The sequence below is a fragment of the Tetrao urogallus genome (assembly GCF_951394365.1).
Source record: "Tetrao urogallus genome assembly, chromosome: 2".
Taxonomy (NCBI): domain Eukaryota; kingdom Metazoa; phylum Chordata; class Aves; order Galliformes; family Phasianidae; genus Tetrao; species Tetrao urogallus.
In genome coordinates this window covers 67,192,132-67,336,310 of record NC_136814.1, presented here as the reverse complement: position 1 = coordinate 67,336,310, position 144,179 = coordinate 67,192,132, and the positions used below count along the sequence as shown (strand labels likewise).

Sequence of the window (144,179 nt, the reverse complement as noted above, 5' to 3'; positions counted from 1 at the left end):
TTCATTTTATATCTTAGATTTTTAGGGCTATTAGGTAATTCCAAAAAGAAAAACCTGCTTATATGGAGTTGAGGTACTGCTGTGCAGAAGGAGGGGTCAGCCCTTAATAACCTAGCAAAAACCCACAAGTCTCCTTGGTCCGATTTGGAATTCTGCTGTTCCGAGTTTGGGTTTTTGCTTTTTAAATTAAAGGCGTGGCCAAAAGTTCATTATCCCTACGATAAAAACTGTAAAAATAGGTGCGAAACAGCTCTTGTGCAATGTTGTAATTTACCTTTATTTTAAACTGGCTTACACATCTTAATACATTATGACAATCAGAATTATCAGGCCACCAGGCGGAGAGGAGTTTGTTTTGTTAATTGCTCTTGTTAAGCCTAATTACGGAACGGGGTGGAGTGGATGTGAGGGGAGGGAGGGAATTCTCAAATCCTCGGAGCGGTTCCAGGCAGTGCGTGTCGGGGAGCGAGGGCGCGGGTGCGTGCTGTGCGTGCGCGGGTGTGCAGCGCTGGTGTGCGTGGCACCGGGCGGATGGCAGGCTTTCCCTTGGACTAACATCCCAAGATGCGTGAGCTGGAGGTGGGGAGCCCGCTCTGTGGGGACACATGAAGGTACAGCTGGACAAAGAAGTGGGTTGTGTTCTCCTTTGTGAATTAACTCCTTTATTTTCTCTTTTTTTTTTTTTCCCCTCGTTATTTTTTAACGACGTATACTGCTTACTTTACTGTGAGCTTTTTTGAGTTTTGTGTTTGGTTGAGTGTCAGATTGGTCTGTTGCTGTGACATGCCGTTCTCTGATATTACAGGCTTGTAGGCACGAGGTTGGCATACACAACCATGGGTCAGTATTCCGCCTCTGAACTCTTTTCCTTCTTCCCTGTGACTGAGGGAGAGACAGGCCACCCCAAAATGGTGTTGTTTTGACTTTTCAGTGGAAAGTGTGCACCTGCAGAGCTCTTCTGCCTTGCAGGACTGGGGTTTGTTTGCGTGCCCCACATTGTGCTGCCTGCCCGTCGGCATCCTTGGGAGCCTGCTGGCCAGCAGTTTCTGTTAAGGCAGCTTTTGAGCAAGCAAAATGTAAAACTAAGATTGATATAACAAATCTGTGATCTTCTCTGGGGTATGTTACCTGACTTGTTTGCTGCCAAGGTGGTTTTATTGTTTTGGCTACTGGGCGGAGGGAGGAGACTTAGCAGAGCAGAGGAGTCACGCTTTTGTTTTGTTTAATTATAATGTATGCTTTTAATAAAACCTTTTAGCTCCGTGAATTAAATGGCACTGCAGCCCCGCACAAGAAGAAAAATGCTACTGCTGTCGTGGCTGACAGCTGAGTGGTGAGGTGGCCGGCCAGGGCTAAGCCTCGGGAGCCTTTCTGTGCTGCCTGCAGATACTGCTGCTTAAATGTGTTTACTTTTTCCGTAGTATTTATACTAGTTAATGTGTCGCACTAGATAAATCTACTTCCTGAGTCCATCTTTCAGCTCACTCTCACCCCTTCCAATTGACAAATGGTTTGAGTTTGACACCGTTTTATCAGTTGAGCCCCTGCTGGGTGCTGCATGCCTGCTTGGTTTTGGTTTATCGTGAAAAGTGAATTATCTGCAATATTTTGTTGCCGTCTAACTAGCAGTTGGCAGGCTTTCCTATAGGAACTGATCTGGGTTTCAGCAAGGGAGGCTGTTGTCTTTCTCTGCAAAGCCCCGTTGTTGCTCTCTGGGAAAACAAAAGATCCTGGAGCTTTCTGAACCGCAATCTGCCGCTGTCCCACTTTCAAGGAGGTGTTTTGTTTGTTGCAGCAGCTTCCTATCTTAAAATGATAAATCAGAAGAACGTGTGCACTGCTTTAAACCCTTGTCTCCAGGGCTTTATGTTTGCTTAGTGTAAGATGCATTATTTTGTGGTAGCCTCTGGTAAGATCTAAACTTTGTTTAAAGGTTACAAAGCAAAAGGGAAAGCATCAACATCTTTAACGGGGGTAGTTTGATGGAGAATAGCTGTCAGGAGAAGAACTCTACTGACTTACCTCAAGTGGGTTTCAAATGCATTAGGGATTCATCAATATTAATAGTAGAATAGACATTTCCTGCATTCGTTTGGCATCTTCCATGCTCTTTTTTTTTTTTTTTTTTTTTTTTAAGAGCAACTTAGAGTGCAGTTTTAACACTTACTAAAGTTAATACAAGGGTGATAAGCTAAAGTTAAACAGAAGGAGACCCCTGAGTGTGTGGGGTCGGTCTCTAGGAGTCCTGGAATTTGGTGCTGTGCTTCAGAGACAGACTGTGGTGAACTCCTGGGTGAGGCTTCCAGGGCAGTTTGCAAAATGGGTCCGCTGGGTCCAGTTCTAACCAGAAGCAGCTAGGGTGAGAATCCAGTTCTGGGGGGGTGACTGGGGGTTGCTATGAAGAGAAGGGTTAAAAAACACATAGATTTCTAAAACAACACAGTAGCGGCTTGTTCCTGTGTTCAGGGATTAAAAGAGAAAAAGCAAGTCCTTCTTCTGCTTCAAAACCTCTTGTAATGGTTCAGTATGAAAAATAAGTAAATCCAAGGTAATTTGTATTTGTCCTGTATCTTTTAAGACTAGTGATGATCTCTTAAAAAATAGAGAAAGTAAAATTTGAGAAGAACTCCAAATTCCTTTGAGACGCAGGGTAAATCCCAGAACATTGCCAGCACTAGGAGTGAACATGTACTGGTAACGATGGTTTCCCAGTGTCCCGCACAGCACATTCCTGTGCGACCCACGAAGCGAAGTGAGGCAGGGGCTGGCTTGTTTTAGAAAGCTTAGCTAAGAGCTGCAGCCTGTAAAACGTCAAAGTCTGCACGGAGAGCCGTCTGGCAAAACTGGTGATGCAGCAGCTACACATAGAGCAGCGCAGGAGTTTGGCAGCTCTTAGTGACAGGGCGATCGGGATCGTCAGTGTGCGTCTGCTCTACTTGTTGATCCTAATGAAAAGTACAGTTTAATCACTGGTGTGCCAAATTGAGCATGATTAGCTGTTATTGCAGATTAGTGCATTGTCTGGGGCTCCAGAATTATTGATCCGGGTGCTGTGTGCCGATGTTTTCCGTGCCCTCTTCCGTAACCTCTTCTTAATGCCTCGGGGAGGGAGGCAGGGAAGGAGAGGAGGAGGAGAGAAGTCCAGATGGGAAGAAAACAGGTCCTGAAAAGACCACATAGGAACTAGGTCAGGTACTCCGGAGATTAAAGAAGCATGCTTCATCCCTGGACGCAGGAGGCAGGGACAAGTAGCATACAATTACGAGGAATTAGAACGGCAACAAGTAGTGCAGATTTATCAGCTTTAATTGTCTATTGTCAGGACAGAGCCCTTCTTGTAGATCAGGCGCTGCCAATGCTTTAATACCTCTAATGGACTCTCTATTGTGGGATTATCTCTCCTAAGGACAATGTCTTTCTTTTAAACTAGTTGTTTGGGGTGAGCAACGAAAAAAAAAAAAAGAGGCAAAGGAGCTGCAGCTCTAGGTTTTCCCTTTGGCTTGTCCCATTCTTCAGGATGCGACTGGCAGCCCGTTGCTGCTCTTCTGTCAGCAGTTCTGTTCCTGCAGGGGAGCCCAGAGACACCTATTGAACATTAACCCCCTTCGCTCCACCTTCCAGCCAGCTCCTCCAAGAACAATAGGTGCTTGATAAAGAGCAGATAAGCAAGGACACAGGGCTTAGGAATCTCTCGGCTATCTTTATTTTAAAAGCTTTCCTGGGTTTTGCAAAGTAAACATTACAACATTTAAAGAAGGATAAGGTGTCAACTGTTTAATGAGAAGTTGTGTTTAATAGCAGAGGAATTCTTCCCTCCCCCACACGACACACAGGTATGAAAAGACTGTTATTTCACCACTCTGGGGTAGGGAAGGTGGAGAAGTGACAACTGTACTCTCAGCAGCTTAAAGTGCGGTCGCTCAGCCCGCCCCAGCCCAATTCCCTAAGCAGCTCCGACCTCAAGCTCTCTGTGTCGAATCCTTCCATCCCAGATGCGTGGTAGCAGCATTGCTGGGTCTGTGATAATCTGTGGGTAAATATTTTCATTTCCAACACACGCACTCCGTCATGGTGCTGAGCTGTTGTTTTTGTTAATCTGTTTTGCAATGCACTCGATGGCCAGTCCTTTGTCTGAGAGGTGGTGAGGTTCCACCCATGGATCACAGTCTCCTGCTGTGTGCACCAGCCCCTCACCATTGGCAGCCTAGGGAGCTTTCAGATGGAACCAGAACAGGGCTGGATTAGAATCTGAGGCTTCACGGTGGTTCACATCGCTATTGTTTGCCCAGGAGATTGAGGAGAGTATACCCCAAAAAGTGCCACGAGGTTTGGAAAGAGGCATGCAAGTTGAATTAATGCAGTTTCTTCTGAGCAGCCTTCGGTGTTTCACACTGCTCTGAGGTGGGTGTTTGAAATATTCGTAGGAGTGAAACTTCTAATACGCATATGTATGTGTGTACATATACCATCACATCCCTCCTGTGTAACAATCTGGAAATCAGCCTATCTTAAAGGAAAATTTCCCCAAATAGACACCCTTTTTCAAGCTTGTGCTCTGGGCACCAGGAAGACTGGAAAGTGGTTGAAATGCTTTCATTCATTTTCCACAGACTTGGTTGCTACAGGCAGAACATTGAAAAAGCTGTATATGGGATGTAGAAAGTAGATTTTTATGCTGAGGTTTGTTTGCCCAGGATAAATTTGAGTTGGCAGAAACATGCAAAGACAATACAAGGGTTGTTGTGTAGGGTTCTGGTTATCATCCTTACCTCTCCTAGGTCCACGGTTTCTGAGAGTGCAATGGAAAGGCAAGAGGGAATCTTCTATGGTCCCTCTATCCTTCTCATAAGGAACAGGGAGATGGCTCCTTCCCTGTAGTCAGTTCTCTTCCATCAGACCCCAAAGTCTATTGCTTTCTCCTACTTTGAACAAAATAAAAACAACAGCAACACAGTGAGAAGTGTGATGACAAAGCTGCTGCAGCTGTTGCAGCTTTCTCAATACCTTCACCCAAGTTTCCCTCCTGGGAAACAAGAGTGAGTGTCTTCACACTGTTGCGTCCCTGCTGCTGGGCTGCACTCACAGCAAAGAGAAGCTGAGCTTCTCACGGTGACTTCTCACTCTCCCAGCAGCATGCCCAGACAGACATTTCCTCAAACTCGAACTAAACCTGCTTCTGTGTGCTGCAAGACTGTTTTTTGGGTTTTTTTTTTGTTTGTTTGTTTTGTTTTGGTTTTGGTTTTTTTGTTGTTGTTTTTTTGTTACTGTTTTTGTTTTTTTATTGGAAGAGGATTGTTTGGGCTTATTCAGAGTCATCTGAGCAGCATTTTAATAAGGCCTAGCTGGAAACAAAAAGGGAAATGGCATCTTCATTTGGCTTCTTTTTTTCTCTTTTTAGGGAACATTTCCTTAGAGGATCAAAGAACATCAAAATCTAAGGAGCCATCAAGGCCTGCACTAGAGTGCAGCCAAAAGGTCTCCTCTTGCTGTTGCACATCAGAGAACAAAATAAACGTACAGGCATTTGGAACTGCTAGGAGGCAGTGGCCAAGGTGCTCTGTAATTAAAGGCAGTCCCTGAGAGCTGCACGCATTAATGTAAAAGCCTCCTGGCTACAACATACACCGCCCCAAAAGCCCTTGCAAAAACCTTCATGTAGATTCAAGTGTGATTTTAATTTCTCTCCTTATAAGCAGTCCCGTGCTGGAGTAGTCCAGGGCACAGAAAGCCTCAGAGATCGTATCTGGAGCCCATAGGCTGTGTTTTGGAAAGGTCAGGCCGGTGTGTGGGCAGAAGGCTTTAGCTCACCCTGTCGCTCAGCCACCAGGGCATGCCCTCGCTTTGGCACGGGCCGCATTCTCAGAAGCACAGCCCTGAAACGTGAGTGTATCTCAGCAGAACTTGAAGGAAGCTCTTCTTTTGAGTGCTGCTGCTTTTAGAAGAAGTGCAGTCGTGCAACTCCATCGCCTACCTTCTCTGAGTGGTGACCACAACTGGTCCCCAAATGTTTACTAGCACCAGGATGCCTACATACAGGAAGTGGGGAAGGGGGTGGGTCTGGTAGTGGCTCTTGATGTGGTCAATCCGGCACTGACCTTTTTTGGGTAAGGGGATGGGGAGGATGTGAAAATGAGACTGCGCTTTAATCTTTCGTGTGCATTTTATCTCTCCTCTGACTTTCTGAAGAAGTTTCATAGGCTCAAGGCAGCTCCCTGCCCTCCTCCTTCCCCCGACGCTTCCCGCTCTGGCGGGGAGAGGAGAGTGGCAGCAGCTGAGCCGAGGCCTCCGCTTGTTGTTGAGCTGAGGCGGTGATAGCATCAAAGGAAATGGATGGGGATTTCTGAGATCAGAGCCGCTAGAGCCATTCATGATTTGTTGCCAGGCTGAAAGCTGCTGCAGAGAGAGCTGCCTAAGAAATGCTGATTAATACGGTAATTGAGGTTTTCTATGAGCGAGAAGGAAAAAATGAAAATATGACTAAAAATGATCTTTTTTGAAATGAACAACATTTTGAAATTGCACATTCCAGACAATAGCAGCTACTGGTATGAAAGATTTTTATAAAAGAGCAGACAGCTGCCGGTTGAGTAGGGCATCTTTTTATGTTTCTGTATTAAAGAGGAAGGTCAGAAGGTCGATCTGTGTATTTCTTTAATAGCAGAGCTTCCTTTATGACCTGGCTTTAGCACACATTCTTTACAATTTGTTCTCTCTCTCCTTGATAAACTTGCTTTTATTTGGGATCAGGCAGTGCTGCGTGCCAGGGAGATCCCTTCCTCTCTGCAGCACCGGGGGGCTGATTTGGGGCCGACTTCGTGTACCAGTTATTGGCAGCTCATGTGCTCAGCGGGCTGCCCTTGCTCAGCTGGGCTCTGGCAGAGTTCTTTTGGCAATGGCATCCTCATGTTGTCCCAGTGAGTGTGTCACTTTTGTCTCACCTGATCTGTGCTCTGCCTCTTCTCCCTCCTTGGAGGAAGGATCTGATCTTTTCCAGCTTTCCTTCACATTAAGATCAGCCCCTGAAGGAGACGCACCAACCCTATTTTTCTTGTGCCCTCCTCTTTTTTTCCTGTCACTCTAACAGGGAAGTGAAAAGCTCTGAAACAACTGCCTCTCAAAGTGAGACTATTTTTTGGTAAAATAATCACCTTCAGTATGACTACATTGTTTTTCTGCTCTATGCGGTGTGACTCAGCATCAGTTAATTAACCCAATCAAGTAGGCCGGATTTCTCTCCTTTAATGAGTGTCTCTTCCTCCTTCAGAGCCTTCATAGCCCTCATTTTGTCTGTGCCTGGCTGCTACCCCACGCAGCCAATGCCACCCACACCCCCCAGCCCAGCACCGGGGCCACCTCTGGCGGAGTCCCTCAGGGTGACGGTGACAGCAGGACACCATTCATAGGCAGCTGCCCCACTTCTGCCCGCAGCCATGAGCCCTCCATGCCAGAGCACATGAAGGTCTTTGCACAGATGTACTATTCTCAGCACTGCGGGCCAAGAGTGGCAAAGTAATCCTCCTCACCGTGCTTTATCGGGGAGGAGGAACGGGCGGAGGGAAAGGGCTGGGTGTGCACCTGCCAGAGAAGCAGTGCTGGGGCAGCAGTGAGAAAGGTGTTGGAGATAGATGAGAGGGCTTGCCTCAGCCTGTGATGGGCTGAGCGTGGCTGTAAATGGAGCCATGCATCATTGTTCCTCTGAGCTGGAGGATGCCTTGCTGTGGGGACAGGACCACTGGAGGAAGTAAGGCATCTGGCTGTTTTGCAATGAGAAGCAGGAATGCTCTTAATAATAAACAAACAGGACATTGTATGCCATCATCACAGGATGTCCTTCCTTTAGCCAGCACATTGGCTTGGGCTGGGGGAAGAAATTGAGCTCGGGGTCTGCTAATGACTATTGCAACTCTCCTCCCACCACGATCACTTTCATATTACCCAGCACAAGGACCAGTGCTCATTTGTTTATTATTATTATTATTATTATTGACGCTGCAAAAGATGTCAAGTTTTGAAGTGCCGCCTGCTGTGCGTTTCCCTCCTGCACTTCCCTGTCACTATATGGGGAGAGGGGGGTTTTATTTAAAGGGAGAAACTGCGATGATTTTCCTCATTCCTTTTACAAACCATTAGAGACCCCATGAAGGAATAAAACCAAAATAACAAGACTCCTGGACGGAGCTTATCAAACTGCTGTAATCACTGAGATTTGGAAGTAGGGCTTTAAATCAGGGTTGCAATTTGGTACCCTAGAAGTCATTTTTCCTTCTAATTTTCATAGCATCCTCACCACTTAAATCGGTGGGGGGGGGACTGGAAACAGAGACCTTTGGTGCTCTGAGCTTCAGCCAGCGTTAAAACAAAACAAAGCAAACATGCATTTCGTGTAAAGGGGGGGTTAGCAGAGCGCGGTGCCCTCCCTGCCCGCCCGGAGGTGCCCCTGTGGGGCTGTCCCCACAGCCGGGGCAGGCGGTGCCCGCGCCGGGGAAGAGCAGAACAAGCCAGAAACGGAATGAAAGAAGCAAAGTTCCTCCGCGTTGCGTGAGGGCCGGGGCCGCAGGTACCGCCCCACCTCCCGCCCGGGCATCGGCGGGGCGCCTCATTGGGAATCCGAAGCGGGGAGGGAGCGGGAGCGGGCTGCAGCCTTTGCTGTCTCACTCAGCCCTCCAGTGTCTCGGAAAGGCAAAAGCAGCGAGCGCGCAGCACCTGTCTGCGGCGGGAGGAGGAGCGGGAGGGCGCGGAGGCGCTAGGTGTGAGTCAGTCTCCCGGGGACCCAGCGGCTGGAAGGAAGAAGCAATGTTTACTTGGTAGATATGAGCGAGATCCGCCGCGGACGAGGGGCTTCTGTGCGGAACCGCTCGCCGACTCAGCCCCGGTAAGCAGCGCCGCGCCGCCCCCGCCCCGCACCGGACCCGGGAGCCCCGCACCGGACCCGGGAGCCCCGCACCGGACCCGGGAGCCCCGCACCGGACCCGGGAGCCGCCGGCGGAGCCTTCCCGGCCGGGCAGCTCCGACCCCGTGTCCGGCTCCGGTACATCGTAGCCCCGGACCACGGCCTCAGCCGGGAGGCGGCTGCAGCCCTGCGGTCCCTCAGCCCGGCGTACCGCAGCGCCGTGTTCCCGCAGCCCGGCGTACCCGCAGCCCGGTGCCCCGCAGCCCGGCGCTGCCTGTCCTCGGCGCGTAAGCCCGTGTTCTTCCCCCCTCCTCTCCTCCCCCCCCCCCTGCCCTCGGCCCTTTCGTTTTGTCGGAGGAGGGATGCGAATGTCGCGGGGCTGCGTTTTCTATACGGGATGAGCGTAACGAGGCTGCGTGCCGGGTGAGCGCCGTTCCGAGCGCCCGGCGTGAGCGCGGAGCTGGGTTCTTTATTTACCTCGGGGAAGGAGCGTCCTGCTACCTGCTTGGTGCCGTGTTTGTTAACACAGCTTTTGTCCCACATAGAAAGAGTGGCTTTGGAGGAATTTCTTACGCAGGGATCTTAGCCAGTGCTTTGAGAGAGTAATTCTTGAGTTGCCATCCAAATCACAAAGGATACGAGGACTTTTTTTTTATTATTTTTATTTTTTTTCCAGTTTCCCCCCTCCTTTTCTTTGCTTTTTTGGCCCCCGGGAATGCGTGGCAGCGCTTTGTGCGGGGCGGTGGGGATGCTGGCAGGATGTCGGCTCGCTCGGCCGCCAGTGCCAAAGGATAAGGGGACGGCAGGAGGGGGGTGGGGGGGCAGGTTGTTTTGAAAGTTGTTTGTGTGTTGAGAGCCGGTGGGAAAGTTCAGGCTTCCCCATTTGGAAAAGGCAAGGCTGGGTTCCGCTCTTCCAACATGCGCTTTCCATTTTTAGCTTCATTCAGACGCAGACAGCAGCTCCTTTCCTCTTCCTCTCCTTGTTTGTGTGACACTTTCTGAGGCAGCCTTTCCACAGGCAACCGAGTGGTCGTGCGGCCGTGACCCCGCGCTTTCTTGGGCATGGAATATTTTTTTTTTTCTCGGAGGCATTAAGGAAGGGCTCTGAGAAAGGTACAGCGGTTGTCAGCCTGGGGATTTTTTCCTCTTTGTTTTGGTTGCCTCCTCGCTATGACCGAGGCATTTCAAGGCGCTGCTTCAGCCAGCGCAGCTTCGTTTACATTGCTTTTTGGCTATTACTCAACTGTACCAGCTATCCTGCATATGCTTTTAAAGTGTCACAGACTGCTGCATTAGTCACGCTGTCTCAACGGAAACCACAACACTGAAGGACAATGAGGATTAAAGGCTGTTTTCTTATTTTCCAGGCTGCTACACAGTGTAGCTCGGACGCTGTGAGTTTCAAGAATCTGGTGAAAGGGAGAGAGTGGACAATGAAAATGGACATGGAGGATGCTGACATGACCCTGTGGACGGAGGCCGATTTCGAAGAGAAGTGCACATACATCGTCAATGACCACCCATGGGACCCCAGTGCCGATGGAGGCACCCTCACTCAGGCAGAGGCTTCCTTGCCAAGGAACTTGACTTTCAAATACGCATCAAACTGCAAAGAGGTAAGCGGCGGTGCCCGGGGAAGGTTGGAGTCAGACGAGCCAAACCACGGGGCTTCGGAAAGTGTGCGCTCGCCTTGCCTTCCCTTCTTTACTCATGCACGCTACGCCACCACCGAGTGCTGCCCACTGGCTTTTAAGATGGGACTCTCACGATACTTTTAAGAAACAGTGGACGGGGCATCTGTCGTGTGGTATTTGCACTGGGAATCGCGTCCAGCCTGTCTCTGAACCCGGCTTTGAGCCAATTCACAAACAGTTAAATTTTCACACAATTTGAACAGCATCTGAATAAGCATATTTAAACTGCGGGGTGGTTCCCTGTGCCAATTTCTTGACTGCTGTTTGCCAGGACCATTCATTGCTTCTGGCACAGAGATTAAAGTGCCTCAGTTGTCCAATAAATAGCTTTAAAAAAAGTAGAGGGAAAAAAAAAAAAAAAAAAACAACACAAATTCCTGGAAATGTATTTAATTATTTCTTTTTGTTTTCCCTTTGGTTATGAAATTGCTTTATTCTTTTCGTGAGCTCGCCATGGTCCCGACTTCCTAAATTCTTCAATTCGGCATATTGATTGAGGAGGTGACTCAGTAAGCTGGACAGCAGGATAGCCATAGCTCAGATTGACTTGTGTTTATCTGGGACAGCATCTTCACTGGTAGCTGGCTGTGCGAGTCCGTCCTATCCGTGTCCCTGGAGTGGGTGCATTCTTTGTTGTTGTTTCAGAAGGGCTGGAAAGAAATGAGCCCGGATGAGCAATTTGGTTTTGTGTTTACTCCTTCCTATAGAGTAGCTATTATAGCTAGGTGTGATGTTCAGCAGGGTAATAACCCAAGGGACAACCCTTCATTTCTCCTTGTGCTGAGACTGGTGGTGTGGCAGCTATTACCTGTGCTTCTGCTTTGGCTAAACGCACTGACCACAGAGCTGAGGAGAAATACACTCATCTGTGTCTATCAAATGTTTCCTTCTAAAGCAGGTACTTGTTTAGTCCTGCATGCACAAATAGGGCTGGACCCCCAGCTGGAGGGTATTGGCACTGTGGAATCGAGTTTGGCAGTGCCTTGTACAATGCCTGGTAGGTTTGCTAAGAGGTTAAAGCTAAATTCCCATGTAAGATTGCTCTTCTCTTCCCATCTGCCCTACCCTGCCCTGCAGAACTTGGCAGAGTAAGGACGCGCTCCCAAAAAAAAAGCTCAAAACCTTGTTTTGCCTCACTGTATCATGAGATGCATCTGACTTTGAGGAGAGAGAATGCCGTAGCTTCACTGTGTGATGCAGAGAGCTTTCTGGGCTGAAGGATGGGCTTGTGGCACAGGTCTCAGACAGCCAGCTGGGGACTAACTGCCCAGCTCAGGCTTGGATCTGCAGCCACGGTAGTGGTTGTCCAAGCAGCTTTCAGAATTCCCAGCACTGTGTTGGGAATCATCAGCATGCAGTTTTCTTGTGCTATAGCTGAGCTCAGTGAATTGAGGTGGGAGGATTGCTATGATTGCTGTACAGGAGGTGGGGGGAAGGAGAAGTTGCTGAAGGGTTCCAAGTCCTTCCCTGTCAAGTATGACCCGCACAGCTCCTTGCTAGTGGGAGTCTGAATATAGGACATCCTCCTTTTGTTCTCCAGAGCTCCCCATGCTCATTTATTTGCGCTGAATAGCACCTTCTGGCAAGAGCAATAGGAACTCAGGAGCCCTGTCTGTTTCTAATGTAGCTCTGTAAGAAAGGGACTTGCTTGTTTTCTGTGAAAGGTCTGGTGCTGCAACTGTGTGGACAGGTCACTTGTTTGCTTCTTGTCTGCGGGGTGAGATAGCTGCGTGTGGCACAGCCTGTTTGTCCTCTCACGGCTCCTGACGTGAAGCATTATTTTTTTGTATCTACCTTATAAGTCTTGATTTTGTTCGGTGGGGTCAGAATTGGGTCTGTGTTTCTCTTACGCATTGGCATCTGTGGGGTCACAGGGGGAGCCTGGCTCTGGTTTTGACCTCATGGAAAACCACCAGAGTTCTGACGGCGCGATAGGGTGGGATTTTTCACTTGCAAAAGTCTGAGGTGAGGCGTTGGGGGATGCTTGCGTGCGTGTTTGCCAGCGGATCTCAGATGTGAGCTGTCTTCATTGTTAACTTTCAGGAGAACTGTGGCTTCGTCTGGTTGAGAGTTTTAAATGCTGAGTCAATTTATTGACAAAAACATGTCTAATACACCGCTTGTGAAATGCTAAATACTGTCATGATTAGATCATGTGGTTGACATGATTAGCATTGTATCTCCATTTGGAGAAGGAAAAGTACTGCGTGCCTGCCTAGGAGGGAGGAAGTACAAGCGCTGCTGTTTGGGGAGGGCTGCTTTTTGTGTTTCTTTTCCTCGCACGCTTTGTGAAGTGAGTAGTGCCTCTGTAAGAGCTTATTGAATTTGCGAGAGTCCATGACACATCATACTCTTGTTTATTCTTGGATCTCGATTGGGGATTTTTCTGAAGGACGCATTTTTCGTTATGAGTTCACAGTATGTGTCAGCATTTTAAAAAATGAATTACTACTGCTCGTAACATTCTGGGCTGCTAGATTTACGTGAAGTCATTTATTTATTCCTATGCATGAATTATTTATCTTTGTTCCAGTTTTAGCACTTGTCAAAAATGGACAAAACACAGTGCCAAAATCACACTCAAGAAGGCCATATGTGAATAATCTTTTTCATTTCAAAACATTTTTTTTTCAGTAATTTTTCCCTTTGGCTTCACTTATAGCCCAAACAGCCCTTCTTGACATCACCTGGCAGTTATTTGGCGGCCTTGAATTCTGCCAGTGCCCTGTCCTGGCACCCCATCCTGTGCTCTTGACAGCGAGAACAGATCTCAGTGAGCCAATAACTTGTTGCGTGTCTCTGATAAGGAAGCTCTTCAGCAGTGGATGCTGTTTTGAGGCAGTGATTTGGAGCTGTTACCAATGTACCTCACACTTGCTGTCAGGCTTTTATTTCTTTCATATATGATCAGTAAGGAAGCAGTCCGAAAACATCTCCTCTTCTGGCAGCACTTTTAGAAAGTGTTAACTGAATGAAGAGTTAATTTTAAGTGGGTTTATGCAACTGTAGACCTAGGAGTTAAGAAAAATCACCATTATTCTAAAGCACATGATGGCTTGTCCTGATTTGCATCTGGAAAATACTGCTATTTCACAGAGCACTGGAGCCGGTAAGATTTTTAATTTTTTTAACGTTTTGTTGTGTTTTTGTTATTCCTTTAAAGCTATTGGTCCCGTTGTAAGACATCCTCCTCTGTAGGAATCCGTCGGAGTTGTCATTTATTTCAGTGCTCTCACTACAAACAAAGCTGTAGGAGTGCTGGTCTTTTAAAGCCCTTGCTAACAGTGAATCCACGCTCAGCGCTGCTCTCTTCTGTGTGGGAGCTGCGGGCTTGTCGTGCTGCACACTGGCCGCTGTTGCTGACAGATGTGCTGAGGCAGCGGTGAGGCCAGTGCTGCCCATAAAGCATCCAGTGGATGGGCTCCCCTCAGGCCAGCTGAAGAATGAAAGCCCTGCCGTGCCCAGCACCCAGCCAGTGGGATGATGGCAGCTCAGCCCTCGCACCGCATTAGGACCCTGGTCAGTTCCAGGGCCGTGGCCACTCTGGGCTGGGTGCTCCCTGCCATGCAGCCCCACGGTGCAGCCGTTGTTCCTTAAGGCCAGCAGGGCCCTCATGTGCGTTCCATGGCGAAGGAGCGGAAGCTCCTTCCAGCTTCGGCCAGTGCATTAGGATCATAGAATCATAGAGCCATATCGGGTTTGGTTTAGTCCTCACAGTACAAATGATGTTTTACGGAAAGGAAGGACGTGTCTGTGGCACAGTTGGGAGAGTGCTAATAGTTGTTAAGAGGCTATAGCTTAAAGAGAGAGGGGATAAGTGTCAGTAAAGAAGATAACATTGTGCAAATAGCGTTTTGCTCGCTTACTGCATAGGTTAGTTTGGCATGCTTGCAGGGGCTGTGTAAGGGTAGAAGGCTTATAACGGTGCAAGCAGAACTCAGGCCACACTCCTCTCTGCTTCCCTGCCATGAGACTGCTTTGAAAGGTCTCACAAGACGGAGAAATGTGCTGAAGGACACCTGGTGGACACAAGTCTGAAATGCCTCTCTGCAATGGCTTGTTGGCAGCCTGCAGCCAGCTTCCCCTCAGTCTGGTCACGCAATTCCATTACTGTTTAGCTGCAGCCCTGAGCAGCTCTGCACTCTGCAGGCTCCTGTTAAGCTAATCCCAAAGCCACACCCTTTTGGCTGTGCAAGGGTCTGATGGCGGCCTGGAGCCTGGTGCTGGCTTGGCACGATGGTCCCCACCCCCAGAAGGCAGCCCTGCTCCAGCACCAACACCAGCACTGACTCCTGAGGACACTGGTACCAGAAAGCCACTCTTGGTTCAAGATCGGCTGGGCAGCTTTAGTCTGATTCAGCAGAGCAAGCACACACGTCTAGAACTTCTGCCAAAATCACCTTCTGATAGTAGGGAGTGAGAAGCTGTCCTTGTGTTCTGGGGAGGAAGCAAACGCTCTATGGAAGTGGATATCAAAAAGCATCTGCTGTGTCAGAGGTGCCAGTGCACAGCGAGTGTTTCAAGTTGACTGGTTCAAGGAGTGATTTCTAGAGATTCTGAGAATTTCATTAAAGTCGTTTTAATTAAGGGCAAGATATTTTAAAACCGTGAAAAAAAAACCTGCTACCTTGCAGTCAAACTGGTAGAATATGCAGTATCTTGGTAATGAACTTCTCTTGAGAGGGCAGATGGATGTAAATGAAGATATATGGGGAAGATGTGAAGAACATCTGCCTTTTTCAGCTCTCTATGAGAAAAAATACAAGCAAGACAAAAATAAAACTGAGCCACTGAGCTTGTTTCAGCTTGTGGTAGGTGTAGGAAAATTTCTGGAAGTCCCTTTTTTGTCTCTTCAGTCCAGATGCACAGATCAATGGAGCATTTAACTACCTCTACTGTTGACATTTAATTTGTTTTGTGGTGTTCTGAAACATGTTAAAATACAGACAAGCATGAACAACAACCACACCACATACACCCAGCAATCTGTTTCCGGGTGGATTATCTCCTTGATGCTTGGGCTGTTATTTGTTCCCTTTATTTTGACATCTCACATGAAATTATGCCAGGCATTAGTTGGTTACCGGGATTTTTAATCTTAACCAATACACAGACAAGTACTTCTCTGTCTCTCCCTTTCTCACACTGAAGGTGATGCAATAGAAGAAAATGTACCATGAGAAAATCACAAGGTTTAGCTAATTTGTGAAGTGCTGTCTGCAGTTCAAGGTTTTTACCATCTTCTGCTGTGAAGGACTGGTAAAAAGAAAATGAAATGCTCTCTGAAGTGAGCTAACTGCAGGGTTTGGTGACTGCTAATCTGCTTTGGTAAGAATGTTTATTCCTTGCTGGGTACAGACAGCAGTAATCCCCATACTCAGTGTTTATCAACAAACTCTGCTGTTGCTGTCTTGCTGAAATCCTGATGAGCAAAAAGACAGTTATTAAGTGGCAAGATGCATGAAGGAAACACGATTAATATGTTTTGCCATGAAGGTTTCGTTATAATACCAGGTTGATGGGCTTTTTAACATCCTTTCTCTCCACTGTCTTAGCAGCAGGATCAATCTTGTATAGTCTTGGGTTTCTGGTTTACAGAATTTCTGTTTTTAAATGTTCTTTGGATGTATTAAATTTAGGAAGATTGGTGAGAAACAGAGAGGAACAAAACCAATAACTCAGCAGTGTTTTGCAAAGGGTTACTCCAAGGCACGTTCTTCTGAATAATGATGAATTGCTTCCTGATTTGTGGTCAGTGACTTTTTTTGGTGTAATTACTGTCAAGAAGGAAGCTGAGCAAGTAGAGTACATTTCTTAGACCTAGCAGTGGAGCATTTTCATCAAAACCTTTACGCCTTTTTGACCAAACCCACTTGTCAGATGTTACCGGAACTGCTGCCTCCTTTTTATAAAAGAGGGTGATCTGTGAGTACATGTCACACTGCCATTTTCGTGTTCTCCTTTGTATGCCACTACTGATGAGAGAATTGTAGGTCTTGTTTTTCTCCTTTTAGCTATGAGGAGGGGTGTGGAGTAAGAGGAGTAGGGGTAAAGTTTCACTTTGACCTGGAGAGGCAGTCATTCCAATTCTTAACTGTAACTGGCTGTGTAGCAGCAAAGTGATTGATAGTTCTTGAATATTTTTATTTGCTGGAACTAGGCTTTAGAGGTTGCCTTTTAATAGGAAAAGTAACTTACGAAGTTGACAATCTCTATATATTTTGCTTACTGTTTCTTCCTGTATTTCTACAAAACACATTTTTCAGGCAGTGTTCATCCTTGGCTTCGGTAAGACTTGTCTCGGTAAGACTTTAGTGTCTAACAAAGCTGGTCGTCTCATATCCAGTACAGTTGCTAAGTACTTCTGTTTTGCTGACCTGCCACTAAAAATTTTCATATATTAGTTGTTTAACTTTCTAAGTTTGTGGGGCAGGGGAGAGGAAGAAAGAATTATCAATTTTTGCTGGCAATGGACTGATCCTGTGCTGCTCTTCTTGTAGGTCACTGGAGTTATAAGCAAAGAGTACATCCCAAAAGGAACACGCTTTGGACCCCTGGTAGGAGAGATCTATACCAGCGATACGGTTCCCAAGAATGCGAACAGAAAATACTTTTGGCGGGTAAGCAGGAAAAAACAGCACCATGTTGTTGCAGTAAGCAGATCGCTAAATGAGTACAGCTGAAAAGCTGGGTCACTTCCTGCTTCAGACCTGTGCGAATGCAGGGGGCAACTTTTGTGTGCCACTGCCAGAGAGGAGCAGGGTGAATGTGGTGAGTTAAGCTGAGTAAGAGCCTGCCTGTCTTGAATGTAGGGGCTGTGTAGGTGGAGTGAGCAAGGAAGATACCCAGCCCTTCCTGGCTCTGTCCTCTGAAGCAGATCGGTACTTGATGGGATAAAGAAATAATTCTGCTGCTTGCTGTAGGGGCAGTAGAAATTCATTCTTGTTTATGCAAATGTCATGTATACCTGATTTTTGTAGCTATGAGGAAGTTGTGAAAGTACTGTATCATCTTTTTCTCTGGAATCATGGTATCTTTTAGGGTATTTTTTCCTGGTGTTGAATAGAACTGCTGTAGCACAGAGGTGGTGATCTTCAGCATGTACAATTCAAGCTGTAGGCTTTTCTAGTGTGCTTCAGAAAGAGAAGCCGTGAATCCTAGTGAAAATTCATTAAGGGCAAATTCATTAGAGGCAATGCCTAATTTTTGTTCAGTATTATAAGTTGGAAGGGAGCATCAGCCAACTCGTTTTGGCATGAAACTCCATGCTGAGGAATATACCTCCAGTTTATCAGTTAACATAATCCTCAGTTTCCTTACAGACCCATTATTAATTTTTAGGGAACATTCTCTAATCCCCATTTTTTCCACGGATTTGTTTTGCCGCCTTTAGCCAATTAGGCTGCGTCTAAATCAGTGGATTTGGGAGCACATCCAAGCCTCTGTGCCCAGGTGCCTCCCTGCCACATAGCAACATCGCAACCTCACATCCAGGTGAAACTCAGGGCAAGCACAGTTCTTCCTAGCTAATTGCATCATTTTGGTTTTCTCTGATCATCCTCATGCAATGTAGTGCAGCATTGCACAGGCCGTTTATTTGCATGAGTGTTTGTACAAAGCATGCAGCTGCTTTCACATTCATTGCGCTACAGCACTTTTCTTTTAGCTGAAGTTTTTGGAGCTTGTGTCTGACATAGGAAGAGATCAGTGTGCTGGCCCTAGCCCTGCCAGTGGTTTGTAATACAGAGGACTCTGGGATCAGAGCTGCTCACCATCTTGCTTTATTCATACATGGCAGCGGGGAAGATGACATCATTTTCATGATGTGATTTTAAGCGAGGGGATCCTTGGAAATAATATCCTAGGAGCCATATAAGCATCATTAAATTCTCTGCTGTAATCTCTTGATTCGTTCAAGATATATTGCTGCACTGAAGATGAATTCTTTCCTATGGGACTGAAGCAGGCATGCATATGCAAAGGAAATTGTGGGAGATAACTTCCCACATGTTGCTGAAGGCACGCCTGGCTCGCTGGTGGGAGCGGGAACATCTGCAGTGCGCGGGGGGATGCTCGAGGGGAGCGGGGCAGACGTCATTTCTGGGAACCGCGCTGTGACTCAGCACATCTGCTCTCTTCTTACCCAGAAGAAGTGGGAGCCCAGCGGGGCAACTAAGCCAGGGTGGTGGGGGCACAGGCCCTGTGCCATCCCATGCTGGCCTTGGGGAGCACTCAGTCAGGGCGGGCGCTGTGCGCTGCGGCCCCGCGCTGTTCCTGGAAGTTTGCGAGCTGGGGCGAGCGGAGAAAATTGACGGCTCCTCTTGAGACAGCAGAAATTCACCCATCTCCCTTCCATTTTCTCATAACAAACACACCGCAAAATCTCTCGCAGGCCGCTTTGATGAGGCCACATGTATTTCCCCCTTCTCAGTTTACAGGAAGTTACTCGTAAAGAAAGTGATTCTGGTGTTTATGGCCCGTGTTAAAGGGCCAGGCTGCCTCGCCCCTCATCACCGGCGGCTGTCAGGGCAACGAGGAGAGGTCCAGGCGGGAGGCAGGCCTGGCATGCCCATCGGATGGTGTGGGTGCTAAGGCGAGAGCAGGCCGCCCAGCATTCTCCTTCTTGCAGCAAGCTGTGTCTCCCCTTCTGGAGGCATTTCCTGCCCAAGGAAGCTTGTCACCGGGGCAGGCTGTTCCCTTTCATGTGCCCAGTCATTTAATTTGCAAGCTGGGGAACTCCGTTTCATCCAGTGTGGAGCCAGTTCTCCCTGAGAGCAAGGGATGTGTCCGGAACAGACGTATCTCCTGGAGGCTTTTTTCCTTTTTTTCTTTTTTTCTTAGTACTTCTCCTATTCTTCCCACTTTAAGAAACAAGTAACTTCTCCCAGTGCCTGGGACTTTTTTCTCCCCCAAGCTACAGAGCAGTGTATAGCTCCACATATTCATTCCTGTCCATGGACAAGTCAGAGCGTGTCCCTTGATAGGAAAAGTGACTTCTCATGGACTGGCCCCTTTCCAGGTCTTCGCTGAGTTATGGCAGGTGAAGTTCATCTCTGCCTCGCCCAGCCTTCTTACAAAAGGGCTACAGTCCAACTGTGAGCAAGTGTTGCTTTAGGACTCTGGGGGGGGGGGTGGAGGATGTTTGCATAGTTTAAACCTTTGGGCGGGGGTGGTAGGAAACTGCAAGTACAGAGGCCATAGAAAAAGGTGAGAAAGACTCTGACGTAGCACAGCCAGTCAGTCTTATACACAGGTGACTCAAAGCATTAATGCAAGCATGCACCCAGACCTGCAATCATTAGTATCACCCAGTTGTTGATCATAGCACTAGGAAAAGGACTCAGGCAGGGAGAGTACTTTGCGTTTCAGATTTTGTGTCTGATTTGCTCATGCTAGCAGAGCTACACAAGCTGAGCAGAGATGGAAAAGGTAACTGTGTACTTGCCTTTGAATAAGCATTTCTTTTCTTAAAACAGGGAATATCGTAATTGGAATGGGAAGAAACCCAGCTTGAACTCTTACTTCAGTAATATCTGCTATATTTGCTCAGTTTTTTCTTGAAAGCTTCCTTTTTTTTTTTTTAAACTCATCATTTTTCCACTGTGGACTCTGTGCATGCATTTTGAGTATCATGCACACATATATATATATATATATATATATATATATATATATATATATATATATATATATACTCACAGGCACTTCCTCTCTGTTCCAGATCTATTCAAGTGGTGAACTTCACCACTTCATTGACGGATTTAATGAGGACAAGAGCAACTGGATGCGTTATGTAAACCCTGGCTACTCAGTTCAGGAGCAGAACTTGGCAGCCTGTCAGAATGGAATGAACATCTACTTCTACACTATCAAGCCCATCCCTGCCAACCAAGAGCTGCTTGTGTGGTATTGCCGAGACTTTGCAGAGAGGCTGCACTATCCCTCCTCCAGAGAGCTGACAATGATGAACCTCAGTAAGTGCATTACAGTATAAACAAAGAATGCTAGTAATGTCTCTTCTGCCTATGTGATCTAATAATAAGTTCTATAATTACACAGCTGCATCATCTGTTGTGTCACAGTAGGTAGCTTGGAGTGGAAAAGGGGAATTAAAAAAAAAAAAAAGCACAGCAGAATGAGTTCCCTGTGCCTATACAAATGTAAACAGATTACTAAAAATCTCAACAGTTACTGTTCTTTATAGAACAGCAACTGAGTATTATCTGAAATTCTGGACAAGGCAACGTGAAGATATCCTCTCCCTTAGAACCATAGCATGTGAACATGTTGGTTCACACATAGACTTTCAAGTCCAGATCTCATAGTGTATTGAACAAAAATCTGCTTTGATAGCATATACTAAAAGCTGTCCAGTCATTTTCTGAAAGTGCTGCCCTTACTGTACAAGGAAGTGGCTGTGTGCCATGACTTTGTCTAGACATCTGACAAAATGTTGACTATATAATGTTCTTCAGGACTGGCATCTAAAGTTACTTATCTTCTGGGAGCAAACCTCATGTGTTCTTCTCATCTGGTTTCTCTGCTTGGTATATTCTGTCCTCATTTCTTGGCTGCACAGTGCAGCTTTCATTTTCTGTTCAAAAATAATAGCACGGGGGAAGAGGTATTTCCAGGAGTTTATCTTTGGGTTCCGCTGTGGTTTCTTACCATTTCCAGCCTCAGTGCTCTACTCAGAGCATTAATCACTGCGTGGCATCTCACCCAGAGTCCCTTGAAGAGGAGGAGCAATTCCTGCTGACTTCTTATTCAATTCTTAGGCGTCCTTGCCTCTTGTTAGCTGCTCTGAGACTGAGCAGAGCATTCTTTTGTCCTTCTGCCAGCACCAACGCTGAAACTTGAAGCAAAACTGAAATCAGTTTGGTTTTTTTTTTGTTTTTTGTTTTTTTTTAATACAAAGGGCTGTTTACTGTTATTTGGCAACAAACAGCCCGTTATAAAATATCAGTGTTACTTTTGGGGGTCATTAGAGCTAAAATACATCCCTGCATCATGAAAATGACATCAGATTGAAATTAATCAAAAGTACATCTGTTGTCCATGAATGTCTCCCTTTCACCAGATTTTTGGTCTTTGTCTTTCACTACTAAACACAACACACTATAGAAGAAAATTTGCTTTCTTTTAAGGAAGAGGAAGAGAAGGGAGTGGGGGAAATGTCTTGTGCTGCTATATTCCCAGTTCAAGAAATATCTCACTGATTCTGTCATCTTTGCACGCATGTCATTTTGCCAGTAGCTGTGCAAGTTTATTTCCTGACGTGCTGAACTGTTGAATTTCCAGTGGGGCCTGCAGGTGGGACGAGTCAACAGTATTGAGAGTTCCCATGGATGGGGAGCTTGCAAAGATCTAGCCAGAGCTGGCTGGTCACTAACTGGGTGGATACACAAATACAGCCATAGTTTCCTACATCTTCTGTCACCTTAGGTAACCTTACAGAAATAGTAAGGAATGTATTATTTGCTAAGTGTCAACAAATTACCCAGATACTCTTACTCATGTCAAAATGAGGTTTGTTTGAACAGATAGAATGTCCCATTGTAATAAAAGTAGGTTTAATACCTAAAAGTGACTGGATCTTGAGCAACAGTTGTGTTGCTCAGTCTTGACATTAGCAAGGGTTGCCTTTCTTTTTAAGCATCTTCCACTGACAGTAACAGCTCTCTCAGTTTTATTTTTTTTCCTTTGTCTTTATGATGAACATGCTCAAGCCTGAGGCCTACCATTACACCAAAAACCCTTCACATACTGTAAAGAATTGAGGACCCTTAGCATTTTGGTGCCCTTTCTTAAGAAAAACACAAAAAAAGTCCAGAGGTCTCTCAAAGATGCTTATTCACTGCAAGGCCTCTAGCAGCCGTGCGGGTGGGGATGTTTTTCTAACATTAATACTGGAACCAGATGAGTTTAAAGCAAATGTCAGCACCGTGCAGCTTTCTTCTTCCCCTTCCTCCCAGACTACTTCTTGTAGTTAAATTTAAAATTAGCAAGCACCCCCGCTGCCTCTCCGGCTTCTCTTTGTAGCGTGAGCTTGGCCCAGGCCTCCTCACAGTGTGTTAATCTGACTGAAATTGCAGACGGTTTGTGCCCAAGTTGTTCACATGACTCTCTGGCTGCAGATGGAGCTTTGCCCCATCAAAACACTTTAACACAGTCGTGGAGGCTGAGATCAGTGCTTGAGGGACCTTTCCACTGGCCACTCCCTCAGGAAAGCTCTTTCCAGCTAATTTGGTGTTTCAAGTGGCATGACTTTTCTCAGAGGAGCAGCCAAGCATCGCCTCTCTCCCACCTCCTGGCTTCTGGTTTTGGCATCCTCTGAGGAAAAGGAAGGCAAAGCTGAGGTGCAGATCCCATCAGGGGTCCTCTCTGCTGGGACACACACTAGTGAAGCGTAGGACAGTGGCACTTGTAGACCACAGTGCCCCCATTCCATCCCTCTGCCATGTTTTGGTTGTGCAGAAGGCTTTGGTGGAGATGAGGGTGGCCTGGGATGCACACTGATGGATAATATCCAGTGTCACCTCAGTTTTACCAGCTTAAACTATAGGCAGATGCTTTAGATGCCGCAGGGGCTTTGGGATCACAGCCCTAACCTTCAGCACCTCAGATCCTCTCTAAGTACCAGAATGGGATGGACCTCCAGGGAAAAAATGTATCAGAGAATTTCTCTGGCATTATTTCCTGTAATTAGTGGCCTCAAAAATGAGAGAACTACCACTTTGGTGCATAAATATATTTACACATCCACGTATAACATCTACTTGCCTCTGTAGCAGCAAATTTCCAAATTAAAGGTAACTTCTCCAGCATTAGTTCATTTGCACCGTAGAAGGAAAGCATCTAGATCCAAGACAGCAATTAGGCATGCTCTTAGTTACGGGTTTAACCGTGCCCTGTGTGTTTTCTTGAACTGGGGCCTTTGACCCAGTCTTTCAGACACTGAAGCACACACCTACCTTCTCGGCCATGATTAGCTCTGATTGAAGCTGCACAACCTTGAGTAGATGCTGGGGTGCCTGCAAGGGTTGCACAATTGTGGTAGAAACAAGACTCCATTTCATCCTGGGGGAAGAAACTGAGTCTCGTTTCAACACATTCCCTTTTCCTTTTTGCCTATTTTGAGACTGCTAGTGTTATTTTTCATCAAGATTTGAGACATCAGACATTGTCATTGTGCAGTAAATTGTTTTAAGTGTGATGGCAAGTTTACTGTGTCCTACAGAGCAAAATACTCAATTCTGATAACTTCTAGGTGTGCTTCTTAGCCTTATTGCATTGGAATCGACCATGATATTCTAGGTGTTTGGATTAGCAAACAAACTGAGAAAATTTGTTTAGGGATCCCACATAACCTAGCATTTCATTCCTACTTATTATAACAGCTTTATTTTGAAAAGAAGGGTGGAGAGGGCAATAGTGTTTTTTTATTTCTAAAAACAAAATACATTTGCATTGACTCAGGTCATGACTATTTGATAATAATGTTCACGTATTGCAATCATGTGGTGCAACTTCCTGCTATTCATGTCATGTTTGTCTCATTGGTCAAGCACAGGCAGGTGACATTATTTTGGTCAAGTTTCAGAAAGAAGTTTGAGTTCAGGGAAGACAGTTTGCATATTTGGGAAACACTTGACAATTTTTTGTATTGTGTGAACAGTTTCTGTGAGGTTTTACTGAATCTATTGTATTCTGTGAAGATTATAATGCTTGGTTTTAAAATGCAGTGTATTCTTGCTTTCGTTACAGTGACCTTCGTGAATTTGTCGTTAGCTAACGCATGCTCTTTGCTTTTCCTTTTGTTTATGGTCAGTTTCACTTTCTGGTTTTAAAGCTTTTCTGTTTGGGTCAAAAGGAAACATCTGCATTTGTTTAAAATGTGCCTACTGGAATCTTCAAACGGGCTGAGGAAAATGGTTTTCAAATTGTATACAAAGTTCTCTCTGCAAAACCAGAATTTGGGGCTGAAGTTGACTTAATACTGAGGATTATTTGAAGGCATCTCTGAAGTCATTCTTTGAGCAAAAAACGTTTTCAAAGGCAAGTCACACTGCCTTGGACACATTTAGAAAACGGATGATCGAATTATAGACTTCTAAATGTTGGTCTCCACTCTCATTTTGAGTGGAAGCACTCTTTGTTTTGCCTACTTCACAACTTCGAGGTTCTCTTTCTACTAGCAAAAGCGTGCTTAATTTAGATCAAAAATGTGAATCGGCGTAATTAAGCTTCACCACTCGAAGTGTTCAGTACCATTTCACTCCTGAAATTACTATTGAAATTACTGTCTACCTACAACCGTTTTTCAAGTTTTAAGAAAAAACAGACCATTGTTTTTATGAAGCTTTTCTCAGGCTTATAGCTAGGAGCTCAAGTAATGAGCAAAACTGACAGCAGGGCAGCCGTCTCTAACTGGAACACCCACATTGGTGTAACTTCAGGCAGCCCCTCTGCTCACGTTTCATTAATACTTAAAAGTAACAGGATTTCTGTCGCCTTTGCTCTCGCACGCACTCACAAATCTCAGATCTGAGCAAATAATCTATTGACCTCAGTGAGAACTGGATCAGGCTCCGAAGGAGGCATGTCTGTTGTTTTTTTTCCCCCTCAGATCAGTAAGTTGCAAATGCAACTGCATTGTTCTTCTTTTGTCATTAACTTCTTTTCTCTGTGCCTGCCTGACCGCAGAAACAATACAGATCTTGGAAGATTGTGTGCCTTTATCTATTATATATGTGTGTGCTGGGAGGAGTGGGGTGGAGAGAGAGGCATAGTAAAGGAGAGACATGGTGATTAGTAACAATTTAAATCTAAAATCACAAGATAAAACAAATCTATTTGTAAAAAACAGATATCTCTAACTTTGAAGCATGACTCCTTTAAGAGCAGTAAGCAAGGTTATAAACCTCTCAATCAGTTTCAGCCCTGGCTGGTTTAAATCCACGTTCAGCATAAAACATCAGAACCTCTCTTTGGCTTCTGACATTACCTTCTCTTGTTTTACACGGTGCTGACACACTTGTTTGTATTTTGATCTCTGGTGTTCCAAATCTTCCTCGGGCTCAGGTAGTAGGGGAAGAAGTCAGGGGGGGATTTATGGAGCAAAGATGACCTCCAAGCTAAAGAGAGCTGTCACAGTCAAGAGTTGGAAAATAATCTTTAAATGTTGCTATTTCTGTTGCACGTGAAAATTAATAGGAGGGAAGGCTATCTTGGGAACTTCGAAGGGAAAGAAAGAGCCACTATCTGTCTGTCAAGTGGGGCCCTTGGGCAGCTGTGCAGTAAAGTTCTCCGCGTGAGCTTCCTCTCTGTGACTCGCCTCACGGGCTCTCTCCAGCACATCAGGCACGTACCTCCCCACCCTCAGCTTTACCCTTGTGACAGTGAGAGAGAGCCCTTCCTCCAGCTGAGGCGTCTGGGTTTCTCTATCACTTTTCCAGCAGCACTGGCACTTCTCCTTCCTCTTCCCCTCCCCCAGGACTTGTTTTGTTCTTTAAAAAAGAAAAGTGTCAGTTTGAACTTCCTGCTTGACAGACCCCACGGAGAAACCGATAGGGGCCTGATAAGGTGATATTTATTTATTCTGCTGTGAGGCTTCACAAGTCCCTCCCTCTCCCAGCCCACCCCCCGCCCAGCTTTCAATACTTCCGATCCCGTTGCTGATAGCGTCACTGGGAATGTTTGCTCCGAGAGGCTGGCGTGGTGACAGGCAGCTGATAACGAGATGGAGATAATGTTATCCACTGTGCCAGTGTGGGGTTCTTAAACCTAGCAGACCTGCATGTCCTACCCCAAAACCTGAGCGGGCATTTAGAAAATGGTACAGACAGAATGACAGAAGGAAAGTGGATGATTTCTAATGTCAGACAACACGACCTGTTGTCAGTATATTTTTGAAACAGCTCTGAATTAAACATTAACATTGAGTAAAGTAGTTGGGAAGCCATCTGCACACTTACGCATGTGCTTGCTGTACAGCATGTCCTGTATTTGATCACAAATACTTTAATTGACCACGTCTATGTTCGATTGCATTCCGTTGCAACTTGAACATAGACGATCCGCCTGCATATCTCAAATTAGATATGTTTGCTGCCAGCAAAAAAGATGCTACTGTAAAAGCGGGTTGCTGTGAGCAGGAACATGTTTTGAAAGCAGCTGTTTTCTTGGATACGTTTAATAAATGGCTGTTTCTTTGCCTTATAGGGTAATGTTGCCAAATGATAGATTCCGTGAGGGTAGTGAATAGTGAAGCAAAGAATCTGCGTTGAAAGCGGTGTGGTCATTGCCTGTTTCCATCTTCCTCGCTGGGTTTAGCTGGTCTGTCAGAAATTAGAAACAACTGTTTCTCAGCCTAGTTAGCAAAGGAAGAGCTGTCAGTCACAAAAGCAGAAATTTGGCAGAAGGGCTGCGATCCTTTCGAGTCACGTACCTTCGGCACTGACTTGCATCTCCTGATGGAAAGCCTTGCACGTAGCTAACCACTAACATCAAACTTTCTTGTAGTTTTTCCCCTATAATAAAACATCTTACAAGTCATCATTTTGTGATTATATAACTATTGGGAGATTAGATACAAGTAGAATTCTTTTTCTATCCTCCAGTGGTCTGTTTGTATTACATTATGTCCAGATAAGAAGGTAGAATTTGTGAATGCAGACAAACAATCTGTGTATGTGTTGAACTGAGCCAAATGGATGTTAGCTTCTATTTCCTTCTAAATGCACATTTCTTTTTTCTTTCTTTCTTTTTTTTTTTTTTTTTTTAAGTACATTTCAACTTAAGCTGGAGCCAACCAGTCTTGCTTTCTTTTGCTTTGCTTCAGCATTTTTTTTATAAAGTACAGCTGTAAGCAGAGGAGTTTTGCATAGACTGAATGCCACAGAGATCTGCAGTAAATAGTCTGCTTTGTTGTAGATGTTCCTAAGCAGTATATTTAATGAGTAATGATCTGTTTACTGATGGAGAATACCTTCTCTTTGAAGAAGGCTTTCATCCTAGCCAGCCATGGGCTTTTTGGTACTGTAAGTAATTGAACTGGCTGGTGAAGTGACTGCTGCGGTTTGGCAAAAGCCGATTTGTCATGCCTTGTTATTTTAGCGAGGAACATTTCTGGGAGCTTGTGTTCTGTAAAGTCCTTCTGGTAAACCTGTACTGTGAGCAAATGCTTGTTACCACATTTGCTAGAAGTACAGCTTGAAGAGATACCAGCAGATGGTCAAATTTAAGGGGAAAGTACAGAGAAATCAGTTTGCAAAATGGAGACTCTCGCTCTGCAAATGAATCATTGTCCAGATCTGTACAAACTAGTAGTTGTCCCTTAAATTAACAATGTGTTTTTTTGTTAATGCCTTCATACCAGCAGGCATTTTTTTGCACAAAAGTTAATTTTTTGGTGAATTAAATGAATTTTTATCTCTGGCAGTGGCGCGTCCTTCCCACTAAGCTTGTAGGAGTTAGATTGTGTTTTGAGAAGAGATAATGAAGGTGGCTTATCTAAGTAATAATTACCTTGTCTTTGTATTTCAGCACAAACCCACGTTAATCCAAAGCAGCACAGTGCTGATAAAGATGAGCTCTATCAGAAGAGCGTCCCAAAGAAGGAGCACAGTGTGAAGGAAATCCTGAAAATGGAATCCAGTCCTCCAAAAGGAAAAGACTTCTTCCAGACCAACATTTCACCGGTTACTCCAGAAAAGGACTTGGATGATTTGCGTAAGAACTATAGCCCAGAGAGGTGTTTCTTCCCTCGAGTTGTCTACCCGATCCGACCTCACATTCCAGAAGACTATCTGAAAGCTTCCTTAGCATATGGGATGGACAGACCCAGCTACATTACTCACTCACCCATCCAGTCATCTACTACACCAAGTCCTTCCGGGAGGAGCAGTCCAGACCAAAGTTTAAAAAGTTCAAGCCCTCACAGCAGCCCAGGGGTCACAGTTTCACCTCTGGCACCAACTTCCCAAGAGCACAGAGAGTCATACCCCTACCTGAACGGGTCCTATGGCTCAGAAGGATTGGGTTCTTATCCTGGATACGCCCCCCCTAGCCACCTCCCATCTGCCTTTCTACCATCCTATAACCCCCACTATCCCAAATTTCTGTTACCTCCATTCAATATGAGCTGTAATAACCTGAGCGCTTTGAACAATATCAACGGCATCAACAATTTCAATCTCTTCCCACGGATGTATCCCCTCTATGGCAACCTGCTCAGTGGAGGTAGCCTTTCCCACCACATGTTGAACCCCACCACACTCCCCAGCTCATTGCCCAGCGAAGGAGGCCGTCGATTGCTGCAGCCCGATCATCCAAGGGACTTCCTCATACCAGCACCTAACAGTGCCTTCTCTATCACGGGCGCTGCTGCCAGCATGAAGGACAAGCCATGCAGCCCCACCAGCGGGTCACCCACAGCTGGTACAGCAGCCAGTTCAGAACACATAATGCAACCTAAACCTACCTCAGTGGTGTTGGCTGCCACCGGTGGTGAAGAAGCCATGAATCTCATTAAAAGCAAGAGGAATGTGACTGGTTACAAAACCCTCCCGTACCCACTGAAGAAGCAGAACGGGAAGATCAAGTACGAATGCAACGTTTGCTCCAAGACCTTTGGCCAGCTCTCGAATCTGAAGGTAGGTGGTGGAGACTTAAGACTAAGGTTCTGATTTCTCCCTGTAGTCTTCTAGGAAAATCAGGGACAAGGCTCTTGTGCTTGGCAGGCTACTGATCAGTCTGGGCTTAATCCCAGTCTGGGCTGATCCCCCACCAAGAAAGCACGGCTGCAGAGACAATTCCTTAACATTGACGCCACCTAATTAACTAGGTAGCAGTGCATTTTGGCAGTGAGAGGCTTCTGCTAACTTTAGGAAACATCTGAAAGTACTTTTGTTGCGTTACTGGAAACTGCCAATTGTTAATTGCTTTGTTTCTCCCTAGGTGCACCTCCGAGTACACAGCGGAGAGAGACCATTTAAATGCCAGACTTGCAATAAAGGCTTCACACAGCTGGCTCACCTCCAGAAGCACTATCTGGTACACACAGGAGAGAAGCCCCACGAGTGTCAGGTACGTAACACACACAGAGACAGCTCCCCTTGGAGTCTGACGGGACAGCAGGGCCCATGCCCTCCTTGCACTTTGTGCACAACCCGTGTGGCGAGCTGCATGACAAACTGGCAACTGCTCAGGATTCACATCCATGTCACAGCTGTTTCCAGCCCTGGTATGCCAGTGTCTGTGAAACAGCATGGTTGCCTTCAGCCTGCTAGGGCAGCATCTGCCTGATACAGTTTTGCCGTCACCACACTCAAAATGCTATTCAGCAATATTTAAAATAGAAAAGCTGGGGATTTTTTTCCCCCGCTGAGAAAGTGTGAAGATATAAAAAGCCGCTGCTTCATCCTGCCATCTCCTCCTAGGTGTCTGATTTAAAGCATGAAATCCCCTCCCACTCACTCGGTGTTTCTCTGCCACCCCCCCTCAGGTTTGTCACAAGCGGTTCAGCAGCACCAGCAATCTCAAAACCCACCTGCGGCTCCACTCTGGAGAGAAGCCTTACCAGTGCAAGCTGTGCCCAGCCAAATTCACCCAGTTTGTGCACCTGAAGCTGCACAAACGTCTCCACACCCGGGAGCGTCCCCACAAATGCATCCACTGCCACAAGAGCTACATTCACCTCTGCAGCCTCCAGGTCCACCTGAAGGGCAACTGCCCTGTGGCCCCCGCCTCCGGCCTCTCGATGGAGGACCTGAACCGAATCAACGAGGAGATCGAGAAGTTCGACATCAGTGACAATGCCGACAAGTTGGAAGAGGTGGAGGACAATATTGACCTAACGTCCATCGTGGAGAAGGATATACTGACCGTGCTCAGAAGGGAAATGGAAGGAGCTAATCTCAAAGTATCTTTACAGAGGAACCTGGGAAACGGACTTATCTCCTCAGGATGCAACCTTTATGAGTCTTCAGATATGTCAATTATGAAGTTGCCTCACGGTCACCCACTACCTCTGTTACCTGTAAAGGTCAAGCAAGAAACAGTTGAACCAATGGACCCTTAAGACTTTTTGGCAAAGTGATTTTTTTATTTATGACTTGGCAAGTCAGGGTGCCTGTAGCAGTTGCTTGTACATAGTTTCAATGCTGCAAAGCAATCTTGGCTTACAGTAGTTTCCCTACGCTCTCCAGCTGAAAGAAGGAACTCCAAAGTTACTGTTTTCTCAGGGCATAAAAAGAGGCAAAGGACTGCGTGTTGCCTCGCCGTTACTAAAAGACAATCATCTATCCATAATTATTTTTTCAATGATAGTACTTCATAATTTATTATGCAATTTATCATTCTAAAAGCAATAATTAGAAAAATGTTTACAATGACTGGAAAATTCATTGTAATTTTTACTTTAAGTGTTTTTATTTTTTGTTTTATGGCCATTCTCCATAGACTTTTTTTCTGCACATCTGTTTTAAGAACCTAAGATTGGGGTTTCAGTAACCATGTTTTATGTACCAATGTCTTTTAAACAAATGTGTTTTTTTTTTTTTCTATTGCCAAAGTTGGACATTGACATACAGAATCCTAGATCAGTCAGTCTGAAAAAAATGCTGGATACTTTTATGTGCAAATCACCCCATTGGGATTGAAAAGGAGAAAAAAAATAAAAAGAAAAGGTAGCAGCAAGCAGAGAAGAAACTGCTGCCCCAGCCTCTCTGAGGGCAGGAGAGGTTCTTCTACCTGCAGCTCTACCCAGAACAGATGTGACACAGCAAACACCTGCATGGACAATACCGTAGGTTTTTAGAGAACAGCTATAGCCCCACACCTTGTCACGTCACTTTATGACCAAAGGAACACATCAGCTTAAAGTGACTCTTCCAAAATAAAATATCACTTACATGCTTTTGTTCCCAATAATGGTTTAAAAGCAAACACACCAATATTCCAATCTTCTTAATATTCTGCCTCGAGGGAGATTTTCGGCAGGATTCTTTTTTTTTCTCTCTCTCTCTCTTTTTTCTTTTTCTTTTTCTTTTTGGTTTGTTTTTGGCCAGAGCCTTCCAGGGATACAAAAAATGGTCAGATTCCCTGAGAAATAAGGGGTTTGGTTTTACATGTGTTTTTTCTCTCCCGCTTTGCCTGGGTGTAGAAGTGGGGAACAAAGTCCTTTTCTGGCACATACATTTTTTTTTTTTTTTTCCTTCCTGTACAACTCAGATTTTTCTCAGTATTTGTGTTTGTACATTTTGTGGTTAATTTAATTAAAGAAGAAAAGGGCATTGCAAAGTTGTTGAACAACAATTACCTCAGTGCTTGTGTCCAGTGGTGCAGACAATGCTGTTTTATCTAAATGCTTTGCTACTTTAGAGAAGAAACCAAAATGTGCACAGGGAAAGATAGAATGCACGTCCTTTATCTTTTTGTTTTGCTAAGCCCAAAGATGATATGGTGACATTTGAGGTGTAGCAAAGAGTACATGTATATTTATAGATATATTTATACCACTATACTATATATGTATATGTATATATATTTATACCAGTTAAGTTGTGAACCAAACCATGTAATAAAACCTATTTTTCATCTAAGTGTGAAAATCAGATGTTATCCAGTTTTGCATATTACCAATGACCTCAAAACCAAAAGGTTGTACAAAGGCATTTATCGCTTGCAAGTACATGTGCAGGGCTGTGCTGTCCTTGCAGGGCCCGAACTTGCAAACACCTGATGTGAAAAACATCACTAGCATGGGGAGTCTGGGCAAAGTCAGGGGGAGGAACCATGTCTGCAGGATTGGGGTCCTCGGTGCCCTGCTCTCCTGGCAGTGTGTACTGGGGGGAAAGAGGCGGGTGGGCAGAGAACAAGCAACCAGAAAACTTAACCAAAAGAACCTGAAAAGAAGCCAAATACTACGCACGCATGGTGTGAGCGCAGAGCACAGAGGAGTAGGCTGAAAGTCAGTGGGGGTGAGCTCTAGCAAGCACCCTAGTCTCCTTGTACCCTGCCATTAACGGGTTGCATCATCAACTCGCATCAATCTCGGTAGCATTAGCAGTCTTCCCTTCCAGGTGTATCTTTTTGTTTGTTTGTTTCTGTTACAAATTGTAAGGTCTCCCGCTTCATCAATCCAGTATTTGGTGATTTTTTTTCCCCCGTGGAATCTTATTTTAATGCCTTTGGTTCAACAATCCCGACATACACACAGCTTTTGAAGGACTACAGTTCATTACATTTCCACTCCTGCAACTTGTGAGGCTGACATCTTTTAAATGTAGCAATAGTTCATAAATATAGTACTTACTTGTAGGATAAACCAAAGTATCATTACTCTGTCACTGGACACACACTTTTCCTATGTTTGCCTGTAGTGCTTTCTTGTATTTGATACAAATTTTACAAGAATTTATATGCATCAGCTTTAAGAATTGTTACTTCTCTTTACTGTTTCCCCCTTCCCTTAGAAGTTTTACATGTGAATGTAGCAACAATCAACAGTGTTTTGGGGTTTTTTTTTTGTCTCTCTTAAGAAAGACTCTGACCAAAGTTAACAGGCTTTTTACTTTGCTAGAACAACAAACTATCATATGTTTACGTATTGGTTTACATCATTATTTATGTGCAAATTGTCAAATGTAAATTAAATATAAGTGTTCATTGCTTTACTGATGCTTCACTTGTCTTCAATGTCTCTGCACTGAGTGCGTGCACAGCCGCGTCGCAGGGTGCCTTCCCCTCCCGGCCGCAAGCACACTGTGCGCTGACGGCGATGATGTCTCCAACAATGCTGACTCCTGCTTTTGTGGGCTCCGATTTTCCATGATTGAAAGTGGTGAACAACAATGCCAGCACCGAACACCCTGGTTGTGTTTCATTATGGCACGCTCTTGTAGCCAATACCTTAGAAAAAAGTTGGATTTTTTGAATTATTTTTTCAATGTTTCAATGGAAATACTTGAACGCTATCTGCCTCTAAGATATACGACTTGTGTTCTCATTTACATTTTTCCAAATGATTGTCATTTCTGGCCTGAAACCGTAACCACTGGGACCACAATGACACACTCAAAATGTCAGCATGAGACCACTTAGCCCTGTATCAGCGTGGTGGGAACGGCATTCAAAACAAATGTGGATCTGTTTTTACTGCTCGCCACTGAGATACAAACACGAACCAAACCTAAGGGGGAGGTCAAGTGTCCAGCCCCAAAACCCCCAGCCAAAAAGTAACGACATGTGAGGATGCCTCCGAAAGCAAATTCGACATTTGCTACTCCCATCATTTGCAGTGAGATCCAAACCAGAAAGGCCATGTGCTGGCCTCCTCTACCTGAACATTACAGGAATAACGTGCCGTCTCATATTGAGACACTCAGCGCCGTACGATGCTTTAAAAGTATTTCACTGTCCTCTTAAAATTCATTTAAACATCTGTCTCAAGAATTTGACATTCTGCCAATGCAGAGCTGTGGAGTTAAGAAAACCAGAGCCCTGTTGTCATAAACGTGCCAAATGCAGCATGTTATATTCCTATATTCGACAGAGCTATTGCTGTAATAATTTAAAAAAAAAAAAACACCAGGATAACCGTTACCGCCATAAATCATACTTCATTACTTGGCAAGGCAGTACTTTGTGCTGGAGAGTTATGTCCTGGGGACACTTGTAAGCTTTAGAAGATGTTTAATAAAATGCATTACATAAAAAGACAATGCACGTTATAGATCACAGCCTCGTGAGGCCGAGCGCGGCAGCTGGGGCTGTTGTTTCTGGCAGACCACAGCCAGTTAGAAGTCACCAAAGGCCCGTTGTCACCAGAAACGTGGGGTCAACAACGGACGGTGACAACACCAGGACAGCTCACCGTCTGTGGGCAAAAACTAAGAGCTCCTGGCTGCTTTTGGATGCAGCCCTGTGGAGCCATGTGCCGCTGGAGCTGGCTGGGGCCGGCAGACTTGAGCCTACCTTAATGCCATCACCAAAGAAATGGGGGACCAAACACGATGCGGGTCTGCCAGCTTAGCTGCCTCACCATGGGAGCTGAGACTGGATCAAACACAGCTTTGAGGAGGGCCCCACCATTTTGGCCAGCTAATAATGACCTGGAAGACCAAATGTGGGCAATTACACCTGTGAGGTTGAAAAAGACAAAGTGATTCGCCCATGGGACGTGAGCCCGTCATGTTCAGTTAGCAGCTGTCTGTGGGTACGTGGAGCCATCCCAACACGTGCTGAGACCGTGCTCCTTGTGAGACGGAGCCCAGGCCTATGCTTTTGTGTGGAGGCATGACATCAGAGGGCAACAGTTTTGACCATAATTAAAGACAGCCAGGAAGCACTTGGCTAATTACTGCATGAGCTGGGGCTGAGTGGCTGTGGCGGGGCTGCGGAATGCACCCGTCACAGGGCAGGTATCTGACAAACAGAAGCCACAATGGGAGCCTCAGAAAAGCTCCCCGATGCGTTGGAGGTGGCTGACAATAATTCCCCAAAATGGCCGCCCCATCCCTTCCCACAGTGGCACTCCCTCCTGCACTCGACACTGCAGTGAGGCCAGGGCTGGCGGGGACAAGGGGTTGGGATGTGTGGAGCACAGCTGACACTCAGAAGGCTTTAGATGAGAAGCACTGACCAGTCCTGCCTGGAACAGAGAAATACATATTGTGTCAAAGGCTCGATAGTTACCTGGAAAAGGAAAGTTAGTTTGTCTTGAGGTGCTGAGAAAGGGACATCCTACATGCAACACAGCTGCTGCAGTTCATTTCTCAAGTGGACATGCTTCACATCCATTGTGGCCATGGTGGCAATACCTGCAACCTACGGCTGCATGCTCCATATCATCAAGCACAAGCTACAGGACGTGCACTGTGATGCGCAGGCACCAACACCAGGGCCTGGGGCGGAAACCATCGCTCAGAGACGGCAGGGCACACCCTGACATGGAGATGCTGGCCTCTGAGCACTGGGCCCCTGCCCAGCTGCCAGGGTCAGGCAGCCCAATGCCACGTGGGCGTAGTGGGTGGCCCTCGCCTTGTCAGGTGTGCAGGGACATGGTTGGGATGCCGAAACACTTAGGTAGGTGTGACCAAATAGCTCAGTTGAAGGGAGCCAAACCAGTATGACTTCCTCGTTGTGCAATGATTAATAAGGGCCTTCAGCTCTTTTTTTTCCCCCATTAATTGTGACTAGGCAAGTCCTTGATCATTTCCTTATCCCAGTACCAAGTGAGATTCCTTACAGCATTCCAGCCCCAAAGTGGCCACACTTCAAGGGGAAGTGTGTTTGGGTTCACACTGAAATATGCACAGCAAAATAAATGCTGGAGGTCTCATCCCTGTTTCCCCTGTGCTGAAGGGATCACTTGTTGGGGTGGGATAGGGGACCTGGTGCATCTCCCAGATGAGTTATCCCTTAAATCCAAGTTTAAATGAGAGAGTTCTCAGCAGGATGATGAGCATAGCAGGCAGAAACCCACACAGGACTAACTGGGCTGTGGTCCTTGTTCCCAGACTCTTTCAGGTTTTCACGGCAAAACTTTCTGCATGAGAACTGTCCCTCTAGCATTTGCTTTCCCCTGCCCTTAACCTACTCAGGCAGCATTTTTCTAAGGGCAGGTTCTGTGCATATTCACAGGCTGCTGTGAACCAAACCAGTTCCTTGTCAGCCTCACAGCCCTCTGTAAGCACCTGTGGCCCTCACCAGTAGGGAAGGATTGGGGTTCTGCTGCTGGTGGCTCCTTGGAGGGCTGTGAACTGGCCTGCAATCGGTCATGAAACAAATGAAAGTTAAAAATGGTGCAGAAGCTGTAACCAGGTGCGAAAAGGAACGGGGATACAAGAAAAGTGAAAATGTGCCTTTTTAATAAGCCATCAGAAGACAACTGAATGCTGAGGAGAGAACACGCACCGGTGCTTGCAGTCACCAGCTTGTCCATGTATGCTTTTTTTTTACTTTCCTCTAATGAGACCCAAGGGTGCAGGACGAGGCTCCTCTTCTAACCTGTCCTGCAGCAAATCGTGCATGTCTGTAGCTGTGGGTGTTATGAGTTTTCTACTTTGAGTGGTGAGTTTCAGTTTGATTCTGCTTTCAGGAGCACAGGGACAGTTTGCTCTCGCCTTATCAACACAGCATTCAAACAGCTTCAGTGTGTGCCCGACCTTCCTGCAAGCTAAGAGAAGGTGCTTTGAATGCAGCCAAGTGAGTGGGATGATGGCTGGGGACCTTTCCTAAACCAAGACCCCAGTCTACTGCAGTGCTCAGCAGGGCCCTAAACTCCTTCCAAATCTGCAGCCTCAGCACTGCCCTAAGATGCCCTGAAGAAGCTGAGACCCAACTGAGACCCTGTTACTTAGGCTCTTCTCCTACATCCCCACAGTCCCAAACTCCACAGCACACTCTCAGGAACTGGTGCTGGGTTCTGGTGCTGGAGGTTGTTGGGCTGTGCTCACGTCTTCCATCCCTGTTTCTCCTGCCTGGGGTCCTGCATGGGCACAGCCCTGGTGCTGTGGGCAGTCAGAGCCCCCAGAGCCTGTTTCCAACAGAAGGCAACCCCATGCTGTCCCCATGAGCTCCATGGTTGTGGCCTGGTGCCCTGCACAGCCCTGCTGGAAGTTCTATCCTCACCAAATCCCCAGCGATTTTATCCAGGAGTACGATGGCATGCCAAATATTTCTTCTGGATCTGCAGGAGGTCAGTGCAGCACTCCTGAGATGCCCCCCACCCCATTGCCTCTCTCCTTCAATGTCAGACACCACAGTTTGCTGGGAGGCTTGTTTGTAGAATATCTGAATGGTTCTCAAATGAAGTTATGACCTACATTCAGCTAAGAGTGATATGCAGATTTCTTCCCTCCCTCAGATCTGCTTGAGGTTTTCAAATACCACCCCCCCCCCCCGTCCCCACAGCTACAACATTCAGGAATGACTGTGTCAGTCGCTTCACAGTCACTTTTCACACTCGAAAGCGAGCCCAGGGTTTGGGGCAGAGCAGCCCCTGAAGCACGGCTGCCCCAGCAAGCGTGGCTACTGCAGGGTTGGAGTGATGCAGCATGGATGATTCCCAGTGAGCTCCCAAAACAGGGAAGGGAAGTGCTAGCAGCACAGAGAGCTTCTTGGTGGCCTTTAGTACCTCAGCAGCTCACCCAAATTTAGGTGACTGGAGAACAAGGGCCTCCCCTGACCGCCAACCCACTCTCCTGAAGCAGCAGGCATCGCTGCAAAATTCTTCAGAGTCCAATTAAAAGCAAACATCCTATATCCTAATTCTCTTTTGCCTGCCTCCTGCCTACGGACTCCCTTTGCACAGTAGCCATGAAGACAAGGGAGAAAACATCCCAAATCCAAGTGGAGTCTGACTCCAAAAACACACACATTCAGAGGTGAGCCCAGTCACAGAGTTCAGCTACAGATCTTTGTTTCCCCCTGGTCTGGGGTATCTGAGTCCAGGAATGCCTGTTGATGCCATTTCTAATGCATTTGTTTTTCAGTGCAGTTGTTTAGATCAATCTAAACACTAACTCAGTGCTAAACATCTACACATGAGAATGTAGTAGCCAAGTTCAAGTTCTTCTGCTAATGGAGATATAAAGACAGGCTTTTTTTCTTTTCAGAAATTTCAGTATTTCAAGGCTGACCACTGAGAACAGTGCCCCAGGAGCCAAGATCGCTGGTTCTGGTTTGCTCCCTTCACTAATTTGCTGCAAGGTCTGGAACAAACCAGTTGACCTTGCCATAGAGCACCCGACTCATCTGTAGAACATGTACAAGGCCTGTACAAGTTGTGATGTAAAACCAATATTTGTACCTTGCTTTGAGATCCTCCAGTCTGCAGCAGTGTGTATTTGTGCTGTTTGTAGAGAGAACAGGCTGCTGGTACTACTATCTGCAGTACTGCAGAGTTCAGAATTCCTCACTTATGGGCTACAACTGCACTGAACTCAACAAAGTTCTCTCTGCCCTAAGGAGCTTATAAACTAAGCACTATTAGAAACCCAAAAACCACAGTGGCTAGGTGCAGAGCTTAAATTTCCATTTTCTCTCAGCATTTTCCCACGAGGGCATTGCATGTGAGAGCACACAACACAGAGTCAGATCACGCCTGGTTCGGTTGTTCTGGCATGACATTTGGCAATACAAGAATGACATAAATTAAAGTGAAACCTCTTCACCTCAGCCTAAGTGAAAATGTGAAGAATAAGGGGGGCAAGGAGGAAGGGGGGATATTGATCTGTATCTGCTCAACAGTCAGACCAGTGGTGTGGCAGCAACAAAAGACATGCCTTTGCTTTTTCAGTAACTAATAATCTATAGAGAACCATTTCCTTTTCTGCTGTTAAGATAACACATTTGCCACCTCAGCTGCATGCAAATAATTCATGCCTCTGCTTAACTAATTTACCTCTTGGGTGCAGACAGAAGGAAAGAAACTTCAGCTGACACGCACACTGAAAAACGAGCCACTTCGCCCCGAACATTCTGCGTTGTTAGGGGACAAGTGTACAGAAATGCTGCAGGGCAGAGTGGGCTTCCCGAGGTAGAGCAGGGATTTTTGCTAGTCCCTGCTCCTGCCTCTGACCCACATGTGGGCTGCAGGCTGGAACTGCCATTATCAGTAGAGAAGATCTCCTCACACAGACCACAGCTGGTCAGCAACTTATTCCAGATTTAGACACAATGATATGTGAGATCTCATCTGCTGTCAGGAGTATTACACACGATTAAAAGCCTGGGTCCTCCAAAGTATGCTGAAACTGAGTGGGCCTTCACTTCACATTGCCTGGAAACAAATGGGTATTGTGTTGGACATCCACCTGTATGTGTTAGAAGCCTTGCTTGAATCAAAATGCTAATGCAACTTTCACTCACTCGCAGACATCCTCTTCTCCACACATTAAAATAATGTGAATATGGTTCACATTGTAGTAGTAGAATCATTGCGGTTGGGCTTGATGGTCTTTAAGGTCTTTTCCAACCTGAGCAATTCTGTGATTCTATGTTCTAGGTTGGAAAATACTTTCCTGATCACTATTCCAACCACTGACCTGATCTACCAAACCCCATCACTAACCCAGGTCCCTTAGTACCACATCCACATTTCTTATATACCTCCAGGGACAGGGGGACTCCATCACTCCTTTTTACAGCCTCTCCTAAAGCTTGACCAATCTCTCTGTGAATAAATTCCTCCTAACACTCAATATAAAGTTCCCCTTTAGTGCAAATGGAGATCATTTCCTCACATCCTATCACCTGTCACTCAAGAAAAGAGCTCAACACTGCAGCCTCCTTTCAGGTAGAAGTAGAGAGTGATGAGGTCTCTCCTCAGCCTCCTTCAGACTAACCAACTCCAACTCCCTCAGCCTCTTCTCATAACTCTTGTTTTCTAGTCCCTTCACCATCTTTATTGCTCTTCTCTGCACACACTCAAGTAATTCACATCCTTGTAGTAAGTGACCCAAAAGTGACCAAGTATTCAAGGTGCAGTCTTACCTATACCTCAGCCATATCTAAGGGTGCGATCAGCTCCCCAGTCCTGCTAGCCACATTATTTCTGATGCAGACCAGGCTGCCATTGGCCTTGTTGGCCACCTGGGCACACTGCTGGCTCATGTTCAATCAGTTGTTGACCAATATCACAAGACCTTTTCTGCTGGGCAGCTTTCCAGCCGCTCTTGTGCAAGGCTATACCTCTGCATGAGGTTGTTAAGACCCAAGTGGAGGACCAAGCACTTAGTCTTCCTGAATGTCAAGCACCTAAAAGTTATGAAATACTAGAATTATTAAATCTATCTTTCCATAAGGAACAGCCCTCCTCAGCAGGACCATATACTGCTTTACCCACAGGAACAGCACCTCATTCAGCACATGGGATGAGAGATGCTTGTCCTGCATGGGATGGGGCAGGATAGCCCTCCTTTTACTTTCACCTTTGTCACTAGCCTTGTGCTCCACCTCTAGCCAGGTCTGGCTGCTTCCTGGTGCTTTTGGTAGGCACAGCTGGAGAACAACTGAAGGCTTCACCAGCTACACATGTGTCATGCAAAACCCACAGGCCCAGGGATGTGACATCCTGGTGCATGACACAGAAGGAACAAAATCAAAAAGCTGGAATTCAAATTTCTCTTTGGGTGCTAAGATTTCTCAGGGTGTTTTTTCTCAAGCAAAATGTTATTTGACTATAGCATAGGGTCACTAGGTATAGCCAACTCTCTCAAACTGGACGCCTAAAATGAAGGACTTTTATATTTAATGGCTTGTGAAAATTCAGGTTCAGTGAATTCCTCTGTGTTATGCACAGTTTCTTTGAGCTCAGCTGGTGAGAGATGCATCTCTCACAGACAGTGTCCAGCTCCCTGGCTGAGGGAATCCCTCTCTTCTCTCACTCCTCTCCATCAAGACAACCACAAGGATGCAGGTTTTACAAATTAGAGCCTGCCTCGGTTTCTGATGACAAAGGTGGTGGGGAAAGGTAGCACACATCCTGTGAAGACCACATCACTACATACATCTATGAGGGTCTGACTCAGCCGTAGTACTGGCTTTTCTTAGCCTCTGAGAGCCTGAGACTGCAGCTTCTGTGCTGTTCTAGCAGGCTTTCTGGGCAAGCTCCCACAATGGCAAAACACTGTGGCTGGCCTGGAGGATGTTGGTTTAACACAGTAGATTTGAGCTTTTCCATGAATCAAGCAGTTTACTCTGCTGCCAGGAGCAGCCTGGTACTCTCTTGGGTTGCATGGGTGGACAGGGAGCCCCATGTACCTGCTCCCAGACTTGTCCCCTTTCTTTTCCGGTGAGCACCAGTGGAGTCTTCACTTCTTCTCAGTGTCACCAGCCCCCAGCCTACCCTTCATTGAAGAAGAAGGCCACTGGCTCCCTTCGGTCTCCTCTGCTATGACCTGGCAGAGGGTGGCAATGAAATGTCACCTTTTCTCTGGAAAACCCGGTGCCTTCTGAGCAAGGAGACACATTCAACTGAAGGCTGGGGTGAGATGAAACACTACAAGCAAAGAAAAAAAAAAGGAAGACGGGTCCTTTCACAGTTTGTAGATGCAAAATGAAACTATTTTGACAGATTTAACTCTCCCACGTTGAAAGACCCAGAATTTCTCATCTCTGACTTAAAGACAAGAAGTTTCACCCATGACTTGACAAACTATACCATCCACAATGCACTGAGGCTCATCAGACATCTGCTAACGCCCTACCAAAATTCATCTCAGGCATTTTTCTGGGTTGGTATTTTCAAATTACTCTCTTTTTTAGGTTATCCCCTATTCTGATGTATCTTGTATTGACAATACTTCTCCCAGAGCTGAAAACCCAGCAGTGCAGAGTCCACGCTTTTGTAAGTACGCTGACATCTCTATGGCTGGACACAGGCAGCCAGGGAAAAAAATAACAGAGCCCACACCAGTAAAGCACTCCCTTTACTACAAATGACTACCGCCAGCTTTCCTATAGATGCTGAGAAAATTGCTAAGCTGCTAACGTAGGCAGGATTGATTTGACCTCAGCCTCCTCACTGGGATTCACCTAGCCCAGCGCAGGGCAGATCCAGCTCAGCAGCCTGATTTTGGAGTCTTCACCTACAACCCATGCAGTGGAGATGTAAATCTATATTATTTTATGCAGAAGCATTTTAAATGATGAGAGCTGTGTTTAAGCCTGAGTTCATGAAAGCTCAGCCATGTGCCTGTCTTACCAAGGCTAGATCACAGGGATAATAATTCTATGCAGTGCCTTTGAAGAGGTAAAGTGGTTTTGCTCTTTTCTGGGGATAGAACAATCTATCCGCAGAGGTGAAGGGATTGATAAATGTTTAGATCTGGCTTGAGCATCTTTCAAAAGGCCGTAGTCTATCTCCGTGAAGTTGCAGAGGGCCTCAAAGGGGTGGTGACGCTCAATAGTGCGTATCATACAAGGAAACAATCAAGGATTAAAAACTTATTATTCTGTGATGACTGTATGGATTTTCCTCCTAGTATTGTGAATGCTTCTGTTTCCCTGATCAAAAATCATCTGCTAAAATGTTATCTATGCACTACCTCATCCACTGCTTGTCTCACCCTTTGATTCAGAGAAGATAGGTCAAAAAAAGAAGTAGCAGATGGCTGTACCACCTGCAAAATATTTACACCTAATGTGTTGCTTGCTAGAGTTGCTGCTCAGATACTTAAGTTGTGTTTCCTGCTTATTTTTCTTTCTCCCAGAAGATAATTTCTTGTTATCATTTTTATATTGTGGTCAGCTTGGGCCTCGATACGTGTAGGAGCACATACGCTATCTGCCCTGCTTCAGCATAAACTAATGTACCACTCTCAAATGATTTTCAAAGATCAGGAATGGGAAAGAACCAAAACAAAAGACAAGTTCAATGCTTTGGAGACCTTTTGTCATAAAACACACGCAAATTAAATGGTGTTTGTCTCCTCCTTCTGCTCTAAGCTCAGAAGTTGGGCCAATAACAAAGAGCGCGTCTCTTTTCACGCTCTCTTGCAGCTTTTAAAACATAGAGAGCAAATGGCAGACTTACCTTTCATCTCCTTTTGAAACAGAAGTTAGGCCTTATTGGTAACAAGTGAAATTAAACTGGTTGTTGCTGTTTAACCTCTCTGTGCTATTTCCTCACACAAATTAGTCATGATCAAATCTGCTTGGCAGTTGTCCTTACAAAAAACAGAACAGAAAGAAGGGTTAAACACTCCCATACAGTTTACCCAATAAATTTGTCATACCCCTTATATAGAGTTGTCCCTCCAGTTCTGCCTGTTCCCTGACATATCTGGCAGTTTGAACAATGTTGGCAATATTTGAGCAATTAGGCATTCCAAGTGGAAAGGTTAATATACATTACCCTCAAACGCAGGGTGTGTTTTGTCTTGTGCCTACAGCCATCCTTGATGAGCAGTGATTGCACAACAGCCATGAGGTAGGAAGGTCTTCTTTCAATTACAAGATGGCCTACATTGTTTTGGTTGAGCAAAAAACCTATACACTGGCGACTAGGAGGGGTCAGACGCACCTTGACTTGCATGCTATCAAGGCAGTTAAGGAGATCACAAAGAGGGAATTTCATCACCATTACCACTTTCTGAAGGCTAAAGCCTTTGGTCACACTGGCACCGGTGCAAAACCAGTCAAAATATAATCCTTTAAAGAAGCCTTCTTTCTGGAGTTAGCATTTGTGCCACTCAAGGAAATGTGAGATTTGTTGTCCATTTTCCCCTCCTTTTGTTGAGAGGTCTGGTGGGAAGTTCTGGGCAGGAGTGGGCAGGGCTGGAGGAGTCTCACAGCCTCGTGCTAAGTGGAGCCTGCAAGATCGCAGTCCACCACACAGCACTGGAAGGAAGCTGCACAGCCAGAACTGGAGATGACACCCTTGGCCCACACTGTAGCTGAGGTTGGGGAGTCAGGATGAGTTGCAGATGACATCCCCGCAGAGGAGCCCCAGGTTGCAGGGAGGCCAGCAGCCACAGGACTGGCTGTCACAGCCTTCCTTCACTGGTAGCAGGACATGCCCAGGGCATCCAGCCCATCCTGCCCAGCAGGGATGCTTGTCTGCACAGTCAGGCTTTAACAAAAAAAAAACCAAACCAAAACAAACCTAAGCAGCAGAGGAAGAAGTCCTGCAGGTTGCAGCCATCATCTCGCTATACTTCACAGGATGTTGGGAGAACAGGGGGATGAGAGAGGACAGATATGAGGTGCCTGGCTGCCTCTTCATGGCACTAGAATGGGTCGTTGTGTCCCAGATGACCTGACCTGTGTTCAGATGCTCCTGCAGGACCCAGCACATCTGGGGGTCTTCCGCATGGCAGCCCTGTCTTGGTGAAAACAGCTGAGAATCAGGCACTCAGCCTCTCCACTTGTGGCTGGTGGTATTTCCCCAGCTGGGCAATGTTGATGTTCATAATGAAGCTTTGGCAGAGAAACAGAGACATGCTGTAACCATTAGCAGACTTTGCATTTAGGATTTATCTCCAAAAAGGACAAAAGGATAACTCAGCTTGGTGGGGGTTTTATGCAAGTTCGGGCCTACTCTCCTCGTTGTTATACCAGTCCTGGTCTTCACCATTGTTTTCCTCTGACCCAGAAAAACTTGATCATGAAAACAATGTTAGTTAGAAAATAATGGAACTGATAAGTCATTGCAGGCACATGTGTGTCTCATTATACATCAGTTCGGTTTCACTATATATTTTACACTATGTAACATAAATTTCACTATGCACCACAAGTATTTCAATATGTGATAGTCAGAAAGTGGCAGTTTACACTAAAAGTTTCAGTATGTGGTAGGATATTTCAAATACTATAAATTCTCCTTTTAAACGAAATGTATTGTGTAGATTAGTAAGAAATGCAGTTGTTTTAGTTTACCCAGTGTGGTTTTGTTTCAGAACAGCATTTAGCACCGCGCTGTTTAATTGCTATATTTACTTTTGTTATGCATATTAATGGTTGATTAAGTGAAAACTTATTAAATGTGCTTTGTACAGGACTCAGGCAACCTGAGTCCCATTTCTTAGATCTTCTATTTCAACTCAATTTATACCATATTAAGAAGCATACTAAGTTTACAAAGATGTTATTAATGAACAAAATGGCCTTCCTGTGCGACGCTGTTATCTGCCTGCTGTTCTTTCTTCAATGAATTCTCACTGAGTAAATAAAATTTGAGGGACCTGACAATCCCCGTAAGGGTAAATGGTTTAAGCAAAAAGTTTTAACAAGTTCTCAGTGGAACTGTCGTTTATTGCAGATGAACATCATTTCAATGGTAACCAGCAGCAGAATCTGCACTGCAAGCACTGCACTGCTTTGCATTCATTGGTCAGTTGACCATACAAGGATTATGCTTGTCAGGCCCTTTCCAAGCAAAGCCCTTTCCCATTGCTAAAAAGAGACATTCATTGCAATAATTCTACACCAAAACACTCTGTCAAATGTTAGAGTTACAAGGTCATAATATTCTTGCATGTGATGTCCTTCAGCATCAGAGGATACAGATGACCTTCAAAACATACTTGCTATGAAGCGAGAGCATATTGAAAGCAACCATATGGCTGAGCAATCCAAAGCCACCTCCTGCAACCTCTGCCGAAGCAATGGCAACATTCCAGAGTGGTGCAGCAAAGCAATTTCCCCACGTACAGTAATTACCATCAGTACTTGCAGAAAGAATTAAAATCATTAGGCTAGATTTTGATTATGATTTCTTCCTTCACTCTTGTGTCTTCCAAAAACAAGCTACACCTAGCAGCATTTACAACAAAAGATCCATTTTAGCCAAAGACAGCATGTAGCAACATTGAACTTCTTCCCATGAGAGAAACATCAGTCAATTAAACTTTGTTCCAGCCTCTGCCCCTCAGATATAACCTCACAGATAATTTTCTAGCAGTTTTCAGTGGACAATTTCAAAGTAGTAATGGTGTCTTCAGTGTTCAGAAAAACTGGAGGCCTCATCTACCCCTTTATGTACTCAAGTGGTGACCTGAAACCTATGCAGCTCTGAGCAAGCTACTTAAAGAGCTACAAGGCTGTGGATTAATTAGAAACTAGGTCTTTTAATGTAACTTCTCGCCCCACTGAGGACCCAGCAGACCTTACTGGCCCCCCGCCAAATAGTTCAAGCACCTATTAACCAAGGAAAAGGTAAAGAGCTTGGGATGTAACAGGCTGGATTCCAGCCCAGCAGTTTTCAATCTCCTAACCCACAAGAGCAGCTTATCTATGTTTGCAGGTCAAAGACCTCAGCAAAGCCCTGTTAACAGGTGCTTGCTGGCATAAAATCAAACATTTGGCTCTTCAGATTAGAACGATTCTTCAGTTTCTGGCAAGTGGGGCAGAAGGGCACAAAACCGGATAGTGACATACTTGAGCCTGACCTCAGGCTGTCAATGATAACTTTTGGGCAAAACTTATCACCACGTATGCTTCTTTAGCTCACAGGTGCTGGAACCAAATGCTTAAAGCATACAACTTGGCTACCCTACTCTGTCTTCCAAAATGTAAAATCAAGACCCCTAGAACTTCTTATTTAAAGCCCAAACTTAACAAGGAATCAAATTCTGACCCAGACCCACCACAAAGCAAATCTCATGAGCTTCATCAGACGCTTCTTGGTGGCCAAACTGAAGGAAAGGAATGTGTTTGTGTCAGAAGTGAAGCACAGGGAGAGTCCAGTGAGCAGCGATAACTGCATTTGTCCCATCCAGGGCCTAGGTGCAAGGGGAAAGCCCAAAACGAAGGCATTTCCCCAGCGCCTCCTCAGAGGCAGCCTGAGAGCAGCTCTGCAGCCTGCCAGAGGACATCTGTGCTAGACAGGCAAAAATTTGGGCCTCTCTCTCCATAGGGTATTTGGGCTAAAAGAAAGACAATGTTTTTAAGTATTGGCTTTGCAGCGTGACCAAACCTGTGCTATCCCTGCTATTGTTCAAGAACAGGAGAAGGAACTGTGATGCCAGCCTTCCCGTATTTTCTTGCTCCCGTGTTAGATCTGGGCTGAGATATGTACAAGGCAATGCATTTATGCCCTAGATTCCTCTGGAGATACAGCCAACAAAAGCCAAATTACAAGGATTTTCCTGTAGTCAGGTTGCTAGTCTGACAAGTTTTAGAATGAGGGAGCTGCATTACACACATCCTCCATGTCCCCTCCTAAGCAGTGTCAGGCTATAATTTTAGTTCACTCTTATTAGTGATCACGTGTAATTGACATTGAGCCATTCTTTTGTCATCACAAAAGTTACATTATCTAAGGTGTTGCATTACTTTCACTAACTTACTTAGTCTGAAGACATCAGAATTTCTTGATGAAAGGGCAGAACAGCAACAAAAGTTTGTACGAAACGCATACCAACTCATTTCTCAAATCCAAACATTCCCACTTGACCCAATTAAATTTCACTTGCAACCTATAACACACGAATTCCAGAAAAGAAAGCATAGCATAACTTGATTCTCTGTCATGATTTCAGAAGCAGTTGGCATTGGCTTGAAGAGCATAGTTTCATGTGTACTAATAACATTTAACAAAGGACTTTTTCATCTTAGCTGACAGAAGAAGTAGGACCATCTGTAGCGTATAATTAAGCTGTTGAGTTTCCGTTGTTTTGAATTTGACCTACCTTTTTTCCTCTTTACTCAGCTATGGCTAAAGCTAATCTCTGCTCATCAAAATCCTTCTGTTTTGAATCAACGTATCTCTATGCAAATCTGAGAGAAATGCTCACGACTCTGTTTGTATTCCTGAGAGCTGAAGCATTCCTTTGGAACATCTCTGTCACCTTCACCTTTGCTATTTGAAGCCAAGGTTTGCACAGAGAACATTTACATCAGCCACATTTCCTCCAAATTTAGCAACAAAATATTTTCATCAGCAGTTAATGAGCAAGAACCTTTCAAAGTGACAACTTGCAGAAAAAAAAACAACCTTTGATTAAAAGGTAGCATTGTCAAGGGGTTAAAATGTTCCACATCGGCAGCTTCCTGCACTCTGTTCCGTTGATTTTCTTTAAATCAGCCTTTCTTTCTTCTTACAAAGAGAAAATGTATTGGTGCTTCTTTTAGTTCTGATTCATAACAACTGAAGATTTCAAAAACACAGTGCAGCAAATAGTATTCTGCTGATCTTATGGAAGGAAAAACATAGTACATTTTACCTTCTGGACCACAGTGCAAAACAAGCAAATCATTCCCTTAATACCACACTTCTATACCTAGGTATCTGGTGGTTCCCATTCCCCATAAGCATGGGATAATGGTGAGACAGTCAAATTTCACTCTGCCACAATGACAGAAACCAGAAGTCAAAAAGAGTGCAGCACAGAGAGGTGTACTGCAATCGATACTTCTGAGGTTGGCATATCTGAGGTCAACCTCTGAGGCTGGCATATCTAATCAATCATTTTCTCACATTATATGTTTATACTTAAATTTAAAATGCTAACATCCCATTATTTCTATGGAGGGAGCATATCCTGGGAGTTGGAGAGGATTAGATCAAAGCCAAATAACATTTTCAAAGCTTCAGAGGATGCTGCAACCTCAGAGTGGTTCCAGGAAACACAAGAGCTGGGGATGCTTTCTGCTGCATTGGTGTTGTTCCTGGGATTAGGTACTGAGGTAAAGCCTTTGCAGAGCACACTGATCAAAGGGCGTAAATCAACACTGTTTCTAGTGGCAGAAAAGATTTTTGGACCAGTTTGGACACACCCAGCTAAACCCACCAGATTATAAAATAACAGCACTCCGAATTCATTTTCAACAGATGTCATTGCAGAATGGATTAATACCTTCTCTGGAAATTTGCATTTATCCCTCAGCTGCTTCTGTGGAAATAAAAAAAAAAACACCATCAAAATGAAACTCAGAAACCAATCCAGATCTGTATGTCAGCATATCCCATGCCCTGGGTGGCAGGAGAGGGAAGCAGTGCTGTCTTTTTGTCAGATAGCAATACCCTAGAGCATATTAAAAGCAATTATTTCCATAAGCCATGAAGGCCCAAAACCTGAGAATTGTTCTGCCAGTAAAAATCTAATATACCAGTGAGCAAGCAGAAGCTATCAGCTGCTTTCTTTCATGACTGGTCACAATATTCTGCTGATACCTGTGCAGTTCACCATTCCCCTACCTCTGGAAGGGTGGATGCAAACACTGGTCTCCAGGCTATTTGGTATGTTAAGCAAATTGTGAAAGAGAATTGGAAAACACAAAATGCTGTCCCTCTGCAGAAATTACTTTTTCCTTTAAGTCTGCATTTAAGAAGTATTAGGCTAGTCATTTTCCCCCCTTTTTTGAGGAAAAGCAGCTATCAGCCCAAATAAGGACTTGCAGGGAAATAACTGCATTGATATTACAAGGTTCCACTTGCAAACAGCCCTCACATATAATGTAATTTCAGGATACATGTGTGGGACTTCAGCAGGTGCAAACAGAAATGTCAGTTCTGCAGCTGCCATAGTTAGCCCGTAAAATCTCCAGATATTCAGATGGTCAGTGACAACTGGTTGTCAGTCACTGCAGGTGGAAGCAGAGGTATGAGCTCCACAGATGTTCCCCATTCCTCTATCTCCAACTTTCAGCCATCCTCCCTTCCACCAGGAGCATAGTATGAACTGGGAAAGAGAAAGGAGAGAATGGCTGCCCAGGGAGGTGGTGGATTCACTGACCCTGGAGGTGTTCTAGGAACGTTTGAACGCTGTGTTGAGGGACACGGTTTAGTGAGAACTATTGGTGATAGGTGGATGGTTGGACTGGATGATCTTTTCCAACCTTGGTGTTTCTGTGATTCTGTGAGAGCAGCTATTTCAGTAGCTATTTAAGCCCTATTCATTTAAACAAGGGCTAGCCCAATATCTTGATGCTCACTTTATGCAAACTTCCCCAGGATACACAAAGCTTTATTATGTGAAGGCACAATTTAAACTTGAACACTGTGACAAATTTCTTCTTGAATATGGGACACAATACACAACTGTGATCTCTGTTTTCCACGTCTTGGTGAACGGCAATGAATATTTCATTTTCTTCAAAGGACAAGGATAGCTAAGCAAATTTCCAGCCTTTATAGACAATCAGCAAGCAAGTGTGCTAACATGGGAAATAGGTGACCTTTCTCCAATGAATTGCTCACTGGTATATTGGATTTTTATTGGCAGAACAATTCTCAGGTTTTGGGCCTTCATGGCATATGGAAATAATTGCTTTTAATATGCTCTAGGGTATTGCTATCTGACAAATTGCTATCTGACAAATGTCCTATGACATGGAAGTCTGGTACCCAGCTCTCTACACACAGGCATGGGATGCACCCAAATTGTCAGTCATACAAGCTACACTGCATGACCAACCAACTCCCAGCATTTGAGACTTAGTCCGATGTACACAAGATGACTTCAGTCTGAGATATCTAGCAAAGGGTGAGTTGCTGGTTTAGCAGGACTAGCAGAATTTTAAATAAAAGATGACACCATCCACTCTTTTAAACAAACAAACAAACAAATCTTTAGTTTTAGGAGTAAATGCATAAACACATGAAAAAAAGCTCTCATGTTTGCTAGAAAAGAGAATCTTAACTGATGAAAAATCTGCAGTTGCTAAACTTGCCACAGTATTCACCATACATTTCTCAATAAATGAAAAGTGGATTGGCTAGAAGCAGACAGGCGAGGCAACCACTGTCCCATTGTTAGAATAATTGGGCTGTCTCAAGATTCTCAATTAAGATAATAAAGTAACTATTGTGGTCTCATCTTGTTGAAATATTTTGGGTATTATCTGTTTCTGACAGTCCAAGGAATTCTGTTATTTCGCTTGACAAAAGAGGCGAAAACAGAAGGTCTGCCTGATGAATCCTCATATATTCACCCTCTCTGAGTCAGTTCACAGACGAGCTCTGTCTCAGGCTGCAGTGTTCATCCTCCCCTTCTTATTTATCAGGAGTTTTTTTTGGCAGATGCAATGCCTTCCAGAAAGGAGAGTCAGATCCAGAATCTAGAACGCTAGAAATGCCACCTCCCCCTTGCTCTAACGTTCCAACCTTGTTGAAATAAATAGTCATAAAAATTGGAGGTTGCTGCATCTCACTGGTTCAAATTAAATAAGCCAGCTAAGAGATTTTAAAAAATTTATTTATGAGATGTGAAAAAGTTGCCTTCAAGTCTCCAAACCATAGTGCTAAATACCAAAAGCGCTGTGAAAGGGGCGCCTCTATTATTCAAAAAATATTTGTGTGCTTTTGGTAGAGTAATTGCATTTAGCATTTTGGTTAAACACACAAACAAGCACAGCTTTTTGTTGTTGCTTCAAATGAAGCCAGAAACAGAACAAAAGGCATTCAACTGAACCAATTTGGGTTTATAAATGTATTAATTTTAAGAGCGCTATGTGTACACTTAAAATGAATTTAAAGCAGTCAACCTTTGCAGCGTGATGCCCAGCTCCCTTGTATCCACGTAATCCATAAATCCAGATGCAAGTTGTCAAAGACACTTCTCTGGAGAGCTTGCGAAGTTAAAAGTCCATGTTTCCTATTAATTAATAATTGTTTTCAGCTGTTTTGGCAAATGATTAAAACAAAGCGTCTGCCTTTAATGTTACCATATAAAAGTTTTTTTCTTTAGAAGCCTAAGCACCAAGCGGGAATTACCTCATTTGCAGGAAGGTGTCACACTTGATCACTTGGAATGTTTGCAGGCAAGTAAGAAGAGCAGCAATTGTACCTGCTGCTGCAAGGATCTCCACGCAGCGCCCATTAAAGCTGCCCATTGAGCACTGTCAGAGAAACGTCAGCTGAGGTTATTAAAACAGTACTTTAAATGTTAATGGAGGAACACGCAATGAAAGAGTAATTCCATAAATAAACTGCCTTGTTCAGCAGACTGTGCCACTTTGTGAACTTTGCATCAGATGCCCTTTGCACGACAGCATTTCAAGCCTTAAGCTGCAAAGCACTGCAACACCTGTTTCTCTGAAGGTTCAACCATTACCATCACTGACACACTGGACACACGGGGGGTCGGTCCAATATGACTAAGAGGAGTCACCACCTCTGGAGGTTTTCAAACAAAGGGCTGATGTCACATTGAGTGACATGGTCTGGAACAGCCACTGGCATGGGTTGATGGCTAGACTAGATGATCTTATTGGTCATTCCATCCTCAATGATTCTTTGATTTTATATCTGCAATTCACTGCCTGAAACACAGAGGATTTTGCCTTCTTTCCAATGCTTTTTTTGCTTCTTAGGTCATCACTATCCCCACTATTCTTTCCAGAAACTTCAAAGAAGTTTTAACGGGGGACACTGCCTGATGTCAGAACATGCCTCACACATGACCATCTTCCATCACTGTCAGCGTGCAGTACACAAGCAAAACTGTGCAGCTCTAACAGCAGATCAGACAGGGGATATACTGGCCTGAATCCCCTGTTGCTCAGCCTGTAAGCAGATGGACCCATGCTCAAGTCCCTCCTTATCAGCAAAAAAAAGACCAATTTATAGATTTCATTCAAGTTCTGTAAGATAATATTAGAAATAAGACTGAAATTTCACCTATGTACTATCAGATTTATCAGGCTTCTCTTGGACAATACTGTCTCCAAAAACTGAGCAGGGGACAAAGCAGGATATATTGACACCACCAGAAAACAAAACTCAACGAAGCACCTTTCATTAGTAGCATCAGCCCATCTTTAGAAGATGCAGCACATTCTTCGTGCTTTGAGAAGGACCTTATGCTGTGAATAGTGTTTCAGTATCATCTTTTATTCCCCAACTTCTACCAGTTTATTCCCCCCGTAAACTGGGATCACAGCTCTCCTGGAAGCTGACTTCCCTCATCCCTGCAGAGGAAGGACAGTAGATTTCACAAGCTGAGAAACTCTTCTTGCAAAGTGGCAGGTACTACTTTACAGCCGCTTATGTCAGTATCCTCCCAAACATCGAACAACTCATTGAGCAATCTGCCTCTTCCGCTGCAAGAGGGTTGTGAAAGTGACTGAAAGTGCAGGGCTTGAGCTTCCCTCTTTCTGATGTATCATGGGAGCTACTGCTAGCTCCTTCTAGCTCTGGCCTTAAGCACTCTTAAGATGTTCCCATCTCTGTATCCCATTGTTGAGGTAGAATTATTACTACTACTATTATTATTAATATTATATTATTATTTATATTATTATTATTACAATTATTGACTAATTGGTACACATTGTATCTCCCCCTGCAAAGCAATGGCAGTGATGAAGCTGCAAGCTGAGCTGAGCAAGCACCAGCATAGCTGTATTCAGGAGGCTTAAAAGGCTGGGGAGTGCATTATTGTCAGAACTCAGAGGAAACAGAATCAGAACTTGGTCAGTTCTCAGTCTGGGGAAGGAGATCTTTGCACTGGTACAACAGCCTTCCACATGATCCAAATAGCAGAGGGATGCTTCGGCACTGCAGGCAAACAGTGAGCACCAAAACACTAAGCAAAAGGACATAAGCTTTCATGCCCTCTTGTTTCTGAGACCCTATTTGCCATTGCAAAATAAACTTGGATTTTTCACAGGAAACACGCAGCCATACAATTTATGCTTAATCGTACCTCACTGCACATTCAAATTAAATAAAAATCCCAGTCACTGACTTCTTCACATAATTAGCACCAATGCCAGAATCAAGGAAAAGATCCCTTGATGTAAATAACTCAGGAGAAATACTGAAAGCAAAGGTGAACGCCCAAAGTCATTACTATAGGGCTGCAGAGCATCCAACAAGTCCCTCATTCTCCCTCCCTGGGCAGTGCCAGGAAAAGCAGCCTGCTCCCATTGATCCACATTGTTTCCTCAGCCCAGACACAGCCAGCAGTAAAAGTGACCTGTCTGGGGGCAGCTCTGCAGGGCTGCTGCCCTCCTTTATGATGTGGCAACTGCGGCACATGCCCACGCGTTCGGATGTTAAGGATCTCCTCCTCTGCTGATGGTATCCACCATCCAGTTCAGCGTAACACCTCACAACACATTATGATCAAAGCAGAACACCTAAATAAGTTACACTGCATTCTAATGCAATATTATAATAAAGATTACGAACGCGTTTTTATCCTCTGCAGACAGTACCTTGCAGCAAAGATTTACTTGCTGATGTTGCAAACGGTGTTGCAGATGTCTTTGATTATTTCAGCATCTTCCAGAGATGAATAAACACCCTTTACAAAACAAACATATTTTTGCTTGCATTCTCAAGCATCCTGATAGCATCAAATGGTGTTTTGGAATAGCAGCCGCGCGTGGTTTTGAAGCACTGTTAATTGCTGCAGTGACACATGCGAGGGCTGAGTGGGGTGCGGGCTGGGGAGCCGCGTAACACCATTACCGGCCCTTTCCATACGCCAGCACAGCAGCACAATGAGGCTTTCTTCCTGAAAGTTTACAGAAAGCTGATTACACAAAGACAGCAAAACAAGTGTGAACGGAGCCCTCGTGAATGCTTCCATTTACTTCAATGCCATTTTTTTTAAAGAGAATTTAATTTACACCTTGCGTTATCTTGCTGGTAGCTTGTGTGGTTACCCAGACTGAGCGTCTGTTAGAGGTGTGGCTCAAAAACTTGAAAGTTCTCAATTTCAGAAAACACTGAAAGGAACGCTCAAGAATTAATCTTCATGCCCAGCAGCTACAGCTCACCTGCTTCACTGTTCAAAGCAACAAAAAAAAAGACTGTACTGTGAAGAATGTGGCATCTCATTTGCAGAGGGGACAAGAGTACATGCAGGTAAACTCCAGAGAGCCAAAATATTTTTCCTCACACCCCAAATCTGAAAGACACCAAACCCAACATAATTTATAGAGGCCAGAGAGGATGAGTCCTGATCGCAGCAGAACCACTGGATGTATTCAAGCTTCAGTAAGGGATGAAAATTAAGATCAGTTCCTTTTATTGGCATATTAAGAAACATACAATATATTTCAAGGAAATTGCAAGCTGACCCATTACGATCTTGCCCCTCTTACCACAGAAATAATTGAATACATGACCAGAAGTAGGGCATGACTAATTTCACTAAGAACTATTTCCCAGTGAAGGACATAGGAGCAATAAATTAAGCTGAGATTTTAATTGCCATTATGGCCCTTGTTCCATAGCGATTTCCTCAACAACTGTCAAACGTGAGCTTACATACAGTAAAACAAAAGTGGCCAGATTCCATGAGGGAATGGATCCCTATGATGGGCAGAGAAGCTGCTGAGAAAATGCCCTGGTGGTTCAGCAAGAAACACGTAGAAAGGCAGAAAGGTACGAAGTTTTGCTCGCTCTCCTGTTCAAAAGTGTCAAAATGGTGAGAGCAGGACAGCTAACCATTAAAACCAGCACATCCTCTTTCTGCTGTTTATGGAGCCTGGCTAGGAATATTTACATCATTCTCTACAACTAAACCTGATATAACAGAATCATAAAGATTGGAAAGATCAACAGGATTATCTAGTCCAACCACCAGCCCATGCCTGTGACCACTGCAGACCACGTTTCTCAGTGCTACGTCTTCCTTTTCTTGAATACCTTTAGGGATAGTGACTCAGCCACCTCTCCGAGCAGCCTGTGCCAGTGCCTCGCCACTCTTTCTGAGGTGCTGCCTTTCCTAATATCCAACCTGAACCTCAACTGGTGCAATTTTAACACCAATCTAACCTGGGAGAAGAGGCCAACCCCCACATCGGCACAACCTCCCTGAGCAGCAGACCCAAGCGAGGAGGTTCACACCCCTTCCCACTTGCACTGCACACTCCAGGAACAAGGCCGTGCCAGATGGTGACACCGCAGGTGCCAGACACTGCACTTAGCACGTGAAAGCCAGCACCCAAAGCAGGGGGAGGCAGGCACGTGGTGGGAGCTGTAGGGTTATGAGTGAGTGAGAAACCTGGGTGAGATACAGAATTCAGCCCTGTCATTTCTCTCCCCACTGATTATTTTTCTCTCCAGCCCCACCTTCACTGTTCTTTAATTCTTCTCGCTTCCCTCTCCCCTCCTCCGCAGGTTTCTTTCACTGCTTTCCTTGCAGGGCTACTCAGTTTGTGGTAAGCACCAGCGAAACCCAGCCATGCCTCAGACACAGGAGCAGCCCTATGCGAGGGTCACAGAGTGCTCTGGGATCAGGGTTTTAGTCACGCTCACTTTTACAGTTACTGATAACAAACCTGCAACGGAGAGAAGAAAACTAGAGAGCAAGGGGCAGCCGTGAGCTAATCTCTTTCAGATGAGGTCATGGATTAACTGAAAAACAGAGAAGTTGCAGATTAAAAGAAAGAAAAAAAGCGTTAGCAAGCAAGTGACAAAACTCGTACAATAAAATTGTTAGAGTGGAAATGATGAACAGCCCATGTAGGACTTCCTGGGTCACAGCAGCACTCCCGGGCGCGGGGCCACTCCCACGTCTGATCTCTGCTCTTTTCAGCCCTGTGCAGGCTTGGATAGGTGCTAAGATGAAGGAACACCAGCTTATTTTGCACAGTCTGAAGTGTGGAAAAAAATCCAGGGCAGGCGTGTGCACATGCAACTGATGGAAATCAAACCTCTGTAGTGCAGATTATTTTAATTAAAGCTAGAAGAACGCATACGATGCAACTTTCCGCGAGGCACTTTCCATCCTGATCTTTAATTCTATGGTGATGAAAATAAATACAAGTGACTCTGCTTAACTCTCACACTGGCAGAATTACGAACTGTCTCTTCTTTTTTAATGCCAATCTGGACACTACCAACCCTAAGCAACAAAATCTTAATTATACGCAAAAAGAACACAATACAAAATAGCACTTGGCTTCTATATGTTGTTTTTCATTTGCAAAGCCCTCAAGAGATGCCCCAAAGAATCTCCTCTCCAAAAAAAGTGAACAGCAGCCTCATAGCTAGGAATCCGGCTCACATCCATGCTCCCACCCCAGGCCCCTAATCACTGAGCCATGTTAGACCCCAAACATTCTATGGCACAGATCTATTGCATGCAAGAACCAAGACAGAAGCAGTTTGGCATTAGGAGCACGAGCACTAATTGTCTGTGGGCTTTGTGAGCGTAAGACACCCAGTGAAGTCTCCACAAGGCAAAGCAGGTGAAGCTTTTGTCAGCGGGCAGTGAAAAAACAACATCTTACTGCATGCTTTGTGTTTTCATCACAAATTCCAGACTGAACAAAAAAGCTGCTTTTCTCTTAAATTTACTTCATACTTATGTTGGGCACAATGAAACAGAAGGGTTCTGTTTCAGGGAGGAGATGGGGCTACCAAGCAGTGCTATCAGTTTTTTGTTTTAAGGAGAATCCAACTTTTAGTAGCTGTCGTGTAAACCTGCAAAACACAGTGTTGCAAGCAAACCTGCAGTCTGGTAGATGCATAATATGCCATGTAGTGGTTTTACCCTCTCTCCTCTACAATACTCACAATGACCATGAGTACTAAGAATACAATGTGCACTAGTAACTAGATCACACATCTGTTCCCACAACACATTCATTTTGTTACATCTTTTGACCTATATTAGCAAAATGATGCAAGGATTAAGGCTTTAAGCATCTTCAATGGAAAGTGCTATTTTAAAATCTGATGCATTTTGCCATTTTCAAGAGCAGCCAAGTTGAGTTCCACCAACTTCCAACTTTAACACGGCCACCTCTCTTCTACCCTGAGTGTTTCTTATCCAATATAAATATTATTTAAACCACGTGAGAAAACATACCTGCAAGCCCCACATAACTGCTATTTTATATATATGAAAACCTGAGCTACACAAAACTTATCTTCATGTATCTGTTCGCGTACGTGTATTTGAAAGAGGCTTTGTATTCTTGCATACTTTAATCTTTCATTTCACAGTTAAGAGAACTTCAGTTACGTGAATCCTGGAGACATGAAATGTGAGGGGGGAAGGAAAACATCCATTTCACTTCAAACTCTTCTTCCACGAGTGAATTCAATAGTATGACTTAGAAACCTGAAATCTACTTCTGAGCATCTGAAACTTCACATCGTTTTACCTCTCTGAAGAGATATTAGTCAGGGCTAGCGCAATATTTTGAAATGTCACTATCCCTGTCTCAAAACCAGAATTTTTAACACACTACAGATACCTCCTACCTGCTGTAATTCAGAAATACTGCATGTGGTGAGTCAGACATTCTGTGTGTGATACGATATTCTAAAAACCTCTGCTCAAATCACCCGAAAAATCTCTTTCTAGTCTAAGTGAGCCAGAAATGCTAAAATCAATGACTACAGTCACTTCCCAAAAGCCTCGCTGCATCAGTACAGGCACAAATTCTGAAACAAAAATATCTCGGGGGTTGAGGTGGGAAACATTGTCTCCTAAGACATTTTCTGATATCTTGACAACATAACATTATTTTTCCATAAAATAATTTTCCTTACGGAGTAATTGTGTTTATGCTGAAAGGTCAAATTTGGAAAACATGGTAGCACGCATTGGAGAGCCATTCCAACCGCACACCTGGTCCAAGTGCAGCACCAGAACAACCGTGCTTGTGGGATCCCGCACAGCCACCCACATGGTGCTCCTTCCAGCATTCGATAATCACCAGTGTTATCTGCTGGCGCAGATGTCGGAACTGATTGCATATTTGCACAGAATGCCACACGAATAAATACATTCTCTATGCTCCCGCTACATTTGCAGGTAAACTTCTATACTGTTGGAAGAGTTTAAACATAGGCTAAATATAATAATAATTTGGGAAGTACCTACAAGACGGATCTGTCCCTTTCTTGTCGAGACTCTTGATTTGCTAACTTACCACCACTGGCAAGCTGTGACATTTGCTTAAAACATTCCCAAAAGTGCAGTCACTTTTTAGCCCTAGAAGTCCTCAAAGAACATGCTAATACGCTCACACAGCTGAGACACAGATTTTCCTGAAGATCAACACAGAACAAAAAGTCTACCAGAAGTTACCATCAGTACCATAAACACGGATTTTCACTCAGATGTCATTCACCATATAAGGAAATTAAAAACGCCATAATTATGCAGCACATAAACAATACTGGAAGTGATGATTAAGAGTCTTCACCATCTGATAGATATCTGGCTGTCAGAACACACTGTCAGAACTAAAAGGACTTTCCCGGTCACCGAGTCTCTTTCCATTTTCGTAACTTAACCCCACGTTGGTTTGTTCCACAGCTCCTAAAACCCTTAGTGGAGATGGATCTGGATGTAGCTCAACAGTTTTCCTTCCATACGGTTAATAACGGTTTGTTCCCACTGCATGTTCCTGTGTCTGATCTGTCCTTAAGATCTATTATTTCTTCACATTCTGGCAAGATTTCCTAATCACACTAACACAGATTCCCAGCAGTATTTAGCTGCCACTAAAGCAGCACAGTCCATTGCAGACTGAATCTCTTTGCTTTGCACACGGGAGATCAGAACATCGCATTTGAGAACTATCGCCTCTCAGACACATAACTTTCCTCCCTTTTCTGTACTTACTGTGAAGCCAGAATTACACATGCTTCAGCAGCGTAACACTGCATGATTACCTGGGTCTTTCTCCTCCTTTTGCAGCAGCAATCCTTCTGATTGGTGTCTATGCACACCCTGTATATTCAATTCTGCGCCTTTTCTAATTCTTCAGTTTTCATGGTTACCAGTCCTTTGGATAATCATTTCACATTCTTCCCAGTGGTCTTAACATTCTTTGCCCCTCCTTCCCCCCAATCTGAACATATTTTCTGCCGTCTTACTTTTTTTTCTTTTTTTTTTTTTTTTTTCCAAAGAATTCATGGCAAATAATTTAAAAATCAAAACAACCAATTTCTAGCTTTTCATGAAAAGGCATCGCCTTGTGTGCTAATCGACAGCGTGCTGAGTGATGGTCAGTGGTATCAAAGATCAAAGAAAGCATTGGAAAATTCTCTCTTTCTTCAGCAAACATTCAAAGACCAAGGTAGACATTGCCAAACGTGAAATACAGTGAACAACAAGCCCTGTGTCTCACTCTTTTCTAAACAGTTCTTTAACTTTTGCACTGGTTGCACTTGAATACTAAATGTAAAGAAACATGTTTGTGTACCTTTCGCTTTTCATTGGCGCTGAAGTAAGTTTAGGGAGCACTATTTTAAACTCTGACCAATTTAGGCTGACTCTTTCTTTTGTTTTGAAGTTTTGCAGCATTTCAAAGCGAAGAAAAGTAATTAAGCCACAGCACTCATCCTGTTCCTATTGTTACTCACCGGCTAAGCAGTATGAACTACAAAAATGTGATTAGAATCAGGGAAAGCAAAGACTCCATTTTTGTGATGCAGTCCTCTTGCTTAGGTGCGTCGCCTGACCAGTTCTTTAAGCAGCTGCTGCTTCTCAAACATTGACACATCTTTTTTGTCATCCCATGATAAAAATCCTTATTTAGCTGGAAATGAAGACAGACCCAAGCTTTTTTTTTATTATTATTTTTTAATGAAATTTAAATAGTTTAATAGGAAAGAGTATGTTTTAAAGCCAAGCTATTTGTTTCATGCTAGGCCTTAAAAATTGGATTTACTAGCAAATAACGGAAATAACCTGTATAGGTTTTTTTAATGTACGGCCTTTTATAACACTATCCTGACTAATGGAAAAATTATCCCTACAAAATACTTTTTTAAATATGAAAACTACAAAATATTTGCTTTATCCACTGGCAGGACTTTGAAATTCTCCAGAATATTTAAATTTAAATGTGTCCGCCTAAGAGAGTTTACAAATGCCAATCCAACTCTGCAACAAAAATTCCAAACAGAACTGGAAATTAGAACAACTCAACCAGATCATCCCACTGTAAGAATATTATATTTCAGTTCTGCATAAACACAGACCCGCGTGTTTTGTCGTCTTTTAGAGGTTTGTCACGTTCCACAGAATACAGCGTATGTTTATTTCCCCATTACTTTTTTCCTTCCATTTCCTTAATACCATTTCCTTATTTACATTTAAAACACTATCTAATCTGTTCCGTTGACATTTTTCTGCCCTTTGGGCTTTTCTAGTCTCAATTCTATCCTCATCCCAGGAGATCCCTCCCCCCTTCTTCTAAAAGAGCTTTTTGTTTGTTTGATTGATTTCCATTTTGTTCTTTTCCACCTACAGGTAAATATTCTACCAAAAAGAACAGAAACAAGCAGAATGGGAACAGCAGTGGGAGTTATCAGGACATTTGCAAGTCATAACTGAGCAGTAACTTCAACAGCTACACTCTTTTTGATAGAAAAATGTCATGCTTTTTTTTTTTTAATATATATTTGATGGTATTTGACATACTTGCTAATATGTCTACTATAAACACAGCGTTGTGCCACACACAACCAGACTGCAGACAAAGCAATATGGCAAACACTTTGACAAATTCAACATAACATAAAAAGTGTCCAGATCCTAGCAGCAGCTGTAATGGTAAGAACATTCAGAAACAAAGCACCCCGATAGCCTAGGAACAGTTTTGCCAAAATAAGGAAAGTTCTGTGCAGTGAGATTATAATCTTTCAAATTTCAGACTGATTGCCCAAGGATCGCAGTAAAAAACTAAACTCAGAAGCAAGGAAGTATTAGGTTGGAAAAACCCCAGCTTTCTAAAAATTAAAAATTATTAAAAAGCAATAAATCTGCTGATCATCCTACAATTTAACTGTTTTCTTGTCCAAGGGAATAAACAGCAGGATACAACAGTTTGCAACATTTGTTTACTTTTTTTTTTGTTTTTCCAAACTTTTTGAACTAATTAAAGAAAATATCCTCAGAGAAAAGAAAAATTAAACGAACACAAAGAAACGTCATGACAAATCCTGAGACAAATTATCCTACAACACTGCTTGTCTATGAAAACTGGTTGGAATAATACACATACCGGAGTACTCAGTGACAGCATACAAATCAAAAGTATTTGGAAATTATTAAGTTGTGCATGTTTTTAAACGACAAAACATGCTGACGGGTTTGCTTTTAAAATCTCTGGCTGTTTGTTATCAAAGTTAGAAGATCATTTGCATACCAATACACACACTGTAAACATGACATTCTCATTAAGGGAAGATGGGTTTACAGTAATTCGATCTTTTACAAAAAAGCTCTTGGTAACTAAATCTGCCGGTGCCTAACTCTTCTAGAAAACTAAACCAATGTTTCCACTCTCAAAGTTGAAACGTTACCGCGTTAGGAAATAGCCCTGCCTATTTGGTAATCAGAAATATAATCGAGCGGCACATTTCCATTTGCTCTTCAGCTGACAGTTTCAGCTTCATTACATTTTACAAGAAAACAGCAGACTTGCAGAGGTCCTGTAAATTCTTTCATAACGCAACTGAAGTTTAATTACAGCGGTGAAGAAAAGCAGCAGTGATGCAAAATAAGATCAGCCCAATTGCCCTTATCTGATGATAGGATCTCTCTTCCTGTTTGGCTTGCAGCAGTGAGGACTTCTTGTTTTGTTTCATTTTTTGTTTTTTTTTTTTCTGGTCAGGCTGCCTGTCTCAAGACTGATACAAGCAAGTAGTTAACATGCCCCTAGAATTCCACCTTGAGAATGATCCTCATACCAATATAGCCAAGTTTCAATCAGTAGGTCGGGGAATGATACTAATGTGAAGAAAATTATCTGGATAGCTCATATGTTCGCTTAGCCACTGTAGTGGTGTTTCCAGCATTGGCTCAATTCCATGAATCATCACTTGAGTCGTCTTCTCTCCATCTAATTCAAAGAAAAAGAGAAACCACTAAGTACATCATTCAAAGTTCACAGAAAGATTAAACATTTACTAATGCTTAATTTACAGTAGATTTAATTGGTGTTACAGAGTTCAGCCTTTAACAGAATGAAAAGCAGGAAGTACCGGCATGGAGAAAGCTGAGACTGGTATCATCTAAGAAAGAAACTAAGGTAAAATAATTCCAATTAAAAATTGATTTAAAATGAAACTTAATCCAAGCACCATTCTTCTCCATTAGTTTCAAGTTTTATTTTTCTTACTCTTTCCCTACAGAAATCACACCTTGGTGTCAATACGTTTAAGGTATATCTATCCCTCCCAGACATAAGCCACACGAATATTTTTTGTGAGTATGCTTAAGATTAGGCTTCCTAAAAATTACTAATGACATGTTTTTAATGCTTAATATGCTTTCTGCTGAAAAAGAGTATGTGCAAAAAAAAACCAAACCAAACAACCAAACAACTCATAACATATGTAATGTTCCTGCAGTAATTTTGTTTCGCTAAGAATAATTTACTTGAGAATCTAGCAATGTTACTGAAAGTTACTCAGAAGACTGAGTTGGCACCAGCTTTTTCTCACTTAGTTTCATCTCTTGGAAAAGCTATGTTTGTAAATGATTCCCAGTACGACAAGGATATATTCTAAGAATATTTCAATTCTTTTTATTTATACTTGTCCCGGAGGATGCAAGTACTTTGATCCTTTGATTCAAATGATGGGAACCAGCTAAAGCAACTGACATAACTGTCACAAAATGAACTAAAAAAAACCTGAAAATGAAAATTTATTTCAGAGTCATGATATGAGAAGTGCATTTAAAATATGCTCCAAATAATGGTTAAGGGGGAAAAAAAAAGCGGTGACCTTCTGCTGTTTTTATACTACACTCTGGCTTTCTCACATGGACCTACCACAGTGAAATCCAAATTCAGCGTGCAGAAATACCACTGCCTTTTCTAACTGGCATTTTATCCCCTTACCATCTACAGAACAGACCAAACCAAACCAGTGTGTTGCCGAAGAGCTGCATGAGAGAAAGTAGAATATAGGATGCCAGAAGTACCATTATTGGCTCTTTTATTCAGCTCCCCCAGTTACAGCATAACTCCTACTTTATAAGACAGATAAAATCTTATTTGTGTTCAGTAGCCTCAATGCTTTGAAAAATGCCTGAAAAAGGCAACATTATTTTAGGAACAATCACTCTTGAATACACAGTTAACTTTATATTACAAACAATTCCTACTGCAGAAGCTGACAATTATGTTTGTCTAAAATAAAGCATCATATATTAGTTACATTAACTACGTATGGTATTCTATTCTGTAAAGATTGTTGATGAAAAATAGAAAGCTTGATTCCATGGATGGCATAGTATACATGTTCTCATACTTGATTAAGTATGAACAATTGCTGGTTTCTGGTTTCACTGCAGACAGGTCAGAAAACAGCAGATCATGTAAAATAAATGTCTGGTATTTCCAACCAAAACAGATATTTACAGGGTTGAAACACTACTCATCAAGTACTACTCCTAAAGAAAAAAATTCCCAGTAAGTTTTCATGCTGAGAAGCTGAGAATATCCCACATTTTCAAAATCAAGTAAAATATATGTTCAACACTTTCAAACTAAAGCCAACCTATGGTATTCCATAAATTGGCCGTAACATTGATGACAGATGTCTATGTTTCATAATATCAGTTAACTGTCAGAGAGATCTCATTTGCACGCAAAGATGGCAGAAAATACAGTATTAGTTTACAGACCTATTTTACAGCAATTTTGTCACTGCATACAGGGGAAAAAGCCTTCAAAGCTCAGGAAAAAAAATTCAACAAGAGTTAAACTGTGAACACAGATCACAGAACAATTTCTTGTTATGTGATAATATGAGATGTGTTACTGCAAAGTTTGATCACATCATACAATAAAACACGCACAATAATTCAAATGTATTATCATGCATATTCTTTCCTTAAAAAAAAAACATATTTTCCACTTCTTCCCAATTCTAACCTTGTCCTTAAAACTTGTAGTCATTCGTACATCTCTTTCATCTGTAAATTTAGCAAGAATGCTCTTATTAATGGGCTGAGTGATAGAAACATTAAGAGTCCGGTCAGGACTTCTTCAATTCTTGTCAGGACAGTCTTCAATTCTTTCTTCCTTTTTCATCAGTGAATCATTCACAATCACTCTCCACCTGGACATTATCTGGTCAATGTAGTACCTCTAAAGTTTCACCAAAAAAGCCATTGGCTTCCTTACAGCTTTCAAGAATGCACTGTAATCTAATGCCAGAAATTTTACATGTTAAAGAAAAGAGAAAACAAAAGATTAATCTGAAACCACTCTGCTCGTGGCAAACACACATTGGCTATTACACACGTCAGTGTTCACGAACAGTTCAGCCTAGGTCCAGATTGTGCTAGCTCCCTATGCACAGCTGTTTTTAGCAAAATCCTGCACTAAGATGGATCAGAAATTTCAGAATTTGAGCATCACCTTCTAATGATTGTAAGAAAAGCTTACAAACACTTTCCTCGACTTCTTTTTTAAATAACAATATTTTTGGATGTGTGCGTGTGTGACTAACTTGATGCCTTTTGCTTTAAAAATGAAATGCAATTTATCTGCATGTCCCCATTTCCTCTTCCCTACCCAACTCCGTTCCTTTCTCATACAAATCTTTTATTCTGTTTCTCAGCAAATCGAGAAAGTCCCAGGGGTCAATGAAGAATTTATGCTGTAATTAGATTCTACATTTCTGCACTAGTGCTGTTTGTGCCTTAGTATTATCTCTGACAAAGCATCACTTCTCCTTAAGTCTTGCTCCCCCAGAGGCTTGACTAAAGAGATCTTATCTACTAAATCCGTATTTACTGTAGCCTTCTTCCACAAAATCCTTTGTTTCTACTTCAGCATTTTCCCTTCCTTTCATTACTATAGAACATAAACTCTCACTTAAGTTGCATTTACCAAACTTTCTCAACTTTCACATTTTGAGTAACTTCCCCATTTTGATCACATACAGAGTCTCTCTCATACATAGCTACTCTATTTAACAAAAGCTGAAAACAGGAGATACGTTAAAAACTTTGCTGAAAAATACTCATTTTCTCAAGAGCTGCCTGTCTAATTAGCAGCCACATTACCACTCTGATCTGGGCTCTTGAGGATTTGCTAGCTTCTTCTGAAAGCTTCATCTACCTGGTTTATATCTGTAACAGGTTTGCGTAATGCTTTTCTTTCCATTACTGTTTGTAAACTTTTAGGAACTGTAGATCTGACACACCAAGCATTGTTCTCTGCTGCCCCACTCCATATTCTGTTGCACAAAGCATAAAGAGACTATTGGAATGCCTCTGTAAAAGAGTACAAGTTGCTAAATGCAACATATTTTAAATGAGTGACATAAGATTTAAACTGCTTAATTAAGTAGAAGATTAATGCCATATCATTGGACTATGTCTATAAAAATTAGAGCTAATAACTTCGCTCATCTGTGTTGCATGAGGTCCAGACATGGAAAGATCAAACTGTCAGCACCCATTTTACAATGCAGAACATAATGTAGCAAAAACCCCAGAATTTTCTCAAAAGCAATGTTAAAATTTTCTTGTCACCCCACTGACTTCTCCTTTTAAGTCAAGAACAAGTTGGGTTACATGCTAGGTATCATATGACATACAGATGGTTTCTTTTACTTTGTTGCAAATTAAGGAAGAAGAAGAAGTGAAAATATCAGAAAAATGAAAGCAAGGCAATAAACATTTCATAGAAAATTTTACAATGTGTGTACACAGTAACTATTTCCATCAGAACATTTACAGTATTACTGAATTGATGTACAAGTGATAAATACTGTTTCAGCATGTACAAAAAAGCCCAAGACAAAAGAATTAAGCCACCTGCTACCAGAATGGCTATTGAAGAGCCAAGTCATTTTTCCTTTGGTTTCCCTGTGAAAATTCCTGAATTCAAAAACCAGTATAAGCCCCTGAAAGTTGGCAAATAAGCAGAGATTATAAAGTTTTACCAACAAACTTCACAAAGTTCCATCTGTAGAAGGCACACAGCTAAGACTACCTGTTGCACACCAACACATTCTGGGGATTTCAGATTTCCTAACTTAGACACTCTAACTCAAAGGCTGCAACGTAGAGTATGCACCTGAAGGCATACCATGTCTAGTCAGAAGTTTTCCAACACTATACGAAAAGTACAGAGAGAAATGGTCAGCTCAGATTGAAAGGAAAGAAACAGATTTCTATCTCAGTGCTCCCAGTCAGGAACCACCTTGATCCAGCCAAACAAAGCACTGGTATAGGACTCTCTTGGAGTTAGGCATCTGACGGAAGGAAATGAGATGGTGGTGGTTGCTGCATCTTGAAAGAGCCCTTGTGAGACTGCCTCAGAGCTCTCCTCATCCTCAGGCAGATCCAGTCCACTTCACTATCCCTCTCTGGGGAGAATGCCCAACTACACTGTTTGCTCTTGCTAAGCTTCCTCTAAAACCCTCCATATTCAATAATTTATGAGAGAGAAAGAGAGAGAACAAAGAAAAGACAATACATAATCTTCAGGGAAGTTAGGAAGATGTGCAATGTCATGGTAACTCACGATTAGTTCTTCTATTTCATTTAGCCACATAACTGCTTCCTAACTTAAACACTCAAAATCAGAACAAGAGAATTAGCTTATTCAGCATCAATTCAGACAGTTATACGTTCTCCTGACGTAACCTAAATACTACCGGATGATCTCTATTTAGAGAAGAATTGAAGCAGGTGAAGAAAACCAATTGCCTTTCAAATGGATTCAAGTGTCTACAAGCAGAATAGTGAGGATGAACTATTCCTGGCAAAGCAGCATATTTCAGCCACTTTTCACCCATATAAGCACCACAATGCTCAGAAATGCTACAGCTAGAAACTCCCTTTCACCTACCCAAGACCACTGTCTCTAGCCAACCTACATCACTGTGATGCACCACTTAAAACCTCATGGCTTGAAATGCCTCCATTCAGACTTGTTGCCTCTAACCACTCACAGATCAGGGCAACTTAGCTAGCTTAAATGCTTTCACTGTCGGATATTGCAAGACATGTGGGATTTAGCAAGAATTTCCCTAGTGTACTTAGAATCCTCTGTATGCAAGTCCTCTGCATATTAAGTCCCAGAACTGAGAGCAGCCATTAAAATGGACAATTTAGAACCCTTTCTTATTCAGAGACTCACTACTTACTAAACTGCCTTTAAAACCCCAAAAAGGGAAAACAGTACCTTGTGTTCCAAACTAGGAAATCAAATAATGTGCTTCTAGCATGATAAATGGCCACAGGAATATATTAGACAGCGATACTAAAAATTGTAGAGACTAAGAATAAACAAGGAAAATGTCATGCGCTATCAACCTTATGAACAACGTAACAGAAAGGGTTCCCAGCATTTTCAGATGTGAAATGGGCCATAAAAACTTGCTTGCTTGTCTTCAAAACACATCACAGGTTCTGGATTAGATATCACTAATGGTACTCCTGACAACAGGTTATACCACACAGTATAACAGGGAGCAAAGATTTCCCTCTTTTGTGACTCTTCTGTAGCTGCTTTCCTTTCCATCCCTCCTGCACTTTGCATCACCAGGCAGCAGAACAGCTCTTTAAGCGCAGGTACCTCAAAGCAGCCAAAACACTCCTCAACCATGTGTGCTCACAGATGGTGCTTTGGACATCTCAGAATCTGAAAAGACACCCTGACATCTTTATGGGGCCTCCTTAGGATCCCTTAGGAAATTATTTACAGATAGGTAACCTTCAGTACTGTGCTTCACATGTAGCTGCAACTACCAAATCTATCACTGACAAATATTGTTGACAGCTTTTAAAACAAGTCTCTAGCAAGCAAAAGTTAAAATTTCCCTGAAAACTAATGTTTTTGTTTGTTTGCTTGTTTGTTTATGGTTAAGAGCAATGAATTGCATGCAAGTCTTTCACAGAAAGAATACACTGAATAGCAAGCAAAAAAATTCAAAGCTTTTACGTTCTAACCTGTAACCACAAGCAGTAAGAAAAAACTGGATAGTGGTTGGAGTTACCCTCCCATTTGCAGGCAGGCCAGGCTGGTTACTTAGCAATATGCAGAGAAAAGACAGCCTCAGACAAGTCTTGTGGTCCAATGACTTGTGCACCAGTTGTAGGATATAAACAAACACAACCACTCAATGAATGTAACTTTGTGCACTTATAAGTAGGTCTGTACTTGTAAGTCTTTAAAAAAACAAGAACAAAACCCCAAAACTGCAATATTGTCAGTAATAGTTCAATTTGGTACAGTAGTCTTTCAACTGCTGGAAGTGAAACTGACAAACAGCATTTAGCTCTTCAAGAAAAACCTGTTCAAACAGAAAATAATCCCAATGTCTATGGCTTAAACTGATAATGAATAGATACTATTTACAGCAAAGCAATTACTTTTATTGCATGTGCCACAAAGTTGCACCTGCTCATAGAACACTTGTAAACTTCAAAATAAATAAATACATAAACAAATAAACATCTAAGGGATATTTATTAAAACTTTAACACTACTTTTGTAAAATTTAGTTTAGTCAGACACCACATCTTTTTTCATCTACGGCAAAATATTTCTTTGCTTTGTCAGCAAACTAAGCTATGGAATGAAATCAACCTACATAAATAAAATATTTATGCTTTTCATTTTTTAAAGTATTTTTAAAAAAGATTTCTGACAGGTGCATGTGCAACAGAAATGAAGTACAGAAATGCCGTGAGAAATCCAGATTTCACTGCAGCAGTGACCTCAATATAAAGGTCTCAAATACAAAAACATGTTGAACAAATCTTACCTACCCACTAGTTGAGTACTACCAGGTACTCAATACCTGCACAGTTTTATGATAAGTGAAGACAAAAAAATGTTGAGCTTGGTCTCATCTCAAGACCAACTGATTACATGCTCCTCCTACAGAGTTCAGCACATGTACTTGGAAGAGTGGATATTAAAAGTCTCTTTACTAATACAAAATTCTTAAGCAACTATTACTTCGAAGTCTAAAAGAATTACACATCCTATATCAAGTTGGATTTTTTTACTTTAAAAACTGTTTAATTAGGAATGAAATCTTAGTACAAGCTTTCAGAAGTTTCACAATAGTCTACTTCAACCAAGAGTCAAAGGCTTTCCTTACTTCTCTGAAGCACATCCCTGCTTACTTCTCTGTGAATTCAACTTCATTGCTACTCACAGAAGTTTCATCATTGCCAGAATCACTCATTCCCTCAGCAATCTTAACATATTTTCCACCTTCCTTTAATCACACATAAGCTAACAGAATTCCCTTCCACTCCCCTATTTTGGAGTAATTAGCAGTTTAAAGAGAAACACAAATGATGATATACTGGATCGCAACTGGCAAGATATGCTGTTCACTATCCTCTGAGCAAGAATGAGAAAATAAAAAATCCGAGAAGCTGACTCTAAAATAGCCTAGCCACAACAAAAGCTTCTGTCTGACCTCAAAGCTTTAGAGGCTGATGTGTGACACGATGGCACAGCAATGACTTGTCATTCCTTCCTGCAAATCCTGCCAGCACTGGGGAAAGCCACCGATGCTGATTCAGGTGAAGAATTCATATACGGAAATATATGTTGAATACAGTAGTCAGAACCAGTTTTTTTTTTTCCCCTCAAAATTACTCTGCATTTGGAACAAACATTGTTCCAAATAAAAGAGCAATTTGGGGAAGAATTTCTGTTCAGATTTAATTGTTCAACATGAGTCTAACTTAACCATCAGGTTGAAATTTTTAACAGGCAGCAATACATCTCTCATTTTAATCACTGAAGTACCATAAATTCAATTGCTCAAATTGAAGGTCATGGCTTTCCAAAATATGTTCAAGGCTCTGGATATTTTTGATATCTGCTTAAATATTACATGCTACTTTTAACCACGGCACACTCCTTGCCCAAACACAACCAAAGCTAAATTAAATCCAACACTTTATAAATATACAAATACTTCAATTTTTTTTAAAGGAAAGTTAAATTTTATTCCGTTTTTCAAACAACCCCATAATCTTTTTTTTTTTTTTTTAAGAAAAAATATTATTATCCTCCAAAATGAACAGTTCAAAATATCAATCTCTCTTCACCCTGGTTTATATTGTTATTCACATCACCAGCTCAACTTCACTCTTAGTCCCTTGATGTCATTCTACCAGAGCCCCTCCTGAGAACTGCTGCTTCTTAGTCCAAAAGGCTATGGTAGAACTGGACTTGTGTCAATCTTAGTGAATTCTGTTCTTGCAAAGTACCTGACTATAAAAGCAAAACTGTAAAAAATATCTAGATTATTCCTCCATTATGATACTGCTGTGAAATTCACATTCACTCATTTGGAGCTATGCTTGAATTAGTGCTGTATTTCTCTATGCACTTTTGATCCAGGCCACTTGGTTTATCTCCTCAGGATCTTCTTGTGGCAGATGGCTGAGATGTTTATTATGTTAAAGGAGAGGAAACTTATCTTGCCACCATTCTCAGTATGATTAGATTCTCTGGATGATATTCCAGTAGTCCTAGACTTCTCCATCTACAAAATGAAAGTAGGTGAATATACAACATCATCTATATTAAGCATCATTAAACTCCGTGGGAAAAAATAAAGAATTTGGCATTATTCTTATTCGTTATTTTCTTCAAGCAATTTTTCCTCTCAATTTCCTGACATCCTCTACCACAAGTCAATCTTCACGTTAGATTGCTGCATTTCTGAAAAACAATTTGCCAACCACCTCTTACAGAAGTTTAATTAGCTTCAGAACAGCTTGTGAGAATTAAGGATGTGCTTCAAATCACACAACAGCTAGGCAGTAGGTAAACAAACTAGAAACCATTGTTCTATCTCACTGAAAAAGTTCTTAGCTTTTAGTTTTGAACACCAGTAAATGCAGGTTGCATGAAAAGTCTTTCTTTTTTTTTTTTTATTATTCTTGTGTATTTCATAGAAGCTCTTAATAAAGTTGTTGTAGGTAATCCCAAGATAATTTATGACAAACCAAAAGTGCTTTTCTTCAACCATGAAAATTTTTGGATTTAAAAAGTTTTAGAATACTGAGTCTAAGATACTTCTCAAACATCCAAGCCCTAGGAAAAAAGTTATAAACAACCTAGCAGCAAATATTCTGATATTCCTTCTTCCTTGCTAGTATCCATGCCTTAGCTTAAGCCTTGAACTAGTAATGAATCTGTGTCACTTTATATTATACTCAAATTCACAATTAAAACTTTTTTTTTTTTTTTTTTTTTTTTTTGGCAAAGCACTTAAATTTGGCTATGCATATGTGAACAAAAAGGGAAATGCTATGCATACTGAGCTACCATCCACATGACAAGCAAGCACACAAGATTTGTATACGGACAAGGAATAGGAAAGGTTGTGTTAGGAGTTGTGTAACTTTTGAAATAGCAGAACATTGACTTAGGAGTTAACCCTTACACGTACCATGCATTTAATCAAGTTTGAGGTTTTCCCTCTCTAAACTTCCTACAGGTGACCTTCAGAAATTAAGGCTTAGTTGTGTACAGACAGGAAGCTAAAAGTAACCAAGATGGTTCTTGAAAAGTTGAAGCATTTGATAAAGATTAGTATAAACCAAGTTCATTTGCTGTAAGAATTCGTGTTGCTAACTGTTCATGAAGACTTTTAAAACATCATTGTTTTCAGCAGTGTGGTTCTTCCAAACATCTAGCAAATTCTTACAAAATACAATCTTATATTTCATATGCATATGCACATATATGCACTTTTAAAGGTTTTTAATGGCATTCTTGAACTTTCAACCTCTATTTTACTTCGTTTTCAAGTTACTATAATTCACATAATGCCTGCAAATATTATTAGATTGTAGCCAAATCGCCCACTTATTATAATTAACTTTTCAGCTACTCATGAACTACTCCTAGCAAGACAAAGCAAAGGACTGCTGTTGCTGCAACACTCAATTGAGAAAGCATCAGCAACTTTACTTGTTTTCATAAAGTCATGACAATATTTTTTAGTTTATCTGCTCAGTTAAATAAATCAAACTCACATGTGGACTTTCTGACATAATTATAATTTAAAAACATTTGCCTGAAAAGCGATAGGAGATATACACAGATCAAAGATCTAATGGTTGCTATTTTATGTTTTGCACCTTCCTCCATTTAATGGGATGAAGATAAACAAGTTTTGCCTTTTTTAAATGCTACTTGCAACAGTATTATTATGAAAGTTAACCAAAGCAAACTTCACAAGCAACGTAAACATGAAAACGTGGATGAGCTCAATTAACCTGTAAGAACAGACAATTTTGTTCCATGTCTGACAAATTCTCCAACTTCTGCTAAGCTGATTAGTAAAAACCCAGCTAATTGAATCCATTGATGTGAAAAACCACAGGCTCAAATCTGTACTGCATACATCAAGCTGAAGTATTTCTCCTTCAGCCATGGCGCTAATAGTCAGTGGGGTCAGGTCAAAGAGGGTTAAAGTGAGTCAGGATATAGCCAAAGGAATACATCAAACACTGATTTTAAAAGGGCAATTAATCTTAGACAGAAATGCTTCCTGGGGAATGAGATCTCAATCTTAAGAGCACACTACATGATGTAGCAGTAAAAATGTACATATACAAGCTTAGAGAGCTTTCATCCTGTGATCACAAACAGAAGGGGAGTGCTGTTTGTCAGAGAAATACAAACTCTTGCTAAAATACTTACATTACCTTCTTCCAGACCCTTACTCATTGAAAAATAAGTTCTTTAATGAGTAGGCAATATAGTTTGCACACATAACATTTCTTTTTCTGTACACATACCGTAAGTTCTTTTAAGCAGCTAGTAGATTAAAGCATTTAGTGATCTCTACCACAACACAATTATTTACTCTTGAAAAAAATAGGAAAGAGTAGATAAAGAAGCAATGGAATACCTGACGGGCTATTTAAACAGAACAGTAATTTTTTTAATAAAGTCACAAGATAGCTATTTGTTCATAGGTAAGATTACATATTAATTTTCCTCAGAAGGTTCATTTTAATTTTTCCATATCAAAATACCTCAAGAATTTGCCTCAACAACTCATACATTATCACATTATCTTTTTAGACAAATTTTGACTTCTTTAGAGTCCAGGAAGTATTTTTTCACTTAAAGCAGAACTGTGGATCCATGACATTTTTATTCGCGCATGCAATACTTGTAAACAAGAATTTGCTAAATTAATGTCATTAAGACATGTGGATAAAACAATGTAGGAACACGGTTCAGAAATGAGTTACAGCTTATTTTGTTGTACTAGTATGTGCATGTAAAGAGCTAGCTCTGCAACCAACCTTCCATTGGAGGGTACTGATTCCTAATAGCAGGAGTAGATTTGTTTGTGTACCTGGTACACACGTGGTTTCTTTGCTTTAATTCATAGAATAACAGAATGGCATGGATGATCTTTAAGGTACCTTCCAATCTCCCTGCCACAGACAGGGTTGCCAATCACTACATCTGGCTGCCCCAGGGTCCCATTCAACCTGGCCTTGAACCCCAGGGATGCCCCAGGGATGAGGCATCAACAGCTTCTCTGGGCAACCTGTGCCAGTACCTCATCTCCCTCTGAGTAAAAAATTTCCAACTATCTCTGCTCTTTTAGTTTAAAGCTATTCTTCCTTGTCCTGTGACTACCAGAACACATAAAAGCTGGACTTCCCTCCTGTTTACAAGCTCTACTCAAATACCAGAAGTTCACAGTAAGGTTTCCTTGGAACTTTCTCTTCTCCAAGCTAAACAAGCCCAACTCCTTCAACCTCTCTTCATAAGAGAGGTGTTTCAGCCCTCTCTGTGGTTCTCCCCTACACACACTCCAAAAGCTCCACATCTTTTTTGTGTTGGGTACTCCAAGCCTGGACAGAGTACTTCAGATGAGGCAGAGTACAGCGGGGACCATTACCTCCCTTGCCCTGCCCTTGCCCTTGCCACCCCTCTTCTGATGCAGCCTACAATACAGTTGACCTTCTGGGCTACAAGTGCACACTGCTAGTTTATGTCCAGGTTTTGTCCACTTGGACCTCCAAGTCTTTCTCCATAGGGCTGCTCTCAATGAGTTCTTCTCCCAGTAAGTATTCTTATCTGGAATTACCCTAATCCACGTGCAATACCTCATGCTCTGCCTTGTTGAACCTCACTGGATCATGTGGTGAGTTTAAAGCCTGTCCGGGTCCATCCAAATAGCATTTCTGCCTTCTGTTGTATCAACTACATCACTCAGCTTGGTATCATCAGAAAACCTCTTGAGGGTGCACTCGATCTAGGTTGTTGATAAAGATGTTGAAGAGCACCTCTCCCAAGACAGACACCTGGGGGAAACCACTCATCACCAGCCTCCTCCTAGACACAGAGCCATTAATCACAACCCTCTGACTGCAACCATCCGATCAATTATTTATCCACCAAATAGTCCAGCCTTTAGCTCCATCTCTCTTCAATTTAGAGACAAGGATGTGGTGTGGGATCATACCAAAGGCTTTGCACAAGTCCAAACAGGCAACATAAACTGTCCTTTCTTTGTCCACCAACGCCTCAATCATAGAAGGCCACCAGATTGGTTACGCATGATCTGCCCTTGACGAAGCCCTGACAGCCCTTGACACTGGCTGTCTTGGATCACCTCCTCAACTCATGTGTGCCTTAACATAGCTTCCAAGAGAATCTTCTCCATGATCTTCCCAGGCATAAACAAGAGGCTCACCTGTGTACAGTTCCCTGGGTCTTCCCTTCTCAAAAATGGGAATGATGTTTCCCTTTTTCCAGTCACTGGGGACTTCACCTGACAGTCAATTTCAAATACGATGGAGAGTGGCTTAGCAATCACATCAGCCAATTCCTTCAGGACCCTGGGATGCATGTCGTCTGGCCCCATACACATGAACACATTCAGTCTCGTGTGGTGATGTCTAACTTGCTCTGTTCTTTCAGTGGGAGCGATTTTGATCCCCTGACCAATGCTTAGAGGTTCAGGGACACGAGAGGAGTGGGAAGCCTGACAGCCAGTGAAAACCAAGGCAAAGTACTTGCTGAATACCTCAGCCTTTTCCATGTTATATGGAAGCAAGTTATCCCTTCTCATTTATCAGAAGGGGTACACCCTATTTTTCACATCTCTCACCAAGATCAGTTTCATTTGCATTTCAGCTTTCCTGATCCCATCTCTTCATGTCTGGACAGCATCCCTGCATTCTTCCCAGGACACGTGTCCCTGCTTCCAATCTCTATGCATTTCCTTGCTTTCCCTTTGTTTGACCAGCAGGTCAGTCATGTCAGCTTCCTGCCTTCTCGGTTTGATTTCTTGTGCTGAGGCAATGGAGAATTCTTGTGCTCTAATTCCTTAACCAGATGGAAGTTTGCTCACTTGAAATTCAGGGCTATGATTCTGCTCTATGCCAGAACCATATTCCTATAGACTGTGAATTCAACCAGGGCACAATCACCACAGCCCAGACTGCCTCCAATCTTAACCTCTTCAATGATCTCCTCAGTGTTAGTAAGCAGCAGGTCCAGCAAAACTTCACCTCTGTTTGGTCTGTCCAACACCTGGTCTAGGAGTTTTTTTAATTGTGTTGCTTTCCCAGCAGACATCCATGTGATAGAAATCCCACACCAGCATGAGAGCCGGCGAGTGCAACGCCTCCTGTAGCTGAAGCAAAAAGGCCTCATCAGCAGGCTGCTCTCAAACAGGCAGCCTGTAGCAGACCTCAACTACCAGAAGTCCTTTATTGGTCTGGTCCTTAATTTTAACCCACAAGCCCTCAATCTGATCATGAGAGTTTCTCAGAGGCAGCCCTTTGCAGTCTATTCACCTCTTCCCAAAGAGAGCAAACTTCCAGTGAATAACTGTTTGCATTAAGATATGGGACTTAGCGAAGCTTCTTATCACATTTTGCCATGGTAAGTGTGCTGACAATACCCAACAAGGAAAAAGAGCAAGGGGTGCAAGAGACATTCAGATCTTCAATGACTACAGCATCTCTGTAGTGCCAAGCCACTATATAAGACTTCAGCTCTGATATAAAAACAAATTTCACCTTTCTTGCAAATATTCTGCCAAACAAAAATATGATTTACCCATGAAATGTGAAGATACCAACATCTTTGACTAAGATGAGCCATTCAAGAAGGGAGTACCTACAATTAACAAGCACTGCTGAATCCTTATAGAATGCAGTAAATACAATACAATGTTTATTAGTGGTGTATTTCATCTTACATTGTTGTAAGGCTAATACTTTTTCACATCCAGCCTGGTCTTGAATGCCTCAAGGGATGGGGCATCCAAGCCTCCTTGGATCACCACTCTCTGTGTGAAAAACTTCCTTCTAATATCTAACCTAAACTTCCCTGGTCTTATTTTAAAATCTTTCCCCCATTTAGCAGCTTCTCTTCTTTCTAGCCCTGTAAGATGTTTATCTCCTGTGAAAACCAGGTTACACATGTATGCAAAAAGGCAGAAAGAAAAAGACTGCAAAGGAGAATCAAGGAAAACAGGAATGATTTTACTTAGCCCCCAGTAAGGCTACAGCACATGAAGCTAGTTTAAAGATACAGGAGTAGTTCATCCAATGGACCAGGACACATTCTCTTTACCTTGAGGCAATTGCCAACTTGAGCCTGATCAGCTAAAATTATCTCCCTAGCCACAACAGAGATTCAGGGTATATAATGGTAGGACTAGGCTTTTAAAGTAAAAGAAGGTAGATTTAGGTTAGATAAAGAAATGCATCACTATGAAGGTGGTGAGATACTACAACAGACTGCCCACCTGAGAAGTTGTGGATGCCCCATCCCTGGAGGCATTCAGGATCAAGTTGTATGGGGCCGTAGGCAGCCTGATCTGGCAGGAAGCAACTCTACTCAGAGCAGGGCAGTTGGACTGGATAGACTTTGAGAGGCCTTCCAAACCAAACTATTCTGAAATTCCACTATCTACACTGCTCACTGAGAACATGCCCTCTGCTGTCAACACACGAACACTAAAGTTTTCTGGTAGAGCATTACTTGGCCTAAAGCACAGTCATATCAGAGAACTGCTTAATAGTCATACTGTGAAAACATCAGGTGTTCTAGTCTTCTTTTGTATATTAGTATAACTAAAAGCACGGACAAAATTCTGTTGTTTGTACCGTAGTTCCTGATTGAGAATTTTACATTGGTAAACCTCCACAAAAGCTTACTACTGTCTCCTGAAATCTCTGGGAAACCTGCTAAAGTCTCCAGTTACATCTTCACCAGTTACAGTATTAAAGGCAGCACAGATTACACAGCAAATGAACCTATGATTCTATGATACGATTATCAGGATGATTTCCATACTGCAAAAAAAAAAAAAAAAAAAAAAAAAAAAAAGTATTTTGGAACATTGTTACATCTTCTATTAAACTAACTAACAACAACAAACATGTTAGTCTACATGCCTTGTATACTACAGCTGTTGCGGTCAGGCTTCCAAGAGCAAAAATAGGAGAAGCTACAAGAAAAGCGCTTTTATTACCTGTGAAATTTTTGATGCCTCAGTCTCTCATACTGAGTGAACTGTTCTTGAGATGTGAGAGACTGATTTTGATCAGAATTCAAAGAAAGCCCAGTTCTTAACTCTGCTACTGACCTCAGTGTGACCAGGTGCAAGCCACATCACCTCTCTGCGCCTCTAATTCCTCCTTCCTTTTTGACTCTTCACTCATCTTTTGTCTAAGTGATAAATTCAGTGGGAACACACTGAAATATCCATACAGTGCATAAAGAACCTGAGGTCTCCTCCTAAAACACAAAAAATATTCCTTTTAAAACTAGAAATTCACCACAACCGAAACATTTTGTCAAGACGCTTTTGATTCCAACAGATCTCCTACTAAAACACATATCCAAATATTATTGACATAGCTTGTCCTGTTTCTAGTAGGTTTCCCAGTCTTTTCTTGACTGCCTAGATTTTCATATCCACAGCATTCAATCAGGAACTTGGGGATGGCACCTCAGATCTTCCAAGAAATGTAGCTCTAGTACAGCCCACAAAGTATGCAGCACTGGGATGGTAATAACAACTCTCATCTGCAGAGAATTCTAGAATTGCTGCCTTATAGTTTCCAAACGGAATAAAGTCAATTTTGAAAAAAGTTATTCTGTTCTGTGAAGAATTTTACTTTCTCCATTTTGTACTACTACTGTTAATGACAGACATACAAAAACTATTCAGGCACACTTTGTTGTGCCTGAATAAAGGCACTGGCTTTCTGACAAATTTAAAGAGAATAGTCTGGAGTCTGATACTAATAAAACTTATCGGGTGGCCGACAGAACAATTTTAGCTGAAGCTTAACAAATTTCCAGAGGTTTGTCCGAGAAAAAGGATTATTTCTTTATTTACTGCACCTCTTTCTGCATTCAGCTCTTTTGAATGTGTGTGCAAGTGCATGCTCAGAAACCACTTTTAAGTCACAAAAAAAAACCCCCAACAACACACTATTCTTGTGATATTAGAAAAGTCGCTGAACAGAAAAGACTGGAAAGGGGAAGAGGGCTCACAAGAAGATAATCCTCACATGGTTGACTGAGGTGAAATTGGAGCAAGCTTTAAAACAGCCTCTGCTGCTTCCTGAGAACTTCCATGCAGAAAAACCACAACCAGCTTGAGATCTCCACTTTTTTGAGGGCAAGAAGTTTTTTTTAGACAGAGAAGTCCTCTGCAAACAAAGAGCTTGTTTAGAAATGAAGATGGTTAACAAAAAGGCACAAACATTCTAACTATCAGAATATTTGTACCTTTATACATGATCGTGACTACTAGCTATTAGTTCTGTAATCTCAAGCCATCCTCTGGACTTACATTCCTTTTGATCAAAAAGTTCTACTGAATCAAAAAGCATGCAATTTTAATACAGAAAAATAAAAAATATTTCCACTTCAACTTAAAATAAGGAACTGGGTCAAATAGGTATGAGAAATTTGGGGGGGAAGAAGGAAATCAGCTACAGAAGGATAATCTAAGCAGATGGCTTGGCAGACAAATGATGACTCAAGTCAAATAGGAGACAGTGTTTGTGATTATGCCCTCTAACACTGAGAGCACCATTGAGTCAAAGACACAAAGAAGGCAGAATGGGTTAAGTAGTAGCCTAAATTTTAGTTCTGACTTAACAAAATGAGTCTTGCAGTAGAAAAGGCAGTGAACTGGAATTTGTACTAGAAGTGAGGAGAAAATGAATTAACAGTAATCAAATTCTGAGCTTATAAACATCTTTTTGCATGTTTGCACACTACAAGGCCTGTAGCCCTTTACAATATTATCATATCCATATGGGAAAAAAGTGCAGCTATTAAACTGCCTAAGACTGCGAGTTATGCTTCTGTATTTAGGTGGCCTGGAAAAGTATTTCAACAACACCACCTCAAAAGAACTGAAAAGCGAAGGCCAGCCCTGCAAAAGGCACAATCAGACTTATTAGCTAAAGACGTGGAGTAAAAACTTCCCAAGTCAGTTCACAAGAAGCAGTGAGTAGTTGGACACTACTGAGCTGCTCCTCTCCTTGCTTTGTAACCTCCCACAGGAAACCCATGGTCCAGCTAGTTCTGAGCTCTGATAGTTTACTTCACTTCAACCAAAGGGCACTCATACTGTATCTACTTAACTCCTCTATTACATTGTCACTTGCATAAAAATTAAGAACCCACACGTCAAATCTAATCGAAATTGTATTTTCAGTTTGACTAATTTCCTGGAAGTCAATGCTTAGAAAACTGAGGGAGAACAAAAACAATTAATGTGTAGCCTCTCATACAAAATACATTTTAAAAAGCTGAGAGTTAATTGAAAGCAGTTGATCACTAATTTTTACAATATCATTCAGTGAAGCAAGCCTTAAGAGAAAAATTCTGGAAGTCTTTTTGATCCTCATTTTATTTCTGAAAGAACTAATGACACTGCTGTAGAAAGAGGTCAGTTCACACAGCTTTTCTGAATGAACAACAATGCTGTGAAAACTGGGATTGATTGATAGCCTACTGTTTGCGTCATTATGTCCAAATGTTTACCATTTGGGGCTTCAAGGAAGCATGAGACAAAAATCAAAACAACTTTTACAAGGACTTCAACAACACTGGCAAATTAAAATTGCATCCAGAATTGTTTAGACATGATAGTAATGGAAGAAAGCAGTTCCCTTCTGCATTATATAATTTTTTATCTTAACATTATGCACAACATCTAAACTTTTTGGTGTGGAAGAGGAAAGAAGCCTTTCCCTCCCCCAAATTAATCCTGCTTTCTACCATTTTAACCCTTTGCATTTTCAAGGCATTCTACTGAACACAGCATCATACTGTGTACATTCTCTTCTATTAGGATGAGTCACCATTCCTAACTGAATCCTTGGGAATAATTCTAGGGGAAACCTTGTAAACATGAGCTGAACTTTTTCTGATTGCTGGGAATTACTGACTTTTTTCCCTGTTGATACTTCTGAAAGCAAAGGTCCCTTAATTGGCAACCCTATCATAAGGCACATAAAATCAGTTGCAACAGACAGATAACACTCAATTCTATTTATCCATAAAAAATGACATTCACACTGTAAACAACATAGCTTAATCTAACTAACTGCAGTAAGACAATGGTAAAGTGATAAAGTAAGAAGGTAGGGAAAAACAGCCGTGATTTTATCTCCCTTCAGACACAGACAATAAATTCTGGCAGTTGGCAATTTTAGAATATGTAACATGTTCTGCCACATCATCCATATGATCTTGTGCCCTATTTATAAGCCATGTGGTCTTTAACATCTTCTCCACCTTAAGCGCACACACACTGTAACAAACTAGTCCAAGAGACCATAAGCAGTACCAAGTTTCATCTCAGCCTGCAGAGCTCCATAATTCACTGAATCATGTTTGCAACAACAGTAACTCAAGGTGGTTTTGTATGTTTGTTTTTAAAGAAGACTGCTTTTCTAGAACCAGAACTGCTGCCATTGCAAGTGGAAGTAGAAAAGACATCTGTTAGGAGCTTAGATTTAAGATGACATAGTACACAGTCTACAAAAAGTAAAAGTTGAATGTTTTGACTGGTGGCTGGAAAGGATCTTCATAGAATTTCTGGAATATAAAATAGTGAAATAAAAGGGGGATATTGAGTATATTACTCTGGACTACCCTAAGTAACAACAACATTCACCTTTGTAAAAGCTGAAAAACTTTTAACTTAAATTGACAAACGAAAACAAGAGAGAGATGGCCCCTAGTTGAGACAGTTCCTAGATAGATCTTTTGTTTTAATATACAGCAGCACAAAAAACTTTGGAGGGAGACACAAGGAAACCAAAGTAGGAATATATGTAATCAAACACCAGAAGAAAAAAAGGATGGAAAGCAAGAAGGAATTAAAGCAGAAATGACAGTGAGATAGTACTTCACTGAAATATCTACTAGGAAATTAGCTGAAGTTAGAAAAACTACAAAAATAGTTATATGAATCTTACAATCATACAGAATGTCTTAGTTTGGAAAGGACCTTGAAGATCATTGAGGTCCAACCTTGAGGAATTTTAAAGAATGCAGCAGATTATTAAAAGAACAACAAATAACAGTGAAGTATGTCTATAATAAAAGTTTTGAAGAAATGTGATGCAAAAGAAAGGAAACAGCTGTAGAACTGTCAATACAAAAATAAAATGAGCCAATACCTGTTGGTAAGGAGATCTGAAGTAGCATTACCCTTCCATGATGGAATCAAGATCAGAAACAGTTAAAAACTGCCCGAAACTAAAACGACCAACTTGCCTTCATTTCATGTATGAATAAGTAGGTAAAAACAAATGCAAAACCAAAAAACTCCACACTCTAAAGATCACTGCAACTGAAAATTAAACTGAGGTAGCTTAACGTGCTAGTAAATCTCAAAGATTCACCTCAAAAGATCTAATGAAGTTAAAACGTTCACCATCCAGTAAGGATAGCTAATAATTCTAGGAAGTCATTAATAGTAGTGTATGAATAGCAAGTACCTTTATATATTACCTAGAAAAGCACAGACTTTCCAAGTCTGATCTGCAGGTAAACACGACCATTAATGTTAATACCAAAAGTTTGAGAAATTCAATGGCTTTTTGGTGCTTGTTCTATTTCAAACTACTGCTTTTCTTCCCACTTTCTCATCATCATCAGTGAGGTAGTAGTTGCTTGACAGTGTTCTGACAAATGGGTTATAAACTGCTATGCTATGACAGAGATAAAACTATTCAGCAACCCAGAGAGTTGTGTACTGTACAGCATTCATTGAGAGGGATAACAAACACGTAACTGAATAAAGGAGCAGCTTGAGGAGAAGCAGACAAGTATATGCTGCGGCTAATAATTCCTCAGGTTTTTAGACTATACACAATCTCAACATATGATAAATGCCTTGAATAAACAGCTTCTTAATTTAAATAAAGCACACAACTAAAACAATTATGCACCGCAATATCGATTCGGTACTTCACAAGAACATTTGAATTACATGTGTTTTAATGTCACCATGTAATGTTTTCTGCTCCTAACAGCATTCTTAACGTTGTTTTTTTCAACAGTTGATAATCAGTGTATGTATTAAATCCATGCATATAAAAATTATTTTCATTGAAATATTTTCTCAGCGCAGTTAAAAGAGAGTCTTAATTACATCCATATTTCCTAAAGAAAAGGCATATAGACACCGTGGGTGGTTCTTGAAACAGTTCCCTCCCTCTTCTTGTGGTGGTCATTAAGTGTCTGACAGGAGGAACAGCTCACATATAGAACTACAAATGCTGTGTCTGAAAGTCTTATATCTTCCGTGTTCCCACGGCATGAAGCTCTGTTATGGGTGTCACCATAGACAGAAATTACCATGAAGCTTCCAGTTGAAAAGTCATTAAAAAAGACAAGGCCATACAGGAAAAAGAAAAAAGTACAACAGATGGAAGAAAATGGAAAGAAATATAAGCTCATACTGACCGTACTGCATTAACGAAAAGATGTAGCAAACGTCACCAACGCATTAACTCACCAAAGAAGAGGGTTAAAAAACAGCCTTAAAAAATTGCCCAAATTATTTTCTGGAAATAAGAGAAAGACTGAAAAAACTGCTTCACCAATATCTAGTGTGTCTTCAAGCATGCCTTTGATTAGCTACTAGTGTATTTTCTTTGCTCACGAAACAAGTGAATTCTGAACTTTGATAATAAAAAGATTCTACATCTTCCTGTGGAAAGAGACGTACTGAAATAAAAAAATAAATTTTGGCCATAAATATCCATCTTTTGGTGGGTGAAAGAGAAGAACAGTAATGAGAGGCCTAAAACTTTACTACAGAGTTCCTAGCATTTGTACATTCAAAGCCTAAGAGCCCTCACTGATTCTAAGTACAAATAATCAAGCTTTTCAGCGGAACATAATTTCACCAGAATTCTCTGGTGCTCCCATCTTTAAAATCACTTGTTTCATACTATTCATCCTGCCTAGTATCCCGTGATAATGAATTTCTTAGTGGAGAAAGAAATTAATACCATTCCAAAGAGCAATAATCAGCTGCCTTAATCATAACACTTCCTGAAGTACATTCATTTGCCATCTTTCATTTCAACAATCCAGAAAATGATCTTTCACTACACAGACAATAAGATGTACCTTGCCTATCCAGGAAGACACAAATCTCAGAGAATAAAAGGAGGGAGAGGTGGTGGGGACCAACTTTAAGCAGTAAAATTATCAGTGTGCACGTGTGCAGAAACCAAGACTGCATAGGCAATCTACATTTCTGACACCTTCTAAATTTCAACTATTCAACCGCAAATGAATATAACTACATTTGAAGGAAAACATTTGTACACTGCATCCCAGATTTCCAAAAATGTTTGCAAATTCTCATTTACCAGCAAAGTGGTCAGAAACTACTCAGTTCTACAATTTTCTCTGCATTTTGAGTTGATGGGCATCTACTGACAGAGGTAGCTCGTTAATTTCTCAGTGTATCAACAAGAGAGGAACTGAGTTGACTGAGTTGGTTTAATAGAGATTACAGCAGCACAGTTGTGCTGAGATTCAGCAGTAGCAGGATAACTTTCTGCTACCTAATAGATGAGGAGAATGGTCAGAGCATAAGAGGAACAATCAAGTAAAAAGAAACTGCAGTGCAGGAAAAGAATCCCTGATAGCTCATATCTACATGAAGAATCAAGTTAGCAAACGCTTCAGTTTGCAGGTTTCTCAGTAGAATCTTAAGGATCAAAGTTAGGCCAAATCTCAACAGATTTATACAAAAAAAGGTAGGCATACTCCAATAAAAAGAAATCTTTCTGCCAAATTTCAACCTTCTTAAGTGCAGAAATAGTAACTCTCTTAGTTTCTTTTCTATCAAGTAATTAGTAATTTTCTGAGTAAACAGCACAGTTTTTTATTTTAGCCTGTAAACAAAAAAGAAACAAGCAACTGCTATAGCAAATTTCTATCCTGCTATTAAAGGCTGGTGCATTTGTCAACTTCTGGAAAAAAAAAAAAAAATTAATGGGAAGTGTCAAGTAACTGGTACTCTCAAAATTAAATTACATTAAGCATCCCTTATATCCTGAAATAACTTCTGTATAAATGCTTTTGAGGTTTTTTTTTTCATTTGATTTACACTCCTGTCTTCAAAATTAAAATACATATTTCTTATCCATATTTTAAAATTCCCTTTGTTTGTTTGTTTTCACTACTGTTTCTAGGATCCTGAAACTCAAGTACTTACAGATGGCTAAACTTGCTTGTGCCCACCTTCAAGCATCCATTTGCATACTGTTTATACCTTTTGGACAGTTCGATAACATCATTCCCTAAAATTATGCTCTGAACTTTAGAACTGCTTTAACAAAAAATGGCACGAGACTAGCAATATGCCACGTTTTTCTTATCTTTTGTTCTTTTTGGAAATGATTGCTCATATGTGTTAACAAGTGTGAAAAAGGAGTTAAAAACAGTTTGATGTCAGACAATTTCTAAGGTCAACGTATTTCTTAATCAAATCCATGACATTTCATAAATTTTTACACTGATTTCAAGTTTATTGTTCTACTGTAAAAAGATGCTAATACTGCACCAGTAAATTGTGTCACAATCTTTTCTAAACTATCATAAATTTGTCAAAATTGATTGTGATTTATTGACTAAAAAAAACCCAAACAACAATCATCTCCTTTACATGGACTGATAAGAGACAACAGTAAGAACAAGATGAAAAACATTTCACATTAGACAATTTTGATGTCACTTTGCAGAGTACATAACTTCCACATTTACCCCATCTAAAAGTAAATCAGAGTTCCAACAGTTGTAATCTCTGGACTAATACAGAATCCAAAAATGTTTATAAGTGCTAATTAACAAATGCTATTGCATGAAATTATATGATGCCACACAATATAACTGCTATCCAGTCACACAAGAATTGTTAGTAACCATGCATAAATCTCTTATTCTCTGGTGTGCTTTTAAAGGTCAGATTTCAACAGGAAAAAAGGCTTATATTATAATCCATTTTGGAGTTTGATGTATGAAAATGTAATACAAAATTAAACAAACTTAAAACTTCTGCTGATTTTACTTTAAGAATATTTATTAAAATTGCAGAAGATAAAATATGAATGCTTTTATTAAGAGCAGCATGATGGCAAAGGCATAGGTGAGATTTAAATTAAAATTTCCTGGGACAAATTTTTCAGGAGTGCCAAAGGATGCACTTTTATCCTCTCCAAACACTGCAGGTGATGTATAGTGGGCACTGTAATTGGCCAAGGAAGAGTGAAATCTTCCACTCTGATACTGAAACAGAATTCTGCCTCCAAAGAAATCCCCATTAAAATAATTTATTTTGTATTTTGCTTATTATTTTCATATAGTACATAAACACATAATGATACATAATTTTATGAAATAAAAGTTATTTTTACAGTACCTTCAGGGGTGATAGCACTAGGACACACATCTTTTAGAAGATCTCCCAGAGTGTGCAATTGTCCTCCAGAAGCAATTGGTCGAAACAGCTTTTGTATAAAAGGTCTCTCTGTTGTTGCCTGTTTTAATAACAAAATTAGCAAAAACAACAATTTAAAGACCATGCAAATATATGGTGACACTATCTAAGACAGGGATAAGACAGAATTGAATAGAGGCTGCAGAAGACGCAATGCCTGACTTTTTCTTCTTGTATTTCATTTGTGATGAAGTGCAGGGGAATTGGTTTGTTAACAATTGTAACTACATTAACACTCAAAATTGTGAAAATCATTTGTACACACTATCATGGAAATGTAAAAGTGTTAATTTTTTTTTTTAAATTCATCATTTCTGTTTTGGGAGTAGAATCTGCTTGAGCACAGAAGTAATCTTCATTTAAGTAATTAAGCAGTGAGCACAAACTTAAAGAGATCAGCATATTTGCCAAGTCAAATCAATACTGCAATAAATATCCAGTACCTTCCTGCAATTTCCTTTTAGAAATACCTTAAGCACTTTGAGTAGCAAACAAGTACCCTTACAGCTCAAGATAAATGATTTCTTTATGCTGCATTTGTTCAAAAATTCTAGCTGTTTCAGCCCCAAGAAACAGAACAGATGTAGCCGGTGTCCCAGGTGACTGGGCTCCCATAAGCTGTACTTCCATCACATACCACCAGGAAGGGAAAGAACAATGCCAACCAGCGTCTCCTTCCAAATTTAGTTTCCTATCAATCAAAAAAGTTGTTCCTGTCCAAAAATGATTACTTATATATAAACAAATCACAAACTCAACATAAAAGAATACTTTTTTAAAAAAATACCATGAGATAAAAGATACCAAATGAGACCAAAGATACTTCTTGCTAATAGTCTCCATAAATGGAGAAATGCTTTTTTCCCAGTTTTCCTTATCAACACTGATCAGATGCAGAGTCAATTCTCTGTTCTCCTGGTAGCAAAGTGCGGATATAAACAGCACTAATGAAATGTTGGAACATTTGAAAAATGATGGCAGGCACACAGCCAACAGGATTCACCTCAGACAGATACATACTCAAGAAATGAATCTCTCACACATCATATTCACAGCATCACAGGATGCCTGAGACTGGTGGGACCTCTGGATCCCAAAGCTCCTGCACAGACACTCAGTGCAGGGGGCCTGGGCCCACATCCAGAAACACTGAAGTGTACCTCCAAAAAATTAGAAAAAACAACAACAACAAAACACTAAGACATTATTGTCAAAACGATTTTCTATCATTTTCATTAAAAAAAAAATATTTACAGAAGTCTAATCACAACTCCCAAGTGCTTACCATCCGAAGTAACAGAGGTGGAAATAAGTACAAGAAGGCAGCACCAAGTGAAGCAGTTACAATCTGTAGACTTTGGAGCTAAGAGTTTTCCAGGTGCTTATTCCTTTTTCTTATTCTTTAACATCTTTTTCCTAGTTATAATAATCTAATGCTGTATTACAACATGAGGGGAAAGTCCAAAAGGTACTTTCCAACAGGTCTCGCACACAGTTGCTGACTGCTCCAAAGCAATGCCCACAGCAGTTATCACGAAACATTACAGAAAATGAATTCAATTCCATATTTTAAGCATTGACCAATACAGATGTGGTAATGTAAATAAAAACCAGTGGTTTTCATCAATATTAAAATGATAGAAGTAACAGCATGTTAATTGTTTAAACAAAGACTACAGCTCACACATAATTCTACAGGAAGAATATTTCCCTATCATGTTTATACTTCTTCCCTGCAACACAGCAGATGCTTTGTGTGTTCAAAGAGTCAAAAGAAAAGTCCCATCCTACAATCTAAAGTGTTTATAGGATAAATTTTCAAAGTACCTTAGTCATATAACAGCATAAGACATCTTAGAAATAAAAATCTGTCACCTCCTTTGAAGTGTAGTAGCTAGTAATACAAACCGAACATGTCTACAGCTTTCTACTACTCCCATATTTACTGCAACAACATATGAAAAAACAGTCAACATGAGCAAGTTCTTATATAAAGTAACGTTTTGTCCAATATCTGTTTAATCCATCATGCAAAACAGTGCTATCTGTGATCTAACCCACAGACATCACTGCATAACTGTCAACAATTTGAACTTATTTACATCAGGTCTAAAGCATGTATTTGTACACTACTCATTGTTTCTTTCCCTACTATCACTTTCATAACTTTGACAGAATACAGCACTTACTGTATTTCACAGCATAGCACCAATATATCAGAGAGCTTTTCAAAAGATGCTGGATGCATTTGCAGGTTACTACAGATGAGCAGATCAGTAAGTGCTAATGATCTAGAAGGGAAATACCCTCAAGTATATTAAGATAAATTACCTGCTCCAAAATTCTGGGTGTATTTTACACTGATCATGTCCATAATTCAGTAACTTTTTGTTGTTGTTTTTTGTTTGTTTTATTAAAGCAAATATTCAATTTTGATAGCCTTCTAGGAAGCTGGAATTACTGCAACTGAAAATCTTCTACACTGCCTACACAGCACCACATACCTTGTGCTTTACACACAGAACAGTGTTCTTTGTTGTTGTTCTAAGGAAAGTGACAGAGAAAAGAAATGATACTACATTGAGAAATTACTTGTTTGGGTACACTGGCATTGAGAAGAGTTATTGGAGAGGTAAAGTCTTAAGACGACCGTTAAGGCAGCTTAAAGCATCAGAAGATCAGAGGCAAGCTATATAGTTACATACTGTGTTAGCAATTACAACTTTCTTCATCATCTTTCTGCCAAAAAGAGTATTCAGCATGCCTGGTCCCTTTCAGAACTGACAGAATATCAAACACTGCATGAAATCCACAATTTAATTAGACATTTTATGCAGGATGCATCTTACAATGAAAAACTTAACTCATGAACTGCTGGATTCTAATCTGGAAAAATCACTATTACCATTATTTCCAATCAAAGGAAGGGATTTTGACTTTCTGAGTGAACATTCTGATGCTACTCTAACTGTATTCAAACAAATAAAAGCTGCCACACTTGTTGAATGCGCTCAATGAAAGATTTCCTCTTAATTCCCATATGTGCATAAACTGACAGCCTAAAATCATAAGCTTTAACATTCCTACATGCTCTGTAGTTTCAGAAAGTTGCCAAGTTCATAGTCTACATTGCTTTGTAATGAACCACTTTCCACTAAAAAAAAAAAACCAACCAAGATTACAAAATCACAGAATCACAGAATGGCCAAGGTTGGAAGGGACCTCAAGGATCACGAATCTCCAACCCCCCTAGATTAGATAGCCTACCACTTTGTTTAAGCCAGTTTAAACTCAACCAAGAAGGTTTAAAAGTATTAGTAAGAATTTGTACAGTGATTCAAGTTACTTAATGCATATGGAAAACACAGGAACATTGACTACTCCCCGAAAATAAAACAGTGTTATATATTTTATATTTAAATTGATTTTTGACTGAAAAGTATGTTCTAAGATGTCTTCTGCTTTGTATAAATGTTTTCAATTACAAATCTTAGTAGTGAATAAGTGACTAATTGAAAAAATGGTAAATTACTGCAGTCACAGAGCTGTGCCTGTCTAGAAGCACAATGCTGCCAAGCCATAATATCACAAAAACTATTCTTTCACTGCTGTTGACACTGTTTTTCTGCAATATTTTGGCATCTTAACTTCTTTTTGCCTCACATTAGACCAGAATGACTGATTCCGTCACTGTGGAAAAGGCACAAGGCATTTTTATTTATTTAAAATAAGTAAACAATAACTCCACTCGCTAGACACGCATAATATCAGACTGAAAGATTAAACGGAAATGACAGCTAGGATAACAAATCACCAATAACTTCAGGTAAGAACTTGTGTCAGAAATAAATATTTGCATGTGTAAAGAAGCAAGTTCTGAATTTTAATAATGTTATCTGTAGTTGCTTCAACAGCTGTGCATTTTTTATTCTTATTCAGAAACAAGTTACATATTAAGAGAGATTACCTAACTCTTAAGTTCATTTCATATATCCTGTTACCTGCAGAATGTGGCCAATAAAAACAGACTGGCTCTTGGAAATAAGCAATAAAATAAGTACTAAAAGTACTATAATGGAGCACTTTTTATGCATGTAAACATCTAATATTCCATAGCCAGAACAAGCCAGTAAGTTAGTCTGTGCAACAAACAGCATCTCAGGTAGGAAGGAGTACATGTGAACTGCAGGGTAAACATTGTCTACCATCCACAAAATGCAAACAGGCGAGTACACAGAAAACAAGTCTCAGAGCAGATTTAGTCCAACTCGTGATTATTATTCTGCATTACTGGGATGCCTACAGGCCACAAAAGCTAGTGATTACAGCAGAAAACAACAACGCGTTATAAACAAAATTGCTTGTGCACCTAGGCCTCTAATTCTTAACCACACTATTCAGTGTTACTATTCTATTTTCAAACTCCAGTTATGCTTCTTCCTAATAAATAAAAGGAAATCCAAAAAACAACCATTTGGTTTTGCAATAACCAGTGCAACTCAAATAAATTTAATCATTCTTATAATTTAAATGCTGCTAAATATTTCTGCAGAACTTGTCAATAGCTAGAGCAGTCTCTTTTTGTACTTTCCTACATACTTCTTGTTGACACATTTTAACATTTTGAACCACTAATTTATACTCCATCTATCATTAAAGACAATTAGTGTGATACTCATTTGGATTTCCATAAATACCTCTGTTATTTAAATACCTCAAAGCAATTTATCAGCTACAAGCAGAATACAAGATTGTTTAAATGAAAACTGATACAAATTGATCTCTAAAACAGTGAGAGGGAGACTTTCCATTGAATTAAAGTGTTATCACAAAGATTTCCAAAGGAGGAAATTTTAGACACTATAAATGCAATCCTCTGTTACAAACCAGTTCAACTGACTTCTCTCTGCTCCTTCCTGATTCTGTACGAGTTCCTAATCTGCCCACACACAAATTGTCCCAAGCAAAGCTGTTCTATCACATTCGTCCAGAGCTTTATGATGAAACAATACTAGTGTGAAAAACAACAGACTTCCAGATGAACATAGGCTTAAGTTTGTAGCTTTCTTTTCAGCTTAGACTGTGAGAAGGCCCCAAGGTAACTATTTTGCACTTGTTTATGACATTCAAGATTATGCAACACTCCATATGAACACCTGAAGGGTGCATTTGCAAATTGCTACTCTGATGGCACACACAAAAAGGAGGAAACTTAAATGCTGATAAAATTTATTCCACAACAGGGCTGAAACAAGACATTTCTACAAGCCCGTTCCACTTGCAAAATAATGGGAAAACAACTTCTAATTTACATCTGTAGCTGAGGCTGTCCCTGCCATTGAAGGGCACAGAATTTCACGCTACGAGGCATTTTCTGGAAACAAAGTGGGAACTTTCAAGAAACTCTATGCTCAACCAGGATCGAATCAAAATTTATTAGACTTACCTCTTGTATTTATTTAAAATAGCTTTAATCATTTATAATAATTTCCCTAAAAGCACTTGTTATATTGTTGCTAGCACATATAATTTATCCTTGCCAATTTCTTTGATAGAATGGATATATCATTCTCTTAGAAACGATACTAGAGCAGTTCTCTCAGTTAATACACAAAATGATTATGCAGACTTAATCTTCCTTTTCTTGACCAGCTGAGTAGTTTACACAGACTTGGTTGAAAACTGTAACTTCTCCCCTCCGTTTGCTTCAGCTAGCCTTCATTCTCAGCATTTCAGCAGTAGGTTGTAAAAGACATCCACAGATTCCTAAAAAACTAAATGGAAGTTCAAACTCTATTCATCTGAAATGAAAGTAAAATGAATAAATAAAAATCAAGACCTACCCCAAGCAGTCAATGACGATATGGAAGATAACTGGTTAAAGTTATACTCAAAAAGAATAATACACTCAGTAAGTACAGAGCTGCATCAGGCGAGGGTCAGGTTGGGTGTTAGGAAAAGGTTCTTCACCAGAAGGTGGATGGGCACTAGAACAGAATCCCCAGGGCAGTGGCTGTATTCCAAAGCTGCCAAAGCTCAAGAAGTGTTTGGACAATGCTCTCGAACATATAGTTTGATTTTTGGGTTGTCTTTTATGGAGCCAGGAGTTGGACTTGATGCTTCTTAGTGCCTTTCAAGTCAGGAGATGATTCTGTGTGTGTATATATACACATACACACGCACATGCATGCTTACATGTATATAATGTGTGTATGTGTGTGTGCGTGTGTGTGTGTGTACACAACAAGTTGCCCCTTGATTTTTAGCTCAACAATCTAAAGTACCCACGGTGGGGAGGGAAGGAAATGAACTATGAAGATCTACTGTTTTATCTGCTTGAAGTTTATCATCTTTCATTTGAACTTGTATTATGTAAGGCTGTAAATACAGCAATGTGATTTATTTTTCTACTGTAATAATTCTTTCCAACCTCTCTTCAACATTCCAAGCTATGCAGGACTTCTCCTGTTTTGCTGTACACCTTTGACAACTTTTCTATTTCACTCTAAGTTATTAGGACATGAACAACATTCCAAAAAAAAATCTCTCTCAAGCATTTCTTTAAGCAGTCTGAGGAAAAAGTGAACTACAACTACTAGTTCTCTTTATTAATCTCTTCATTACGGTGATAATATTTTTTTCCTTTGAGTCTGTCTCATACTGCTTCAAAATATTGCACTGCTGACCTGCAAAGTCACATCACAGTTCCAAGTGCAACACATACCACATTACAAATAGAGCTAATTGGTGATCTCTGAATGGAAGAGCTAAGTAATTTGTTTTTACGTCTAATATTCAACAAAAAAAAAAAGGTAAAATGAAAAGGAGTGTGAGCATGCTCAGTGTGCACCTATCTAGAATTACCAGAAATACTGACTGACATGAAGCGATGGGAGTAGCAGGACTAGCTCTGAAGTCAATACATAGAATAAATCAAATGATCTGTCTTCCCCAATACCCTATTAAAAATTATATATTTTCAGTAGCTGCAGAAACTACAGTATATACCTGAGCATGGCCCCAAGATTTCGTGTGAAACTATGAAAATAACTTAGTTTATAAAAAGAATATTGAATAGCATGTAAGATGTACAAACTTGCTCTGTGAGTCAATGTTTTCACTTACAGACGTGTGTACCCATACTAACCCAAACTGATTTTCTTACCTTTCCATAATTTAAATGATCAAGAAAATATAAACAGGAATTGTCATAATTAATACTTACATCAAAATTAATTAGTATCTTAGCTGAGGCTATAGTTAAAATGAAGCCACAACTAGAAGCATTAACACATCTGGAATGAAGTTAAAATTTTACATAGTTGGGCTTATTGCAGTTATTTCTAGAAAACAATATTGAACAATTCTAGGTAACAAATAGTTAAAGACTATTCCCCAAATAACATATGGGCAACCACTCATACCTTCCTTGAAGTCTTTCATTGAACAGAGCACACTCTATGAAGCAACTGCAGTTCTAGCCTAACTTCCTACATAATTAAGAATAATTTACCTTTATTACAAACCTACAGAGAAATATGGCAACTATTTAGGTTAGTTTCCCCACGCACACTTTTTGAGGTTCTTTACTTGCTCAACTTCTCAAGGGATGAAAGAATCATTTAAAATGCCTCCCTTTATCATATTATTTAAACTGGCAATGAGCTTCCTTACAATCTTTTAGGAAAAAAAAAATTGTGTAATAGCAACAAAAACGGTTATTACAATCATAAAAACCATGTGAAAGCTAAACTTATTTCAAATGTTTGACAAATCTGAAAAATATACGTCTAGTTAGAAAATATCTTTTACCAAAGCCAAGTGATTCAAAATGTAATAAATTTACTTAATTCTAACACTTCAGGATATAAAACATTGTTTCTACTTCTACAATGCCTTCTAAAAATGTATCATCCAGTTCATGTTGATTTTACGTCCATTTCAAATATGTTCCTATCTCACTATGCAAGTAGACGCACAATTTGCTCAGCCATCCTCATGGCCTTTGTCTGGACTCCTTCCAAAAGTTCTGCATCTTTTTCACACAGTGGACTCCAGTACTTAACAAGTGGCTTCACCACAGCAGAAGTGAGCACTCTTCCTAATTCAGCCAAGAACACCCATCAGCATTCCTTGCTACAAGGGCCCATGGCTGAATTCCCTGCATTTTCTGAACTTACAAGTTACCTAGGGGGAACTTTAATCACTGTGTGGAGAAACTGAGAATCTTGTGAGATATTCTTTTCCCTCTGCTTTGTAAGTTCTCATTGTAGATACACTCAAATGCACTTGCAGGGTGGCTGCAAACTGGGTAAATTAAGAAAGGCCACAACAGAACTACGTTTTAAAACTTTCTGAGCAAGTTTGCAGATAGTTGATGAATTCCAGTGCTGATGAAAAATACGGATTACTTTACAGTAGTTCTTCTGTGAAATTATTCCATGTCCACAGAAAATCTTCCTTCTGCAAATTGCCAAATTATCTACTGAAGAACGTAATTTACTCTTTCTTCTGCTCTCAATGAAAAACTTCATATTTTAAGGTTTCTTTGGGAAAGTCTGAACTCTTTGATGGTGGGCTGAAGATATATACCTGTTGTTTAAGGTGTGTTAAAGAACACCATTCAAGTGCTCTTTTATATTGTTAGTGGCTTGAAGGAGCACAGGCAGGATCATTTGGAAAATGGTCCCAAAGCCTGTTGTTCAACGAAGGCTTAAACACCAAAGCCATGTTATTATGGTTTCCATAACATGGAATTAACATAATAATTAACAACTGTGAAATAGTTCCTGTAAGTCTGCAAGATGCCTCCTAACACTGCAGAGGCTAAAGGAGACTCCCTAATCAATTCTTGCTTGTATACTGAGGCAAGATTCATAACAGTATCATTAAAAACACTACGTTGAAGTGGCCAACCCTCTTGGTTTTTCCTGAACAAATAATGAACTCTCCTTAAGGACTCTTCCTAATTAAGCATTAAAATATATAGCCCACAATACACCAAAATATGCAGCAGAGCTTCAGTCAGAGATGAATGCAGTTATGGGCCAGACTGGGACAACACAGCACGTTGAATATTAACCTGAGAAAACCCTAAGCATTTAGGAATGTTCAAAGGATTGTCCTACTCTTACAAGCAGCAACATAAAAAGAACCAGCTGTAAGAGCTGTGCAGTGTAGCCTCTGGTTTAAAAGCATCACTTGTAGATTCAATAAAACATAATAACAACTTAAGTTCTCATGAAAACACTGAGAACATATTCACTCACTCTACAGATTTCCACAGAAAAAACATTTCTCAAAGGGTGAAAGACAGAGATCAAGATCACTAAGCCACCTATCACTAGCAGAGTAGATGAAAAACCTTGAAAAACTCATCTAAAGACTAATAGTAAATATATTCAACTAACTGAACCTTACCAGAAAGGACTAAAAACTTCTAGAACTAAAGCAAAACATGCTGTAAACAAAAAAATTTTACCTATAGACAACAGCTTTGCTTCACAATGATAAAAAATAAAAAATAATAATAAAAAAAATCGAACTGCTTTGTTTTATAGGTGTTTTATTAGATACCATCTGTGCTATAGCATTTCTGACAGAGAAAGAATACATCTGTCATACTGAAAACTATGCAGAATGTGTTGTAAGAAAAAAGGAATAAAGGTTTGAAAAATTATGTTCATCCAGCTGCTTAACAAAAATGGTCTGAGGAAAGAAGATATAGTTCGGGGCACTGAAATCAAGAGACAGAATATCCTAAATATCTTTTTTTTCTTTCTTTTTTAAGACAAATTGGAACAAACAACATCCAAAGCAAATATGCTGTTACACTCTATGGGTCATTTTTAGCAAGAGTGTGTATATATATACAATCAGAAGTTCCAATACCAGTCCCATGCAAAATGTTACAAGATGCATAACAAACACAGTTGAACTCCATCCTGGCTGTAGCTTTCTCCCTCAAATGATCTATAAAATTTGTTTGTCGAGATCTACATTCTCTAAACAACTGAATTAGCAGTATTTAACCTTAAATAAATTGCACAGCTCCTAGAAGAAGAAAAAAGTCAACATTCAAGAGTGATTTCATACATAAAAGCCAAGCAGGCAGCAGTCAGTAAGGTCAAATAGTAACAAAACACAAACAGTACATGCAGTTCCAAGAGATGGTTTTGTTGAGTGCTGGCAAGACAGACGCCTACAACATAAGCATATCCTCAAAGTACTAAATTTCCTGTCCAGAAGAAAATTCATATTTGCAATTAATAAAGTATCTGATTCATCAGTAACAAAAAATTAATAGCACTTTTCACACTTGCAGTACTGTGGTTTGCACACAGAACTAAGCCTTAATAGAAGTAAGCAACTGAGTATTGACTAGCTATGAAGAAAACAACTTTAGATATGGATTTACATCCAAAAAAGTAAATGTCATGTCATTTGCTTTGAAGTGCTGAATTTTACAGTAACTTATATGATACTATTATTCTATTTACATATTAAAGCCAGTAATTCTTCTGAATTTTCCGCAATTAGGATCAGCTAGAAGAAACTTATGATTATGGGTAGCAAAACCACAAACATTTATGCTTGTTAATTCATAATGTATTCATATGGAATGGTGCCACACCCTAGTTCCTCATAGGCTTATTTCATTCCACACTTACCTGTGTACAACTTACTTTCAGAGTTCAGGAAAGTGCAAACAAATATGGGCACTTTCTAAACAAGTGAACACTTTCTGTATTTACTGATCCTCAGTTTTGTGCAGAAGTTAACCCATTTTGTTTACATTTTTCTTTTTCCCCTGGCTATTCCTTGGCAGCATGAGAGAAAAATCAAAAGAATAAGGCTACAGACTGCAAGATTCAGGGAGCTGATTATTTAAGTGCGTAAAGCGGCAAATAACTTTGCATTGACAGAAGTGAGTGAAACAGAAGATGAACAGATTTAATTATCAGAAAAAACACAGTAATATAATAAAAACAATTGCATTTAAATGGTAGAATCCAACAGTAAATCTAAACACACCTAATTCAATTGAATTATGGCTTCATTTAATGCCATCACTGCAACCTCTCAACACATTCACCTTTAAGAGCTAACATTCAAAGTTAAGGTGAACAATGCAACTTTTTTTTTTTTTAATTGCATACATCATTACAAGTTCAGGATGATACATAAATATACAAGCAACTCTTTTACTAAAACAATTTAGGGAAATAGAGCCACGGCAATTCAAATCTCTTTGTTTGAATTTGAATCTGTAACACGATCATTTACATTAACTTCTTTATATACAAATTCATTATCATAAGTCTACTTGGAGAAAACATGACAAATGAAGTATTCTGCAAAAACAGCTTACAAAGTAACCTATCAATTTGTGATTAGGGAGCACATAAGATATTTGGAAAGATGATCACATTTTCAAATCAGGAATAGACAATCTTTTTCCCCATCAAAAATGCTAATTATTTCATCACTACTTAAAATGTGATTTACATTCTGCTTACAAAAAATAAGTTGATATAATTATTTAAAAGTGAACTTATTAACTGCTGGCAGGCTGCTGATTTTCAACACACTCAGACTATTCCAGGACCTAAGAGTATCTGATAAAGGACTTAGAATTAAATATTGTCCAATTTTCCCCAACAGACAGAATACAGCAAATCCCTAAATAGCCTTGAACCAGTTATACACTTCAGAAACTGAAGAAGCTATTTTTCATACAAGCCAATACTATATTATTTTTATGCAAAGTATGTCTACATTCAACTCAGAAGTAATATTATAGCTCCTGCTGACAAACCCAAGGTAATTTAAAACTATCTAGCATGGTAACAATTCAACCATGGCTCAGAGAAAATACCCCAATGGAGGTTTTATAGCCTCCTCTCTTCTGCATTTCCCTCCTACATCTTATGCAACTTCTACAACAGCTTTGAACTAGTTAGATTGACAGCTTTACAGACAGCTCAGGCATATTTACATAAACTTTAGTTACCATCTGACAGCAAATATAATCTCAGAATTTTTCTTCTACTCTGAGTACAGCCCTCATTGCTGCATAGATTCTTAAAGACACAAGGCTGACCTTGCACATAGGTTCCATAAAGTCTCTTCACAGTAAACAAATTTGCATAGTAGGTTATGAATTTTCCTGCTCATGCAGAATTTTCCACAGAACTTTCCTTTCCTGAGGCCCTATGAAGCATATTTGCCCAAATCTTAAAAACTTTCTCATTCACAGAGCTTTCATTTTTGAAGTAATTTAAAACTGGTGAAAATATGCTACTCTTTCTTTGATGTTGAACTACCAGCTATTAGTATAGCCATTCTGTGTACTCAATTGCTGATTAACCTCCAATGTTTTCTCCTTTCCAGCACAGAAATTCAGCCAAATCAATGACCATTTCACATTATTTTGTTAACTACACAATCTCTGCAAAAGAAAAATTTTGAAGAAATAAATCAGCCTATTACCAGTGAGTTGTTTACAAAAAGACCACTTGTGCATTAAAAGATATAAAGGTAGATATGGTATTACATAGAAACATATTCAAGAGCTTTTTGCATAAGTCAACAAAACCGGCTATGTTGTGTTGCCCTCTTCAGGTCAGTAGCAGTCATGGTTTTAGTCCTGCTTGACTAGATATTGAACAATCTTATGACAAAAGGTAAAACTGCCAATCTGTAGTTTCAAGTAGCAGTTAAGTCTATTCTACCTAAACTTGAAGTATTATTTCTACAGTGTTTTCAATCAAAACACTTCACAGATTGTCTCTACTTTGCCTGACCTTCAATACCAATCTTGAAGATTTTCAAAGTATCAGCTGGTGTTTAAAGACTACAAAACAAATTCAGCACTGGTAAGCAAGTTTAAAGAGCTCCACTGGTGCACTTCACGAAGTAAAATGAAGCTACGCAACTCACTGTTAATGAACACATAGGTCAGAAAGTCAGAAAGCTTTACAGAGGTGGAAGGCAATGTAAAACTTAGAAACTGGACAATCTATTACCTAAATATTAATTAAATCTAAAATGTATTTAGACATCTCAAAGCCACACCTTTGACATAAAGAGGAAAGTGCTCAATTAAACCTGTATTTTACAAAGTATGGTGAATTTCAAGCACGTTACTAAAGCAAATACACACTGTAACAATTTGTAACTGGGAAGTCTAATCATGACATCAAGATTCTTAGGACAGACTACAGAGGGAAGGAGGGTGAGAGATCGGCAGGAAGCAACATGCAGAGCAACCAAAAACAAGTGGGTGAGAATGACCTGGTGAGAGTGCGGGCAAGTTGGCGTGACTCTCTGATATCAAAACTCCAGGATGAGTACAGACTAGGTGCACAACAACAACAACAATGAGACAGTGTTCCCATCTGCAGCGCCAGACAGCATGCAGTGGTTTACCAGGGCAGCCTATCAGCACCTAACTGAAAGGCACCACTTCAGTGCCTGGAGCCAGAGATCCTATTGCAGATCGAAGGAAACTTCTTGCCAATTACCAGCCTCACAACTGTCCAATTGTAAAATGCAAAACCCACTAATCTTAAATATGGGGACTATGACCTCAAGACAAACTAGCTATAGTACCATACCAGAAAAGCAGCACTCTTGATGCATGATACGCTCACAGCACTGTGATTATTTTCTCTCTTCAAATGAAAAAGGCATTCTATTCCAAAGTATTATCAGAGAGAAAGTTTTATGCAATTGCCATGTGAAGGCAGTAGCTTATATCTCTGAAGAAATGATGTGGGGCATATTTATTTTTGAAACATCTAAGTAAAAGTGACACAAAAAAATAGTCACTGCTTTTAAACTAACTCTGCTAGAAAAAGTTTCCACGTATGTGAAAGCTGCAAGTGTACAAGTTCCTCAAGACACTTAAGACTATGACAGTTGCAATAAAAATTGCCAAATCTCTTAGCTAACTTAAAATTGCATTAGTGACATGTAATCTTATTCTTCATCTTCTGTGGTAGATGCTAGGATTCCAGTCCAATCTTAGCTGCTGCTCTTAAAAGAATTAGTGCTGGACAAAGGCTTAAAATTATCTGTGGTTAGTTTAGTTCTGACTTACTCAAGTACTATGTTAGTATTTTTGCCATCTTTCTCCCCTACACACCGTCATATTTGGATACCACAAGAGGTATGATTCATATTATTCTTTAGAAACGCTTTTTAATAGATAAGCTTTACAAATGAGACAGCATTTGAGTTTTGAAGATATACTTTCCAATGAAGTTCTCATATCAGATCTTTATTGCATTTCTTTGTCTGCATTTTTAGGAGTCATAAAGACTGTTTTTTCTTAGCTACCATCAACTAAGCACTTCTCTGAAGGAAAACAAACTCATATATAGCCAAAAAGAACTCATCAATCGCCACTCCCTATGCAGTTCCCTTCATAGAATTTTCCTCTATTTTTGGGGGGATAATGGAAGGTAGGGAGAATAAGAGCAGGAATTCTTCCTATTGAAGGCAATGTCTAGTAAATTCCTGTAATCCAACTGCACAGGTTTATTTAATCAACAGAACTGTTGTAAAAGAATACACAAGGGATGAATGACTTTAATACGAATTTAATACAAACCCAGACTGTCAGATATTTATGTAGGAATATGAAAATTACCAACTAGAATGCAAAGCTGACTTTTCCTAACAATAAGAGAATGTGAGTGCTGTTGGGATTGAGGTTAAATAGATTTCAAAAATACCTCTGATTAATTTATTTCAGTATATGCAAATCTGTCACTGAGTACAACAAATTTATGATGAAATTATAGAAATTAACTTCCTGTTTGGAATCAAATTATCATCTCATCTTTCATGCTTTCTGAAAATTCCTCTAAATACCACCTTTATGATGAGCAGTTGTCAGTGCACAAAGCAACAAGACAAAAAAAGCTAGGAACACCTGCAGCCACCTTTTAAGAAAGAGGAACATTACTGAAAATACTTAGAAATGTTAAGAACATCAGCACTGAAAATAATATACAGCAACTTTCTCAAAAGCTGTCTCAGCATCACCTTTATTTATGTTTGGTCTTCTACTCTTAATCAGATATTTGGGGTTTAAACTATTATCAAGTACAGATTTCCAACTGAAAAAGCTAACATGAAGATAAGCACTACTGAGTAAAAGTATAAAAACAGAAAACAATTTTTGTTTTAAGAAAACTTTACTAGCACAAAATATCACAGGATATCAAAATTTCACTCAAGTTTTAAGTCCTCTATCTTATTCAAAAAACAAAATTTTCACTTGATGTATCCATGCATGTGCTGTGTTTTTGTTTTGTTTTTTACAGAAAACAAAAAAAAAAACTATGAGAGAACAACAATTCAGTTGTCAAACAGAAATGCTGAGCAAAGTGCTTTTCCCGAGGCATACTTTTTGATACCTAGACTAACCTTGTCATCTGCCATGATATCTGACCAAAATAACTGATTTCCGTTCTCAACCTAAGGTTTCACTATGACAGTAAGTGTCTTGTATCTAACATTAAAAAATATTTCAGTCTCATAGCAACATTGAGAGTCTTTTACAGATTTTACTTTACCATTTACCATACAAAGCAGTAATAGATAATTCACGAGATTTTTGTTTTATGTGCCAGGTGTAAAACAAATGTAAACAGCTGAAGATGCATCAAAGCCAGATCAGAGAAGAATTCTAATTGATAGGAGACTACATAGCTTTTAACTATGCTTAGTTCTGAAGTTCATCATGACCATAATGCTATGAAAACAAAGGGGACATAAAAAACTGAGATGTATTCCTTGGAATCCTTATAAACAAAGTGCTGAGATTCTCTGATTCTATGAAAAACAGCACTGGAGTGATAGAGATCAGAGAAAAAAAAATAATCAAAGATTGTTTGGTATTATAAAGTATATAATAAAAGAAAAAAGGTAAGAATTGGACAAAGATCTATGCCTCTAAATTTCTCTTTGTAACACCAGCAAGAAAAGAAGCCTACACAGTGGTTAAAGGAAAAAGTGTTGATTCTCAAGTGTTTCATTCAGCCATTTCAAAGTAGTTGCATCCAAAGTAGTCCCCATGTTTAGTTTTTACACATCAAACTACCATCTATACTAGCTTTAGCACATTCTCAAGTATTACTCACGACACAGTGAATGGCAATTATCTATTAGAATAAACACAATCCAGCTTGTCTTTACTAATTCATACAAACTTTCACCTTAATGTTAGAAAAGGGAAAGTATAATTATGAAAAGCCAAGATAATGACATAGGACACCTTAGGTGAAGAGTTTGATAAAATTGCTTTTATTTTGTTATCTCCTACCTGATAAATTCTAAATGGGATGTACCGAAATCCACTATCTTCTGGAGGATACTCCATGAGTTTTCGGTTTATAGCCCAAAATTGCTCAAATTTATCTGTGAAGGTAAAAGCAGATTTTGTTAATACTAGTAACATGCCTAATTCTTCAGCTACAAGAGATAAATAAGGCATGACTGGAACAGCATGCAAATGCAAACTTTTCTTACAGGAATTCAGTCTGTACAAATTTATTTTCCCCATATTTCTCTTCCCTATTTAGTCTCAAGCCAGAGAAAAGCCATCTGCATTTTCCTATGAAAATGGTGACATGATGACTTCTAGTAGGTCTCTCTTTCAGTTTAAGTCACATCACATCTCCCAGTGCTAGAGAAATAATGAGCCACTACCTCAATTAATAGTGTCTGCATCTACACTCTTGGCTAGTACTGGTCCACACTGCCTCCCAGTTTGTTAAAAATATCCACTTGTTCCTACCTGTAGCTGAGCTATAGGTGCAAAGCATGGACTAACTAAAAAGAAGGCAAAAAATTCTCAGAGAGTTTACATTTGGATATGTAAGTATTAAAATAATCCCCAGTGATGCATGATCTAATCAGAAAGTATACTGTCAGTTTCGCAAGGCAGCTTGGAAATAAAATTTTGTTTGAAAAACATTTTTTTTTTGTTATATTATCCATATAACTAGGTTTAGCAAAACAGCGATAGGCAGCACACCATTTTCATCCTGTTCAGACAATACAAGAACTGAACAGCATACTGTGCTTACAGTTTGTTAAGGTCAACACAGGTCTAAAGTAATAATTTTTCTTTTATTTATTTATTTATAACAGATTTAAATCAACTATTCAATTCAAGAAAACCAATAGAAAAATTAACAGAAAGGAATACGAAGGGCTACGATGAATAAAGCTGCCACTAACCTTATGGAGAGGCAGCTTTAAAAAGAGAAGGGCAAGAGATAAGTTTCCTTATAGGCCCTAACATTTAAGGCACAAAACACAGTGGCTGGGTCTGCAGCAGGAAAGCGGTATCACATTCTTTCCTCAGAGCAATGCTGAGTCTCAGAACGACGACAGAGAGAATACTGTTAGAGAATTCAACCACTGTGAGTCAAGGTCAAATTGAGAAATCTGCTCACTGATAAAAGCTACCAGCTTCCAAAATTGTTGCATCTACAGAAAACTAAAATAATCTGGGATTTGCTTCTCCTGAGCATACAGTACCAGACTTCTGTCAGTGCACTGAAGGATGCAGAGAATACACAGAGCAGAGCTCCTAAGTTGCTGCTTTTAGTGACTGAAGATGGCAAAGTTTCACAGAAACAGTAAAACTTCTGCCAGGTATTCCGTAGCAGCATTTCCTGATACTTATCTCAGAAAGAAATTCCACACCCTTCTTTCCTGATTAGCAGCAAGCACCTCTGGGCAAGTACTTGCCTGAGTTGCAAAGTGCCCAACAGCAAACCCACTGGAGACTTCAGCTGTGACAACAATGACCCAGGAGCTGTCTGTGCCCAAGCAAACCTACAATTAGGAACCCCAGCCTACAGAGTCAGACATTTACTCATACAATGAGCAAAGAATAATAGCAGCCTTCTCATGAGCTCTGCTAGCAGGAAGGTACGTAGCTCGCTTCAAAAGTGATGCCAGTAGAGCTTCACCCTCTCCTGTCCTACCATCAACATTTACATCTGATGTCGTGGGCCAATATAACAAAACAGGAGGCATTACTTTTGGAGTAGCCCTCATACAAACGAGTCAGAGGTCTTAAGACACATATGCAGTGAAGGTAGAGTATTATCTAAAGACGTCCAAGATAAGGAATCTTCAACATTCTACTGCTGTCCTTCAAACAACCTTATATGGATACTTTTTTTTTTTTTTTTTTTTTTAATTAAAGGAAGCTGATTTGGGTGTAAGAAAACTATCCCAAAATTTTAAAGAATGCAGGAAAAAGGTTATCCAGTCTGCATGTACACTAATACATACAACCTAGCAAGAGCTTTTATTAGCATCATGCACATTGGCTTAATGGCAGAATTCCAATTTATTTTAAAATAAGTGCAGTAGGAGAAAACTTCAAATTTAAAGTTTTTTTTTTTTAAAAAAAAAGCACCCAATCCTCCCCAAATTCTTTTGAAAATATGAGGAAAATATTTTATATTCATAATTCTCCCATTTTTGTGTCAGTGCCTCCCATTTATATGAAACAGACATAAGGAAGCTATTAACAATACTACAAGAAATAACAACTTTTTAGAGCATTGACTAGATAGGACTTAAAGGCACAAAGCTACTGGGCAGAAGTTTAACAATCAAAACTGAATTTTCCTCAAGCCAGTAATCAAGGAAGAGTTCTGCACCAACCAGCGGAAGCACTTCACATGCACATCTCCCTCCCTCTAGAGATTGTTATGCAGGCTATGTAACATCTATGTTCCCCAGGCAGTCAAAAACAGTCACTTTTGTTTTCTGTATCTGTTTTAAAGGAAGTGCTTGACCAATATGTTAAAGTTTCTGTATTAGCAAAATCAGTACTTGCAAAAGATGAGACCTTCGTATCTGAAAAAGAGCATTCCAATTAATGGTAATAAAATTCAAACAGAAATATTACATTACTGATAGCAGAAAAGTTTCAAATGACTACTAATCACATTACTTAAACAAGAGCTTTATATACGTTTGCCACAAGTAATAAACAAAACCCCTTTTTCTCTGGATTTTATGTCAATAATCAGAAAGTTAATAAGCAAACAATGGAAGAGAGATCCAGTTGAAAGAAACATATCAGTTATCATTTATATTTATGAATATAGAAATTAGAAATGCAGCCAGTGCACATCTAAACACACAGACAGTCTTCAGTATAACAGATATGCGCTAAATCTACAAGAAGTAGAGGTAACAAATCCACAAGAACAATGTCGTCCATAGTCTCAGTACACAAAATTACTAACCAGCAAACTAATTAGTCAAGCAAGACACATGATGCATTTGGTGTTCAAATATCTCATTGAAAATGTTAATGCTTTCAAAACTCCCTTTAAGATTGTTTAAGACAGGTACAAAAAAAAACCAACCAAAAAACAACAACAAACCACACTGAGAATTATGGTTTCTTCCATTAAGTAGGACTGGAAATCATTTAAGTCATTGAAATTAATCCAAATATATAATGGTTACATTAAAAAGCTGTTAATATCTCCAGTCATTGCTTAGAAAACCAAACCTTTGTTGTTGTTAACAGGCAGTCATGTTTGATTTTTTAATATTAAGCAGCTTTAATTAAGGATTAGTCCAGACTGAAATTTCCAAGGATAGACTTCTTTCTCAGGCTGAGACATATTCTCCAGACAACCAGAAAAATCAGTATTAATTCACATTAGTGTGTTACAGTCATTCCCTGAAACTCAAGTGCTGTCACACTTCACATGAACAACTTGAATATGGGTAATTATCACAGAATGATAAATTATATCCAATAAAACAGTAATCATTGCATATGGTCAAAATGAAGTTCTTAATGTAAAAGGATGATTAAAAAGAAGAAAAAACCCTTTTAAACTTATCAGCAGACAAATTACTATACTTAGGAATTATTTAGTCTCTCCATGTGACACTTATGCAATTATTTATTAACAGAATACTGATTCCAGAACTTAATATTTTTCAAGAAGGCTGCAGAGAAAGTTTAAATAACAAAAAGAATTAAATGCAGAAATGTGGAAAAGATTACTGCTTAAATTCAGAAAGGAAATGGTAATTCTGGGCACTTATCTCCCTATACATTTTTGAAGAGTCAAAAAAGAAACAACTGTAGCACCCAGTTTATCATTTATGCCTGATTTTTTCCTGTATGGTTCCTTGCTTCTTCTTCAAGTCATCTAGTTGGCTTGGTTATTTTTTTTAAGCTGCTTGGGATTAAATTGTAGCTCTAACTCTATGCAAACAATTGCAATTTGCAGCCAGCATAAAAGTGTATCCAACTCTGGAGTCAAAAAACCCAAATTTTTTTCTTCTATTCTCAGTGGTTCACCACTGTCCAATAACCATACAAACCACAGAAATGATGTACAGCTTGGGCAGAATCAACCATAACATTAACAACTGACATAACAGAATCGTGGCAAAAATTAGACTTGAAGTGCCTTTGGAGGAAGGTTTTGGAATATGAGCTCCAGTCCAAAACAGAGCTGCCTACATAAAGTTAAATGTGCTTGCTCAAGGCCTTATACAGGCAAGTTCTGACAGTCTCCAGGGTTAGAGAGCTCTCTGGGCAATGAGTTCACGTTTTACCACTCTCAAACACCTTGCCCTTATCCCAACAGAATCCCTCCAAGTGTAACCATCTTTTGTACTTGTCAAACTCTATCATCAATGCAGGCACATCCAAGAGGAGTCAGAACTCTATTCTTCTTTACAATTTCTCCCTTCAGGTAGTGAAAAGCTGATGCTTAATCCATCTTCAGCCTTCTCCAGGCTAAACTATACAGTCTCTTCTATTGCAGCATATACTGCAGACCCCTAGTTGTCCGAACAGCATTCTTTGGATTTTCTGCTGTTTGCCAGCATTTCTATCGTTCTGGAGATCCAAGGTGGACACAGTATTCCCAGTTCATCTTCACTAGTACTGAGTTGATGGGAATAACTACTATAATAACTATTACACCAGGGAACAATGTTCATTTGTCTTTTCAGAATGTCATCAGATGAGAGTAACTATCACATGCATAGATAGATGCATAGATAGATACATAAATAGATATAGATGCATAGACAGATACATAAATAGATATAGATAGATGCATATATATATAGGGAGTTAGTAACTGTTTACTTAATGTGACAGAAGCTAGCAACAGAACTGTGGAAATATTTTTCATATCATAAATAGTAAAGTACAACACTGAACATTAATGCATCTGAAGTTGTCGTGATTTTACTTTATAATTCAAGAACAGTCATTACTCATAAAAATATCTCACTAGGATGATTTCCCCAGAAGTTCTAGGCATCCTCCAAGTTCTCACTGAGTTGGTGTGTTATTACATAATACCATGGAAAGGCAGTAAAGACTGTAAAATTTGGAAGTCAAGAGCAAATGAATTGGTCTGGCCATCCTAGATGAATAAGCCATGAAATCAGCACTAGTAAGCTAATTAGCTCAAGTACTAGCAGTAATAAAGTACAGTGGAGATGGGATTCAAGGTTGGCTACTGGCATCTGTAAAACCTTTTAGTACTATTATCATCTAAATTAAATTAATTCGGCTCATCTTGCCTGCATGCAACTACATCACCAGTGTCAGAAGAATTAGGAGAAACTGCACGTACTGTTAGCTGTAAATTCAGTAAAAATAATAATTCATAAGCCACAGCGTAAAATGAACTATGGATTAAACTCAAGAAAAAAAAGGGTTTGAGACGAGCATGCTTCACGTGCATATTCTTATGCTATATTTTTTCCATTAGTTCTCAAATAAAAGTAGCATTCTAAAGACAACTGAAGATTCAAAGCATTGCTTAATCTTCGCAGGTTAGCAGGACATTTTGAAAGCTGTATGACAAAGCAGCATTTGGGGTCTGACAGATAATGAGGTATGTGAAAAGGGCTGCCTTCCCCTTTCTCCACAAAGGAGCCACACCTTACCAACACTCTTTTCACTTATTAAACATCCTCCCTACACAGAAGTTCCACTAGCTATGCTGTTTCCTCAATACTATCTCCCTTCTTTTCTAGGTCATCAACTTATCTGGCAGAAAGTAGTCCCTTTTGTTCCTAACTTCTTTCTATTATCTGTATGTAGAAACACATACTTCCTACTTAAATTAAGCTTTCTTTGCAGCCTAAAAGCCGGAGATCTGAGCACATATTGTGACTTAAACTGAAAAGAAAGTGCTGCTGACTATTAAACAAAAAAACAATCATCTTTGGAACACAACTCGCAGGCTAGATAAAAACAGAACAGCAGGGCTTGTCACAGACTTCCCTGGATGAGTCAAAGTTTAAATGACTCCTGACAATTTTACTCATCTCCAGTCTTCTGGACCAAATCCAGACAGCCTGCATACTTCAAACAAAATGAAGTCTGCTCTTTAGAGATGGTCTACTCAGACATTTGGTTAGACTTGTGCCTCCATCTGCATACTTCAGGAAATGAAATTCTTTTCAGGGAGAAGGTGCAATGAAGAAAACAGAAGGCAGTTCAAAAGAAATAAAAAAAAGAGGTTCTGTATCACTTTTATCTAATTAAAATAGCACTGGGGGGGGAGGGGGCTGACTGTTTAGAACCACAATACTGCACTTTTGTGGGTGCATCACTAGGTTACTCGTTTATGTATACAGAGTAACAAGCCAGTAAACATTACAGAACTAATGCTGAAGTCAGTAACAATCCATTTTCACGAATAGCAAAACACATCACCTTCCCAGATCATCCGAAGGAAGGCCTGCTCAGATGCATCTGATTCATTCTGCTAGTCTATCCTGACTGAATCTAGCCAGCTTTATTGGCCCCAGCTCAACACCAATACAGTTCTGGGCAGAGCTCTTCAAATCCTGCTTTCACCAGGCTGTTCCAGCACGAGCAGTCTCACTGTTCAGTGCATGTTATGCCCTCTTAACTCCAAAATATGCAGTTTGTGACAATTACTATAAGAAAAAATAGGCACTTCAAGAGAATTTTAATGACCAGCCCAGAAAGGTAATGATCTGCTTTTATTTTAATCCTCTTAAATGATACACACGTTTTCAAAGAACAACAGTTGTTCTGTCTTTCTGAAGTTAAACAGATCTCTGCAAACAGAACATTACTATTTTGGTAGAGATAAAGGGAAGAAAAAAAACGATGGCTTTGTGATGTGAAAACTGAGGGCTTGGCTTGTTCATTTGTTCTTTTGCTAATTTTCTGAAGGTTTTCTAAGTACATATTGCCTAATTTAGGTTTCAGATGGTAAGTTGTGATGACATTTCTTCAGTTATCTACACACACTTATCATCTTAGTCTGAGGTAAAGAACAGCATCAATTTCCATTGGTTCTTCACGAGAGAAAACACATACACATCACACCTGTGAGCCATGCAGCACAAAAGATATCGATAAGGTATGACAGTTTCACTCTCTGGGAGCTCCTATTTCGAACTTTGAACGTGATAACCCAGTAATACATGACTTACAGTCCACAAATGAGAAAAAAAACAACACAGGACTGCTTTAAATATGAAACTGAGAAATAAAGAAAATATAGGTCCCATTCTGTCTGTAACGTGAGAAAAAGATCACACGAATTTAAAAACTAAATACTGCATATTTTGAATGTTTATAGAACTTCTTTAATAAGAACAATTCAACATCGCCATACATTCATATCGTAGGTAAACCCTACAGTATGAATAAGCATTACATTTTTTTTCCACAATATTTTCAGTAAAATGACTTCATTATATTTTATAAAATATAAAGAAATCTTAAAAGTGGTCATGAGGTTTTACTGTTCATTTTGCCCACTCATGCATCTGAAACACCAAGTCCAGCTTTTACCAGCTATAAAGGATGCCTGTGAAAATTTCAGGGTATGGCTGCTTCTCTATCCACATCTGATGAAAAGCAGCTGTGCTGACTCTAAAAACCTTCTTTTATCAGAACTATTATATACCGAAAGTTATAGACGGTAATTCTTTGAACCATGCAAGAAATACAGCTCTCACACTAAAAAGAGTTGAAATCTCATTTGTTTGATCCTAAGTCATCATTAGGCCCACAGTCTGAATATTTCAAAGCAGAGTGCCTTTATTTTTCTACCACAAAAGGCCAGAAGAAACAGCCACCCACTTGAAAATCCTCTTTACCCATGATAAAAAGGGCCATAACATTATTATAGCAAGAACAGTAGTAACATTTTCCATCATTTCTGACCAAGGAATTTCAGCAATTCTTACAAAGGAGCAGAGGTCAATGTAGCTACATACCCTGCTTTTATTGCTTCCCCTTCATTACATTCAGGCATCCATGATATTAGTCAAAATTAAGATGCACCCATTCCAAAGAAGTGCTCTAGCTAAGGAAATATCTATTTTAAGGACAAAAAAAATCAACTCACTGAAGTCTGAGGAACAAGCAAAAGCACAGCTCAACCAGTAGACAGAAAATTACCTACTTAATTTAGTCACAGACTGATACAAAATCAGAAATAGTGGAAGGTGGGAAATAAAAGGTGTTAGGAATACCTATGACTTGTTACCAGCTACAAATTCACTATCACAGCTCTGTAGATGCCCCCTTTAGGGAGCCTACAGACACTGGAGAAGTTTATCATGCTAGTTTATCATACTCCTCTAGTACTTTCTTCTCAGCAGAAACATTTATATCGAATTATATTTGGTCATTACACTTCCTCAAAAAAGCAAAAAAGAATTCTTTTTCCAAAACCAAGTTTAATACTGAAGAACATACCCTGTAAGCACTGCAGTCAATCACTAAATAGAATAACACTTCCTATATTTAAGCAAAGAAGGAAATTATTTGAAGTTTCACAGAAACAAACCCTGTAGATGTATCATAATTTACAAGGCAGTATCGCAAATGCTACTTTCTTCTCTTTTTTGTGGTGATTCTTTCTTGTTTCACAGAGGTTTAAAATTATTACATCTCAAACGAAAGCCTATAAAAACATTCTGAAAAATATAACGTGCTTAAAAAGAGTTTTCTTGGTTTCACTAGCTTTTCTTGTTTCTTTTTTATGAAGATCTGAGAAATTAAAATTAGCATTTGAAAGTATTCAAGATTGTTTAAACTTCACATTTAGGTGCCAGATTCCACAGGTGCAATTTCTCACTAAATACAGTGAAACCTTCCTAAATACAGTTCAGCCTTGCTAAGCAACCTCTGTTCTTAAGCAACAGTAATATCCAGTTTGCCTAGAACTAAAGATAGACAAATAATCAACTAAAAGTGTCTGAGACGAGTACAAAAAGAAAATCCTGCCTACTTGTTCTCCTACCTTGCAATATTGAAGGTATCCATAAGAGGTTCTATAATTTCTGCTTAAATAAAGAGTCTTAACTCATACTATTTCTTTGTGCACTTATCTGTTCTGCCATTAACACAGTTCACTCACATTAGAGATCTTGTGGCTTCAACTGTAACAAGTGTTAATATAAAGAGCACAAAGTGTGCTTCTGCAAACACACCAGCAACAGGACTAAGGGACAGGATTTTATTTTCAGTAAAGCTAGTAGTTCTCAATATAGAAAGGAGAAGTATGCTGGCACAGCATTTTGCTTCTCTTGAACTCAACTGCTTGCAAGACAAATGCTACAACATCAGAATACAGTTTTCTTACAGAATTATTTAAAAAAATGCAGTTTTGATTGATTTGTGACAATACAGGCTTTAGGGAAATATATTTTCTTATGGATTCTTACTCCATGAGAAACACTTCATTTACTCATATACTCATTGTTGTAAATTGACATCAGTCAGTTTGCTGTCGATATCTACACAAAGCAATCTCTCAAGAAGTTAAAGTATTTTGAATTGAACCAGATTCAATACATTTTTACCAAAGACGTTTTACACGTATGTAATGCATCTCTCAAGATTTTATTAGGCAAAATGTCAAGTTGAGATAGCCCTTCAATTTCTAACTGCTTCAATTAAATCACTATCAGAAACCAGAGTTTCCAAGTAAGCACTTAGATTTCAAAATTATTAAAGAAGAAAAAAAAATTGAAAACCCACACACTCATTAAATAAACATACCAAATCCAAAATAATTTGACACCTTGCTGTCTAAAGCAAACACATGCCTCAAAACTTCTTGCATTCAGAGGTTTTCCTGTTCTGTTTAATTTTAACACACAGAATCACAGAACCATAGAGGCTGGAAGGAACCTCTAGAGATCATTTAGTCCAACCCCCCTGCCAAAGCAGCCTCCCTAGACCAGGTTGCACAGAGGAAGAAGTTAATTCTGTTTAGTATCTCAACATAGTTAAATGTTAACATAGTTAAATGTATTATCCCTTAAATCTTTCAGAAATCCACCAGTAATTATCTAACAACGACTTCAGAGATCAGGAAAACATACTAAAAATTATTTCACCAGCCAGTAGCTTCTGAAACCTACACACAACTTTCCAACCTACAGGTCTCTGAGAACCATGATAAGTAGGAAGAGATGCTGAAATGATGTTATGTTTCACACTGCAATAAAAATTCACACCCTCTGTTTAAAGAAAGAGCATTAATTTTATAATGTTCTGTTCTGCATTATTTTGCTGATTTTTTCCAAGTCAATGCTCACCAATGAAAGACCTTTGTGAAAGCCACAGTAAAACCAGGAATAAAAGTTAAAAGGGTGGAGGGAGTAAAATTATTAATTTTATTAATAATTTGTTTATCAAAGTCCACATCTATTGCCTATCAGTGGCAATCTGTAAGCATAAATGAGAGGAGAGCTATTTCTCTTTTACAGTCTAAGATAGTTCCAGGTGAACAGCACTTATACCCCAGGTGCGACCATCGGTTACACAAAACTACACTAAGTATTTTGTTGCTGGTTTTGTTTTGTTTGAACAGTTGTAACTCAACTCAATTTATGACTCAATTCAACTTCCTTGAATATCCCAAGCTAACTTTTGGGCTATCACATACTCACTGCTCTTTTTTAGTCAAATAGATCTTTTCCATGACATTACTTAAACATATTTATTAGCATGGTAGTACTAAACATAATTAATATTTGATGCAGTGTATTACCATTCTGCAACCCCATCCACAGTTGTTTATGATCCTTTTTTTGCATCTCATTGATGATTTGACTTTTGTGCTTTAAAGCATCTGCTTCTTTTATGCAAGCCATAAAATGAGCTTCAATCACATCCTTAGAATGGCAGTGCAGAAGATCCTTTTCCGGAAAATTCTATAAAGAGAAAGACAGATCAAGAGAAATAAATGTATCACAGACCTCAGAAGTTGAAGAATAAAAGATTATTTTAATCTGCTTTATATTTATACAACAGAAACAGACAGCAACTTTCTACTTAGCAAAGATAACATCTATTTTCTTACTGATGAAAGAAAGGTTTAGCAGTGAAAAATGTTCAAAAAAAAAATTAAAGTTGAACAATTTTCTGTAAAACTAGAAATTACTTTAAACTACTCAACCTCAACTTGAACATTTAAATACATAGGTGGATATATTTAGTCCCTTACCTACCTTCCAAATTCAGGGAAGTGTTTTAATATGCTTTCAAGCATATGTTTAATTCTCTAGCAGTTCCTACCACTTCTCAATGAAGTTTATGTAGAAAAGTTTCCTCCAATTATCATCATCCACATGTATGAATTACAGCATATAGGTCATCAGCAAACATTTATTCTCAAAGATGTTGGAAAGCTTTCTCCAATTTTACTTACTAGATGTGTTTACTGTTAGACTGCGTAACATGATTTCATGATTCCTTTTTATTTCATTAGCATCGCTGAGAGCATTCAACATTGCAGATGTACAATTATTACTTAGTAAGTGATAACTACCTTTCTAATTCATTTACTAAGAAAGTATAGCATTAATCTTGTTCAGGTACAAATCACACACTTTTGGATATTAACTACTCAGAAGTGTAGGTATAGGTGTAGTTTTTCTTCTATTGACAGCATCATTTGCAATCTTAAAATACAAGCACATGGTATCACAAATCCATTATTTGGATTTATTAAGTTTAAAAACCCTGCATGTTTTATCCCCTCCATATTCACTCCCTTTTCACAGTTGCTTATTGACTATACTGAACAGCACAACCCCTGGAATCAAACCAAAGTAGCATCATTAGTACTCCCCTTTATAACATGGGCTTGCCACATATTTTTATTTCTCACCTCTTACTCTACAATGTTCTCTTTCCTCTTAACCCATTAGAAATAAGCTGTTTAAAAAAAAGTTTTTGTAAGGACTGTCAAAACCATTTTGGAAATGCATGTAATAGGAGATATTTCAAAGGGTTTTTTTTACAACAGAGTTAACAAGTCACAGTAGGAACAACATTCTACTGGAGAAACCCATACCTTTCCTCTTGTAACAGCTAGCAATATGAAAAAGAGTTGGGGATAGCCTTACCTAGAAAGATAAGAACAATAGTACCCCCTTCATTAGATTACTGAAGAGAGGTTAGAGAGTTTCTGAATTACAGACTGGAGGGGTTGGCAAGGATCTCTGAGTCCATCTAGTGCAACCCCTGTTTGATCAGGGACACCCAGAGCAGGGTGCCCAGGCCCATGTCCAGGTGATTTTGAATATCTCCAAGGAGGAGACCACACAACCTCCCTGAGAAACCTGTGTCAGTGTTCTGTCACCTGCACAGCACAATATATATCCTGGCGTTCCAGTCTGTGCCCACCGGGCACCACTGAAAAAAGACTGGCTCCATTCTCACTCCATCCTCCTTTCAGGTATTAACAAATATTGGAAAGATCCTTCCCCCAAATTCTTCCCTTCTCTATGCTTAGTATTTCACACAGTGTTTTCTCCGTGACATTAATCCCTGACTCTGGGATCTGTGCATCAAGAAGATTATCTTCCAAAACCACAAGTGCAATAGGAAGAGAAGACTGCCAATTTCTTTCCCCTGAAAGTACAAACAGTTTGGCATCCAACTTGACAAAGAAGTACTACTGTTAATTCAGACCAATGGTCACAGAGCTGACTAGAAAACAAGACATAGATGAAGCTTGTTTCTCATATAGGTATGGCCAAGTACAAAGACTTTAGAGGAGATGAGCAAGAAATGAAAGCTCTTTCCAGAGCAAAGCTCACTCTCTCCTTCAATGCTGAGCATCTAAGCTTACCAGGTTCCAAGATTAATGGAACACATTACTGGGATTGTTATTTGCCTGCTGACATCTGCAAGAGCCTGTAAAATACTTTTAGAAGTTTAACTAACTTGTTCAAATGAAGTGTATTCTGGTAACCAATCCAAAAGAAAAGAACGATCAGAAATATTACATTTCAAGATCAAAAAGCTCTTCACATGCAAGAATTCAAAGCAAGACACCAGCATCCCTCAAAAAAGATGAAAGAACAAACGTACCTAAGCCAAGTAATATGGGAACCTACAAACTGACTTCCACAGTTTAAAGTTTAAGGTTTAGCAAGCTTTGAGAAAACAACAAATTCAAGAACTATGTTGTTACATGTGTCTAAGTGTTGAACTGCCAGGTCAGATATTCAAGTTTTCCTACAAAGATCTCCACGCTGATTTTTCTTCAATGAATTTCAAATGACAGCAAATGTCATTCCTTGGGAATGTGTTTTAAGACATGGCATGGTCTACAGAATAGCAAGGAGATACTTAAAACTGATCAAAGCAAGCTGAACTGGTAGAAAGTACAAAGATGTAAGAATTCACTTTCCCAGCTTCTAAGTGGTAACACTGGAAGACATTCCCATGATCTCGGTGCTGTCTCTTTTCCTTTAGATGAAAAACACTGGCACATTTCTATTCAGTACTGTGAGTAGAAGCTGAAGAACTTGAGCACAGAAGAGGTAACATATAACAACACTGCTACACCTACTACAGACATACTAAATTTTACTTACATGAGACTGCCAACATAAAATATGGTATCCTCACTTATATAAAATAGGGGACAGAAGAAGAAAGTTTTGCAGTTAAATACGTAACACATTCCTGTTTGTTTTTAAGTTCTACTTGCCTATACAGGAAATAGTGAAATGTAAATAACTTGACTCAGTTCCCCGAAGAAACAGACAATCATAAACAAGCTGGTAGTCACCTGTGGTTACGCAACTATGAGATTTGCAAAAAGTTTTAAGAGATCTCACTGGCAGCTTTAATTCAAATACTCCTATTACTGATGTCCTATTCTCTCTATGTCCTACGTCTGTAAAAGACAGGCTATTAAGAGTTGACCAGGATTGTCTTAGAAAGCTAAAGTACTGCAGGTTTTGCTTCATGTATCAGTAGATATTTACAGTATAATTTTAGTCATAAAGAGGAAAGTATCATCTGTACAGACAGAAGCACTAAGAAACTTCTTACATAAAACTGTTCCAAAACCATAGCAGGCAATTTCATCAGTCTGGTTTCGTAACCCCATTCCACCCAGACTTATGTATCAGTTCCAGTCCACAAAACACCTGTTTATACAATGACAGTCAGTACTAGGGTAATTTTTTTTTAAATTACACCAATAATACAGCATTAAAGGTCATAAAGATCATATCCAGTGGCAGTGGAATGGTCCATGTGTTTGTGTTTAGTTACCATCGACAGTCCTTTCTTTGAGAATTTTTTTTTTTTTTTTTTTTTTTTTTTAAGAAAAAAAAAGAAACCTACACCTCATTTATACTACTGGTTTTCACAATGTCTCTTAACAGTTCTATAATTCATGTACTACGTGGCAAAGCACTTCTTTTTCAGTCCACCAGACCCCATTTTGAACTAAGAAAACCAAGAATGGAAGACAGCTGATGCCATACAAAAGCAGATGGAGCTTCTCACTACAGGAAAGACATTGAGGCCCTGGAACGTGTCCAGAGAAGGGCAACGAAACTGGTGAGGGGTCTGGAGCACAAACCTTATGAGGAGCGGCTGAGGGAGCTGGGATTGTTCAGTCTGGAGAAGAGGAGGCTCAGGGGAGACCTCATTGCACTGTACAGCTTCCTGAAGGGAGGTTGTGGTGAAGAGGGGTTTGGCCTCTTCTCCCAGGCAACAAACAGGACACGGGGAAACGGCCACAAGTTGTACCAGAGGAGGTTTAGATTAGACATAAGGAAGAACTTTTTGTCTCAGAGAGTGGTCAGGCACTGGAATGGCTGCCCAGGGAGGTGGTGGAGTCGCCGTCCCTGGCAGTGTTCAAGAGGCGTCTGGATGAGGAGCTGCGAGATGTGGTTTAGTGCTTGTGGTGGCAACGGTGATGAGGAGACGGTTGGACTGGTTGATCTTATAGGCCGTTTCCAACCTTGTGATTTTATGATTCTGTGATTCACTACAATAGGTTGTCTGTAGAAAAGCAAGGGCCAGCAGGTAAGGGCTTCAGCAGAAGAAAGTTGTTTGCCTTTCACCTGGCATATCTGATTTACCTTCCTCTTCTAGGGACAGCATTTCCAGAGCAGTTCATCACCTCCTGCCAGCTACTCAAAATCCAGAGAGCTGGTTACCACGCTGAGAACATAAATAATGCTACGCATGCTGAACTTAATGGAAAAGAATAAAAGTTTCCCTCTTCTCCATAAAGCCACAACTTGGTAACAGAAGCAAGTAACCTAGATTACAATACCACAGGATTCTCAGACGTTAGTACTCTGTTCAGGTACATCAACTATGACTTAGGCAACTACAGTTCAGTTTTAGTAAAGATATAAATCAATGATGTCTCGTTGAATACCAGTAGCAGATGCAAATAAATTGTTTCTTCAACAAGGAATATTTTTGTTCTTTATTTGGCTGCATACTTTTGTAAAAGTAAAAATGAAAAGCCATGACAACAAAAATTAAAGCATGGAAAAATCTAACAGTAGCTAAAATAAATAAAATATATGGTTCTTTGAAGAGTAACTACACACAAATGAAAAGAATAATTCAGGCAGCAATCCACCTAGACTCTTTAAACTGTAAAGAATTAAAACACATGAAAATGTCATCAACATTTTGACACACTTTGATACATTGTGGTTATGTTTTACGTTAAGCATTAAGGTGGGCTAATTTAAACAAGCTTTCAAGTTACGTCAAAAACAAGAAAAGAGATTAAGCAGGTGCTTAATCCAAGGTGTTATGTTTTTAAAAACTAAGTTAGAAAAACTTCTAAAATAACACTTCTTTAGCAGTAAATTATTTCCACTGATCTTTCATGCATCCCCTTGAGAAAAACTTATTAGCTTGAGAAAATCCCCTTGAGAAAAACAAATTAGCTGATCTCTGGGCCAGCAGCAATACAAGGACAGTTGAAATCAGCTTTCATTACTACATGAAACTGAAATTCATTGCGGTGCTGCAATTCATTTCTCAGGGCAGCTCTACTTTGGGATGGCAACATCCTCTCCTTGCTACTGTTAGTCTTCCAGAGCTCTCAGGATGTGCAACAATTAAATCACAATCTATGAAACTAGACACCCTACAGTTTCTTCAAAACAGCTTGGAAGTTTCTTTACCCCACCCCTCTTTGACATATATCAGAAGTGTAGCAATTATAATTGTTTCAAAAACATCCCTGTCTTTACATTCACTTTTACTGTTTCAACATGCAAAATTATATATCCTAAGAACAATTATACATCATAAGAAAACACAATTACAGTCTATGCTTCAAAAATAAATCACATTACTGCTACTAGAAAGATCATTTATAAAAGAGAGGAATATTCTGAGTGAAAACATTCAATGACACTGCTTCCCAGAATGCCTTCCAGTATGCTCAAATCTCACGCTGAAGTCAAGCTTATTAATTTAGTGCTTTCTTTTGTACATTTTCCTATTTTGTTGTTTCTTTTATATCTCTACAGTAATAAACCAACTAATTTCATAGTTAAACATAATGATTTTTGGTTCTCACTTCAAAACATACCTGGCACCACCTTCTCAATGCATTTCAGAGCATGAAAGAATCTGGCACAAGTACTTTTCTGAGCAAAGATCAGTAGTGCCATGAAGTCATACCTAATGGTTTTACAATGCGTAATCAAGGTAACGTCTCTCCTGTGACTAAACTGTCACAAGACCAAACCCATTTCACTCAGTTCTCTAAGGGGGACCCACATGAAGTACAACTTCAAAGAATGATAGCAACTCCCTGACTTCAAGGATTTCTGCAGTATCTCATATCTATGTTAATGTGCCCAAAGGGATGAGCACTTCTCAATCTTCCAAGTCTTCAGTCAACTTGAATTGACTGTTACGGAAAGTTCTTCCTTTTTATCCACTCAACTGCACTGATGCAATCTCATAACTTCACTTGAAAAACAATTTTGGGTTTTCAGATTACAACAGAATCATTTTTAAAAGATCATTTTGAAAGCACACACAAGCTCATGGAAAAAAAACTGTAGATTTTCAGGAAATTTTAGCTATTTCCTGAGGAACAAACATTCTCATCAGAAAGTCCTACCATTTACCTGTTTGTAAAATAAGAACACTTATGAAAATTTTTCATAACTTCTGAATTTCATGTAATCCTGTGCTCAGTTGTTCTTAATCTAAGGTGTATTTCAATTTTACCTTGAAATGCACTGTGATGCTCCAAGGAAGGGCTGTATTTGATGCATGCAAATCAAACAGCAAACCAATTGGGTAATGCCTAGAAAATTAAAAGATTAAATGAACATAGAAACCGTGCATTTAATTCTACATACAACAGTTAGAATATCTACATAAATAAATTAGCTCCTTTCTTTCCGCAGTTCATGTTCATTTTTGTTTATTCAGAAAAAAAGTTTACACAGACGGGTATAATTGACTTACAGTTCACAGTAAAAATCAGGCCTGGAATTCACATATTCACATATTCAAAACCAGTGGTCTTAATGCTATGCCCATAGAACATTTCTAGCACTGCAACTGCATAAGCAGCCTACTGCTACCCTGTGAAACCCTTCCAAGTGGTATTTTAAGTTAAGAAGTTCAACATTAACACGAGTCGTTCTGACAGCAGCTGTTCAGACATTTGAAAAGCTAAATGATTTATCTGTAGAAAAGATGAAAAGGAAAAAAAAAAATGGTGATCCCTTCATCTTTACTATCAAATCAAGGGGAGGAAAACTAGATCAGAGTTTTGAATTTCAATGGTATTCTCAACTGGAGAACACATACAAATCTGCTCTCTCCAAATATTCACTTTTGTCCTGTAGCTTCATCCCTTTTAAATTCTTTAGAAGATGCAGTCTCCAGCAATGCAAATTATATCATGTACATAAAACTTCCAGGTATTTTGAAAAGCTCTGTTCTCTTTCCTTTCAAAGAAAAAAAAAATAATCAACCAACTGAAAAGGCCTCATTAGTTTCCTGATCTTACAAAGATAAACACACTTAGTTGTAAACTCAGCAGCTCCAATAAATTAAATAGGATTGAACAGAGGACGCAGAGTCAACCAAGAACGAGTTTCAAAAGTTCAAAAAAGCAGTAAGACAGTATTACCCTAAAAGCACCTGTGAGAAGCCAATTCACTCACTTCTAAGCTGTCATAAACAGGGCTCTGGCACCCTCTACTGGTAAACCCATGTAAAACTATGCCAGAAACACAACAGCAAAACTTTAAAAAGGGCACAATTCTTGAATTTATCTATTGCATTTGGGACTTCTTAAGAAAATAGGGGAAATATACCAAGATCTAGAACTGTTCTCTCCTTTCAGGGGGGATATGGGGGGAACAAAGCATACAGATAACGTATATATTCAGATTCATCCAGATTCAGTGGTAAAAACTTGAGCTTTATCACTAAGACGTTTTATTAACTGCCAATCATGCATTGAGTTCTTCAGCAGGGTTTCAGCAAAAGTGCTTTTCCAGACGCATTAGGCAACAAAAATCAGATTTCCTTTGATAATTATACAAACATTAAAAAAAACCTTCCCATTTATATATTATATATATATGTATGTACGTATTTATATATGTAGAGCTACAAAAGACACCAAACCATTACTGGCCTACATCTATTTTCTATCAAGCACAGATAACAAAATAAACATAATCAAGTTTAAGTGAAATCCTTGTGCTTTGTATAGATTATATTAGAATCACAGAATCTTTGAGGTTGGAAAAGACTTTAAAAATCATCAAGTCCAACCACAACCCAACCATACTACCCTAACTTTAACAACCCTCTGCTGAATCGTGTCCCTGAGCACCACATCCAAACGGTTTTTAAACACGTCCGGGGCTGGTGACTCAACCACCTCCTTGGGGAGCTTATTCCAGCTTAAATATACAAGCATATGCTTCTCATTCTGAAGAGGTTAGCCCTGAAATCATTTTGTTCATAGCTGAACACCTGAGACTGGTGATGACAGCAGACTGTGAGAAAAATCATTTTCTGTTCTGAAATGAAGTCTTACATTATGAGTAAGGCTTGCCACAGGAGTAATTCAGTAATGACAGGTAAGATTCTTCCTGCCTCAAATTCCAGCTCGCATACTGGCATTTAATCCGAAGCCCACAGAAGCCGTAAGTAATGCCTGTACATAATGCTGTATTTCATTTATTTTTGAGATGCAGTTAGAAGCATATTTTTTAAAAGTCTGTAATCAATAGCATGCTACATAAGACCAAAACTATTATTTGTATTTCATAATAATGCTGTATTTGTTAATCAAGACAGGATTAAGAAAGGCATTAAGAAGGTAATGAGGAATAAAAGAAGACTTGTCAATTTGTAAATGGGATGAAAAGGAGCAATGTTCCTTCAAACTCCGTTCTTAAGAGTGCATCTGCCTTGTGTTAAGGATCAATATTCCCTCATTAAAGATGTTGCATCCAGCAGTACTACTGTGATGCTGTTTCTGAACCTTTATTTGAAAAATGTTCATTGCAACTAAAGAAATATGCAGATGCTCTCAGGAACCAACAGTAACAGTAACTAAAATATAATAATTCAAAAACCCAAGCATGACTTTAAAGATTTGCTACCACTAAAGAATAGAAAAAAACAGAACAGCAGCTAAGGGAACCCACAGAAGTATTATTTAACACCCTCCATCCCCACCTATACACACACATACACACAAAGAAATCCCAAAAACAAAAATCAAAAATAGAACAAAAAATAAACCCAACACATGGGATTGGGGAAAATCAAACTGGTCTTAACTGAAGACTATAATTTCTCAACTATAATTTCTCAAAGGAAAAGGAAAAAAAAGGGGGTGGGGGGAGGAATACAAAGAAAATGTCTTAGAGACCAAAAGTCTCATTAAAAAAAACATGTAGCTACAATAACGATTGGTTTGGGAAAGCCTTCAGTCTATAGAAGCATAACAGCACTGACTTCTAGCCATTCTCTATTTAATACTGCTTTTGTTATTACACAGAAGGTGGTTTCAAGGTGTGAGAGATGCCCTTGAAAACATAATTTTAAGAACTTTAAGTCCTTTTGAAAGTGACAGATGGGTACTGATCAAATGGTACCTCTGTCTTTAGCCAGTTCCTAACTGGGCAGGGTAAAGCATCCATTCCACTGGTACCACAGACCTCCCACACAACTGCCAGGCCTTGAGCATAATTCACAGAATGGGGACAGAAAGTCCACTGAAGTTGAGCAATTGCACACAAGAATGGTCACAACCTACACAATGCCCTCCCCCAGAATTCACCGAAGAAAGTTCCCTTGGTATATCAGATGCATCCACTCAGCTTGGGCAGCTGAGAGGCCTCAAGCTGCCAAGAGTGCTTGCAATCTCTCCTGAGGGCTAGTGGAAGCAGAGGTGGTGGCACTGCCTGCAGAAGGGATGTGTTGATGGAGGAAGTGCTGTCAATAAGCTGAGCAATGGGAGGCCAGCACACCACTCAGTGTCAGGGAAGATAGGCATCTCCACCAGGACTTTGCAGAGGTGAGACCCTGAATGCTCAGCTGCACAGAAGGTGGGTCTGCAGCCACTGGAGCACCAAATGGCGACTCACAACATGAGGAAGACAAGAGGTTATGAGCTCTGATAACAAAAACCAGGCCCGCCTCCACTTGCAGTTAGTGCTCCAGTGGCAGAAAGCTGAAAGTTCCAAGGAAACTGCAGAGCAGCCTGAACAGCACAACCACCAAATAGAAAGCAGTAATAGTGGTAGATTAGAATCATAGAATCATAGAATCACCAAGGTTGGAAAAGACCTAAAAGATCATCCAGTCCAACCGTTCACCTATTCCCAGTAGATCCCACTAAACCATGTCCCTCAACACAACATCCAGCCTTTCCTTGAACACCCCCAGGCTCGGTGACTCCACCACCTCCCTGGGCAGTCCATTCCAGTGCCTGACCACCCTTTCTGAAAAGTAATACCTTTCTAAAAAGTAATAAGTAATTACTCCTACTCCCAGTCCTAGATGGGACTCACTCTCCACCTGCCCACTTCACTTGCTATAGAAAGGTTTATCTGCAACTTCTTGGCAAGCAGAAGACTAGCAGGTTTTATCCTGGACAACTAGTCCCTGCTATTCACCCACATGGGTGCAAATAGTAATTGCTGAAGAGGGGAATCTTGAATGTATTAAAAGTGAAACACAGCTTCAGAGGCTAGGTGGCATGCCCACAGGTTCATGAAAGATAAATGCTCAAGGGTGACAAATGCATGTCAGTAAGCGGTTGTGGAGCTCGTGTGGCAAGAGGATCTTAGTTTTTACAATCACAAGACACTCCTTTAGGACAAAGGTCTGCAAGGGAGAGATGGAAATGCCTAAGTGGGGCAAAAGCATCTTTGCCTTCAGGTTGGCTGGTCTAGTGGCTATCAACTATGAGCGTAAGGGCTGTGAATAACAACCCACACTCAAATGAGAAATTAGTGGACATGGATAGAAAGCAGGTGGCAAAGTGTGACAGCTACAAGAGAGATCTTAAAATGAGAAATGAATTACAGAAATGCAGGTGGAGAAGGAGCTTTCCTCCCACCAACGGAAGTCAAACTTTTCTAGCCCTTTCCCATCTTGGGAAACTACTTTCCAAATCCCATAAGCAGATTCTGCCTGCATTTCCTTCAATGCAGTTATAGGTTTAAGCTCCCCTAACTGCACGGTGTCTGAGAGTATTTGATACACTGCATTTTCATCTGTACTGCTATGGAGTCTGCTGACCTCTTCTGGCAACTCCTTATACACAGACCTTCCCCTAACACACACCTGCAGGGAAGGAACTCATCTTCCTGTGCCCCAACAGTCTGATAGGAGGCCTCAGGCTCTACCTGGAATTCCAAACAGGAAGCGTTGCACCCTCTTCCAAGATCTTGGTTTGAGTACAGCAGAGCATGAATTTGAAACTGTTTGAAATTTATTCAGTACTCACTGCAAAACTGAAGAGCTGCAGCTGAAAGGACAGACACTGTATCCCAGCCAAGTATTACACAAAGCAGATTGCAAGAAAAATGACACAGTGTAGACTAAGTAATTAGAAATATTACAATCAATCACAGAATCAAATATTTGAGTGAGACTAGATGACATTTAAAGGTCCCTTCCAACTCCTCTTGCAATGAGGAGGGACGCCTGCAGCTAGATCAGGTTGCTCAAGAGCCCTTTCCAGCTTGCCTTTGGATGCACCACTCATGGAGACATTCACCACCCCTCTGGGCAACCCGTTCCACTGTTTTACTGCTGATGTAATGTTTGCTAATCACAAGACGTTCCATGCTATATTCATAGTAATAAAATATTCAGTTTCACTTTTGACAGCCAATTAAAAAAAGCTACAACAGTCACTGTTTGTTTTTTTTTCCTATTATGATACAAGAAATAGAAGAGATTCAAAATACTAAGTCCTTGCCACAGGTAGGACCAGTGCTATCTAAACAGAGCCTAGAAAACACTGCAGCTCTCAGTGTTTTTTCAAACTCAAGCAGAAAAAGAAAAATGAAAAAAAACACCAAAACAAAACACTTGCACAAAGTACTCAAAAACTAATCAAATAAGACTGTATCAGTGTGATTCTCCAAACCCTTAGGAAAAAAAATGTATTTTTCACAGACCACATAACAACAATAACAGAATCGCAAGTAATTATTTCAATTAAGTTGAACACAATTCAGCAAAGGTCTACACATCAATATTATTTTATCTGTTTTTAAGCACAAAGGCATATCGCACAAATGGAAAGTAAATGTTATGCACATCTTATTGCCTGCAAGCAGAACATCTAATTCACATTAACACAGAAAAAAAAAAAAGTATTATTTCCAGAGATTTCAGATGTCTTCAAAATGCAGAATAAACTCAACAGATTTCTTTGGTAATCCTACAGCAAGAGACAATAAGGCCAAAAATACAGGCATTTCATATTACGAGGACAAGAACAAAAACAACAGGTGCAGCACAGCCTCTCTTTTATACATAAAGTACAAGCAGAATCATCAGTATTATGCTCAACATTTAAACCTTCTTCAGATTTTCCTCCAATCAACATCTTCCCAATCTTCCTCCTCTTTCACCTTCTCTGAAACCCAATGAAGTGGTTAAGTTAGGAGAAGTATTGACACTGTGCTAAACTCATAAAGTCTCCACACAATGAACTGAGAAAAGGCACAAACTTAAACTCACCATTTCAGTGGCGTACCTTCATATTCAAACCATATCTCATTAACTTCCTCTTGTCTCATAACTTTCTGGAAATGTTTCTTCACTTTGTCTGTTACCAGTGTCAAGTAGCTTATTCTTGGCAAAAGCAGCTGAAAGAAAAAAAAAAACAAACACATCCTTTAAGTACACATAAAAATTACTAAATAAATAAAATGCTTTAAGTTATGGGTTTCCATAACCAAAATTCAGCGTTCTATTTTTTCCCCTTAGAAGTAAGATTTCATTTTGGACAGTTTTCTTATTAATGGTTAATGAAAAGCTACAAACATATGCATTTAAAAGTTACATAATAGCAGTATCCAGTAGTCTAACAAAAAAAAAGTCAAAACAAGTGCTTAATTCTTTTCATGTAGTGGGAGGCAGAGGACTAGAAACTAATTTCTGCTCTTCCCTATTCCAGCAGGTCAAAGAACAAAGGTAACGTTTTCATACGAAGAGATAAAAACACATGTTCAAACTTCATACTGAATGTAACAAGTGAGGGTGTATCAGCTAACATCCCCAAATCAAAATTACTACAAAATAAATTAAGAACAAAACAAAAACATAACTGAAACCAGTTGCTTAGGAGTTTGGTTTGCAAGTGTGTTCTATATATCCAATAGGTGGCAATTTCATTTTCTTAGCCTTAGCTAAGATGTTGAAAGGCAAATCAAGAGCAATTTATAATTCTTCTAGTACTTAGCTTGACCAGTTACTAAAATCAGGAAGAACCATAGAACCATTTGTGGTAGAAGGGACCTTAAAGTCCATGCAATTCCAACCCTGTGCCACGGGCAGGGCTGCCACCCCTCAGCTCAGCTGCTCAGGGCCCCATCCAACCTGGCCTTGAGCCCCTCCAGGGTTGGGGCACCGCAGCTTCTCTGGGCAGCTGTGCCAGCGCCTCACTGCTCTTGGAGTAGAAGATTTCTTTCTTGCATCTAATTTAAATCTACTCTGGTCTAGTATTAAATGTGGAGGTTGGTGGCCCTGCATGTGGCAGGGGCGTTGGAGATTCATGACCCTTGAGGTCCCTTCCAACCCTGGCCATTCTGTGATTCTGTGATACTCTCTCTTAGGAGAAATGGCAATGGTTTCAAACTACCAAGAAAAGTGTCAGTACTTTTTCATTCGAAGTAAGACCTCATCTTACAGCTTTCCAGTGTATTACTTTTTTCCTCTCCACTGTAATGTTATGCACTACCCAAAATGGAACACTGAGTTCAGTTTTGTGGTTTTTTTGTTTTGTTTTGTTTTCTGCACCCCCAATCACATTCCCCTTAAAAATACAGTGCTGTGCTCAATAACAAAAGTCAAACAGACTACATCAGTCAGTAAATTGACAGTTGCACTGGACATTTACAGTCTGTAAGCATTTCAGTATTCAATGAGAAAAGATTAACCTCCTTGCAAAAGAAGATTTAGCTTTGCTTCAGATATTTTAAGTGAGTTATATACACCCTATATAGTTAATCTTATTTCCCAATTAATAATAAAACAGGGATAAGGAATAAAAAAAATAATAATAATAATTCTGTTTTACGTACTTATGGAAAAATAAACATTTGGTTTGCCACTGTTATTCATTACTACTGATGCTTCTTGAAATATTTTCAAGGCCAGGCTGGATGTGGCTCTGGGCAGCCTGGTCTGGTGGTTGGCGACCCTGCACATAGCAGGGTGGCTGAAACTAGACGATCATTGTGGTCCTTTTCAACCCAGGCCATTCTATGATTATTCTATGATATACTCTCAGCTTAAATGAAAATAGCAACAAGAACTATTGAGGGAAAAAAAGAAAACTGAAATAAGATTAGGAGTTCTCATTAAATTAAGAAAAAACAGAACTTCAAAACCTTTACAAGGTAAAATGAATCCTCATAGTTTAGTACATGCCATTTACCAAATTACACAAACTGCAATGCCTTCCTTTTGCAGATCATGTACTGCTACAGAGTTTAATAGCAGCAACCTCTACAGAAGGCATTCCTGGTTAAATAAAATGAAACAATTCCTAATGCTTAAGTAAATGCTTGCAATATATTCCTCATATAGATAGAACACCTGGGTTTTGCTGCATTAAAAACAAAAAAAAAACAACAACAAAAAAACCAAAGCACAACAACACCACACCATTTTGCAGCATGCAAAATATTGTAAAATGCAAAAATTCCAGATTTAACAGAAAGCAGACTGGTTTGATCACCAATGCATCCAGGATAAAGAAATACAGCCTAACCCAGAGTGGCTTTACATTGCTCGCTGTTACAGACATTTTAATAGAACAACCCTTTTCACACTTGCTAAGCATAAAGAAGATCCAGCAAAAGTTAGTCCCTTGTGCCAAGTACCATGCTATGACTGCCTTACTTATTTCATTCTTCACACCTAATGAATCTCTGCCAATGAGTGCTCTGCTTCCAGCACGTGCTGCTTCTGACTCTTCTTCGCACTAAGACAAACCGTAAACTACTTCAAAATCAATACTGTAGACATTTTGAGGACTGAGGAAAAAAGCAGATCGTTCAGCAATAAAGGCAGTTCAACCTAGGTGTTTTTAACTGCACTTCCACTCCAAATTGTAAGCACCCATTTTAAAGAAACATACCTACTGATATATCTATTTGCAGTGCAGCACCGCAAAGACATACCTGGTGGAAATAACACAGTGCCTTACTTGAGCAGCTGAGTCTTGACGTCACTGCTTTCCAAAATGATGGACAAAATAGTTTAAAATTAACTCTGCTATTCCTATACATTGCCACATTGTGTTACATGCATATATCACCCCTGTGCTGCGCTAATGCATCTAGCAGACGTGGCTGAATAGGGTATCCAACTACACCACTCAAACTGAAATGAATTGCAGAGATTCTGGGTTATTTTTTCTAACCCCTCAACTCTTCAGATCTATGTCTTCCCATCTTCATGAAGCAAGTTCATCAGAGCAGAAGCTGTTTTCCTCTTAACACAGTGACACCAGTATTTCCTTCCCATTTACAGAAAACAGACTGGAACACAGAGGTTGTATCTACTTTAACAAGTACTGAGGTGTGATAACAGGAGATGTGAAAAGCAGGAAAACTGGTGTCAAGTGCTGGGAATGTTTGCTAAATATGCTTGGAGAGGGTTGTTTCAATTCAGCCTCATTTTTATTCCAAAAATTGAATACTGATTAGCAGCTAATGCAGACTGATCTCAGGCCTAAAGTACATCTTCAGCTTTGTGTGAAAAAGGCTCAGCCTGGGGGCTCTGAAACTGTTCTGTGCTAGAAAGCTGAGCATTGTAAGAAGGGGAAAAAAAAGATCTTCAGAAACATACTCCAGACTGGAACCAACATATTAATGCACAAGCACATTGAAACCACGAGAACTCAACCATGATGTAAAATCTTAAAATGGATCCTTGGTTCCTTCAAGAAGTAAAGCTATGTTATCAGCTCCAACACAATCTGCAAAAGGGAGAACCTAAAATTTGAGAATTATGATTTGCTAGTAACTACATTTTGCAGAACGTTAAGCCTTGAAATTTTCTGCACATGCTTGAAGTATAGTAAGACACTGCCATCTCTTAGGGTTAGGAAGTTAACCACACAGAAGTCAACATGGCTTCAGGGTTTTCACACTGATGTTAAACTGATTAAGACTGCATGTTTCAATACTAAAACTTGTGCATACTGTATGAGAGTTACATTAGAAGTACATGTATATTTTAAAGAGTTTTAAGTGAGATTGCTAAATAGTTCAGAAGCATTTGGCATACAGTTGGGAGGTAAAAAAGTACTTCTTTTTCACCAGTGGTGAAACTAAGGCATAGAGAGCTAAGCACTATCATTCCTGAATGAAAAGCATTAATGATTTATTAGATTTCAAAAAACACATTAAGCACACAGGTATATCAGTAACTGACTAAAAAGAAATGCTATAAATTAAATACTGTTTTATCCAGTAGTATCTTCTATAAAGCATGGAATGAAATATGACAAGATAAAAGGATTTTGGAATCACAAACTCAGTACAAGATTTTTTCCTCCCACATACTTGTTACTTTCCAAGATCAAGTTCCACTGAACCAGCTAACTTCCCCTATCAATCAAATGCCTATAAGGTGCAGCAAGGCTGAATACTGCAGGGCACTCCGTAAACTAACAGCCACGTTAGCATTAAGCATTTCAGCTTACAACTCAAACACATCCACCACCCTTATCTGTATCATCAGCTATCAGTCCAGTCTGATAAGACATCACAGGTCCTTTTCCTACTAGATCTCTCAAACCTACTAGCATTTAAAGAACACACTGAAGTTATCCATGAAAGAAAAACTGCAGTCAGTGTTTATGAACTGACATTATGTAACTAATTTTTGTGTTCAAGATGGCACAAAGCTCTAGCTGAAATTATTTGTGCAGTAAGCAACATACAAGTTCTTTCTTCTGAAGAATCTTCAAGAACATACACTCATGGTGAGTTTGTACGTACAGCCTCCACTTTCCATTTAATTATTCGCTGAACTTTCTCATAAGTTTTTCTAAGATCTTAATTACCCATTGTAACTCAATCTCACTGGTAAAACAAATCTGAGTTTTTTTTAACTTACTGAGAAGAAAGATGATTTGCACAGCATGGTCATAAGGTAGTCCCAGAAGTTTCTGGGAATATGAAGAAAAAAGCCTTTTCTACACCTCTACAGTGTGTATAATGAACCTAAATGAAGGAAACAGAACCATGGGATCAGATTGTTCATGACCACCTTGGTTATACTCACATAATAAGGCTCAGCTTCCCTCTCAGTTATCTCATCCTGATACAGAGTGAAGCAGGTCGGTATGCGCCCAAACCACACATCTCGAAGCACATCTTTGTCATCTGTCATTCTTCCAATGGATGGTGAAGCACATGTAGATCAGTTTGTTTCTTCAGCTGGAACTGAAACCCCACTCCCCCAGAAGAAACAAGTCACCACTGCTGCTGAACAAGGTTTTTCCACAACCACACATCCCCAGGCACGGTCAACATAACTGCATCACAGTGAATGCACGTTCGCACAAACAATATCCCAAGCTGAAAGGAACCCAGAAGGATCGCTGATTTCAGCTCCTGGCTCCACACAGCACCATCCAAAATCCAAACCCTAACCCTGGCAGCACCCTCTCCATGTTTCTAGAATTCCGGCAGCTTGGTGCCGCAACCACTACCCCGAGGAGCTGAGGTGGGTTAAGCCAGAGAGGCCTTCAGCTGTACAGTTCCCCAACTAGAGAGCGTGCAAGGAGCAGACACGCCGCTTCCCGACCCGCAGCGTGCCCTAGCGCAGGCCCGAGGCCCGATCCCCACAGCGCCCGCCGGGCCGCCCGCAGCTCCACACGCCGCGGGGGCGAGCGGCGCGGCGGGGTCTCGTAGCGGACAGCCGGGTGAATCAGCAACGCCGGGGCGCACGCAGCAGCACAAGGAGGAACACTACAGAAGCGGCCCCCGCACGCTCTCCTCGAGCAACAGCGCGACCGGGCAGCGGCGGCCCCAGAAAGGAACAGGCAGCACCCCTCGGACTGTAGAGCCAGGCGCGTAGGTACGAACGAGCACAACCGTTACCTGAATGCGCCCCCCGCCACCGCTTCACGCTGGGGGTGCGGCGACAGGCAGGAATGGAGTGCGGCCCCGCCCCCACCTTCCCGCGCATGCGCCGCCCCCCGCGCGGCTTCAGCCCGGGAAACGCTTCCGCCCGACTGTGGGCGGAACTTCGGGGGTGGCGCCGGAGGCGGTCTGCGGAAATGGCGTCGAGAGGCGCGCGGGGAGTTCGAGGCGCGCGGGCGGGAAGGAAGGCGCGGGAGTCGGCAGTCCTTGTAGTGCGGGGCTGCGGCCACCTGATGGCGCTGTCGGAAACGGCCTGAGAGACGAAGCGCCTCAGCCGCTGCCGCCTTTCTGTGGGTTTTAGCCAAGGGCTGGCATGAGTCCTGCTAAATAACCCGTTTTGGCTGAACGTCTCGTCCGTTAAAAAACGCCACTGAGGTATGGTTTTTATTTTTACTTCGGCGCCGGCCCAGTTTCATATCCTTATGGATGATCTGGGTGAGGGCGTTGAGTGCGCCCTCAGTAAGTTTGCAGAGGACACTGAGACAGAAAGAAGCGTCCACCTGCCTGAGGGCAGGAAGGCCCTGCAGAGGGATCTGGACAGGCTGGGTCGCTGGGCTGAGGCCAGTTCTGTGAGTTTCAACAAGACCGAGTGCCGGGTCCTGCACTTTGGTCACAACAACTTTGCACAATGCTACTGCCTTGGGGCAGAGTGGCTGGAAAGTTGCAGAGAGCAAAAGAATCTCAGGATGTTAGGTAATAGCCAGCTGAGCGTGAGCCAGCAGCGTGCCCAGGTGGGGCCGATGGCATCCTGCCTTGTATCAGAAAGAGTGGGTCAGCAGGGGAGGGAGCTTCTGTACTCAGCACTAGTGGGCTGCACCTCAAGAACTGTGTTCAGTTTTGGGGCCCTCACTACAAGAAAGACATCGTGGCCCTGAAATATTGTCCAGAGAAGAGCAGCGAAGTTGTGAAGGGTCTGCAGCCCAAGTCTTATGGGGAGCAGCTGAGGGAGCTGGGATTTTTCAGTCTGGAGATGAGGAGGCTCAGGGGAGACCTCATTGCTCTCTAAAACTCCCTGAAAGGAGGTTGGAACGAGGTGGGTGTTGGCCTCTTCTCCTGCAAAGTTAGTGACAAGACAAGAGGAAATGGATTTAAGTTGCATCAGGGAAGGTTCGGAGATTTGGAAGAATTTCTTCTCCAGATCATGGTGAGGTATTAACACAGGCTGTCCAGGGAGCTGGTGGAACCATCATCCCCAGAGGTATTTGAGAAATGAATGGATGTGGCACTGAGGGACATGATTAGTGGGCGTGGTGGGGGTGGGCTGACAGTTGGATTAGATGTTCTAAGTGGTCTTTTCCAAAAATAATAATTCTATGGCTTTTATGGATGTATATTTACTGATTCACACGATTTGGGGACTTTTAGTACCTTTTCCAGTAACCTGAAAGATTAGAGAAACCCAAGGATAGGGTTTCATTTGTACCAGTTTAAAAGAGCTCATCGTGATAATCTGTTTTTGATTAAACAAAAATATTCTGAGCATGAGCCCAGTTATAAATTATCAGAGGGAAAAAAACAAAACAAAACAAAAAAAAAAACAATGTTGTTTTCGTCAACACCCTGTAAGCAAAAAGTTTAGCCGTGGTACTTCTGCAATTTGAGATGTACCCGGTGAAAATTTCCCAACCTGTTTTCCAAGGGTTCTTGTGAGTCCCAAGTCTAGGACATATTGATTCAAAATCAGGTAAACTCAAGGTTTAGCTGAAATAAATGAAGTTACCTGAAAACTGAAGTAATTTTGCATTTGGCATGGTCCACCTCAAAGTATAGGGAAGGATGGCACACAGTATGTGCCATGTTCAAGGGCTTTATGCTCCCAAGTAGCATGGCAGAGCTGCCTGGCAGCAGGAGCAAGGGACATTCCCTTATGCTCCTAAATACAGGCAAATTACACATGCCATGGGCAAGGCCTTTGGGCAGCACCTCTGAAAGACACGCTGGCACCAAGCAGACGAAAGGGCAGGAGTTCCTCTGGAAGCATTATCCATACACTCTGAACAGCATAACCAACACGGATGGTGTGGAAACCACTGTCTGGTGGACCTGCAGGAACTTCTGGATGAGGAAGGCCACTTTTATGGAGATCTCCATTTGGATCTCAAAATAATAACAATAATAATAATAATAATTTGTCCTGGTTATAAGATTAGTGAGAAATCATTGTATATGTGGGTTTCCCTACAAGAAATCAAGGAGAATTACATGTTTTTTCTTTGTCTTTTGCTTTTGTGTATCTTCAGAGTTCTTCTATAGAAGAGGATTGTTTTAGTTGTGTTTAAGATTTTGCCTGATCACTGCAACTAATGGCAGCTGATACTGAAAAGTAAATGTCCCAAAAGCATCCACTGGCCCAGCTGCTCCCGCTCTTTTTTTTCACAGGCAGGAAGCCTGCCAGCACTGTTATTAGCAGTAGAACCAGCAGTATGCACATACTGAGCTTGTGGCCTGTACTCCCTGCACTTATATCCTGAGACCATACTTAACATCGACTGCATCAGCTCTTGAATCATACCATTGGCTGTCTGTGCTGTGTAATCAGCATTCTGTTGATTATTTATGGCACTTTCCAAACAAATTAAACGTTTACTTTTGCATTATGTCCTCATGTTGATTATGAGGAACATAGGCATGTGACTCCACTTCATAGGTTGAACACTGAACAGCATCAGAGTGCCTGAGTCTTTTTCATTATTTACATACAAGATACTAAGTAGAGAATAAAACACAGTAAATTCTAAAGTGTGACAAGATGCTGCTTAGAGAATCTTACTTTTTTGTAAACTTCCTAGCAAGCTGCCCATGTAGTTACTAGACACAGATGCAGCAGGGTACATTGTATGCTCTGTATGAGATTATAAAGACATTAGTTCCATACACAAATGCAGCTCCACTGCTGGGGAAATGAACATGGTTGTAGACAAATGCATGAAATGTAGTGTTGATACTGAATGAATAAAGTAAACCTGAAGTGAATGCCAAATTTGATATATTAATATGACTGTAAATTAATTCATTTAATTCATATTAAAGGTAATTGCTGAGATGGAATGTCAAAACAAATACAATAAAAAAGGCATCACCTCATTTGTTGTACTATTTTTCAGATTGTCTAATGCTTCACGTTGCATCATGACTCAGCAGAAGGAACCAGTCTGAATTGGAAAGGGAGAGGTTTCCAGAGCTCAACAAACATATTTTCAATTCCAGAGATCCTCAACCAGTGTTCCCCCATTTTAAACTTCATAATCAGACAACACACAGTGAGTCATTGCCTAATGGCAGCTGAACCAAAACACCTGTTAGTGAATACGTATGGAATGTGAAGATGATCGTAAAGAGCAAGATTATAATTAAAGATGCATTAATTCTAACAGAAACAAGAGAAATGGAGCAGATGCTATACATTTTTGTGGGTAGTTATGTTTTTGTGTAATGATAGTGGAGATAAATATCTGTAGACAGAATTACTATGTAATTTATGTTGGAGAGGACCTTTAAAGTCCTCTCCTGACCTCCAGACCTCTCAAAGCAGGGCTAGCTAGCCACAAAGGTAGATCGTGCTGGTGAAGATAACAACAGCATTTGGCTACTGAAAAATTACGTGAGCAAAAGATGAAAAAATATTCCCATGCACGTTTTGCTATAGCTAGAATAACTGTGTTCTTTACTTTGATCACATGGAATAAATTTAATGCGGCTTTTATAGAACTCTAGCAAGTTGACTAAAATTTCCTTTTATTCTGGCCTGTGTCATCTTTGTATAAAATCACGACTCCATTAAATCAACAGAAAAACTCCCAAAGATAGGTGAATTTTTGCTTATTCCAGTGATGCTTTTTTAGGAACTGGTCAGCAATCACTATTATTTTTTCCCTTCATTTCTCTAACAGCTTTCACAGCAAACAAAAAACATTTTGTTTTCATCTCCTAGCTATTGTCTTCTGAGTATGCAAATGCAAACAGATTGTGAGAATAATTAATATACAGTTTTTAACATGCAACAGTGAGTAAGTCAAACAAAACTCATAATGCTGCTACTTATATATGACTAAACATCTCACTGTTGCCTAGTCACAGTGAAGAATTAATTTGATTATTTATAGAAGTTGATTCACTCATCCAAGACCTTTCTGGAAATATTATAATGTTATAAAGCAGAAGTACCATGTCTGCTGGCACGTAATGTTTTTCAGATACGATTTGAATTGATATGTTTGTGGAAGAAGAAAGTCACTCTTGTATGTATTTCTTCTTTCATGCTCTCTTCACATACTAATATTTTCCTTCTATAACAGGTGCAGGTATTCTAGGTGTTTTTAAATAATTGAACTGTGCAGACAACTGTCCTAGTTTTACTTCACACTAGTTGTTTTAGTTCACCAACTTCCCATTTCAATTCTAATTAAAATCCATAAATCATATCTCACACTATGAAGTAATCTTTTATTGCTAAAATAAGTGACTGGACAGTAGAAACTTTTAGGTCTGCTGCTTATTGTTAATCTTGAACAACATTTCTTGTGGTCACTACTTTGTAGTAGCCCCACTAAGGCATCTTGGTTTAGTAAGGAGTGGGGAAATAAAATTTTCAGTGTTTGTACAATTTGTATGGATGGATATTCCTTATTAGCATGGAGCAGATATGAATAGTGCCAAAGCCATTTGCTGACTTAGCTATTGTTTTACCCTAAGTAGTACCTATTCTGTCACCTATGTCACTTACCAGGAGAAATTCCTTGTACTCAAAAGGCACCAGAATGATGATTGCTGATGATTTTCATTTTTTCTGTTAGGAGAACTGAAACAAAGAAAGGCGTGCTGCTTGGTCAGTACTACCTCAGTGTGTAACAGGATGGGATCCATCAAGGTTTGACATATAAATACAGCCTTTCATGAATCAGGTTCACCACTATCTTAGTGCTGAATCATGGCATGTTTAGGAAGTAAAACAAAAATATAAGGAGGATAATATAATAATCCTGTGTTGCTGGGCTATTTGAACAGTCTTCACATTGCTTCTTTGGGCAGGAAGATGTTTCATCCTTAGTCTGAACAGAAACCTCCTATTAATATCGTTACAATGTCATCTTCTGAGACGAAGGCAACCTGGTCATAAGCGCAATAAAGACACTAAGCACCCCTGTGTCATTTAGTACTCAAGAATACACAGAACTGAAGCTAACAATAACTGCTGTTCATCAACAAGTAATCTTTTATAGCTTTGTAAGATTGGTATAGCTAGTTTATAGTCCTTCCAGAAAGAATTTCATTCCTTTTCTTTGTTACATTGCACAAATTCCAGCATCTGATGATACTGTTAGTCAGATACTCACTGTAATCTAGTCTACTTGCTAATTTTTGAAATGACATACTATTGCAATAAAGTGTCCAGTACCATATGAGTTCATTAATAGCACAGTGTGGCATAGGTAGAGTAGGCCAGATGTCATGCTGATACAAGTCACCGTGGCTTCAGAAAAGTGATTTTCTATTCTCAGTGGATCTAATGATGTGTGCCTATTATATCTGATCATAAAAGCCTTGAATGCTGTTCCTTTCTTAGCTTTCCAAAAATACTGAACTTTCAAAGTGAAATATAGGATGTGGCTCTGGGCAGCCTGATCTAGTGGTTGGTGACCCTGCCTGTGACAGGAGGGTTGAAACTAGATCTTTGAGGTCTTTTTCAACCCAGGCCATTCTATGATTCTGTGATTTCTCCATCCAGACAAAATTGCTTTTACAGTATGACTGAACGTCCTTCGGTGGTTTTACCCAGGGAAATAATTTTTCTCAGTGTTTTTGTTTACTTTCAACTGTGTGTGTGGATTTAAAACCAATATCGGATGTGAGTTCTTCTTTCTCTTTGTTGCATTGGCACAACATTTTTTTAATGAGCTAGTTGTTAATTCACTCAGATTTTTCAGGGAGAAAAAAAAAAAGTAAGCATACAGTACATATAAAAAAGGAGGATGGGTATTACTCTTTTCTGGGGAAAAAATTAAAATCCTGTCTGTCAGATTCCATAGCAGGTGTAATTACCAGTGGCCTCTTCGGTATTGACTCAAAGGAAATAATCACTGCCCCTGACTTACTGGCTGCACCAGAACTTGTTTGGCCTTCACTGCTGTCGGGGTGCATTTGTGATCCATGTTCAGCATCTCAGCACCAAGAACCCTGCAGCCAGTCAGTCTCCACCAGCCTGTATGGTTGTGTGGGGTTACTCTGACTCAGGTGAAGGAGTTTGCATGTGCCTCTGTTCAACTCCATGGATTTTCTGCTGGCTCATTCCTTTCATTTGCTGGGATTTTGAACAGCTTCCAATCCCCCCTTCATATCAGCACCCTCTAGCTCACTATCACATCAGTTCATATCATCCAAAAACACAGCAACTGTGCATTCCATCCACTGCTGAGTCAGTGATAAAAATATTAAATGATCTTAGTAGTGGCACTGGAGAAATATCACTGGTAACAAGATTCCAGTTAAAATTTGAGCCATTCGAGGCTACTCTCTGAGCTCAGCAGTCCAGCAAGCTTTTCAGCCATGCAACATTCTACCCATGCAGTTCACATCTCCTCAGTTTGACTCTCATTACACTATGAAAGGCTATGTTGAAAATCTTGCTTCAGATAAACTGTACCTGTAATTCTTTCATCCACAGAGACAGCCATTTCATCATAGAAGGCAATCAGGTTGGTCAAGGATGATTTGACCTTCATGAATTATTTGTTGGCTGATTCCAGTCATCCTTTCATGTCTTTCATGTGCCCGAAATAGGGAGTATTTGTTCCAGGTTTTAGTACTCCAGGTTTTCCCTCTCAGCTTTTTAAACTAAGATTCAACATTTGCCTTTTACAGGTCACTTCCTCCAGTTGCTACAGTGTTTCAAAGATGATAAAGAAGAGCCCCACAAAGACCTTTGCTTTCTCAGCTTCAGTGGAAGTATCTAATCTTCTCACCTGTCTGAAATTACATAAATTCTCCCCAACTTAATCCTAGAAGCATTGGGTTGCAGCTCATTCCTCTGTTTGCTACTAGGCACAGACGCCTGGCCTTGCCAGTTAGATGGAAGGCAAAGGAGGCATTAAGTAGTTCAGTTTTTTTTTTTCCAAAGTTTGTCTTTAGATCCTCTCTCACTAGCTTGCCTGCACTATTTAGTAGTGAACTTACATTTTCTTTCATCCTGTGAATATGCTTATTTGTAGAAGCCCTTCTTGTTTGACCTTCACTTTTCTTGGTGGTTTTAACCCCAGCCTTACGTGACTTTCCTAATTTGACTCCTGCATACCTAGGTGATGCTGCTGGATTTCTGGGTACCCTGTCCCTGCTTGTACTTTCTTTATACTTCCTTTCTGTGTTTGAGATCAGCTGGAAGTTCCCTCTTCATCCAACTTGTCTTCCTGCTGTATCTTTCCATCTTATTTGGCTCATACTTCAGTGAGGTTTTAGTTGCAGCTCAGCTCTTGTGGGCTGATGTCCACTTTCCTGAAGTTCAGGTCTTTAATCTGCTACATGCCTTCCTCACTCAGCATCTTAAACTGATCCTGTTTCTCCACTGCTTTTTGGGCTTTTATCTCAAAACCACGATGAACTTGCTAAAAAGCCTTTTTCAGTAGCAAGACTTTGGAGGAAGATGCTGTTGCCTCTCTTTCTCACATAAATATCATCACTCCCTAGTGGTTCTCAGAAGATAGTCCGTGGTCAAAGAAGTCAAAGACCCTGTCGTGACATCAGCCATACACCCAGATTTTGATCTGCAGGATTCATCCTCCTCTGCTGCTGAAGCCATCTCCTTGAGTGGTAAGATCAAAAAGACCATCATAGTGGCCCCTTTACCACTGCTCCTAGAGCACAGCAGTCAACTGTAATCTCCTCAAGGTCTCTTTTGGTGGCAGTATTTGTGCTCAGATGGGTGAACAACAGTAGATATTAATCCAAAGATTATATCCAAATATATTGATCCAAAGATCTCGTCAGTCTTTCTCTAGTGTCCCATATCTGAGCCCAAGCAAGTAGTCAGCCTCCTGAAACAGTGGGTGTGATCTGCAAGGGGATGCTAAGGCCCCTAAAGAATTTTGTCCACTGTTACCCATCACTTCACCCTTATGGTGCTGTTTCAGCCAGGGGCTTTTGTTGGATCCCACTGGCATTTCCCATGAACTTCTTTAATTTTAGCTATCCCTCATAACTTTCTGTCCCACATAAATGTTACCATGTTTTTATGTATAATATATAATCAGTAAGTGTTTTAGATAAGAACAATATTATTAGAGGTTTTGGGGGAATTTCACTTTTTGATTTCTTGTTGATTACTGAGTGATTGTTATTACTTTCTGTTGGTCTATAACAGTTCTTTGTTGTTCCAAACTGTAACTATATAGTTATCCTTGATAACCTACTGGGAAGGGCATGGTTATAAATTCTGAATAAATTTCAGCTTACTCATTCTCCTTTGTCTACTTTTTTTGTAAACTAGCTAGTAGATAACTCCCTAATTACTGTTTATTGACAGCAGAACTTCCCTGACTTGCATTCTCACCATCACTCTCTGCATTTGTTTTAAATATTACGTCCTTATTCTCAGGGATCACAACTGATTATCATGGGAAAAGCACATGCTGATGAGCAGCTCTGCCATTGCATCCTTTTGTTCCCCATGACTCTCTGTAACTGATTTATTTTATCAGACTATTTCAACACATCTTTTTTGTAACTTTTAATGGTTTTGACAACTTTGAATGGGACGGTGCAAGGTTTAGATTGGCCTCAGAAGGGTACAGGGCTGATGACTGATTCATTTCACACAGTCTCCATACAAATGAATGGGCTTCTAACATACAGGGAACAGGAGGAAGTGACTGATGAATGTAACTATGAAGAGAGAGTTTCAATTTCCGAGTCATTCTCCTCTATTATCTGTGGACATATTGGAACAGTTATGCTTTTAATTACAACTGGTTAGTTTAATATTTAATTGAAGATTCTTTAGCCCCTAATTAGGTTACAGAAGACTAGATAGCTCTTAAATTTCTCACAGAACACTCATATCCCATAACAATTTAATCAGCTATGCTTACTCTTGTCTTTAGAATTTTGGTTTTAGACTGTAAATTACTGAAGAGAGACCTACCTTCCTGCATGCTTGTACATTTCCCAGCTCATCTGTTAGATACCATAAATAATAATAAATAATTGCTAACTATTTAATGTTACTGCTAAGCAGTAAATTAACAGCTTGCTGGCATTATATTCCCAATGCCTCATTCTTATGTTAATTTTGGTATTTTTTAACTGAATTCATTTACGGTGTTGGCATTATACTTTTAAATTACATGACTACAGGAAAATAGAGTGCTTCTATTTATTTAATTTTTTTTAATCATACTCCAGAGGAGCCCAGAGGCCCTGATTCACTGAGTGGCACATCACTGCCAGCCAGTCTGTGCTATCCTGCCTTCTTGCGAAGCAGCATCTCCCATCTCTCATTCAGTTTCTAAGACAAAGAAAAATGTAATTTAACATAGCATAGAATGTTCTTTCCTCTGAATAACATCCACAGCATTTGCTTCAGTCAAGTTACAGTGTTTGTTTTCTCATAGCTGTTTTATCTTTCCTGGTTATAGCTTCAGGAAGGAATGACTGTTTATTGAAAAACCTCAGATATTAAACAAATGTCAGAGTGAATCAATGTTGACATTAAAGGGGCTGATATGAAAAACACAGCGTACACACAATGTTTTACATATTTTAGTGTTCAGCCTGAGAGCAGGCATGGGTCCATCTCTATGTAAATTCTTTATGCAAACTGACAAGACCAGAGATCAAAATTTTCGAGTACAATGTGAGCTGAAAAATGAAGAGAGAAAAAATAAGTCTCTTAAAGGGGAGAAGAAGAACTTGGATACTCAGAGAAAGACTTAGGTGAGATACATGTGTTGTCTTGGCCTTATACTTAACACCACACTTCAATGAAATGTAATTATGTTAACAGAAAATTGCACTGGATTGTCATTAACAAAATGAATGAAGGGCTTAAAAAGGGACAGAAGAAAAGCACTGAAAGAAATCCTTCCTGGGATTTTTTTCCTGTGGGATTTTTTTCCTGTGAACTAACTGGGGAAGGAATGAGAACTACTCTGCCACATTTGTATTATCAAGAATTAATGTCCTACGCTGGGAATTCCTGAGTATTTCATCACTGAAATCAATTTGACTATCTGCTTGGCTGCACCTAGTTGGCATTAAAAATCAAGCAGAGTAATCACTGTTAGTATCACGATGGGGTTATTATGTGGAGGTAGTGACTAACTCATAAATAGTGGACTTCTGCATTAAAAAAACCAAGCGCACAGCAAAATACACACACACAAAAAATGACAAAAAAAAAACATGGGGATTGAATAATTGAATACTGATTATGCTGATTTCTCATTACAAATTTGACATGCTTTTATCTGTTGTGAACTGCACCATTTAAGGAATAAAACTCTTCTTTAGAATGTCAGTGAGTTTGGCAGAACTATACTTGAACACCTGAACTACAGATAATGTCCAAGCTTTGAGAAGAATGAATAACATGGGTGAAATCTTGAACCTGTCTAAGGGTCACAAGAGTTTTGGGCTTGATCTGATTAATAACTAACACCTAAGAGATGAGCACTGCACTCTTTCAACAGAGATAGCAGCTCAAGCAGTTGAATGCTAAAGACACCTTGAAAGGAGACTGAAACCGACCAACACACAAACCTAAACACTACCTTTAGTCAGTGAAAGTGCACAAGTAAAAAGAAATTCAGAGCATGAGGTTGTGTAAATTCATCCCACTCCAAAACTTCTCTCAGAACCTGAGGTGTTTCTATCTGCTACAGCTCCAGCACATGTGTGCTCCCCTGTGTGCCCCCAAGGCGAGGGCCAGCAGACAGACCATGGTAAATCATGGAAGCTGGAACAGCAAAAACATCGACCTGAATATTCTACCTTTCAGCTTGACAAATGTTTTGCCCCACCTGCCAGGCAAGTAAGGCAATTCCAGAAACACTTCTTAGCTCTCTAACTTATTTCTTGGTTGAATCTGAAGCGGCTGGATGTTCCTTCCAGGTTGCCTAGTTCCAGTCACATTTGATTTCTGCTTACTCTTTTTCCAAAGCCCTTTCCTGTAACATAGACTACTAACCTTCATGGATTTTGTCCTGCTGATTGTTTTAAGAGTCTCTTGGCTTCTCTAACTTCCTACCTACTCCTGTGGCTGCAGTTCTGGCTGGGATGTCCCTGAGCTAATTTGGTTAGCCTAGCCTAGCCTTGGCTTCCCCTGGTCATAACATTTAGTTGCATTTTCCAGCTTTGGTTCCAGGCAGTCTTTAAACAACAGGAATGATCACTCACATCTCATCTACCATGTCTTATAATTTACTAAGATTACGTGACCATGCCTTTTCTTTCAAGTTATGGAGTGGGACTCACTCTTTCTCTTTTCAAATGTAGCCAGGGAACCTGTAGTCATGTCGAGCCGGAAAGAAGACATGAGTGCTAATATGACTGTGAGGAAGAACTGTGGCATGAATGTGAGAAATCCTACCTTGTAGGTAGGATATTCCTGAATTAAGACCACTATTTCTGCCACTATTTCTCTATTGTACCTCGAAAAGCTACTGAACTCTTGGGGAAAAAAAAAAAAGGAAGCTGACATGACATTTTTAGAGAGCCTGGTATTGCTGTGTGTGCTAAATATATCAACCACAGGGAGTCCCTGTGGAGATTTAGGCCAAGTAAACCTAATTCTTAGCTTTTTGTCTAACTTAGGCAAGAAGTTGCCACTAAACTCAGTCTTGTCAAGACTGAGGCAGTTCTGGGCATAGGAAGAGGTGAGTCCCTAAGCACCTGCGGCACTTTCAAGGCAAACAGGGAGGCACTTTTGGAATTTAGGTGCCCTTAGGGCTAGGTGTTAAATGAATGTGGGATTCCAGGACCATAGTTTGGATCT

At 40.5% G+C, this 144,179-nt stretch overlaps 2 protein-coding genes across 2 annotated transcripts; one reads left to right on the top strand and one right to left on the bottom strand.

Annotated features, from left to right (window-relative positions):
- Window positions 1-10,224: 10,224 nt before the first annotated feature.
- PRDM1 (PR/SET domain 1) lies at window positions 10,225-30,667 on the top strand (the record flags this gene model as incomplete). The annotated part of the gene is made up of 6 exons (XM_079550119.1): window positions 10,225-10,506; window positions 17,085-17,204; window positions 20,306-20,558; window positions 28,132-29,240; window positions 29,545-29,673; window positions 30,092-30,667. The coding sequence occupies 6 exons, from the start codon at window positions 10,225-10,227 to the stop codon at window positions 30,665-30,667; spliced, it is 2,469 nt and encodes an 822-aa protein (XP_079406245.1).
- Window positions 30,668-62,674: 32,007 nt separating this feature from the next.
- On the bottom strand, window positions 62,675-131,444 carry ATG5 (autophagy related 5; the record flags this gene model as incomplete). Its single annotated transcript, XM_079550513.1, has 7 exons — window positions 62,675-62,811; window positions 86,894-87,011; window positions 103,308-103,402; window positions 114,064-114,226; window positions 120,543-120,621; window positions 126,555-126,682; window positions 131,337-131,444. The coding sequence occupies 7 exons, from the start codon at window positions 131,442-131,444 to the stop codon at window positions 62,675-62,677; spliced, it is 828 nt and encodes a 275-aa protein (XP_079406639.1).
- Between the last annotated feature and the right edge of the window lie 12,735 nt (window positions 131,445-144,179).